General features: G+C 39.3%; 1 protein-coding gene, 1 long non-coding RNA gene and 1 other non-coding gene across 3 annotated transcripts; 2 read left to right on the top strand and 1 right to left on the bottom strand.

Moving 5' to 3' along the window:
- The first annotated feature begins 23,378 nt into the window (after positions 1–23,378).
- On the top strand, positions 23,379–116,885 carry LOC143853371 (protein transport protein SEC31 homolog B-like). The gene is made up of 23 exons (XM_077363120.1): positions 23,379–23,965; positions 33,363–33,417; positions 33,725–33,847; positions 36,072–36,168; positions 36,338–36,374; positions 36,498–36,603; positions 36,705–36,762; positions 37,252–37,349; positions 37,581–37,700; positions 55,847–55,913; positions 59,704–59,819; positions 59,896–60,023; positions 60,458–61,016; positions 61,614–61,706; positions 68,077–68,262; positions 68,432–68,642; positions 96,286–96,401; positions 96,542–96,748; positions 98,114–98,239; positions 98,341–98,638; positions 115,106–115,344; positions 116,473–116,569; positions 116,725–116,885. The coding sequence occupies exons 1-22, from the start codon at positions 23,649–23,651 to the stop codon at positions 116,566–116,568; spliced, it is 3,453 nt and encodes a 1,150-aa protein (XP_077219235.1). The 5' UTR covers positions 23,379–23,648; the 3' UTR covers position 116,569; positions 116,725–116,885.
- Positions 104,780–106,827, top strand: LOC143853471 (uncharacterized). Its single transcript, XR_013237142.1, has 3 exons — positions 104,780–104,927; positions 105,003–106,082; positions 106,325–106,827. It is a non-coding gene; the product is annotated as an uncharacterized LOC143853471 (long non-coding RNA).
- A 12,194-nt stretch (positions 116,886–129,079) lies between the features above and the next one.
- On the bottom strand, positions 129,080–129,186 carry LOC143853562 (small nucleolar RNA R71). Its single transcript, XR_013237179.1, has one exon. It is a non-coding gene; the product is annotated as a small nucleolar RNA R71 (small nucleolar RNA).
- Positions 129,187–144,179: the final 14,993 nt, after the last annotated feature.

Below are 144,179 nucleotides of genomic sequence, written 5' to 3'. Positions count from 1 at the left end.
ACCCTATATAAATGCAATATACTTATATAAACACGGGTACTTCCTAGTTAGGTTTCACTAAGTCATTAAGTATATACATAATATATAAAATAAAGTAGGGCTCCGGACTAAATCTATCAAGCACTATGCTATGATCCATACTTTAGATGTATAACACAAGTACGCCCAATGTTATACATAGTATGCTTCATTGCTCATCGGCTGCTGTAAACACAAGTATACCTAGTGTTTACGGCTGCAGCACCGGCGCATAGCTTGGAAATAAATTCAACAGCGCCATCAGGATAATGACATCCCAGTCGGGCACGCATTGTACTATCCCGTGGAGCCAATAATGAAAAATAACTAAAGAAATAAAAATATGATAATGCATGTTGTGTAGTATGTGAATCCCTCGTTTTAATTACGCACCTATCTGGTGCCCCTGGATTCTAACGACAGAGTTCCCATTTAAAATGATTTTAATCCAAATTTCTCCAAAGTTAATAAAAATGGCATTTTTATAGAGTTAGGCAATCTTTCAAGAACTCCCCAGCAGAGTCGCCAGCCTGTGGACCCCGATCCGAGGATGGTGAGGAAACGGGTCCCTACATCCTCTGGATCATCCACCTATGAAGGAGAGCTCTACCAAGGAACACTCGAAACGGATGCCACCCTCATAGCATAGCACGAGTGGCAATATAAAAAGAAAGAGATACGTCTTGATCCAAGGATAAATCCCCAAACCAAGATGTACCTAAAATAACTCAGAGTCGCCAGCCATGGATAGGCCATGGAACCCCAAAATCAAATCCTCTGTGCAATGAATAACTAGAAATATATATGGGCTCGTGCCTGATTACGAATGGAGAAGGTCCGAAGAGCACCCCCAATTCGTCCGAGTGCAATCACTTGGTCTCTTATGCCTTTTCATTAACTCCAAAGAATTTTGGGCAAAATCATGTGGAATGGGAACAAATATCCCTGAGTGGGCGTCTACCTAATCATGCATGACTCGGGGATGAAATAATAAGCACTCACAAAATAAATAAAAGATGTGTCACCTAAAGCGCAGCTAGGTTATGAGTGACATGCCTAACTGGTGTCTAAGTTCTTGTAGACAAACACATGCATGCTATAGCTAAAGGTATAAGGTATGCGCATGAAAGTAAGAAAACATAGCAAAACACGCAACATAATAAATCCTAAGACTCTAAATGATTGAGCCCGAGTCATTGGATGGTCTGATATTCATCCAAAGAAGCCAACGTATCCCCACCTCCACGAGAATCAGCGCAACGTAGTTCTTCGCGCCTATTCTAAGCTATGATGCCTAAGACACCTAGACCTCTATCCTAGACTCGATCTAAAAGACCGGACTAGTTATTAAAGCTTCTTAAGCGATCATTTAGATTCCAATGAATTGTGAATTTTAGAACACCCTATATGCCCTGACTAAATGCAGGTTAGCCCTAAGCTAATGCAGGTGATTCCTACAACCTATGTGTAACTAGGCTGTATTTTCTAAGGAAAACAAAGGGCGGACTAACGCATCCTATTCTAGTCATCAGTCAACTTACCGGACGGAGGCGATCCTATAACTCTAGGACAAACCCCTAACTCTAAAACAAGCACAAACAAGCACACAACAAATCAAAGACTAAACCCTAACTCTAAAACTCTCTATCTAGGACAAAGTCCAAACTCTAGCGGAAGATTTTTCAAAAACAGGTTTATGAAATATGTTTGAAGAGTTTGAATGATTTATTTACAAAGTTTGGCTGGACTTGGGATACATATCCCAAGCTGCACTACGTACCTCGTGGAAGATGATCAAGCCAACGTTGTTCGAAAACGAACTCTCCTAATACTCCTAAAACTATAACATTTCAAATGAATAAAAGCCTTTGTTCTCTTCAACTGTTTTTGAATTTTAAGATATTTCAAAGTTGTTTTTTTTTTAATGTTTTAACATGTTTTTAGATTTTAAAATTTTGATTTCACCCTTTTGGTCAAAGACCGGAGGGAACACACAAAGCAACACCTAGGCCAAACCCTAGGGCTAATAAGGGAAACCCCTAAACTAGGTAAGCTAGCGCCAAAGACAAGGGAATGATCTAAGATCAGAAATAAGAAAAGCTCTAATGAGACTGTGCTAGTCTCTAACAAAGAAGAACGACGACAACACTAAGGAGAAACTCCTAACTAATAACACTATCAAAAGCGAAAGTAAATGAGTCAAAGACTCTCTAATAATACCAATAAAAGAACAAATGACTCAAAGACTCTCTAATAATACTCTTAAAAGGACAAATGAGTCAAAGACTCTCTAATAATACCACTAAAAAGAATAAATGAGCCAAAGACTCTCTAATAATGCCACCACAAAGATGAACGAGTCAAAGACTCTCTAATAATTCCACTAAAAGACCGAGTTGGTCTCCAACTGGAAGGGGATACAAGTTGGGATACAACTTGGAAAGGGTTCTATAAATGAGGCAATGCACGCCTTCTATGAGCGACTTTCTAGTGAGACAAAGCTTGTCTCTTCAAGGGTACCACTAAACTCTAATGAGACAGTGTATGTCTCCTATGGGTTAATTTTCTACAAAACTAAAAAGGGCTCCCTAAGGGATAGGTTCTAAAAATGACAAAGCATGTCTCCAAAGGAGAACTGCCTTAATGAGACAGAGTGTGTCTCCTAAATGTAACTCACTAAAGAGACTCCCAAATGGTCTCCTAAATGAAGGACTCTAGATGACTTTTTTTATTGCCCTAGCAATGAATGGGGCTACTAATATCAAAAAGGCGTCTAAAAGGCTAAGCAAGTCTACTATACAAAGGAGGGGGACGCTACTTAGACTGAGCAAGTCCCCTAAGGATGGGCTTGGGCTAACGCCTTCATCGCCCTTGTAATGATAAAGAGGAATGAGACAACTAATAGACCAAGTTGGTCTCCAATTATTAGGGGGGGCAACTATGAGAAGATTCTATAAATGAGGCAGAACATGCCTCCTATGGCTGATTCTCTATCATGACTAAGGTGATCTCCTTAAGGGTGCAGGTTTCAATCGACAAGACACGCCTTCAAAGAAGAACCACTTTAATGAGAAAGAGTGTGTCTCTTAGTGGGATAAATACTCTAAATGAGACAAAGCCTGTCTCGCACAGGGGCTTTAGATAATTCTTTCATCGCCCTTTTAGCTCCTTAAATACACTAAAACTAAGATCAAAATCCCAACAAAAACGGACCCAATAAGTCGAACTCCAATTCTACGATGCCGGGACATACGCACCTAAGGTCAAAAACCCACAAAAAACGAGGTAAAAGAACCAAATCAAAATTCCAAATCCTCTAAATGCCCACATTAAGAATCAGGAAATTTGTTTGAAGACTATAGTTAGGGGACAAATCCTAACTCTCGCCACTAACATGTATACATCAAAGATCAAAAGATTATGGGACAAACGAGACCAAGAAGAACCAGGCCCTGAACTTGAATGGTTCGGACACACGCTGAAAGCCCAACAATTATCATGAAACAAACAAAACCCAACTCCTCCTTTTCTTTCATATGCCAACACCACAGGAAAGCTAAACTCTTGAAGAACAAAGCTTTTCTGTCTCCTATCCTAATCGAGGACCAAAAATAATTTGGAGATGAATTTAAGGGAAACAAAACTTACTGTTGCCGCCTTCTTATATTTACACTAGGGAGTCAAAAAGAACTTAAGAAGAACACAATTCTGCTCTATTTCCCCCAAATACACATATTGAGCCTGAGAATGGTTATTGCATATAGCTTCAATACTCATCTGAACCTAAATATAGAGGACCAAAGATTAGAGTGAAATTGTCATTAAAATATAGCCCAATCTTATTCAGGGTGCAAACAACAAGAATTATGAATAAAAGGAAAAGGGAAGTTACAGAACAATTCACATCTACCCTTCTCCTAGATCAATGCTTCAGTAGCCCAAAGAGAAAGAAAAGACAACATTGCAAGAGTAATGCAGGGTAAGTTGCCCTGAGATAATATATGTGAGTTAAATGAAGTAATATTCTAAATGCAAGGTTCATATGTAATTAATTGTCGGTCATTCAACCTAAAGTTTCCAGCCCAAGTGCCAATCCGAAGAAAGTGCCATAATTAATTTAGGCACTGGTGACTTCCAAGAATTATGCAAGAGAAATTAACCTTGATTCATATGCGAAGTTAGGTCCAGACATTTTCACAACTCTTCTGCAAGACTAAACCAAACAAATTGTCCGTCTGCTCTTTTAAGCCTTTATTCAGACACCTAACATATATAAACTTGAGTAAAATTTCATGATGCCAAACGCCCCTTCTTCTTTTTTTTAACCAGTCAAGAAAACATGAGTAGCCATCATTAATTGTAATGGTGGGAAAGACCATGCTTCAAATACACTTGCCTTCAACTATATTAACTGAGTCCTCACCTAACAAATATGTTTAAAACATAGAGGAAACTTCATCAAAATTCAACATGCAGAAACTGCATATCTGCTTGTAAATTTAAACAAGTAGGCAACATGCATTTTGGCTTAATTCATTGGAGGAAATGCATCATGTTGACATATCTACAAGAGAAATTACCAAGCTGAGGTAAAACATAATTCAAGTCATTAAAATTGTCAGATCTGGAGACTTTCTCAAGGGACTCTAAAAAATTTCACTCGATTAGCATAATTCCTTGCAAGATCAGCGTACTTCTCAAGGACTTTTTTGTATATTTGTAGATATAAAAGAAGGCTGTGAAGATTACTTACAGGAAATGGTGAGGATTATGTAATTTCACCAAGACAAATTCACAAATGGAGGTGTGTTCCAGCAATTTGCAATATCTAGGGCAGATTCACCTTTGATCTTCTTCTTGATAATTTCCCGAAGAATTCCACTTGGTCCTTGAGCGAAAATGGCAACTAGAAACCCTCTTTTGCAAGAAAACCCTCTTTTGGATCTTTCTCCGATCTCTCTCGGATCTCGATTTCTTAGATCTCACTCTCTCAGATGGGATGATTAGAGATGCAAGGATGAGGTCTTCAAAAAAAATGGGGAAAACTAGTTAGGGTTCTTGTAATTTCAGATCTTGTAGGCTGGGATTTGACAAGGACTTGATGAGGATAGAGGTCAGTGGAAGTTGGGGTAATGGCGATGGCTTGCGGTGGCTGTAATGTAGGCGAGGAAGTGATAAACTAAGAGGATGGTCGGCCATAGAATGATCGGCTGGAGGTCCGGTGGGGCTGCCAGAGAAACAAAATTGGTTTGGAAGTGTTAGAGATGGGTTTTGGAATTACACAGACAAAAGCTTTCAAAGGAAATGAAAATAAAAAGTCAAGGCAATGAAAAAGAAGGAGATGAGATAGTAGTTGTTGAGAAAGAGGTTGAACGGTCGGATCTCTGAAGAGGATGATCGGAGATCTATTCCTTCACTCACTCTCTCTCTCTCTCTCTCTCTCTCTCTCTCTCTCTCTCTCTCTCTCTCTCTCTCACTCTCTCTCTCTCTGTTGCAAAAATGAGATCTCCTTTTTTTATTTGATCGATTGGCTTTTATAAGCAAATGGTGTGCTAATGTTAGCACACCCCTATCTTGGAATTTGCACACCCCCAGTTAGCTTATTCCCACCTTAGTGACTTGCACAAAGGATTGGTATTGTCACATCATTGGCTCGATGATTCACACCCCCCCCCCCTTCTGCCTTATTTTCAAAATAAACTCATTTAATTAGGCAAACTTCACCGGATTTCAACAAAATTTAAAGGGAACCTAATTGGGATCCTAGAATACCCTGGGGCAAGATTTGGGACTCTAAAACAAAGGTTTGGGGTTCGGTGAAAGTGGGGTGTCTACAGTGATATTTACAGAATTCCTCTTTGTTGTAGAATCTTGGATGAGAGGAATCTAATGGTTTAAGGTAAATAACTAGAAGACTAAAAAAGTCTCTATAAAAGGAAAGAAGAAAGAGAGGCTACTATAGGGACTAAGCAAGTCCCCTAAAGGGAAAAAAGAAAAGAGGGGAATGCTACTAGGACTGAGCGAGTCCCCTAAAAGGATGGGCTTGGGATAACTCCTTCATCTCCCTTGCAATGAGGAAAGGAGGAATCTAATATTTAAAGGTGTCTAAAAGACTAAGAAAGTCTTTATAGAAAGAAGAAAAAGGCGAGGGACGCTACTGAGACTAAATGAGTCCCCCTAAAGAATGGGCTTGGGATGACTCATTCATTGCCCTACTCTTGATGAAAAATTTAAGGATCAATGAAAAGATCAAACACCGATGGCAATATTAAACTCTAATGAAGAATAAGAAACAAAACAATATAAACCTAGTTCTTGCATCAAATAAAATTAATAAGAACATTCTATTAATAAAGCATGCTTCCAGGTTATGACTTGAGTGAAATAAATGATTTGCCTATACAAATATAAGCCAAAGGATCAGCCAATGAACATCTTTAGCAAAAGAACTGATAAAATATAATCCAAAGTCAAATAATATACCTGATTATAAGAAAAATCTCATATGTGAATTACAACTCTACTGTCCTTGAAAAATATGTCTTTAACTATGGATCAGACATGTCGTTACACAATATCCAAATTTGGAATATGCTAGCAACTATAACTATCATATCCATTACAACCCCTTTTATAATAACCTTATCCTTATCTAATATGAATATTGTCCATGTAAAACAACTTATCTCTATTATTTACAAGGTGAAAATAATATCATTACCAAAGTAGAGCTATACAATTTTCTTCATTTATCCTAATCCACATCACCTTATTTAAGCATTAGAAGTAATCTTCTTTATTTTTAACAAGATATATATTGAAGCACTACTACTATACTCTTAAAGAAAATAATTCTCATCAATCAGGTAGAGAGAATAATAACAAGCTTGTAAAATACAATTATATATGCCTGAATGCAGATGCATTGAACCAAACATGGATATCCTGTCATGAAAATTAAACCTCGTTCACCTCATACTTTTAAACAAACAAAACAATCACCAAGGAATTCAAAGATATACAATGACAGCCATAATGTTAATTGCTTGAATCTTACTATCTTTATAAGCATAATCTCAACACAAGCACCATATTCATAATAATAATAATAGTATCCAAAGCAATTACTATCTCAACCTGGGAAGCAACATTTATTCTACACATGTCAGTTGAACTCACAAGCCTATAACTTGAACCTATAAACATATATTGAACTAACATTTGATAAATATGATCACAAGCTTATTATCCCAAAATAACACAAGCCATAGCTTTAATATTCAACAGATTAAGTAGTATGTTCAGAGATACTCCTGGTGCACACAAATATGAAATTAAAAAGGATGTCCTTCTCAGATATAAAAGTATAGAACTGAAAGTAAGTACATCCTTGATTTTTACATCTTAATTCTCTACAACACTTCAATTAAACTAATATGTAAATAATTACAAATGCTAAATAAGACATACACACAACTTCAAGCCCAACCTAATTATCAATATCATGAGAACATTGAATTAAAGGAAATACATTCATGGCTTCAAACCCGCTGAACTCAAACTTTTTGAAAGTTAAAATTTTGAAAAACAAAGCATATAACCACAACACAACTAATCCATTCTCTGAAAATGAGAAGTGTTTTTATGAAAATGAATAAAAGCTATAATTTCAGCATTTTTATTAATCACATAATACTAAAATCCTAAAAAAAATAAAGGTTATACATTCTAACACCTGAGAGAAATAGCTTTACCATCATTCCAAATGTTTTAAGCTCATACATGCCATGAAAGAATACCTTTCAGTCTTATAGGTATTCACAAGTGAGTTAGACTTCAAAGGTACAAAATATACAGCTATCTTATATGCTAAAACTGAGGGTAACTCGACTGTGTATGGAACTAGACTACACAAACCCAAATGAAAACTGAAATACACATGGCCTAGTAATGAGTTGCAAGGATATCCTATAATTTAAAAGGGAACTAATTCCCCTTCTTTGCCCCCCCATGTTTTACTAAAATGGGCAAATAAAATGATAGCATACTTATGAATACAATGACAATCATGCAATCATTTTTCAAAACTCTCACAACTGTAGAAGTGACACTCAGTTATGAGTTAATTATTTTCCTCAAATCCCTATAGGTATAAAGAAATACACCTATAACATATCATTTTAGCTTCCAAAAAGTAAATAGAACAGCTTTAATAAGTTAATAAGATACAAAATTTTCATGACACAATTAGCCACCAATGAAACAAGAGATAATGAAATCACCTTTATCAGTGCAGAAACATAGAACAGTACCATCAATATTACATAATTAAGAGATTATTATCCACCAAAAATAGATTTTTAAGTGAGAAAATCAAGCAAAACAGAAGTTATGAGGTGTAACCTATCAATATAGACCAAATAAAACTCAAGGCTACAGAGTTAAAATTGAAAATCTTGTAAAAAAATCAAACCTTTCAGACACACATAAGGACATGTGAACAAATGTATGAGTATACAAGCTGGAAATAATTACATAAATTAAAAATAAGATCCCACAAGAATATTAGAAGAGCTATGCTTTAAAGGAAATCATACATTACCAAGCATTCGTGTGAGTGTAGCACCCTTACAGGAACATCATAAACAATATTTATTAAAGTCCATAAACTAAAACAGAGCAGTATTTTAAAAAAAAAAAACAAATTGTGAAACATTTAACATCTCCTCGGAAATAAAATCTTTAATAATTCTGATGGTGTAGACACCCTCATTTTGCTACACTTTAACCAACAATAACCTAATATATTGATCCGTGGAATTTCACTGGTAAAATATGCATCCTTAAATTTCCTGAAAATCAAAATAATAAAGAGATGTACATGGTAAGATGATTAGATCCGAAAAATTGAAAAAATGCCCTGATTGGTGACTTTAGAGTATTAAATCCATGTAAGAGTCCCTCTATCATGAATTTATATGTTTTAGGGCATTAATATCTCGATCTGACTTTACGGATCATCAATCGGGACAAAATAAGCTAGGGTCACTTCACAACTCGGACCCTGATTCCATCCTGAGACCCGATTTCCGTAAATTGTCAGATCGAGGGCTGATTTTTGACCTAGGTATCTTTCATTACCAAGAATTTGTGATCATTTATTCAAAATAATATCAATCAAGGTCTATCTCAAATTTGGATTAAACATTGGGCCACTTTAATTAAGCAAAAACCCAGTGAAAAGTTACGGATCAAGGCGGAATAAGCGAGATCCGTCGAAATCGTCCCATTAAATCATCGATATCAAAACTTTCTAATGTCCCAATCATTGTCAATATCATCGTTTAATGGTTTTAACCGTTGACCCAAAGTTGATCGAATCGGTTGGTTCGTTTAGATCGCTGATTTGCTCGATCTTTGGAAAAATGATCTACAGGCGGAGATCGGGAGCCCTCAGTGGTCAAAAATTTTAAAATCAGTATTTCTATGACAATATTGGGCTTAAAAGAAAGAGAAAAAATCAACGATTCCAACGGTGAAAGAATTATCGACATCGGACTCTAAAATATCCTGAAAACCTCATTTTTCGATTTTCACATTCAAAATATATTGAAAATCTTTCACAAAGATTCTAGGAGATTTTGAGGCATCATCTCATCCATTCTTTTGATCCCCTAAGGATTGCAATTTATCTCAACCACCCAATCTTAGTCCATATCTTTGCAAAGATTTCAGGATATTTGGAGACCTCATCTCGCCCATTCTTTCGATCACTTGGAGATTGCAGTTAATCGCAGCCATCCAAATCGTTGCCGTTATCTACAAAGGCAACCAAATTGGACGTTTTCCTTGTCTTGAAATTTGCTTTCAAATCCACAAAGATTCCAAGGACAAGTGGCGTCGTCCTGGACCTTGAATTGATTCTAAATCTTTAGTGCTCAATCCATGCCACACAAATACTTGTTATTTTTAAAAGATCATGTTTAAAAGAGAAGTTGCTATAGAGGAAGAAGAATATTCTGGAATAATGCAATCCTGGCCATCCTTTTGCATTCCTTTTTTCATCACTCAATCTCCACCGTACACCTTTAGGCTCCTAAGAGGCAACCTAGCTCATCCTTCACCTATAAATACCCATGCTCTCTTCTCCTCTGGACATAACTCAATACTCCAAGAGCCCATACAAAAAATCTCAGCTCTCTCTCTCTCTCTCCCTCCAAATTCGTCCCACCCTCTCCCCTCTCTCTCTCTCTCTCTGTCTCTCTCCCCTTTAATAAGAAAAACCTCAATCATCATCTATAACTCTCAGCAAAATTTCATCAAAGGATCAGGCTCCGTTAGATTACATCAAAAGGCGAGGATCGACTTCAAGCATCGTAGCGAGGTAGGCCCACTTTCTTTTAAAATGGAAGTTAAGTTAATTATACAAGTTTTTTTAAAGTTAAAAGCTTTCAAATCTAGAAGGCTATATTTTTAGAAAGCTATTTTCCAACCTCGGAAATCAAGTTTTCTAAAGATATAACTTTAAAATTTGGAAGGTTCTATGCTTAGAAAGTGATTTTTCTCCCTTTGGAAAATAAATTTTCAAAAGAGAAAACTCTCTAGCCTAGGAAATTCTATTTTAAAGAAAGTTTTCCCTTGTGATAATTGGCTAGAAATTTGGATTGTCATTTTGGTATTTCTTTTCTCTTTCCTCTTTTCTTTTATTTTGTACCCAAATCCATGTGATCCATGAGCCCAAGATCAAAACCCAAGTGAACCCAACCATTCAGCCATGTTGCATAACCCATACCCAACCTTAACCAAAATTGCCTATCCAGTGCCTGGAATTACCTATCCAGTGCCCAGAATTGCCTGTCCAGTGCCTCGAATTGCCTATCCAGTGCCCAGAATTGCCTGTCCAGTGCCTGGAATTGCCTGTCCAGTGCCTAAGAGGCCCACCCAGAATTGCATGTCCAGTGCCTAAGACACCCACCCAGAATTGCCCAAGACCCCACCCAGAATTGCATGTCCAGTGCCTAAGACGCCCACCTAGAATTGCCTATCCAGTGCCTGGAATTGCCTGTTTTATGCCTAAGACACCCACCCAGAATTGCCTATCCAGTGCCTGAAAATGCCTATTCAGTGCCTAAAATCGAAACCCAGAGTTGCATGTCCAGTGCCTAAGACGCCCACCCAGAAATTACCTGTCCAGTGCCTAAGGATGCCAACTAAGATTGGAACCCAAAATCTACTCCCAAACAGCCCCTTGAATTGCAAAATCTAGTCCCAAACAGCACCCGAAAACCCATTTCCCGCAACCAAACAGCACCCAAAAACCCATTTCATGCAACCAAACAGCATCAAGAAACCTATTTCCTGCAACCAAACAGCACCCTAAAGCCATTCCTGCAACCAAACAGCACCTAGAAACCCATTTTTTGCAACCAAACAGCCCTCGGAAACCTACTTCCTGCAACCAAACAATGACTATAACCCATATCATGCACCCATCATCTAACTGAGTCCAACCAAGTTGCACCTCCTCTCTTTATCGAGTTGCACCACATGCCTAATCAAGTGCACCCACCCCAGTCAAGTAAGCCCCCCTAGTGGAACCCCAGGATCCTAACCAAGTTGCATCCATATGCCCAAACCCGATTAGCCTAAATCCTTAAAACCCATTCCCAACCCAATTCCGTCACTTATGGAACTACGTGTGGCTTGATCCCCACCACGGGGTACATAGGCAACTTGGCACTCCTAAGTGCAGTCGCACATTTCTCCATCATTCTCATTCCCCTACACCCTTCTTCATCCCATCCATTCCCTTATTCACCCTTTCATTTTCCTTAAGCCTTTTTGCATGTTAGATGTTTCTTTTTGCTTAGTTGCATGATTAGTTGCATGTTTAGTTCTCTTTAATTGTTCTTATCGTATGCTTAGAATCATATGCTAGTTGTTTTGCTTTGCTCTTTGCCTGTTTTGGTACTTTGCATGCTAGTTGCTTTCTTTGCATGATTAGTTGTTGTAGACACCCCATTTTGCTCTGCTGTAATCAACAAAGAAGTTAGTGTTCTTGTTATCAGTCTTTTTCAGTGTTTCTCATTCCCGTGTCCGTCCCTTATGCTTTCTCAATCTTTCCGATCATTTCCGCAATGTTCAGTATTTTTCTTTTCACTAAGTGTTGAGAATGGTTATGCAGAAGAATCCAAGCCAGGGGAGAATTCGAACCCATTCGGTGGGCCCGCATTGAACATTTATTGAAATTTGGACCCGTTTGGTGGGCCCGCATTGAACATTTGTTTAGATTTGGATCAACGGGGGGCCCGCGCATTGTTTTAATGAAAAATGAGTCTTGAGCCTACCTCAATCTGATGCATAAAGATATCTACCAGGGGAGTGGTCAAGAACTCAGAGAGGTCATTTTAATAGCCAATTTTTATTGCGACCATCGAGTCGAGCTATTCAGATAATCTTTGGAAATGATTTTGAGGCAACTTTATAAATTAACGGTTTTGATCATCCAACCGAAATGGGTATGTAAACTGGAATGGGCGTGCGTGGGGAAAAAGCAGACCCACTAATGTTTAAAATCGCAATTTTGGAAGAGAGACATGTTCGACTAACTCTAAGTGGGGCCTATTATTGTTTCATTCAAGATAATGTGGCTTATTAAATGAGCGATCCAGATCATCTTGCACCAATGCGTTTAGGGCGCCATCAATTTGCGCGCAGCCCATCCAATTAAGCGACTGAGGACCATCCAACGGAGAGGATTTAGGGAGACGTGATTAAATTTGGCGGGACCCACGCTTGGGATACATGTATTGATTCGAATACACAGACGTGAGTAAGAATTAGAAAATCTATGGAGACTTAATGAAGTAGGTTATCATTCTTAGAATTCTTCCAATTCTTAAGATTGGTCGCAATCTTGTTTCCCTCTCTAAATATAGCAGACACGTTCTCTTTCTTATTCCGGAGCAGAATTTGCGCAAATCTGATTTCCCGATATATCGCATTTCTAATGTGATATAGGATTTTTCTTAAAATTCTGGCAACTTCTCTTAGATTTGGAAAGAATGATCAATCTTGTATTCTTAGATTTGAAAAGCATCTTTGGAGGGCAACCCATAAAGAAAAAAAGGATCGGCTCTGTAGAGGGGGGTGACTCTCGGTTTTCCAGACCGGGAAGAAATCCCTCTCATCTCCCTTAAGCTCTCATCCCAAACAGCAGCTCACCCTCACCCTCAAGTTCTGTCTTGTTGCTCTCCCTCTCTATCCCTCGGTTTTTCTCGTTCTCACTCCCTCCATCTTTCTGCGATCCCCATCCCTCTGTTTTCTTCTCAATCTCCCCCAATATCCCTCTCCACAGCAGCTTTTTTTTTTTTTTTTTTTTTAAATGTGAAAAAAAATAGAGCATCGCATGCTCTGTTTTTTTCCACGTTCTCTCTCTCTCTCACTCTCTACCTGCAACTCTCTCTCTCACTACATCTCTCTCGAAATCTCTCGCTCACTCTCTCTTGGTCTCACTTTCTCTGCCTATATCTCACACTCTCTTGGCCTCTCTCTCTCGTTCTCTATTACTCTCTTTCAGCCTCTCTCTCAACCTCTGTCTCATTCACTCCCTATCTGTCTCCCCATCTCTCTTTCTCTCCCCATTTACAGTGAAGATAACAAAGGAAAAAATAAAGAAAAAATAAAGCAAAGAAAAAAGAGAAAAAGGAAGAAGAAAGCGGAAGCGGGTCGCACGTAGGCGGGACTTTCAGATTTTTCGGCTCTCGGATTCGGCGGGGATCTCCACCACAGGTAGGTACACTGTTCTCGAATTTTTCCCGAATTATTTGGTATTTTTTTAGATTTTTGCATGATTTTCAAGCATTTAAATGATTTTAATTCAATATTAAATGTGTGTGCTTAAAATCATAATCTGCATGAGTGTTTCAATTCCGTTTCGTTTCGAAATTTAATACAATGATCTATCTAAATAGAGTAAAATAACTATCGGATCGGATCGGACATTGGATCAAAGGTTTTTTAGAAATTGAGTGAAGAGTGGAATTTTATTTAAAATAATGGCCGAGAAATTACGAAATTCGAAAAAATAGCCATCTCAGGATGATCTATTTTTTGGAATTTTAAATTTTTCTTGTGTTCATCACATCAGAACAAGAATAAAGGATGTTTTCTGGAGTCGTAATTTTCTCGAAAATCGTGTTTTAAAAATAGAAAACTCTTCAAAAATATCTTTTTGACGAAGAAAACTAAATTATATATTAAACGGATTCCAAAATTAATGAAATTTCGTGGAAAAATAATATAATACTGATACATTCTGCCATAAATTTTTGATAATTTTTGGTTTTGTTTGGTATATTATTTTATACTTTCTTTGAAACTTATCAGATTTTGGGAGAATTTTTACTGGCATCCGATCACAGATAAAATTCTCAAAATTTTTACAGTAGTCTTATATTCCATATTTCTTGTTTTTGTAAACTTTTCAAATGATTTGGATCTTGTTTCTTATGGGATGTAGTGTTAATTCATAATCTGGTCTGAAAATTGAAAATTTTGAAATTGATAGTAAATAGTTTCTAAAATTCATGAAAATCTCACAACATGCTATTTTTACTTATATCTTACTACTGTAGAAGTTTCAATGAATTTAAATTTCTATTTCTAGTAGTTTCTTCGTTATTTTTACAATATGGTCAATTAATTGTTAAATCAAAATTAAATATGAGCTTAATGTAAAAATCTGTAAAAATCTTCCAGTAAGCTACATCTTATCATATCTTGCTGCTGTTGAAGTTTCAACTCATTTCAGATTCGTTTACAATAATTTCACTTGTAAAATCACTCATATGGTTTAAAATTGATAAAATTCATTGAAAATTCGAAATTAATTAAAAATCATCACAAAAGTTTCTAAAGAACCTTAAAATTCTGTCACATATTAATTCCTTAATCCATTGAAACAGAAATTTTAGGATCTTTAGATTTTCCTAGAAAAATGACTAGTGCATCCATAATCGTATCCCAATTGCACTCGATCTTTGACAATTTGAATATTTAAGCTATAGCATGTTGTTGGCTCCGAGGTTACTGTCCACGGAAATCCTGAGATATGCCAGGCAATAAGGTGTTATAACCTAAGTATTAAATTGCATAAGGAAGCGCACGATTCCCTCTCTTGGATGCCATTCTGGGCCGAAATTGGTGAACCCTAGAACCATTGGTATTCCTTAATTGTCCATAAACTGAAAATCCTTAAAATCTGAAATTCATTAACTTCAAGAACTGAAATCGATTCATCTCGTGTCTCTCGGAACCATTGGATTATGGTTTCCATCGTAAGAACCATTAGAGCCCAATTTAGGAACACTAGTGTCGTGTCGTGTCCTAAGTTTTAGGGAGTCTTAGGTTTTAGGGAGTCCTAGAGTTAGGAGTCCAGCCTCATCACGGACGCTTGCTATGGATAGCAACCGTGCCATAGGTCTAGTTATACTAGTCACTCAATCTTTCCCTAGGACAAGCCTAGTAAACTAGGATGTAGGCTAACCTGCATTAGTCTAAGGAACAACTTGCATTTAGATAAGAACCATATAGCATCTTAGATGAAATCCTAGGATAATAAAATCCTCAACTTGAATTAAATAACTCCTCTTAAAACTGTTGAAACAGTCAAATCAATCTAGATCGGTGTCTTAGTTGAGTTAGGCATAAGTAGCTTAGCTTAGGTGCACCGAACTACGTCGACTCTGATCCCAGTGAGGCTTGGGTACGTAGGCAGGTTGGATGCTTGATGGCATACCAATCACGAGTCGGCTCCACAACAAATTGTGGGGTTTTGTATATTAATTTTCTTGTAAATGCTTAATTAAATCACTTAGGATTTTCCATGAAATTAGAATTTTAGGAGAACTTTCACTTAGATTGAATTCAAACAAATAAAGAAATCAAGATACACACTTAGGATCTACATTGAAATTAGATTTTATGATGCATGTCACTTAGTTCGTACATTAACAGAGAGTTGAATGAGCCATTTAAATAAAAATTTAAAAGAGTTAGCTTTTGGAATCGAAGACCGATTATCGGGCAGGAATGGTGCATGTGGTGGATAACTCTTCATACCTTCCATTCTCATAACCAGGTAGCGAGTCTAGATTTCTGGTTAATTATGGGTCCTAGATCCCACATCTAGGTGGCGACTCTGTCAGTCTCTTTTGTGTGGAATTCGGATTGCCTTAGTGGTCCCAAGTTCACATAAAAGATGAATAAAAATCAATAATAAAAGAGCACACGCCAATCGCGTGGGTACGAGAGACCAAGAGAAGGCGTGGCGGCTCGCGCCCCACCCCTCTCGCGGGCTCGGGTCCCACAGTTGTGTTTGTTAAATTTGGAACTCAAAGGAATTCAAAAATCCTAAAGAATCTAAGAACTCCTAATCATCTAAGTTGGAAAATCTCAATTTCTAAAACATAAAGTTATAGGTTCTAAACTTAGAAATCACACTTTAGGTCCTCAAAATAGAATTCTTAGAATCCAAAGTTCACAAATATAGTAAAAATACAAATTAAGTCAATTGCATTAGATATAGGTTCATATAGCATAGGTCACTTCACTTCAAATTAATCAATCAAATTCAACTTCAACCAAATATCCCCAACTTCATAAAATATAAAAAACACTCACATAGGCACATAGGCATGTAGTTGCATGTAGGATGCACTCCTGGCCCGCATGAGTCTAAACTGTGAAAGGCCAAATCATTAGTAATATTTAGATTTCCCAAATAAAACTCACATTTACCCCATTTAGTTGAAACTTAAACAACTAAAGCATTTAAAAGGTAAAGTCTGACTTTCGTCACGCAAGATCGATGATGTACACTTCCTGCGGTACACCTTCCGATCTCGTAACCAGGTAACTTACCCAGAATTTAAATCGTAGACCAAATATACAGAGTTAATCAGGGGTCCTAGATCCCTAATCTAGGTGGCGACTCTGATCATGACTTCTCTCGTAAATTAGGATTTTTATCCCAAATTTACGAGAAAAGCAACCATATTCAAATCCAATGAACAAAGACGCTATCATCATAAAAACACACACCCTCGTGGGCCACCGGTCTCCTCCGGGACAGGATCCACATATGGTATATAGTATATAAATTGTTATGTAATGATATAAATGAAGTTACTCAATTCCAAAAATTCTACACACAAGATTATCTTACTTCTTTTCTAACACTTGAAGTTAACAGAGAAGAACTTAAACAAGAATAACTGAGAAACAAGAATTAAACAAGAGTAGAAATAACTAAAGCTATTTTAAGGTTAAAAAAAAACTTATGAAGAATTACCTGAGTATATAAGTGATCAAACTCTCCAAAATGGCAATGGAGTGATCGAAACTCTAAAAAATCAAGGATATAATTGCAAAAGGACGTAATCAAATCTTAATGACTCCCATACCTCTTCCTCTTGCAATATTTGATCATCTTAAAGATAGTAATAACCAACAATTCTGTAGTGTATTTTCACGGGACCTTGAAATGTTTAGAATGAAGCTTTTGCTCAAAATTACACTGATTCTTCAGATCAGCTAATATTGAGCTAAAATTTCTAAAACTCTAAAGGAAATATAAAGAACACAACTAGATTTACGATTTAAAACTCAAACGAACAATTTATGGCTAGATGAAACAAAAATAGAGTTGATCTACAATTTAAGAGTCTGCTAGGGTTTTCAAAGTAGGAGAAATAAGATATAAAGTAAAAAAAACAGATCGGATGTCTTTAGGGTTTCGAAATAGAAAATATAAGCCAAGGAATAGCAGATCTACTTGAAAGATAAACACAACCAAAACTTGCTAGAGCCTTGCCGGTGTATGGCCGAAGTATGGCCGGAAATTCACAAGAGACGAAGAAGAAGAAAAGAAAATGTTAGGGTTTGGAGGTTGTGAAAGAAAGAAAAGGAAGGTGACAATGTTGATCGAGGTAGCAAAGATGCCGGAACCGGAGCTCTAATCCGCCAGCAAGAACAAACCGGCCGGAGATTGATCGGAAAAATGGTTGGAGAAGAGGAGACTCAACCGGAGAAGAAGGGTTTGGAGTTAGGGTTTCTCCTGCACTCTCTCTCTTCTCAGATTTTTTTAGGATGAAAATGAGCTCTCCCTTTTACAGCTCTATTCGGTGGTATTTATAGGAAAATAATAAGTTCACACCCTCTTAATTCTAAGGACAACCCCCTGATGTGATACTTACTCTATGTTTTGGTAGATGATGGTGGTCTTAGAAATAATTGGGGCAGCCTTTTGGCTCTTATTGTTGGTGTTACAAATGTGGTTGGTATTGACATACCTCTATTAGATATTTTACTCCCCTATTTCTACACTATACTACACTAGACTACAAACTACACTCGTCTTATTAGGCAAAACTTAACGGATTTTAATAAAGTTTTATAGGGACCTACTTGGGACTCTGAACTACTCTGGGGTAAAGTTTGGGACTCTAGCTCACTAGTTTAAAGAAGATTTATTCAAACCAAGGTTATTTAGGGTTTGGTCAAAATGGGGTGTCTACAACCGTCATCAAAATCAATCAACGTCAGTTTAGTATGCTTTTTGACATTGCCCACAACAACCCGTAACACTACTTTTGGCCTGAGGATGGTATGGATGACATTCAGGATCTTGACAGAGATACGGTTTATAGAAGGATTGTCCAGGGCTATGCTCCAAGCATGAGAGTTGAAGCTGAGCACCTTATTCATGCCGTCAAAATGCTACACAACATCATCTTCAACAACATCACCCCTCGAGGTGGGATGTTTGATGCTTTAAAGCGCTTGGAGGCCTACATCATGTACTGTCTATTCCAGCGTCACCCAATCTGCCTTGCCTACTTGATCTTTCAATTTATGCATGAGGCACCTTGATGATCGCGTTCCTCTATGCCCTATGGCATGCTTCTCACCCGACTCTTTTGCCACTACAGTGACTCTCTGACAGGAGAAGTGACGATCACACCCAAAGGCCCATTCAGTGATCGTTCCTTTAGGATGATGGGACTTGATAGGGAAGAGGAGTCAGATGATGAGGAGTCTGACGCAGAGGGAGATGAGCAGCAGGATGACCAGGCACCAGAGGCTATTGAGACTTCACAGGACCTCACTTAGGCATGTACCCGCCAGGATCTATTGGCCATTTAGGAGGCTCTCGAGCGTTCATGACTTCTTAGTTCGAGCAGCTTTGTACTCACGTTGACACTCAGTTCACCTGTATTGTGAGTAGTTCTCAAGGACTCGAGGGAGTCAGTATACCGGCAATTCTTCTCACCCTCCGCCTCCTCTAGAGCAGTAGATGGATTTTGATTTCCTGATCATAGCTCTAGATTGTGGTCTATCATTTTGGGCATGTTTCTGTTCTTGGTTTGATGTTTGTGATTTATATGGGCTCCATAGGTTGTATTACACTATATTCATAGTTTGTATGTTCTACATGGATAGTAGTAGACTCTGATGTGCTCATCATTATGGATGTTATGTGCTATTTGGTTTCTATGATGTAGATATTTGTTTTGTGAGCCTGTGGCTGATTAGTTGGATGTAGGAGTGTATGGCCAAACCACTTCATTGTATAATGATCTCTTGTATAGCCTTTCTTTATGGAATATATTGTGGTTTGCTTCTGTCCTTGAGATTGTATGACATGGTATTATCTTTCATGGATGGAATATATTGTAATTACATGTCTTTGAGATTGTATGCCTTAGTTCATATCCATCATGTGAACACTCACCTTTTTGTGATGCCAAAAGGGGAGAATATTTGAGCTCCCAAATCATGATTACATGCACAAATTAAGGGGGGGGGGTGCAAAACTTAAATTCTTGTAAAAATCTATCATTGTACTTAATGCTAAAATTGTTAATTAAATCATATTCTTAGGGGGAGCATTATTTATTTTAATCAACCCATAAGGGGGAGCTCCTACCCTAAAGCAAATTGTGTTTGTCATCATAAAAAGCGGGGAGATTGTTAGCCCAAGGGTTCAACAAGTACTACTAGTTATATGTTTTGATGATTAACAAACTCAATTTGTCAAGAAAAGATTATTTGGACTAATGTTCTTTGTTGGTTAAGTGAATGTTAGTCAATCCATGTACTCTCAAGGTTGTACCTCAAAGGATAAATCATTCAAGTTCAAGACAATTCAAAGGCATGAATAAGGCAAGAACTAAGCAAGGGCAAAGCAAGATCAAGGCATAATCAAGAACCTTCAAAGGCAAGAACAAAGCAAGAACTAGCAAGAACTAAGCAAGAGCAAAGCAAGACAAAGGCAAGAGCAAGAACCCTCAAAGGCAAGAACAAAATGCAAGCTCAAAAGAAGGCGATCTCTCCAAAGACCAAATCTATGCACATGCAAATCAAGCGAGATGATTGTAGCTAAGTCAAAAGCCTCATAAAAGTGCCATCAAGTTGAAGAACAAGCTCTGCTTAGATTGTATTTGGTCTATCATGTGTATTTCATTATAAAGGCACAAGAAGAGAGCTAAAATCAACCTAAAATGAACCTAATTGGACAAGTGAATGACCATGGTAGTGTCCTCACATGTTTGGACCCATATGGCATTCCATTCAAGACAATAGAAATGAATTCCGAAGGCCAAAGGAAACTGCAAACAAAACATGTGATTATGCAGTCCAGAAGCCTTCACGGAATTCCGTAGGATTCCACAGAGTTCTGTGCTCGAAATTCCGTGGATCCCCATGGAATTTCGTGATACGTTCTGGTCGAAAAAAATAAATAGTGCAACAGTCACTATGGAATTCCGAGCAATGCTTTCGTAATGACCGTTATAGACTCTATAACGGCCATATTTCACTTTATTCTATAAATATGGGTCTCTAGGCTTTCAAATGACTTCTCCAAGGACTCATACAACATACCTTGAGTACATAAAAAGCTGAGAATCATACTAAGACTCATAATCACATTCTCTTCCTCTCTCTTGTGCCTTTAATCTTGGAATTCTTTTGAGAGACCTTAGGATTTACTTGTTCCTTTCTTTCTAGAGTGAGAGTGAGTGCATCATACAATTTAATCAACCTTACTCAGCATACATTGGCTATTGATATATACACTACCATTCTTCTCTTCATCAATGTATTTGGTGAAAGGGGCGTTGTATTTAAGTCCCTTAGAGCATTTGTGCTCGGATTGTATTTGGCGAAATGGGAGCTGTACTTAAGTCCCTTGGAGCGGTGGTGCTCGTTGTAATCGGCCGGTGTGGCGAATAAGATTACTAGTGGATTCCTCAAGTGATCAACTTGAGAAGAGTGGAGTAGGTCTTGGGTTTAAGACCAAACCACTTAAAAATCTTTTGTCCAGGCTTCCTCTTGTCTCTACTCTTCTTCTCATGTGGTAAGTTCTTAAACTCTCAGCATTAAAAATAATTTATCTTTTAATCAATCTAAAACAAGTAGAAGAAAGTTTTCAAAGTTTCTTAAAATTTTAAAAGACACCCAATTCACCCCTCTCTTGGGTTGCTAAGTGAAATTTCAACGAACTTCAATTTTTGATGTAGAGAGAGCGGGACCACTCTTTCCTGATGGAGCCATGTCTGACCCACTATCACATTGAAAGAAGTCTCGACACCAAGGACTTGAAACTCGATACTGAATACCTCTCCCACAATCTGAACTTCTGAGGCAAAGATCCCGATGACATTTATACGATTGTTATCATAGGCCAGAATCCCCATAAAAGGAGAGAAGTCATCGGGCCCTAGCCCTATCTTGATGGCTGTGACAAGGGGACGTGCATTCAAGGCTGATCCATTGTCAACAAGCATGGCGGGCACATGCATCTTGCGAGTCACAACTGTGATGTGGAGGGGTTTGACGTGTTTATTCCCCTTTGACGGGAGTTCCTTGTCGGTCAATGATATGAAGCGATTGCTCTGAAGGGCCTTGACTAACTCTGCTAGACTGGGACAGGGCCTCAACTGAAATATTAGAATCCAAGAGGGAGCATTCATGGACTGTACAATGTCCCTTCACCCACCAACACACTAGCTGGCCATGCCAAGGGACCTACAATGTCCCTTTGGCCACCAACCCACTCACTAACAATTTCCTGGATCGTACAACGTCCCGTCACACAATAACCTACTAGATTGTCACCCTCAAGTACTGTACAACGTCTCATCGCTAATCATTTCGTGGACCTGCAACTTCAACACCAGTACTGGCACCCACACCGACGAATATGCTGCCGTCCCATCACCTGGCAATGAAACACGGAACCTCCGTCTATAAAAGGAAACCCTCCACTCCAAGCCAAAGGTAACTGACATTTTACTCAGTTTCGCATGACCGACAACATGTTGGACTCCTGAGCACTATTCCTTTGTGTTCAACTCTCATCTGTTGCCTCGTCTGACTTGAGCATCGAAGGGCTTCCTTGGAGTTCCTATGCTAGGCATCCCCGGTGATCATCGGTGTTTGCAGGTCACAGGTTGAGCAGACCACTCCTTTACTGAAGCTAGACTTAGGGCGGGACCCATTTGAGCATGAGGTCCGATTTGAGCCGCAACACTTACTGTGAATACAAAATACACTTAAAAACAGTTTAAGACATCCCCGCAATTTAGGGGTGGCAACGGGGTGGGGTGGGGCCGGATGTTGCATTCCCTGTCCCCCTCCTCGCCTCAAGGAAAATTCCCCATCCCCGCGCCGTCCCTGATTCAGGGATGGTAAGGAATCCCCATCCCCGCCTTGTGGGAAAATCTAATCCCCATCCCATCCCCGCCTCGCCTGCGCACTACGGGGAAACGTGTTTAATTGATTTTTTTTATTGGAAAATTCTACTAAATGAAATCTAATCCCCAAATGTAATTTGGTCAATGGTAAGTGTGGCTGTGCAAATTAAAAGCCGCAGACCCAAATTTAATAGCGGAAAATTCAATTTTGTATAGGGATTACGGTGTGGGGCGGGACCTGCCCTGTCCTCGCTTCAGGGAATTTTTTCAATCCATGTCCCGTCCCTGTCGCCACTTAAATCGGTGAACACCCTCTCTCTGGGGTGAGGCGGGGCGGATCCCCTTTTTCGCGGGTTTAACTGCCAGCCCTACTCAGCATACATTGGCTATTGATATGTACGCTACCATGGTTTGTTGACGGGCTAACTCTCCTTTGTCTTTTACTGTTTTACCAGCTATAAAAGGCTACAACAATTCCTAGAAGTCTCTCGGCAGCCGGTTAAACCACGTAAGACAAATGAGTTCGCCTCGTTATTAAAACTCAAAAGCATGGTCGCCCCAACATCAGTGGCCTACGCTTAGTTTTCAGGAGAAGAGATATGCTACCTACAAAGTTACAAACACGTGAGGCGAGGGAGGGGCATCGGTTTCATTATTTTCATTTCTTCGCAGAGCCTACACATGTTAGGTTCGCTTCTCTTCCCTATCACGTCTCCATCCTTCTTCCTTTTCGAAGGAAAGAAAGATACGATTAAAATATAAAAAACCCTAGATTCAGAACAACAGAAGAAAATAGTGGTGGTGGTTTCCAATTCCATCGCCAGATCTGCACCGAATTAGGGCAAAGAAATTTCTATTTCTTACGCAGCCATGGCCTGCATAAAGGGCGCTTCGCGATCGGCCTCGGTCGCCTTCTCGCCCGATTCGCCTTACCTTGCAGCCGGTACCATGGCAGGAGCAGTGGATCTGTCCTTCAGTTCATCTGCAAATCTTGAGATCTTCAAACTCGATTTCCAATCGGAGGATCGGGAGCTCCCTGTAGTGGGCCAGTGCCCTAGCAGTGAGCGATTCAATCGTCTCTCATGGGTTAAGACAGGATCCGCTACCGAGCAATTCTCGTTGGGCCTTATAGCTGGAGGCCTCGTTGATGGCAGCATCAATATATGGAATCCCCTCAACCTTATACGGTATTTTCCCTACCGTAAGACCCTGTTTGGATTGCTGGAATTTTGTTGAAAAGTTTGGAAAGGAAAACTATTTGTAAAATTGTTTACTTTTTTACCCATGAAAAAAATAACTTGAACCAGCCCTGGGACCTTCAATTTATGATGATATTCCTCCAAATTAACCATAATCATATTATTTCTCCTCTAAATTGTGGGAAGAAAATAAATTTCCAGAGGAAAAATATTCCATCAAGAATGTTTTTCTTGCAATCCAATCAGGGCCTAAATTCTCAGTGTTTGCTCCTTTACTTTCTTGCTACATCATTTGCCTTTTTTTCACTATATATGATGTCACCGTCAAATTGTTAATTTAGAGGATTTGGAGAATTAGCATCTTCTTTATCTCTTCTATTCTATTCCCTTGTTATTTTTTTATGATCCTGACCCCTTTTCTTCCCAACTTCTAGTTAGTATTGTTACTTTTTATAGTTTTATGTTTTTGAGTTACATCCTTCCACAAATTGCAGGTTCATTATGTGTAATTTCATTGACAATGGGCCCAAACATCTGTTTCTTATTGACAATCCTCATTCTACGAGACATTTTTTTTTTACATTTGATTTGATAATTAGCGTGATGCATTTTTAAGTTACCGAGTTTGATTCTTGTATATTAACAAGAGGGTTTATGGGTATGTATTTTTGTGTGTGTGTGTGTGTGGAAAGGATACTGTATTACTAAGGACAGCATGATTGAAGAATTTTTTACACTTGGGGCGTACATTCCCAATTCACAATTGAATTATTATTATCTCCAACATTTGCACTTTTATTCGCCTAGTGATTTGCTTCCTGATGGATATGAGAAGCCTCACTCACGTTGACGAAAGAAAGTAATGAATTCCAAAAATTGCAAAATGCCGAGGGGGTGTGGCATCTACCTTAAACCATCTTATGGCTTTCATAGATTTTAACTGTGGCAAGCAGACCGGAAGCTTAATGCCAGCATTTATATGTGGGACATTTGGCTTCGCTGCCATTGTGCTTCTAGTTGGAAGTATGATTTGCCTTTCTTGCCTCACTAGAACCTGTCGTGTCCTTGGGCTCCATCAAGCTCAGGGAAGGGCTTGCAGCTACCATCTAAATTATGCTTGAACTAGCCCCTTGAGTCTCGAGGGGGCTTCTCACACATTAGAGGCTGAATCTTAGTTATCATGCATGACAAGAATTAGGAGGTAATGCACAAGACAAAATAAACAAGCAAAATTGCAGCCCGACTAGAAGAAATCAATTGAAATCTCTACTAGAACGATTGTAAGCAGCAAATCTTTTGTCTTTTTGTCAAGACACTAACTGATCTTGGATTCAAAAGTTCTCTAAGAAGTTAAGGGGAGTGATTGAAGAAGTCATATATCCATACTGCTTATCTAATAAGACCTTTCCCCCTACCTGTAACTCGTTTTAAAACTATTAGACTCTGTTCCAAGAATCCCATTTAGCAAGACTCTCAAAGGATCATTTCTGAGGGCGAAGCTCCTTATCTTTTTACCACCCCAAATTCTGGCTTTGATTAATCCTCCATTCCACATCAGTTAGTTTTTTTTTTCATCCATAGGGATTTGTCCTGTCCTAAAATGGGGTGGGGATACCCTATGACATAAAAAAAAAAAAGAATCGAGTTTTGCATCAACACTTTAAATTCCTAAAGCTCTCTGTTCTGTTCCGTATTCTGGCACCGTAATTCCCAGATTTTAGCAAGTCTAGAAAAATTAAATAATACTGGATAAAAATAATGGAGTCCAAAAATGATATCCATACCTAAGAAGACCAGTAGATTAATAGAAATACTGCATAAAAATTATGGAGTCCAAAAATGATATCCGTACCTAAGAAGACCAGTAGATTAATATAAATTTATTTAACCTTTCATTCCACATCAAGATTGGTTAGTTTTTTTTTTTCATCCATAGGGATTAGTTCCATCCTAAAATAGGGTGGGGATACCCTATGTCATAAAAAAAAAAGAAAAAGAAAAAAAGAATCGAGTTTTGCATCAACACTTTAAATTCCTAAAGCTCTCTGTTGCGCATTATGGCGCCATAATTCTCAGATTTGAGGAAGTCTAGAAAAAATTATAGGGTCCAAAAATGGTATCATATATTTCTTCCAATAACGATAGAGACATATAATAAATTGCTCCCATTCTCTTTAAGAGAGAGACCTTCACTAAGCTTAGGGGGCATAACCACTTCATTGGCCGAATTTTCGAGATACTGTTAAACTAATCTTGGATTCGAATGTTTTCTAAGAGGTTAAGGGGAGTGAATGCAGAAGTCATATACCCATACTACTTATCTAATCAAGATCTTTTCCCCTACCTGTTACTCGTTTCGAAACTACTAGGCTCTTTGTTCCAAGAATTCCATTTAGCAAGACTCTCAAAGGATCATTTTTTTTTTTTTGAATTTTGGCTTTGGTTAATCCTCCACCATCATTTCACATCAAGAATTGAGTTTTACCTACACTTTAAATCCCTAAAGCTCCTCGAGTTTTTGGCTTATACTCTAGGTTCCGATTCCCTACGTGGACTTCTTCATGGGAGGAACGTCATTCTATAGTATTTCTTTTTGCAATATTTCTATCCATCTCGTGACAGGGACCATCACTTCAAAGTATACAAAAGGAGCATAAAAGGATAAAGTAGTTAGGACCAAGGCATGGCCTGGTAGTACGATTGTGAAGCAGGGCTCACATGGGATCTCTAGTAGGCTAGTGGCCTACATGGCGTCTAAGAGCGTGAAAATATGGGAGAGTGAGGGGGGAGTGGTGGACTACTTGGGCAATCTAGCTTGCCATTTTTCTCTTATTGGATTTCTCCATGTTTGAGCTGGTAGGGATATTTTTGATATTTGGGCGTTACTTTCATTTGGTCATGATCATTTGTCAATTTCATTATTTTTTTCGGTCAGTTTTATATTCTCACTCCATGTCCAAGCATATTGTAGGGTTTTCCAATGTTTTTTTTTTGGTATTGTATTCATATTCTGAGAATTTGAGTTGTTTATGAGTAGTTTTGTGAGAAAAAAACGTGGGAAGGACTACGTGAGTCATTTTAATGCTTCTTTCCAATAAAATTGAAAAATTTAACAGCTGCTCTTGAGATCTCTTTCAAACCAATCAAAGTGTGAAGCGTCCTCATAGGCGTGAAGCTTAGAACCATAGTGACGTGAGAAGCTATTTTCCTCTCTTTATTATTGCTTGTTACTTTTCTGATTTAATATGCACCACTTCACTATCAAATACCTAAACCTTAAACAACCCTTAACCGAACCCTCTTTTCTTCATTTTCTTCCTCTCATCCATCGTTGTTTAGGGAAAAATCTAGTAAAAACCATTTTTTTAAAAAGGCATTCTAGTAAAAACCATAATTTTAAATTTTCACTAAAACTGACATAAACGACTGAAATGTTTCCATTTTTATTTCCACCAAAATGCATGAAATTTCAAGTGTATTAATGGTATATATGTAATATATGTGAAATGTGGTATGTAATAAATTATTAGACATGCCTGACAATGCATGTCACTCGATGTTGTTAAACCAATTTGAGTGATTTTTTACTAGTGTGTTATCAGACATGCCTGACAATGCATGTGTGTGATTTTACAAGATTTCTTTCAAAATTTCCATTCGAAACCCACATGTTTAAATCCGTATGTTTTTGTTGAGGCGTGAAGTCTAGGTGAAAGCACAAACTCTATTAGGGTAGGAGTTCTCCCGGTTGTATTTGCCAGTGAGAGGGGCAATATGCTCGGGCTATTCGGCCCTATGTATTTCAAAATTTTGATATAGCTTGGATTCTTCCTGCACACATTGAAGACCTTTTTGAGAGTTGGTCCTTTGCTGATTGGCCTAAAATGGGTTGTCATATTATGTGAAGCCTAGCCCTACTGGTTGGGCTTTGGAGCGTTTGGAACGAACGGAATAAACGTATTTTGAAAGGTGTCACTAAAGGTATATGGGGTTGTAAGTAGCAGATCTTTTGTCTGAAGGTGCGATGGTGTCTTGTTAGATTTCAGGTGTTTCATAGAAAGTAACATTAAGAAGGACACGGGAAGAGGCGAGGTTAAAAAAATCTCCACTCAGTTGGGTGACTCCCAGGTGGACCCCCCTCCCCGCCGCCGCACACGCGCGCATGTGTGTCCTTCACACATTGAAGACCTTTTTGAGAGTTGGTCCTTTTCTGCTTGGCCTAAAATGGGTTGTCATATTATGTGAAGCCTAGCCCTACTGGTTGGGCTTTGGAGCATTTGGAACGAGCGGAATAAATGTATTTTGAAAGGTGTCACTAAGGGTGCGTTTGGATTGTTGGAATCAGGAAACAGAATCAATATCATATTCCATACCTAATCCAATTCCCATTGTAAACGGAATCTCAATTCCAATTGTAATGTTTGGGAAGCATTGGAGTTTACCAATGGAATCTCCTGTATTTTTACTAAAAAACTTGAATAGATCTCTGCAATTTATAGTTATACCTTGCAAAAAAGAACCCATGTACTGAAAAATGAATTTCTGAATTGAAATGTATTCTTTAATTTCTGCATACAGTGGATATCTGTAATTTTATAACCCATATACAATTTTTTTAAACAAATATCAAAGCCCTAAAGCAAAGCTTGTGTGTGGAAAAGGACTTTACGAAACGGAAGCTGAAAGAATTCGATGACCACCATGTGAGCAAACCCATTTACTGAAAATGGAGATTTGGGTTTGGTTTTATGGATAATGGATGTAATTTAATAAATGAAAGTGATGTGAGAAAAAAACACTAAACCAAACGAATGTTTTTAAAGAAAGGGTATTTCTTTGTTATGGGTTTTTGCTTCTATCATAACTTTTGTCAGTTTTGATTTTTAGGGTTTTTTCTTTTCGGTTTTTGAACAATTTCATTCTTAGAAAGTGGCTGATCGAAATCCAAAATTTGTCCAATGTAGGAGCGATCAGAAACTCGATGATAGTTTTGTAGGTATTGCACACAGAGAGAGAGAGAGAGAGAGAGAGAGAGAGAGAGAGAGAGAGAGAGAGAGAGAGAGAGAGAGAGAGAGAGAGAGAGAGAGAGAGATTTTCTCCCTAAATCATGGTGAGATTTTTTCTCTGCATTGTTTTTGCTAAATTGAGTTTTTTTGAGTGGTGGAATCATAATACCACCTACCTCGGGTGGTAACATAATCCACCCAAGATTCCGCTCGAGATTCCACCCGAGATTCCACTTGGTCATTCCCTTTACAGTAAGTATGATTAGCCAAACAGCGGAATTGCATACATAGAATCAAATGCCGATTCTTTATTTCTGATTCCGGCAATCCAAACGCACCCTAAAGGTATATGGGGTTGTGATGTAGATAATAGGCCAATAAGTGGTATATTTGCTCATTAGGATTTGTTTTCCATGTTATTTAATTTTTAGGCTTTTACTTCCCATGTTATTTTGAATTAGGAAGTTTATTCTTTTAGGAATTCTTATTCTAGAAGGTTTCTTTCTTTTAGGTTGTTTATTTGCCTATATATAGGCCTCTTTGCAGCTTATTTTGTGAACTTTGATGATTAATTGAATGAATTGAGATTCTCTCCTCTAATTTCCTCTCTTCTTCTCTCCCAAGTCGTTTTCTCCTCTATTCTTCTTCTTCTTCTTCTTCTCCTATTCACTTCTATTCTTTTCCTTCTATTCTCTTCTTCCCCGATTCTTCTAATTCTATCCCCTTTCATCTATTTCTCTCCCCTTTCTTCTATTTCTCTTCACAGTGCTGCATCAATTTGGTATCAAAGCTAAAAGATCCGAGTATCCGAAGATTGGCCTCCGAAGATCGAGCCGCGCCCCGAAATTCGGGTTCGTTCATCATCTTTTCACCCACCAGCCCTTTGCATCCAAGAACCCTGCTGTCCTGCACCAAACCCATGTCCTTAAAACCCTTCCGTGCTGCAGACTTTTGTTCTGTAGTTATCCTGTCCAACCCGGCCCTTCACCACCCTTGTCTCGACACAAAACCTGACCTACGCAAGTTGCACCCTTAGAAACCAGTCCCCTATCCCTCTTGTTAAATCACCATTCACCTGTAACTTCAAACCTCACCTGGAACCCTTCTCTAATCAAACCCTTTTAAACCCTGCAGAAATATCACCCTAGCAGCCACTGGCAACCCATATATCATCCAATTCCAGCAGCCCTAATTCCCATTAACACCCAAACACAAAACCAGTTTTAATATCTAAACCCATCTTCAATAACCCAATCTCCTTCAAATCCTAACACACAACCCTAACTAAACCCAAACCTGAAGCATCATACGCTGGTCTCTTTTCGAACCAGCCCAAAGTCCTTGTTCTATGCCTTGCTGCCCTGATTCATGTGACCATATTACAAAGCTCTCCACAATCATTCTCGACTAAAAGATTCTTCAAATCAGCAGCTTGGAAGGACAACCCGCAGTCGGCTCCTTCGATTTCCCGACGGTAGCATCAACATCTTGCCGCTGTTTCCATTTTTATTGTCTAGCGATTTTTCGGAAAGTTCCATATTTCCTTCTGGGAATAAAACTCCTATTTCCTTCTTTTTCACTGATATGGTAAGGAAGATCTACTCTATCTTTTTGAGGGTATATGTGTCATTCAAATAGAGAAGCAAGGCTTTTATTTTCTATGTTATTTTGAATTAGGAAGTTTACTCTTTTAGGAATTCTTATTTTAGAAGGTTTCTATCTTTTAGGTTGTTTATTTGCCTATATATAGGCCTCTTTACAGCTTATTTTGTGAACTTTGATGATTAATTGAATGAATTGAGATTCTCCCCTCTAATTTCCTCTCTTCTTCTCTCCCAAGTCTTCTTCTCCTCTTTCTCCTCTATTCTTCTTCTTCTTCTCCTATTCTCTTCTATTCTTCTCCTTCTATTCTCTTCTTCCCCTATTCTTCTAATTCTATCCCCTTTCGTCTATTTCTCTCCCCTTTCTTCTATATTTCTCTTCACGGTGCTGCATCAGGTTGTAAGTAGCAGATGTCTGCTGGTGCGATGGTGTCCTGTTGGATTTCAGGTGTTTCATAGAAAATACACTAAGAAGGTCATGGGAAGAGGCGAGGTTAAAAAAAGCCCCACTCAGCTGGGTGACTCCCAAGTGGACACCCCCCTCTCTCTCTCTCTCTCACACACACACACACACACACACACGCACACACGCACGCACACATGCGCGTCTCCCCTTCTCGTCTTCCTTCCTTTCCCCTCTTAGTTTCACCATGCTAAATTTTGTTGGCTCCAACTTTGGGAATCCTGCGCTGGGTCTCCTTCGCGAGCATAGTGCAATCATGAGGTGGGCCTATTTGGGCCTTTTGAGACATACAAACATGACCGATGCGTTGTGAAGGCTCTTTTGTCGGGAGTCCACTAGCTGATATAAGCGTCTTAGATCACATCATCATGGAAGGCGACACTTTAAACATGATTAATTGATAACCAATGGAGGAGATTACCGCTGGACATGCACAAATGTGATTGAATAGATCTTAGAGTTTTGAGGGCAATGTGGCCAAATTTTAGCATATGGAGAGCAAACACCTAGGCAGTTCAGCTAGCGCTGTCTATTGTTAACAGGAATGCCTTGGAACTCTTTGACTATCTCTCTCCTTTGTATAGCTCGTCTTCTTTATGTTTAGTTTGTCCTGACCATCTCAGTCCCCGACCTCTGGCTTTTTTCTTTTACTATATTTATCTTTACCATAAAAAACATGTTTCCATGTACGTCATGATCGAAATGGATACCGAAACCAAAACCTGAAACATTTTTAAAACCAGCAACCCTCACCTAATCCTCTTATCGACTCCCACTTAATATCCTTTCCCGTGTCCTACTTATGAAATCCTAACATCCCATCGTCCATTTTAACCCTAATTCATTTAAGCCCATTTCTTTCAAATCCAAGCCCAATCACCTTTATTGTCTTTCCCTTAAGCTCCTACATCACTGAGAGACCGGGATCCTAAGAAAGTAAATAGGGTATTTGCTACTAATTTTTATTTAGAAATTAAAATGTGTATTATCTGGAGTTAAAAAGGTTTCTTGTGACCCGTGTTTAGTTTGAAAGAGATGCTTATTGTATTAGGATTTGTTGATGGGTTTTCAAGAAGTCCCAAATAGGAAACTCGTGTGACCGTTTTAGGTACTAGACTTTCTAATTTGAAATTGGAGCATCAAAGCATTTGTAGCAAATTTATTTTGGGATTGATTTTGATATTGAAAGAGTAGAGAATAGGTGATTGGTTGCGTGGGAGTAGATTGGCAAGCGAGACCACCTATATTGTATTGACTTCTCCCTAATGGGTTTGATAGATCGTATAGGTGTTCTTGGATATGAAATGCCTATTGTCACGAGCAATGCGTTCTCCTTGAGAAAACATGTGTAATGTATTGTTCAATCCTTTTTTTTGGTCCATTCAATCACATGCGGGGATTTCCCGGCTATTTCGTGGGGCTTAGTTGTTTACGCTCAATATTCTTTCCATGTGCTCCATGCTATAAAAATATGCAAAGGCACCTTGTCCTCTTGCGTAAGTTATCCATGTTCCACAAAGTTCATACTCACCTATATCTTGATTTTGACGTTGACAGCTTGTCAAACCTCTATTCATTATGTCATCCAGTTGAACCTAAGAGCACGAGGGAGTGAATGAACTAGATCTTAGACCATGACTGAGAGGAATGCTGGTTATAGATTCTGTATAAAAATACGTTTGCGTAATTCATTGCAATTTTTCCAGTTCCTGCTTGAAGTAGGGTGTTTTAGAACTCTTTATTATTATAGATATTATATTTTCTTTTGCTTCTTTCATTAGAGATCTGTTATTTGACAACCGTAATCTCATTTAATAATTTTAGAGACTTCAAAGTAGCACATTCTAAATTGTTTTTATATATTAGTTATCATTGTTCGTTCTAGTTCATATATCTAGTTTTTGCGTCATTCCCACTCGCATTAGTCTTGTTCTACATTTGAAATTTTGATGAATTAATTTTTATTATTATTATTATTATTATTTTGCATCTTGTTTTCTTTGTAATCCATCCAAAACAGTTAAAGAGGGAGCCTAACCATTTCACCCACTGCAATTTTCTCATGATGCTTTTGCATACACAACCACCATATCATACTTGCCAAACAAGTTGTCTCTTTTTGATGTGGCATGGTGGCTGCGATAAGCAAAAGCAGTCTTGACATTGTAGGGTGTGAAAGTGACTATACTCTCTCAATATTAAATAATATTATTGTTATTTGAAGGTAAAAGGCAATATGAAAAAGCAAACAACATTAGTTTAATATTCACATATAGCAGTACATATTCTTATGTAGAGAGTCATTTTGTTTGTAGTTCTGAGGATATTGATTCTGCTCTTGTTGGACGCCTTCAGAAGCATACAGGCCCTGTAAGTTTTGATAATTGATTTTTTTAGGGAAGTGATATTTACGCCCCTTTTAATCACCAGGGACACCCTGTACGTGGCAATCAAACCCACTGGATTCTTCTAACGTCAAGTACATTAGCCCCCCTTTAGTCGTTGATACACTGGCGTTGGGTGTTCCTAGTAATCAAAAGGGGAATAAATATCACTTCCCTTTTTTTATTTGCATTATGAGGTGCTGTTTCTCTTTATTCTTTTGGTATGTTTGATGGTGATGTTTTTCTTTTATTTTTTAAAATATCTCATCTTTTTGATTTTTTCTTATCTACAGGTTCGTGGATTGGAGTTCAATACCAATACTCCAAATCTGCTTGCTTCTGCGGCGGAGGAAGGAGAACTCTACATTTGGGATCTATCAAACCCAAGTGAACCGACTCACTTCCCATCTCTCAAGGTATGTGGAGGTCGCTCATGTTTCTTGTTTGTTGATGCATATGAAACCTCATTGTTGCTTTTGTTGAATGTTTTACCTATCAGCATTATAGCGTCATGAGTACGCTTTTCCACTTACGAATTGCTTATAACACTAAAATTCAATATGAAGGCCCCTTTCCATTTTATTAAGAAACAACTTCATTATTAAAAATAATGAAAACACTTGCACCAATGGTAAAGCTCGTTCAATACAGAAATTCAATCTAATTGTTTTTTTAGCAAGGCTATCCATTAAATTATTCGCATCACAGATACGTAACTAGAGGACACTTCTTGACTGCTAGCGAATCTAAGATCTCATCAATAACATTTGGCAATATCCACAGTCTAAGGCTTTCTTTTGTTTATTTTGTAATTTTTTAGGGGAAATTTGAAACCATGAATGCAGGAGGGAAAGGGACTCTTTTGAAAGAAAGCCTTGTTTTCTTTTTTACAAAACTTAATTAGGATAAATTACATGAATCGTGCGATTTACAATCGAATCGTACGATTCAATCGAAAATCGCCAGATTCATATGAATAGAGGTTCAATCATGGGATTCAAATAGAAATCGATAAGATTTGATTTGAATCGTTAATCGTATGATTTTCTAAACAATGTCTATGAGCATCAATTAATCAAATCGTTAATAGTACGATTTTCAAAACATGTCTATGAGCGTCAATGGCTCCATGTTGAGAGCAATAGTAGTTTTTCACCCTGAACATTATAATATTTTAGTCTTCAATACCTTGAGAGCTTCTCCTTCTAGAACGTGATTGATCCTATATTCCTTCCATCAAGTTTCGTTGCAGTAATCAGAGTTGGCGATGGCCAATTTCTGGTGGTCCAAGTTTCTTCACCACCCTTTGGCGTGATCCCAATTTTCTTCACCTCTCTTTGGCCTTTTTCTTAAATATGCAATATGTAGGGACTTCGTGTGTCATTTCTCTAGATGGGGCGAAGGCTTTTGCCTATATTAATTTGGCCATCCTTTTGCCTTTCCATTCCCTAACCTTTGATGCTCACTTCATAGATATGAAGGCTAGCAGACGCCTCTAGTGTTGTCAATATCTAGATTCTACAATCTAACCAGAAGTTGGAACTTGTTGTACTCACAGAAATTTACCTCCATTTACCTACCGACTAAGATTGCCATGTCCAAACACACTGATCCATCCTGATCTGACTTGCATACTCTGCTGTTGCTATTTTTTCCTGGTTACCACATGCTATCCCCCCTTCCACTCTACCTTGTAGCAGGGTTTCCCTTGTTAATTGTCAACTGTTTAGTTCCAAATAGCAGTGTAAGACTCTTGGTATAATGATTTGACACCTGTTTATTCTTCAAAATGGAAAAGGACACAAAGGTGTCTCACAAAAGTGAAACACTTGCAAAACTACCACAAGTTGCCAAGTTGTTAGTGACACACCGAAATTTGCTAGGTCTTATATTGGCAGATTTCCATTCTCTGTGGGGTGTTGGAGAACCGTCTTAATGCCAAGGCTGCATGAAGATGTTCAGGTTTTCTGAAAGTGAGACAAGAGATGCCAGAGTTGGGGAGCTGGTTAACCTTAAAAGTCTTCTATCATTAACTTTGAGTGATATATAACCGACACGAGTCTAATGCTGTTTTAAGGGGCCAAGATTGTCCTTTTGATATTATGGGGTTGTCCCACTTTCAGAAAAACTGAACCTCTGCATGGATGCATATTATGGGGTTGTCTCACTGCCCTACTGGATGCATAGTAAGATGCGACAACTCCATCATTCAACCTCCACAACAAGGAGCTCTTTACCACTTCAAAGAGCCTGGAAATTTAGTAAGCTTATCATTTAGCCACATCAACACTTTTATTTGCAATCTGTGATCATAAAAAGCTCCATCTTTGCACATGATTCTGTATTAGTAGTGTTGTCTTCTTGTGCCTATACTCAGTTTCACATCTTTTAGGGCGAAATGGTACATAAAGTTTGCCCTGCGCGGTAAAGATGAATGTGGGGTAGCCAAATCTTGTCAACCATCAGACAGACATTAGATCCTGTTGGGATATTTTATATTTATGCTTAAGAGGTTCATGGAACTTTTCTATAGAGTGATTAGGGCTGCTTCATGTTTTAGCTGTTTGTGCTATTTTAGGTTGTTTCTCCTGCTAGAAGTTATTCTTGGCATGTGACACGGCTTTTCAACATTTCTTATAGGGTGTCGGATCTTTTGCTCAAGGTGAAATTTCTTTCTTATCATGGAATCGTATGGTTCAACATATATTGGCATCTACGTCTTACAATGGAACGACAGGTGAGTAGTGACTGTATACCCCCCTCTCTCTCTTGTTTCTCCAATACTTTAGTTTAGACAAGGATGTATTCCTTTTACTTCTATGTAACTTTGAACCCACTAAGCCCATATGTCCTTTACTGCTATGTAACTTGGAAACTACTAAGCCCCTTTTCCTTACATTTTTCAGTGGTTTGGGATCTAAAGAGGCAGAAACCAGTGATAAGGCAAGTTGATTGCTTATGAATCCGAAGTGTTTTGGGCATGATCTCCATAATGTCATCTTGTGTTGAAGAACTTTTTCTGCGGTAAATATTGATTACCTGACTTGCTGAATATTTTTCCAACAGTTTCACAGATTCAAACAAAAGGCGGTGCTCCGTCTTGCAGTGGAATCCTGATGTTGCCACTCAACTTATTGTTGCATCTGATGATGACAATTCCCCTTCTCTGAGAGTACTGTTCCAGATGATGAGCATTGCAATAATTTCATTCTGATATTAATTTGAAGGCCATGCGTGTTAGGTTGGGTAATTTATATTATTCTTTATACGCAGGTTTGGGATGTGAGGAACACAATTTCACCTCTGAAAGAATTCGTGGGGCATACCAAAGGTCTGGTCAGATGCCTGTCACAATTCCATTTAGTTTTGATTTATTATTGGTCATGATGTGGTTAGCATCTGGATTTGTCATTTTGGATATACCATTTATTATTCTGCATGATGAAGTTATTTACCTTCTTGTCTTGCCTTGGATTTTAGACAAGTGAATTTTTCTATACGTTGTTGCTTTGGAATTTATTTTTCCGATGATTTGATCCCTCGTTTCTTGATTTCTTGCAAAGTTCTACTGGATCCTTTTTATTTTTAAAATATCATGCTCATATTTCTTCCAGTGCTTTTTTGTTCTTTAAAAGTCTTTTGAAGTTGGCCGTGGAGTTCATCTGTTAGGGTGTTATTAACTTCAGTGCTAACTTTCTTTCTTCTTTGTTTAATGTTTCTGGTGTAAATTTTTGTTGGCTCATCCTTTCTATTGCTGGATTAGAGTTGACTTTCATTTTCATCTTTTTCAACTTGTCTTATTTGTATTGTTTTCCACCAGGTGTAATAGCAATGTCTTGGTGCCCTAATGATAGCTCCTTTTTGCTTACTTGTGCCAAAGACAATCGAACTATTTGCTGGGATACTGTTAGTGGGGAGGTAGGAAAGTTTTTATGGAAGTAGCTATTGTTTTGATCTTAAAAATTTTCTATGAAATGAATCCTATAGAAAATCATGAAAATTTTCTAAAGGATTCATTAGCCGACCCCAACTAGTTTGGGACAAAGGATTAGTTGAGTTGAGCTGTTGTTTTTATCTTGAATGTTAATCTTTTTCTAGAAACAATTGCCGTTGGTATAATATTTCTATCTCATACATAATTTTGTGCAGATAGTCTCTGAATTGCCGCCCAGCACTAATTGGAATTTTGATATTCACTGGTACCCTAAGATACCCGGAGTAATATCAGCTTCGTCTTTTGATGGAAAAATTGGCATTTATAATATCGAGGTTAGGCATTATCTACATTGTTTTATTGATGGGCATTTGATTGTTTCTTAAATACTTACTCAAATGGAATTTTTTTACCGTGATTTGATCTGATTTTATTATTAATCTAGTGAAATCCACATTTTTTAAAGCAAAAGAGTACCAAAAGAGTTTCCATAGGAGTAAATGTTGCTGTGGTAAAACACAACCACAAATTATAGATACTGAGTAGGTTTTATCTTAGTAGGTATTATCGGCAATCATTATTATTGTTATGCTCATTGTTTTGAAAATCTTACGATTTACGATTCGATTTTACAATTCAAATGAAAATCATAACGATTCAAATCCCATGATTGAATCTTAATTTGTATGAATCTTACGATTTTTTTATTGAATCTTGCGATTCGATCGCAAATCGTAGGACTCATATGATTTATCCAAATTAAGTTTTGTAAAAAAGAACATAGGACCTTCGTTCGAAAGACCTCATTTCCTTCTCCATTACAAGAAGTCTTCGAAATCCCTCTCATTAGAAGGAAGAAGATATAGGAGGAGGAGTTCGAACGAATCAAACCAGCACATGTATGTGCTTGAGGGCATTACTTACATTGGTGGGAGGCGAATATAATGAGGACAACACCGACGACTCCAGTCTTTTATGATTGATATCTGTCATTTATTGTTTGAGACTCTGAGAATTGATATGATCGTGTGTTCTTTTTTTATTTTTTTTTATTTTTAAGATTATTATCCAATATGCATGGATTTGGATGAGAAATAGATGGTTAGTATGTAGTTCATGTCATACAAGCTTCTAGTTGATAGGATGCAAGCTTGATTTCTACTGGTGGAAGTTTAGATTTGTTGCTTGGGGTCTTGATTTATTCTGATTTTTTTATCCTACACTATGATTAACTTCCCTAGTATTCAAAATTTTGTTTGAAGGAGGAGGGCTTTTCGGTTTTGTAAAATACTGGTCTATGCCAGTTCATATTAAAAGTTCATCACTTTCTCACATCGGCATGAATGACTATCCGAGACGTTTTCAGATGCCGCCGGTCTCCTCCTTCGGCGGGCGTGGTATTTGGGGTTCTGGTGGAACCTTTAACTTGCCCTTGTGGTTTCAACTTGGATCTTACTGTGGTTCATTTCCAAAACTTCCTGGAAGCAGGATACCCTGCTCTGGAAGTTTTTGAATCCTTAGGGATCCTTAATATTTGCTATTGGAGAACTCTTAGCTTGTTCGGGCAACGTGGCGACTTTAATAGATCTCACTGGGTTCCTCCTAGATCTCATCCAGGCTCACTGGGTAGTGTTGAGGATAGGGAGACTCGAAGAAGGCGTCTGGAATTTGGCGCCAGAAGAGTCCCTGGCCGAAGAGCCTCTGAATTTAACCGCCGTTTGCCTTCCAATGGCAGTGACTGGATGTGTCCGAAATGCCAATATAGAAATTTTGGAACGCGTAACGCTGGTAGAAAATGTTTAGATCTTAAATCCAAATTGGCCCTAGCCATGGTTTGGAGACCTAAAGTCGGTCGTCCCTCCCAGGCTGACACTCATGCTGATCCCTCACCCCTGGAGGTCCCAATTACTGTGGTGGAGGAATGAAAGCAGTATTTAAAGAGTTGTCTCATTGGGACTTTGAAAACTGCATCCTGGTTGTTGGAAGACGTTTGGGAGTGGGTTAAAAATTGCTGGGGGGTTTGCTAGAGCTGCAGAAGCCCCTCTCTTCTCTTCAACCTTTGTTCCCGGCTTATAATACGGGAGCTAGTACTGTTAGGATAAGATTCTATGATATCCCTCTTCACGCCTGGTCTTCGTCAATTGTGGAATACCTTGGGCAGCATCTGAGTTAGGTGATCCAAACCCAGCTTTTTGGTAATCACGACCACTGTATGTCTTTTGCATCAGCATTGATATTAACCCCCTTGTGGAAATCTATACCGTCATCCATCAATTTAAAGGTGGAGTCCAACATTTATTCTATTGGAGTTAAGATGATCTCTGAGGATAGCATTAATAGTATGGCGGTATCGGATATGGGGGAATCAAGCAGTAAAGATAATTTGAACGTTTGTGACGGTCTTGAACAGGTTTCCGGTGCCCAGTTACCGGCGATGGTAGACTCACTGGACATGGTGGCGAGCACTAATCCCGATACCTTCGACCTTGACAGGGAGCCGTCGGTGGGACCCGGTTTGAATTTTGAATCTCCCAAACTTACCGCCATTGTCCCATCTGGAATGTCGGAGAGTGGGGCCAAGCTAAAAGTGGTTTGACACGAAAAACATTAAATGCAGGGTCTTGTGGGGAGAAAGGAAAGGCCTCTCGAAAAGATGTTGCTGGTAGCTGTATTCTAACCTCGATAAAGGACAAAAAGGCGCTAAAGATTAAAACTAGATTCTATAAGGACAACAATAAGAATTCTAAGCCCGACTGCCCAATCAAAGGAGAAGACATTCCACTTAAAGCCATTACCAATGAGCTCATGAGCTTAGCTCATCTTGATATGTCCGAGACTCAGTTCCCTCGTCTATAGCTCTATTTTCTATCCCCATATGTATCTCCTTCCTTACTTTTGGCTATTTTTATGTTGGGAGCTTGTTCCCCCCTTATTGGCCTTTGAGCCCCCCCCGCTGTAATCTTCTCTTCTTTTTTAATGAATATGGTAGGGGTCTTGCCTAACCCCAGCTTAACCATATAAAAAAAAAAACTATAAGAATTCTTTAGTAAAGCGCCTGCGCACAGGAAAAGTTAGCGTACACCGGAGAAATACTAACTCGGAAATGCAGGTATTAGCCACTCGAGGGGGCCTTTCAGTTTTTACAAGAAAATTAAAAGGTATTGTTAGGAAAGAAAATCATAGGAGAAGGAGACTAACTGTCGAATCTCAGAAGTTTCTCCAAAACTTCGACGCCATCAGTTCGCCAGCTATGTCAGGAAAATAATCGGTCAAGGATGGAAGCTCTTTGCCCGTTCAGGGCTTCTCGTTTGAGGACGGGGATATTGAATTGCTGAAAGACCTTCGCTACAATGAAAAACTTGCTCAGAAGGAATCTCCGACCCCTTGTGAGATTTCTCCTAGTTCGCTAAAAAAGCATTGGGTTCAGCTAAAGAAAAACTCATCCTCCATCAATAATCTGGATCCTACTTTGGATTCGACTAGTGATAAGGAACTGCATGTACCTCTCCTTGATCTTCCCATATTCAGTAAGGTTCTAGAAAAGGAAAGACGTACTCGGCGGCGTCTTTGAGAGGAGGAAAGAAAAACTGTTATCAGCAATCTGGAACTCAATCGATCTAGTTTGACTCCGGGGGTAGTTGTTGCACTGGGCAACTCCGGGCGGATTGAAGACTTGCGAGTAGGGGAGCCCCAACTCCGCAAGGACTCTAAAGGTAAGGCACAGCAGGTTGATAATAGTTTTGACGATTCTAGGAGTAGGGGATCATTCTCGGAAGAGTTTAATGACCTATTGTTGGTAGGGGATGTTTTTGGGATTACATATGAGGAAGACTTGGGGGCAACCAAAAAAATGTTCCTTACAATGAAGGAAAGAGATAAGGAAGAACAAAAGGCAAGAGCTAAAGAGATTTAGACCAAGCCTGGAGTAGATGATTAAAACAAGCCTGGAATAGATGTTTAAATAACTCAGATTGAGAGTTGGACGTGGGCGTTACCCTTTGTAAAGTGTTTGAGGAGTAAGTGCGGGATTGTGTTAGTTTGGTGACTCTGGTTGAAACTACAGGATCTGGGCTGTAGGATGATAGGGAGTAATCCCGTCAATACCACCCGAGGTTTGTTTTGCTTAAAATTAAGGTGTTTGCTGGTTGTCGTCCAAGATTTTGATCTCTAATAGCCAAAGCTTGAGAGACTCGTTCTTTCGCTAAGGTTTTCCAGTTTGATTGCGCCAAACCAGCTGACTCCCTTGAAACTCTATGATAAATCTTGAGCCATAGAATTTTAGATGGTGCGACTTCTGGTTCAGAATCTTGTAGCACTGGTGGTTTTCATGAACTCCGATTTCATATAATCTTAAGAGGAACTTACTTAGGAAAACTAGAATTTTGTGCAGCCCAAAAAGGTATAGGTGAAAGGGCTGAGGAAAGGAATGAACAACGTATAAAGGAAAGGATTACGTATATAATAGAATCATGTATAGGTACAGGGATACGGGTATTATAATAGAGGAAAGGAATAGTTGAGTTCTGCAATATCTTCTGCTTGCTTTTGAATTGGCTTCGGGTATGCCCGTGCTAATTCACCTTAATATTTTGTAATTGTAGGATGGGACCCTTGGTCCCGATTGCTATTTGAATATTAATGAAACTTGTCATTTTTCAAAAAAAAAGTTGTTAACAAACAATTCTTATTACGCTATTGAATTCCTAATCATGTTAGTTTCTATTTGACTTAATGAATTTGGATGAAAAATGAATAATTGGCTATTTTTTTATTCTTTAATTGAATGAATCTTACGATTTACGATTCGACGCCTATTATGATTTACTATTTGATTCCGAGTTTCAAAACATTGGTTATGCTTATCGACCTTCAATTTAACAATTTTGGATGTGCAAAATGGGATCCAAAGAGAAGATATGTTTAAGATCTATCCCTTGAAAATTTGGAAAGAATCACTTTGTATTTTGGTCGTCGTGGTGGGACGAAAGGGCGTGCGGGAGAGTTCAACTAATGCAATAATTTGGAAAGTATCTCGCTATCCATAATCCTTAGGGTAGACCTTAAGTTTTTGAATCCCATGTGATGATGTGGTGACCTAAACTTGAATAACATTTTGCAAATCTAGTATTGCTGGCAAAAGAGAAAATAATCTTGCCAAAATCATTGGAGAAGGCTCCACAAAGCCTACATGCTTAGATTGCTTGTACTGCCACTCAAGATAGTAAAAAATGCCTAAATAGCCCAGCAAGCAACCCTGTTGGCTGCATAAGAGGTTTCCTAGTTGTAGAAGAGGCACAAAGAAAGCACAAATTACAAAGTGATTAAGTAATTAACTATTAGTTGTAAAAAAAGAATGTTCGTTCCACGCTCACCGCATCCTAAAGTAGTCTTTTGCCATTCAAAAAAAAAAAATTAAGAAAAAAGAATAAAAAAAAAGAAATCATAGATAATAGCGCATAAATGGGACATGATTAAGTAATTAACTATCAGTTGCTACAAATCAGTTAATGCACCGCAAAACAAAAGTGATATTGAATAAGTAAGCATGCAATCTTTTGTGAACAATACAACTCACTTTAATAAAAACATGTAGCCAACCAATCAGAAAACAATTATGTGTAATGCCATCTAAATCCTAAGTTACAGCAACCATCATAAATGCTTTTCATAATCAATATCCTCTGAGGAGACACCTTCTTACCACGTGCTAGATCATTATTGTTGTCCTTGTTCTTGTCGTTGTCGTTGTCGTTGTCATTGTTCTCTTCAAGACACAAACCTTGTTTTCTTTTGTTTCTTCTTACAAAAGATTTGCAAAACCAACGAAATGTCAAATGTCCTTTATAAGACACTAGATTTGACTAATTGTGAGGGTTAGATCATTATCATTGTTGTTCTTGAATGTTTGGGTGGATCCACCCAAACATTCAAAGTCTTAATTGACTTTATCGTTTCTAAGAGGGATCCTCCTGTGTCGATTAAAAAATTTTGACCGGAGCTTCCATCTTTTATCCTTGATTTCAAGCCCAAAAATGGCACATCAGTTCGGAGAGGGTAACCAGGTTGTGGATCACCTTTCTAACTATTCTTAGTAAGTATAAGCATTATAATTCTTTTTGGCAATTGAGGGATCTTCCAACATTAGCTATAGATGCCGTGAGATGTGATTTCTAGAGAATCCCTGGCATTTATTGTAAAGATTTTTTTTTTCTTGAGGTAAGGTGCCCCCCCTCTCTAAAAAAAAAAAACATCTCACTTACTTTTGTGACTTTGTCGGCATTCCCCAGTATTTTTTTTGGGTACTTTTGTGGATCTGGCAGTAAAGTGGTATGTCCCCCTCTTTGTACCCTTTTATCATTGCAATAAAATTTACAGTGCTAGCCCGGGTTTCTAGATAAATTCCTGATTAGAAAAACAAGAATGTTTACCTTTACAAAAGAATTTTAACCTCATAGAGGCCCATGGAAATGGCTTATGGAGTTTTATTTTTTTATTGTTTTGGCCTTCAGAGTTAATAAAAATATTTTTCTTTTAAAGGCCTTTAGAATGGCATAAAAAGTTTTTTTGGTAGTTGGGTGTGCGAATGTCACGCCCTCGACCCTGGGGCATGTGATAGGCGCCGCACGCGTACACAGTGGAGCTGGTAAGCGTGCAATGCTACAGAATGAGTAATCAATCCATCTCCATGTTGTTTGACTCATCCTACTCATTCATTCTGTAGCACCTCACACAGATAGGGTGTTCCTAACAAACCATCTCCATACCATAATCCTAACCATTCGATCTGTAGGAGCCTAATTTCTAGCCATCCATTTTAAACCTGCACAAATCATAACCCTAACCATAACCTATAATCCTAACCATAACCATAACCAAATCCTAACTATAATCAATAGAATGAATGGGTTGGATGACTCAAACAACTATGGGAGATGGTGTATTTAGAGGGCTGCTCAGGATGCGCGATACCTCAGGAACCTTTTACCTTATACACACACACACACACACACACACACACACACACACACACACTAGTAAAAAACCCCGTGCGATGCACGGGCCGACAAAGAATTGTACGGACCACATCATAGGTTGATCGAAACCGTCCATGTGATGGAACACAACATCAATATGTTGTGCCCGTAAAATCATTTCCATAAGCTGATCCTAGCCCTCCAATTTATAGAGGTTTCCATAATTAAAAAAGCATAAAGGAGGGGAGTAGGATTGAAATTATGTGGCTTTAATGGTTCCCTTTGTTAAAAAGCATAAAGGAGGGGGTAGGATTGAAAATATGTGGGTTGAATGGGTGCCTTTGTTAAAAAAAGTAAAAAAGAGTGATGTGAAATTCTCATAGAATTTTTGGAGAAATTCAAATAATTCTTTTCTTTTCTCTTCTGCTATATAGTATATAGATATATATATATAGTAAACAGGTTTTGAAAATCTCGAGCCATCCCAGTTTTCCTCGTCCACCAGTGAAAATCCGGGCAAATTGAGCGGAGGGGTAAGCAGGATAAAAAAAATATGAAGGATAGAGCGGAGGTGTAAGCAGCATGCCAGAAAGCAAGTCAGGGGATTGGCTCTGCTTATTTTGTGCTTACTACAACTTTAAATGGTGGGAGTGCTGTCAAAGGTGTAAGCAGAAGCGGAGAGACCACCTACTTGGAATTACCCCATCTGTAAAGAAGTGGTGGAAAACAAGAAACAAGGGGAAATCACTACGAAGGCCTGGAGATTGGGATTGTTTATCTTGCGACTACCTTAATTTTCGATGGCGGAGTAGATGTCGGAGATGCCATTTGAATAGAAAGAAGGGCATTCCAACCTTTTCCGCAAGCCATGCCATTTCGGAAGCCCCTTTGGCTAGTAAGGATGACGACCGTTGGTCGGACTCTGGGACGATTCTTTCATCGATCGAAGGCGGTTCTCCGCTCTTATCTATATCGGGTAAGGAGGTGGATTCGAGGTTGAATACCCAAAAAGCCTGCTTAATAGGAAGGAGGAAGGTGACTTCTGGATCCCTTAATGACCTTTGGATGTGGGCTAAGGGAGCATGGGGCACCCCATCCCTTCCTTGTCCGTGCATCCTATCATAGGACAACGTTTTATTTATATTCGATTCGGAGGAGGAGGCTGCTGAGGTAAAGGTCTCGAGGTTTGGCGTAGTCAACTGCACTCTTTATCCACTTGGAGTTGTGACTACATTCAAGGCATGGAAGTTCTCTGGGTTAACTTCTATGGTATCCCCCTTCACATCTGGGCTACCTCAACGGTTAAAGCCCTAGGAAACCTTTTTGGCCGTGTTTTGGAGGTAAAAAATGGAAAGGAACCATAACCAATATATGAGTTTTGTGTCCGCCAAAATCCTTTCTCCATGGTGCAAGTTACCCCCTTACCTTATTCCAATCCGGATCTTGGGCCAGTACTTCATAGTCAGAATCGAAATCCAGAAATCACTGCCGGGTTCTGATGCTGCTCCTTCGGAGTCAGACCCTTGTTTGTTTGGAACCTCCACCCTTACTGGAGAAAGATAATCCGATTTTGGATATCCAGCCTTCAGTGATGGTGCTGGGACCTCTTTTGCAACCTTTGGATTTTCAGGGAAGGAGGGCCGTTCCCCTGGGGCCCGCTCCTTTGAATTCAAATTTCAAATTTCACTGCTCAACAACAGTGTCAGACAATATGCAGGAAGACCTTCCCCCCGATTTGATCCCTCCTGTGACTAATGGAGGTACCTCGGGATCTTCAAACTTTCAACCTATACAAGCCAGTCATGTACTCGCTGTTCTGGACTCCAGTGAAGAAGGTTTCAGGTTGAAGGGTCCTTATCAATCATCTAGGCGTGTAAGGAGTGCTAGTTTGTCACGCTTGTTGACCCGGAAGGAGAGTCTTGAGAAATTAAGGAAAGATTTGGGAGGCTCTAAATCTGGATTTCCTGGGCTCTATTCTTCTGGGGTATCTTTTACATCAGTACCCAGACCTCAAAAATGGAAATCCAGCTTTGCATGGAGGCAAAATCTAAGGGGGGTGGGTCCGGCCATCATAAGGGGTATCCTCGAGGAAAATCTTCTATGAAATCCATGGATGACTCATTAAACTTCATTCTGAAGGGCTGAAGATTAAAAGGAAAAATGCTGCTGCGACCCTTGTGAATCCTGGAAGGTTTTCTCAAATCCCAAAGGTAAGTGTTGCGTGCGAATAAAGTCCACTCGGGAACCCCCAAAATATGGATGACAGTGGTTCGATTTGGGAGGGCTTTGGAGAAAGTATATACGCTATTTATTGACCCATTCATTGGCAGTATCGATAAGCTTTTAAGGCAGATTTTACTAAGGAATAATCACCTTTAATTTGAGGAAGCACAGGGATTTCTGTTTTTTGGGAGAAGCATTTAAAGCATTTTAAAACTTTTACTTCAAGTTTTGATCTCTTGAAAGTATCCCTCATCATGGGAAGTCGAACAGGTTTCCTCGAATTGGGACGGACGTCAATGAGTAATATGGCGCCATTAATGTACATTTATGGCAGGAAGAGTTCCTTGTAGGCAAAGAGGAGTACGTGTATGGACACCTGGCCCTTGGTCAGAGGTCCCTTCGTGGCAGTGATCTACATATTAGGGAATTCTCGTCTTTTTGATTCATTGAGAACAAAGGAAAAAGAACTAACTTGAGATAATCAATGGAAAACCTAGAAGAGGAAGCTGTCCATGGAGTTACCGGAGATAGAGGAAACATTAAAAAGGATAAAGGCAATGGTTTACTCTGAAGAGTTGGCCTCTAAAGTAGTGCCAACACCGAGGGAAGTCTTCAGAGACTTCTTGAAAAGGTAGTGGAAGCTTTTCAAAGAGGCCGCTAATAGGAGGCCGGATTTATTCTTTACTGTATCTGGGTCACGTAATGGTAAGGAAACTCACTCTCTGATGCATAAGCATCCCTTCTTCATCAAGGTCTTGGAGGAGGAAAAGACGTTGAGGCAGTCAAGATGGAATGAAGACAATGAATCAGGAATTAAGAAACTGGAGGCCATGATCAAACAGAAAAGAGCACGAGGCAACAGACTTGAATGTCAAGGAAGCACCGTCTACTAATCTTGATGAGGAGGTTTTTACAGCTGAGATAGAAGGACTTTTGTTGGACTTAAAGAACTGCTCATCTTAGGAAGAACATTAAGAAGTTTGGAAATAGGTCCAGGTTTATGAGAAGGAGGGGCTATTTTGTAAATATGAAATGACCCCAATGGTTTTCAAGATCTTTGGTGGAAGATCGCAACGGTTTAAGTAATATTTTTTGAAATTGCTTGGATATGGGAAGTTTTTTTTGGAAGTTAGATGGGTAGTGATGAATTCAGATATATTTTTGGTGGACATGGAAGACGGTTGGGAGGGCCAATCGTTGGTTTTATAATTGTCTTTTTTGGTTTTTTTAGAACTGGACTGATCTAGGTTTTCATACATTGTAATACTTGGGGAACTACTGGTCCCCCATGCATGTATTCTTCGTATGATCTTAATATATTTCTGTCATCTTTAAAAAAAAAAAGAAAAAAAAAGAAATATATATATATATATATATATATATATATATATATATATATATATAGTAAAGTGTTCCTGCACTCTTGTGTAGAAGAAACAGGGTGGGGGCCCACATTTTTTGGGGGATCACAAGCAGTCACTTGGAAGGCCCTTCCATGGATAGGGTGTGTCCCAAAAATCAGCCCCATTGGATCATCCTAACCTTGCCATTTGTGGAGGGACAAAATGGGCAGAAACATGGACACACAGTGTCTATCCATTTTCCCCTCTTCATTAATGGAGAACGGGCTCTTAGTTAAGCAATTATTTATGGGTTATTCTCATTTAAGCCCACCCCCCTGGTTCACTAAAAGTTCCCGTGCGCCCCATATCCATAGCAGTTTTTGTGGCAGGGATTTTGTCATCCAGAAAAGTCCTCCTCCAGATCTACGGGCAGGCCGGCCTTGGCCGTTCACATGAGCATAGGGAATCTATATTCGAGCGTTCGCCTTACTAATAGGGCCGCTGACAGGATAGGTGAGGAATCACTCTTGGTTAGGATGATCCAATGGGGCTGATTTTTGGAACACATCCTATCCATGAAGGGGCCTTCCAAGTGAATGCTTTGGATCCCCCAAAAATGTGGGACCACCCTTTTTCTGCACTCGAGTGTAGATAAGCTTATCTGCACAAGAGTGCAGGAACACTATATATATATATAGGGCGAGGTTTCTGAGCTCTAGCTCAGCCTGAGCTAGAGCTCTATAAATACACTATCTCCATGTTGTTTCAGACTTTCAGTCATCCAACCCATTCATTCTATAGGTCTTAACATAGATAAGGTGTTCCTAACAAACCATCTCTATTCCTTAATCCTTACCACTCAATCTATAGAAGCCCATTTTCTAGCCATCAATTCTAAACCTCCGCAAATAATAACCCTAACCTTAACCTATAATCCTATCCATAACCATAACCCTAATCATAACCTATAAAATGAATGGGTTGGATGAGTCAAACAACTATGGGAGTGGTGGTTTCTGAGCTCGAGCTCAAAAACCTTTTCCTAATATATATATATATATATATGAGAAAACAGTTCCTGCGCTCGAGCGCAGATAAGCTTCTTTGCACTCGAGTGCAAAACACAAGGGTGGGCCCACATTTTTTGGGTGATCCTAAGTGTTCATTTGAAAGGCCTCATCATGGATGGGATGTGTACCAAAAATCAGCTCAATTGGATCATCTTAGGGTGTCCATTTGTGGGGGAGAAAATGGACATATGCTATTTGTCCACAAATCTGCCCATTATTTCACCCCACAAATGGAAGGGTTAGGATGATCCAATTGAGCTGATTTTTGGTCCACACCCCATCCATGATGGAGCCTTTCAAATGAATGCTTAAAGATCACCCAAAAAATGTGGCCACACTATGTTTCCTGCACTCGATCTATATATATATATATATATATATATATATATATATATATATATATATATATATATATATAATGGTTTGTGAGCAACTGCTCAAATAAGCTTATCTGAGCAGAGCTCACAAACATAGGGGGGCCACATTATTTGGATGATCCAAAGCATTCATTTGATAGGCCCTCGGAGCAGAGCTCACAAACATAGGGTGGGCCACATTATTTCGATGATCCAAAGCATTCATTTGATAGGCCCTCATATAGATAGGGTGTGCCCAAAAAATCAGCTCCATGAGATCATCCTAATCCTCGAAACTGTGGAGGCAAAATATGGACAAATTTCTGAAGGTTTTTACCCGTCCATTTTTAACTCCACAAATCGTAAGGTTGGGATGATCCTATAGAGCTGATTTTTTGGGCACACCCTATCTATATGATGGCCTATCAGATGAATGATGTGGATCGTACAAATAATGTGCCCCCTTTGTTTGTGAGCTCTGCTCAGATAAGCTTATTTGAGCAACTGCTCACAAACCATTTCCTCTCTCTCTCTCTCTATATATATATATATATAAATATATATAGACACATGTACAACTGTAACTGTACAACTATCCCAAATCATATACAAATACATCTGACCCATACTCACTTTGTAGTAGGGTCTTGGCTCTAATCCCAAAAATCAGCTCCTCAGGCTGATCAGCTGCTCAATATCTGAAAAGAATGCAACAGACGTACATAAGCCAAAGCTTCTAAGCAATATAGTACACTAACGGTGTATCACTATATGTTACTGGTTTTAATAATATCAGATACTGGGTTATTCATATCATTGCACTTCATATTCCTGTTCATTACCAGGACATTTTTAGAGTACAATCATACCAAGTAGAAATAATACTAAAACACAATCAGAATCATCTCAGACCAAGAGTGTCAGAGGAGTATCTCAACCCAAAACCACTAAAGGGGGAGGAATAGAATATCATTTGTATGCCAGCATATCACTACCCACTGGTGGTTTCCAAGAGGCATGCAATATGCTCATATAAGTATAAATGCTTGGAAACCAAATATCAAATAAAATCATCAAGATATGACAAAGCTACAAAGTGATTATCAGCTAATATTGTAACATTAAGATCTCACAGAGCTGCATAAAGCTATCAACTTGGCACTCATGCCCATATCTATTAGCAATAATTACTGTTCAATATTATGCTCCGAAGGCATTTTACTTTTCATAATTTCATCTCTATACATTTATGTATAGGGAAAAACTGTTTCTGCGATCGAGCGCAGATAGCTTATCTGCGCTCAAGTGCAGAAAACAGAGGTGGGCCCACATTTTTTGGGGGATCCAAAGCCATTCATTTGATGGGCCCTATCATAGTCATAGATAGGGTGTGTACTAAAAAGCAGCTCCATTGGATCATCTTAGGGCACATTTGTATCGCTGGTATGGGAAACAAAGAGTCAGAATCTGATACTTTTTCCCCATTTCATATGTTTGGTTCTAGACTTGCTAACGGAAAGGAGATACCACGCGGAAGAAATCTGGGAATTTTGGGGGTCTTCCGTTACCCACCCAAGTAGGTGGTATTCAGATTCCTTCGGGCATCTCTCTCTCAAAACAACAAAAATAAAAAAGCAAAACAACTCTCTCTCTCTCTCTCTCTCGCTCTCTCTCTCTCCCTCCCTCCCTTCCTGCCTGTGGCTGGAAATATTTCTAATAGTTTGATTAATTTTATTGAGTAATATACCTTAGCAAGCTGTCTACAAGCTTGTTAAGATGAGAGAAAGGAAGAGCAGGGACTTGAATCATATAAAATGCATCAAATATGAGAATCAAAGATTGTTAGTAAAAGAAAAGGAGGTTAAAGAGAGGTGGAGAAGTTACTTCGATAAGTTGTTTAATTGAGAACCTATAGCGAATTTGGGAGACCTTGATAACGCTTTTGATGATACAAACCGGAGGTTTGTTCATAGAATCCGAACATCAGAGATAAGAGTAGCTATGAAAAATATGAAATTAGGTAAGGCTAGGGGGCTTGGCGATATTCCTATTGAGACTTGGAGATGCTTGGGTGATGTGGGTTTGTTTGGTTAACTAGATTATTTAACAATATTGTGAAGACTAAGAAGATGCCTGATGAGTGGAGGAAGAGTACATTAGTACCTATTTATAAGAATAAAGGGGATATTTAGAGTTGCACCAATTACCAGGTAATTAAGCTAATGAGTCATACCATGAAGCTTTGGGAGAGGTAATTGAGCATTGACTAAGAAAAGAGACTAAAGTGTCAGAGAATCAGTTTGGCTTCATGCCCGGACGATCGACTATTGAAGCTATCTTCTTGATTAGGCGGTTAATGGAGAGGTTCAGAGAAAATAAAAAGGACCTTCATATGGTTTTCATTGATTTGGAGACAACGTATCATAGGTTCCCAGGAGTGTTATGTGGTGGGTCCTTGAAAGGAAAAAAATGCCTACTAAATATGTTGATGTGATTAAGGATATGTATGATGGAGCAGTAACTAGTGTCAGAACCACGGATGACACGTCTAGCGAGTTTGCAATTACAATAGGACTGCACCAAAGATCAGCTTTAAGCCCTTATCTTTTTACGCTAGTTATGGATGAGCTTACGGAGGGTATCTAGGATGAGGTGCCGTGGTGTATGTTATTTGCAGATGACATAGTATTAATCGACGAAACCAAAGCAGGAGTAAATGCTAAGTTAGAGTTATGGAGAACTACTTTAGAATCCAAAGGTTTTAGACTGAGTAGGATTAAGATAGAGTATATGGAGTGCAACTTTAGTAATGTAAGGAGTTAGGACGAGATTGTACTGGACAGGAGGTGCCTAAGAGAGATATCTTTCCCCATCTTTGTTCAATTCTACAGAAGGAAGGAGAGATTGAAGAGGATGTTAACCATAGAATAAGAGCAGGTTGGTTGAAGTGGAAGCTTGCCTCAGGAGTTCCGTGCGACCGTAAAATCCCTACCAAGTTGAAGGGAAAGTTTTATAAGACAGTTGTGAGGCCAACCATGCTGTACGGCACAGAATGTTGGGCCACCAAGAAGCAGCATGTGCATAAGAAGAACGTAGCGGAGATGCGAATGCTTAGATGGATGTGCGGCCACACAAGGTTAGATAGAATTAAACATGAAGACATTTGTAAAAAGGTGGAGGTGGCACCAATTGAGGAGAAGATGAGAGTGCACCGCTTAAGATGGTTTGGACATATCCAACGTAGGCCTTTGGATGCTCCGGTGAGAAGAGGCGACTCGTGCCGAATTGATAGAGTAAAAAGAGGTAGGGGCAGACCGAAAACAACTTGGGTAGAAACAGTGAGGAAAGACTTGATAGCTAGGAACATAACAGAGAACATGACCTTGGATAGGATCGAATGGAAGAAAATGATCCACGTAGAATAACCCAACTAGAGCCGGGATTAGAGCCGGGGTAGAGTCCTTTCACTTTCTTCATGAAATTTTTCTATAGGATTCATTTTAGCCGACCCCAACTAGTTTGGGACAAAGGCTTTGTTGAGTTGAGTTGAGAAATATACCTTTTTTTTTTGAAAGATAGTTGAGTAATATACCTTAACAGCATAAATAGACACTAACAGTTGGACGCAAAGCAGTAAATATAAATAGTTGAACACAAAGCACTGAATATATTTGGCTTTGTTTATATTTCTGTTGTTAGTGTTTAATATATTTAGTGCTTTGTTATATTTCTGTTTTTAGTGTTTAATGTAATTGTTAGTGTTTATGTTTCTGCAAATATATTTAGTGCTTTGTTTATATTTCTGCCGTTAGTGTAAACATGTTGCTGTTAGTGTTTTAATATGGGAAATGTTATCAGCACTACTGTATTTTGATGATCTCACTCCTCACTTTATTAAAAGTACGGTATGGCCCGCACCATAGGATGATCCAAACAGTCCATTAGATGGGCCACAGCCTAAATAGGTTGTGCCCCAAAAATCATTTCCATAGGTTGATCCTAACCCTCCGATCTGTAGAGGTACTGAATGTTAGAGGGTTCTATAGACCGGAGTGTTAGGATCAACCTCTGGAAATAATTTTTGGGGCACAACCTATTTAGGCTGTGGCCCATCTAATGGACGGTTTGGATCATCATATGGTGCGGGCCATACCGTACTTTTAATAAAGTGAGGAGTGTGGTCATCAAAATACAGTAGTGCTGATAACATTTCCCTTTTATATTTGTGCACTAAATGCTTTGTTTATACACTAAAAATGTTTGTGTTTATATTTCTGCACTAAATGCTTTGTTTATACACTAACAGTAAACACTAACAGTTGAACACAAAGAGCTACCTATATTTATATACTCTTATTGTTTATATATTTATGCTAAACACTAACAGTTGAACACATAGAGCTACCTATATTTATATACTCTTTAGTGTTTATATATTTATGCTTTTAGTGTATAAACAAGGCATTAGTGTTTACTGTTGGTGTCTATTTCGATGTTGGTGTATATTTCTGTTAATGTCTAGTCTGCAGTAAATATACACTAACAACAAAAACCATGTTCACAGCTAGTGGTATTTTACTTAAATGACTTTGCATGTAAATACCAGCTTCCATGTATTTCTCCTGTTCTTCATCAGAGAACTAATAAGAGGCAAGAGAAAGAGAGGAATGACCACATAAAAACACCGAATATAATTGAATCGTGCGATTCATATAAATCACATGCTTTAAAATCGAATTGTACAATTTGACTTTAAATTGCGCGATTCATACGGATTATGATTCGATCCTGCGATTAGAGTTGTTTTGCATGCGATTCAAATCGAATCGTACGATTTTAATAGCCATGTTTGCGCCATTCCTAGTTAACAGTGGTTACTCACCTTTTGTTGCCATAATCTATTTTTGTTGAATTAATTGATCTGGCGTAGATTTAAGCTATCATAAAACTGCTGCTTTGAAGCAGTAGTACTTTTTGCCTATGCCACTTACATAAATCATTGATAGTTGTATACAGCATTGGAAACCCAAAAATTTTATTTAGTTCATTTTTAAAAGACCTCTTTGGTATGTTTGGGTGATTGTATTGAATTGCATTGATGAAGTGCTTGAAAATGCTAGTCAGATCACATGACTGTTGATCTATAATCAGTGAGAAATAAAAAAAAATCAGTGAGAAATGTTATCTGTGGCCAGGAACTAGTGGCCCCTACTCTTTTTCATTGGCAACACCCAAGTGACATTTTAGGTCTTTATACTTTTCATCTTTTATTTGATATTATGATCTAGTTAAACCTTTGTTGGAAATGGTTTATAATTATTATTTTTGATAGGATAGATTTCCCTGCCTCAATGTTCTATACTCAACTCAACTCAACTAAGCCTTTGTCCCAAACTAGTTAGGGTCGGCTAGTGAATCCTTTAGAAAATTTTCATGAAGAAGGTAAAAGAATCTACCCGGCTCAAACTGACTAAGTCTAATCCTAACACTAGTTGGGTTCGTCTACATGGATCATTTTCTTCCATTCTTTCCTATCCAAGGTCATGTTCTCTGTTATGTTCATAGCCATCAAGTCTTTCGTCACTATTTCTACCAAAGTTGTTTTCGGTCTGTCCCTTCTTTTTTTTACTCCATCAACTTGGCACGAGTCACTTCTTCTCACTGGAGTATCCGAAGGCCTATGTTGGATATGCCAAACCATCTTCAGCGGTGCTCTCTCATCTTCTCCTCAATTGGTGCCACCCCACCTTTTTACGGATGTCTTCATTTTTAATTCTATCTAACCTTGTGTGGCCGCACATCCATCTAAGCACCGTATCTCCGCTACACTCATCTTATGCACATGCTGCTTCTTGGTGGCCCAACATTCTGAGCCGTATAGCATGGGTGGTCTCACAATTGTCTTATAAAACTTTCCCTTCAACTTGGTAGGTATTTTACGGTCGCATAGAACTCCTGAAGCATGCTTCCACTTCAACCAACCTGCTCTTATTCTGTGGTTAACATCCTCTTTAATCTCCCCTTTCTTATGTAGACCTCAATGTTCTATAGATGGAAAAAATATTTTTTTACGTACTCATCTTTTTTGGTTGGAAATCATATTACAGAGAACGTGCTTGCTCAGGTTTTAATATGTTATTCTTCAATATATTACGCATAAGATTTATTATCTTCATTAGTTTTGTCTAATCCTTAGGATCAATACTTATTTGAGTTGTATTGTACAGCACACCTGGTAATAGGTGTCATCCTCACGTTCGATTTGAGGGCATACAAATTGATACTAAAATCTATTCTTTTCATCAAATTTCTTTTTCAATTCCTTGATATTGGAGCTGCATCATGTTTGTCTTTTTCGAACTTGATTTATTTGATATTTATGTGATTATCTTATATTTTTGGGTCTTTTTGATCTTGGAATATTTTTATTCTCTCTTGGTTTGCACTTTGTCTTACAATTGTAGTCAAAGATAAATGTTTCCACGTATCTCCTAAATGCAATGTTGTTAGTGCAGGCTTGCACTAAATGGTCATCTGGGGAGAGAGACTTCAGTGGCAATATGTCAATTGCAGGCCCTTCTGGTACATATATTTCAGCTAAGAAAGATGCTAATTTTCATCATTTCATCATTCTATCATCATTAAACAGCTGGTTACTTACTTTTCATTGTCGCAATTTGCTTTTTTATTGAATTAATTGATTTGGTGTACCTTTTAAACTATCACAAAAACTGGTGCTTGAAAGTAATTTTCTACTTTTTGGCCTCTGCCTCATACATAAATAGTTAATTATTCTGCACAACATCGAAAGCCCTGATTTTTCTTACAAGTACTTGTTTAAAAGTCCCCTTTGTATATCTGGGTGATGGTATTCGATGGCATTGAACTGTAGACAATTGAAGTAGGAATAAAGTAGTAGAAGAAAGAGAGTAATGTAAGAAGAGAAGAGAAAAGAAGATGTGAGCATTCATGGGAATGAGGGTATGCCCATCGTGGGGCATACCCTGTTTTATTAACTGAAAGAGATTTATCACAAAAAGGAAATATTTCTCGGCTTAAGTTATATGATAGAATATGAAAATAAATCCGAAACTTCTCTATCATTCATTGTTGAATAACATGTCTTAGGAGTAGTTTAGTCATTACTTGTTCGATAGATGGCATTGTAGTCATTGTACGTTGTTGCCTTATTTGGGGCCCCTATATATACATCATTTACATGAGGAGCTCGCAAGTGGAGACTCTCCATATCTCCATTTCTCTTCTTCTTCCTCTCTTCTAATCCCAACTCCATTTCTAACATGGTATCAGAGCCAAAGGGCTGATCCTCAAGAAGGAAAGAAGAAGAGTCTATCTTCCATCTATCTCGCTGCCTCTCTCTGTTGCCGTCTCTCTCTCTCTCTCTCTCTCTCTCTCTCTCCTCATGGCGTATTTCTCTCTATTTCCTTCCTCCCCCCCCCCTAAAATCTCTATATTTTCTCCCTGGAATCTCTTTAAATCTCCTCGCCTCCTTTTTTCTCTCTCATAAGATCCCCAAAATCTCTCACTCTCTCTCGGCCTCTCGCACTCTCTCCCTTTTACTCCCCCTATAATCACATCATGTGATTAAACATTCTCCTTTTCCTCCTTTTTTGTCTTGGCATTACCCAAATATGGGTTTCTTCTCTATGTCTCTCTCGGCAACCGCAACCCATCCCCCTTTGCTCTCTCTCTCTCTCTCTCTCTCTCTCTCTCTCTCTCTCTCTCCAGTCAGATATCCCTCACACACCGCCCCCCCCCCTCCCCCTCAAAAAAAAAAAAGAAAAAAGAAAAAAGAAAAATCATGTCTGTGCTACTCGTGTAAACCCATTTTGGCTTCTTCTCCACTCCAAATCTCTCTTTATTTTCTCCTTTCTATAGCTTTTTGGCTTATGGCCTTTGTCTTTCTCATCTCATCTTCAAGGTGCACGCCAAGTGTTTGATGAAATGTCTTGAAGGGGTTTTGTGCCTTAAAAGTCTTCTTTTCGTTTCAAGTTATTTGAGGGGGAGTGTTGTCTTGTATTGTTTTTTGTTGCTCTCTTTCTTTGCCTTGTTATTGACTTATGGTTGTCTTGTAGTCATCTCTTTCTTTTCATTGTTTTCTGTCTTTTATCTTAATGTCAAAGGTTCACACCAAGTGTTTGATTAAATGTCCGAGAGAGGTGTGGTGCCTTGTTTGTATTCATTTATGTTTCTTGTTGCTCTCTTTCTTTGTCTTATTTTTGACTTATGGTTGTCTTGTAGTCATCTCTTTCTTTTCATTGTCTTCTATGTCTTTTATGTTGATGTTAAAGGTGAATACCAAGTGTTTGATGAAATGTCCAAGAGAGGTGTGGTGTCTTGTTTTTCTTCATTTCTTTGTCTACTTCTTCACGGCGCACACCAAGTATTCAATGAAATGTCCGACAGAGGTGTGATGCCTTGTTTGTCTTCGTTTCTTTGTCTACTTCTTCACGGCGGACACCAAGTGTTCGATGAATGTCTGAGAGAGGTGTGCTGGTCTTCGTTTCTTTGCAACTTGAATGTATTCAACCTTCAACTTGAGGGGGAGTGTTATCATATAGCTCTTCTTTTCCCGTCTTTTCTTGAGAGAGAGTGTTAATGTTGTCTTAGTATTGTCTTCGTAAGGAAGTGTTGTCTTGTTTTCATGTCTCTTTGTGTTGTCCGATTTTATGCCTTATCCCTTCATGTTGTCTTGATATTGTCTTCCTTGTCTTGTCATCTCCTTGCTCATGTAGTTTCGCCCGAAGGGGAGTATTGTTGGTGATTTTATTCTTCGTCTCCTTCGTCATGTGTCTTCTCTTTCATGTCTTCTCTTGGCGTAGTTTTACGCATTAGTTTCCGGCTTTATGCCTTACCCTTCTTTTCTAGATGATGGTGTCCCCATCGTTGGTCGGCTCTCTTACAGGTGGCGGCTTCGTTTTCTCATCGACCTTTCTTTTCCGGGTGATGTTGTCCCATCCGTCGTTGGCCGTCTCTATTATAGGCGACGGCTTAGTTTTCCCGTCGTCCTCTCTTTCTGGGAGATTGTTTCCCCATCGTTGATCGGCTCTCTTACAGGCGACAACTTTGTTTTCCTGTCAACCTTCTTTCTGGGAGGTGTTTACCCCATCGTTGGTCGGTTCTGTTCAAGCGACGGTTTCCCGGTTGACCTCTCTTTAGGCGACGATGTTCATGCTGTCGACCTTGTCTCCAGACGATGGTTTCCCCATCGTTGGTTGGTCATCCTCTTTCTCTTCTTCTTATCTTCAGGGGACAGTTTGCCCGTCGACCTTGTCTCCTATGATTTCTCCATCGGTGGTTATATCTTCTATTGGCGTGGTGCTGTTTAGCTGGTGTTTCTGCTCATGGTGCTTCGCCGTTTTTCTTGTACGCGCCCTTGGTGTGCCTATTTTGCTCGTTGGACCGTTGCTAGTTTCTGCCATGGCGCCTCCATTACTCGTTGATATGTAGATCTTTTCGTCGTGCTTTCATTCAGGGGAGGCCCTATTTGATTGCTCTTGCCGTAGTGCTAATTCAGGGGGAGCTACTATTTTTTATGGCCGTCGATCTCGCTGCTGTATTCTGGGCCATTGTTGTCTTTTTGTTATGTTTTCCTTATGCAAGTGTTATACCAAGCTGGATGTGTATGAGGTTATTGTACGTTTTGTTGTATGGTCTTTTTATTGTACTTTTTAGTTGTTGTAGTTCTTTGTAGCAAGTTGGAGCTTCATAGTATATAACAAAAAGTACAATAAGCTTGAGGGGGAGTGTCGAATAATATGTATTGGGGGTAGTTTAGTCATTACTTGTTCGATAGAGGGTATTGTAGTCATTGTACATTGTTGCCCTATTTGGGGCCTATATATACATCATTTACATGAGGAGCTCCTAAGTGGAGACTCTCCTTTCCTCTTCCTCTTCCTCTCTTCTAACCCTAACTCCATTTCTAACAATCATGAATGAGGCGATGCCTGAACAATGCCTATCAGATCACATGATCTTCTGAAAAAAGATCACGACTGTTGAATTCTAGTTAGTGAGAAATGTTATCCATGGGCAGGGACCATTTCATTATCAATACTCCAATGACATGTTAGATCTATATAATTTGCCTTTTTTTTTCTTCTAATTTATATTGTCTGCTGCAAATAAATCTATGCTGGAACTATTTATAATTTTTAAACATTGCTTGGAAAGTGGAATTGTTTCCCTAACCTCAATGTTCTGTACTTGAAACACTTTTATTTAGATACTCATCTCTTTTGTTTGGATCATAATACAAATCTGATAGTGGATTTTCATCTCCACACTATCTTCTTCTACATAATTTTTTTTTTCGTCTAACTGTTTTAATATTATTTTATTTCTCCAGTGCATTTGAGAGCTCCAAAGTGGTTGAAATGCCCAACAGGCGTATCTTTTGGTTTTGGAGGCAGGCTTGTTTCATTTAAGTCTTCGTCTGCTACTGGTCCTCCTGGAAATTCTGAGGTAGGCGTGGTGGTTTTCATGCTGCTTTACCATGCCTCTTTGTAGCTGTTATTCACTTCTTTCTTTCCATTCTCAGGTCTATGTGCACAACTTAGTTACTGAATTAAGTTTGGTGAGCCGCTCTACAGAATTTGAATCCGCAATACAAAATGGGGAGAAAACTTCCTTGAGGATTTTATGTGATAGAAAATCAACAGAAGCGGAGTAGGTCATCTGTTCGATTGATTATAGTTTAAAAGCTGTATTGTTTACCCAAAAAACAATTAGACCAACGCTCGAAATTTCGGTTTTGGCCTCAGCTGAAAACAAAATTTTGGTGGAAATTTTGGTGGCAATTTCAGTTTCGGTAGAAATTTCGGCGAAAATCTTATAATTTCAGTCGAAATTTTTAAATTTCGGTTTCGGTTTTAAATTTTCGTCCTAGCTGAAATCTGAAATTTAGGATTTCGGCCGAAATTTAAAACCATCGATTAAACTACCTTCGTGTATTCACATTTATTGATTCATTTTAATCGAAAGAATCAGAGTAGGCCATCTGTTCAAAGGATTGTAGTTTAAATGCATTATTGTTTAGATCAAATATCAAACTACCTTCATGCATTTGCATTTTTTTGATTCATTTTTTATGTGCTGAACAGATCTGAAGATGACAGGGAAACGTGGGGTTTCTTGAAGGTTATGTTTGAGGATGAGGGGACAGCTAGGACAAAACTACTTTCCCACCTGGGTTTCAGTTCGCCAACTGAAGGAAATGAGAACGTAGTTGATGGACTTGCCCAAGAAATGACCAATGCTCTCAGCCTTGATGAAAGGATCACAAGTAGAATAGGGTTGGTGGAAGGTAGAGAAATCAGTGCATTCCCTACAGATAACGGGGAAGAGTTCTTTGACAATCTTCAAAGCCCTAAAGCAGATGTACTCCATTCACCCTCTAGGGAGGGTTTTGCTGGTGAAGGTGGTACCAATGGGGAACATGTACAACCAGAATTGGGAGAACCAGGAGAGAGCTCTGACTCTTCATTTGAAGAATCTATTCAGCATGCTTTAGTTGTCGGTGATTATAAGGGGGCAGTTGCACATTGCATATCTGCAAATAGAATGGCTGATGCTTTGGTAATTGCTCATGTGGGAGGTTCTTCCCTGTGGGAAAGCACTCGTGATCAGTACCTGAAAAGTAGTCATTCATCTTACTTAAAGGTTGGTGCCTCTCCCTTATCAATTTCCCTTTACATTTAGTAGCACAACATGGCGTTAAATTTCGGCCAAATACTGAAATTTCGGCTGAAATTTTGGATTTCGGTTGTCACTGAAACCGAAATCACCAAAATCTGAAATTTCGGTCAGTCCCAAATTTTGGCCGAAATTAAATTTCGGTAATTTCAGCCAAAATTTCAGGAAAATGTGATTTTTAAAGTTTTTTTTTTTTTTTTTTTCAGAATTTTGGCCGAAATTTCAGTACATTAATGAATTCTTCTGTCCTTTCGGCCAAAATTTTGGTTTCGGACAGGCTATGTCCAAAACCGAATCCGAAACCGAAATTTAAATCCTTGTAGCACAGCAAGTTTGATGCTTATAGAAAGCTTAGATTTTTCATGTCCGAAACCGAATCCGAAACCGAAATTTAAATCCTTGTAGCACAGCAAGCTTGATGCTTATAGAAAGCTTAGATTTTTGTAGTTTCATCTCTGTAGCTGGAGAATATAGCATTGTAACATAGTACTTCATAGATGCCATTAAAGAAAAGCACAATACTTCATAGATTCTCTCATGATGTAAGTTCTGTTCATGTTACAGGTTGTCTCTGCAATGGTGAACAATGATCTCATGAGCCTTGTAAACACTAGACCCCTGAATTCCTGGAAAGAAACACTCGCTCTTCTATGCACGGTAAGTTGTTCAATTCCATAAAAAATGAAAAATATGACAAGGTTGTAGTGTTGTGTAAGTGGCATATACATGGTAAGTTGTTCAAATCCATAAAAAATGAAAAATATGACAAGGTTGAAGTATTGTATAGTGTATGTAATATCTTCAAATTTGTGGGGAACTTCACTACAGAATGTTACTTTGTTTCCTCGTAGACTGCTATCAGAAGTTTGGAGCTTTCTTTACTTCCTATTCATTTCGAAACTGATTTCTTTTGTTTTATTTTTTCATCATGGTTTGTGACATCTGTCTGGTTGAGTGACTGAATATAACAATATAAGTTATCCAGACTCTATCTTGGAACTTGGCCGTATTGATAAGTTTGTTGAATAAGGCCTGTGCGGCAAGTATTGACTGGTACTAAGCTTTTTTCCGTTTGATTTTCTGTTCATTTTAGAAAGAAATATTCGATTTGCCCTTTCAAAAAAAAAAAGAAAAAGAAAGAAAGAAATATTCCATGCTTTTTCCCCATGAAATTGTCCTTAAATTTATTAATTTTATGGATCAGGAATTGGACGTTATTTTTTATGTTTTTCTGCAATTTTACTAGTACATTCTTTGATTCTGGGTTGTTTTTCATAATTTTTATCTTTATTTTCACTCATCTTCCTTAATCACTTGAAAAACACCTTAAAAGCACTTCCACTTGCCAATTTTACATTTTTATATTTTTCTCTATTGGTTTCACTTTGTGCCCTGGGCTGCCCTTTTTCTCTATTAGTTTCACTTCTGCATTGTTCTCTCACAGTTCCTGTCAACTCAACCGAGTTCTGTTTTGCTCTGCTTGATTAAACTTGAAAATTCGATTTCTCATTCTTTATATTTAAACATTGCATATGGGTTACATAGTTTGTTCTCACTTGGAAGCTGTCATTGTAAAAAAAAAATGTCTGTATCTACCAAAAAGCTTGGAAGATATAACCGTATGTTATGTGACCATAACATGTTTTAACGTTGTTCTAGTAGATCATTTGTTGCTATTATGGTTAAGTCTTGTGCTAGCTGATACATGTTTTGTTTGTTTTTGGCTGTGTGCCTGGGCATATCTGGTTTTAGTTTCCCTAGCTGGCTGTGGAGAATTAACTTTTATAAAGTGATTGGCCCATTTGTTCTTCCAATCCCTTGCCCATAATTTTGAATCGGTCCACACATTTTTTATGAAGTGGGCTCTTAAAGAATTCTCTGATAGATTTTTTTATCAGGGGACTTAAAATTATTTTCCCGGTCTTGAGTGCATAACTCGGCACTTGAGTATCCATGATTTCAAAGAGCTTTTCATGATCTACAATATCTAGTTCTACAACATTGATCAAAATTTCCCCCGACCCCAAAAGTCGACCTAAAGTTTCACGGCTTAAATTGCCCCTAAATTGTCTCAAAATCTTTACAAAATAAGATGGGGTTTGATCTCCTTCTTTTTCCTTTTCCGTATCCGCCTCTCTCTCTCTCTCTCTCTCTCTCTCTCTCTCAATCACATCCTTTCCTAACCTATGGTAAGGGAGTGATGTGATTTGTAGCCCACATTGAAGTTGTTGTACAACTACATAATTGGAGGGGCATGGTTAATTTTAATCCTACTCGAAGAGTCTTTCCTAAAATGATTGTTTCTTAAGATTGCGTGCATACCAATTAATGATGGAATAATTTGTGGCTGATTTGTGAACAAACTTGAAGACTCACTTTCCAAATTAAATATGATTATTATATGACTATATTGGCTGATTTCTAGCCCTAAATGTTGACTTTTGCTTGCGGGTGATTTTTAGCTGATGTGAGTACTCTTGGCCCAAACCTTTTCGCCAGGGCCGTTAACCCAATTTGCTACAGTGGCAAGCTACTTGAATAGAGATGGAACTACCTCTCCCTTCCCATATCCTTAGACGAGTAGTTCCTTGATATGAAGATTTTTTTTTGTCAGTTTTACCTTCCAAGCCAAAAGTTGCTTGATGTGCTTGTCTGGCATCACAATTGGTCCACTATGGAGTCTTGGATTGTCTTTATTAATGCCACAAGATCTATTATCTATCAATGCCAACATCTTATCTAGTAAGGTCAACATAATTAGGTTTTTTTTGTTCAAATGTGCATTAGTTGTGGATTATGTTACCTTCACTAGATGAGATATTCTCAAACTAAGTCAAATTTTGTCTTGTGTACTTAGAACCTCTAGGCACATTTGAGGTGGATTGACCTCTTGCCTGATGCACAAGTTACACGCTTAGAACTCGCATGTGCAGTTTTCATTTTTTATTTTAAATGTTATAATCGTTTATTTGTTTTATGTGTCTATTACCAAATACTGTTTGCTGTAAAGCTCATATGAACCCTGTACAACTCAACTCAACTCAACTAAGCCTTTGTCTCAACTAGTTGGGGTCGGCTGATGAATCCTTTTGAAAATTTTCATGAAAAAGGTGAAAGGATCTACCCAGCTCAAATTGACTAAGTCGAATCCTGACACTAGTTGGGTTCGTCTACATGGATCATTTTCTTCCATTCTCTCCTATCCAAGGTCATGTTATCTGTTATGTTCCTAGCCCTCATATGAACTCTATGAAATAGATTAAATGGGATTCAATTTGTTGCATGTGGGCATTATATCTTGGTGAACTCTGGTTCTTCCATTTAAAGATTCTTTTTTTTTTAATGTATGGAAATAAATTTTTTTAAATAAAACTACAGGATATAATGATAATAAAATGCTTGTAATACTTATGTGTGAAGCTAATTATGTACTTGATCTCATTTAGGCTACCAATAGAGGCTCATATATGTCTATAGCCTCGGGTCTATATTTCTTACAACTTTTGTCGAGTAAAATATAACATTAGAACATTTGTCTATAGCCTCGGATGAGTGTTTAAAAATGAGGGTGTGGTTCAAAACACGTCCAAGAAAAATCCTTGTTGACTTAGCACGGACACGGCCAAGAACGCGGTTGGCGTGTCAGGTACTCGGTTGATGCTGTCATAATTCGGGAGAGTCAAAGGAGTTTTATTGAGTCTGTAGGGCAAACCACGGAACTTTGCTGTACAGTTCAAAGATGTTGCCTACCAAATATAATTCTCTACATTAATGAAATGCAAATCATAACATCTGTCCATTTTTTTATCGTTCTAATCATTTCGGTAGAATTTCAGGAATTTCGGGTCGGTATAAATTCAGAAAATAATGATGTGGAAGGAAATCATTGAGATTTCGTTTCGGTGGGGATGGAAACGGAAACATTTCGATTGTTTCGGAGAAATTTAAAGCCATAGTTATTAGTCATGTGATTAGATTTTTAAATCGATGATTGTCTAGATCTGTTCCAGTAGTCATTTTCAATTCATTTTAGCATGCAAAAACTTTCAGGGCATTGCATCAGTTGGTATTAGAGCCTTGGTTAGGCTGAGATTTTGTTAGAATTAATCACATATGGTTATAAGGAGGGAGGTCTCTGGGTAGATTGGGTTGTCAAAGCCCTCTCATGGAAGTGAGAGAATGCAAGAGGGGGACACACCACCTAACCTCCGAAACCCAGTAGAGAAACTACCCTTTTTTCTGATGGATAATTGGAATACCCAAAGTATCACATATTATCACACACCTCACCTTACTAGGCATCTCATTCTATTGCCAAAAAGCTTTATTACATTTCTTATCACAAGCAAAATTAGCCAAACCATCAACTATTTATTTACTTCTCTTTTAGTATGGGACAATCGAAGCTTCAACTTCATGATTAGAGATTTCAATACCTGCCAATATAATCTGACGGACCCAGGTGATTCTTTACTATCTCTGAGTAAGTCAATCAAGACTTTGCTGTCATATTCAATGAAAACATTGGCTACAAAGAGCTTTACAATATCTAAGCTCATCCATCATGCTCCTAGTTTCTACCTCCATATTAGTACCAGTATTTTAAAAAATGAGAATAGGAAAAGATAAACTTACCATTGTAATTTCTGAAAATTCCCCCACATCCTAATGTGTTGGGTTGCCTTTCGCAGCTCCATTCGAGTTTTTGCTTAACCTCATTAGACCTTGGTTTTTCCTCGCGCACTTGAAAAAACATTGGAAGGGTCCTCGGTTTCGGTAAAATCCTAGATTTGCCTAATTCATTGAAGAGGCCGGGAAATTTCAATGTGAAGGTTGATATCATTTTTTTTAAGAGTAGACATCAACTCAAGGATTTTATTGATTGCTTGAACATGGAATGAGCTTTCTATTACAAGGATGTGCATACCATGAAACAGTGTAGTGTCGCCATCAAATTGAGAAAAAAGCAGTCGGTACGCTGGGAGCAACTCACGACAAGGGGATTGAATTGTGGATGGTTGCACAAAAGAGTTTCACCTTATAATAGCAAGTGCCGTGACAATGGAACAAAAGGCTGCAGAACATTACATGGCCGGCTGCATTTTCAGTTATAGTTCGTAGTTACTCTCTGTTAAAGTATAAAGGATAAATAACGCCTTTCTCCAACAGCTCAAGCTTCTAGAGAAGTTGGTAAGCTAACATGGTGGTATTAGAGCCAAAGGTCTCGAGTTCAAACCTCCACGATAGCAACATGCGATGGTTGGCCCAAAGTGGGACCCCATGTGCCACGTGTTTGACAAGTGGGTCACACGTGCGGCGGAGTGTTAAAGTATAAAAGATAAATAACGCCTTTCTCCAACAGCTTAAGCTTCTGAAGAAGTTGGTAAGTTAACACTCTCCAACCATATTTTTGTTTGAATGGTACTCTCCAACCATATTGGTCGTTTTATGATTTATATAATCTATCAATCAAGGTAAAAGTGCAAAAAAGAGAGGCCACCATCACATATAAAATGACCAACATGGAAGAAATTCTAATTAGTGGCAGCAAGTTTACCAAGCGGGTGGCAATAGGGGCAAGGATGTGTGAACAGCCTATTTCGAATATTTGAAAGGCACACTTGAGCAGCTAGAGGTGTGCAAATAGTGGATTTTGGTCTATTCAACTTCCAGCTGTTTTTTCTTATATTTTTTCACAGATTTTCATATTTTCCTCTTTCATAATATATATATTTTTTCTAGTTTTCTCTATTTCTAATTATGCTGGAATAATTTAAACAAAACCTTATGATTCGTGATCTGATCCTACGATTCAATTCGATCCGATCCATCTCTCCGATGCTCAAGTCAGACTACGGCTCAATAGTGAAAATACGAGCAACAAAGGAGTAGAGTCGGAGTCGTCCTTTTATAGACTATGGCTCAACAGTAGAGTAACAGCGTAATTCTGAGAGCCTATATCCTTACCTCGAGTGTGGGGGTCCTTTTATAGAGTCGGAGTCCTAGGCAACTTAGGAAGCTTGCCTTTTTTGGGCAGTTTCTGATTGGCCAACTTCCCCAAGGAGTTGGTTTCTAGGTTTGTCCGAACAATTTGTAGAGTTGCCGTGTGGGGCTTGGTTTCCCCCTTAGTCGCTAACATAGTTTCCCATTTGGATGGGGTTTCCACACTACCATTGCTCGAGGGAGAGGTGTAGAACGACCTTCTTGCCTTCAGCTTTTATTTGGAGAAATTAGGTATCCCGGGTGAGGCCGTTGCCATGTGTTGTGCACCTATTAGTGGGTGGATTTTACCCCTAACACCATAACTTTACTTGTCTATCTCAATTAACAACATCAATAATAGAATTAGTAGTGGCACTGATAGCAATACCAATTGTAGCAGTAACTTTCCAAACAGTGAGAATAGCAGTAACTTTCCAAACACCATAACTTTAGTTTGGTTGCAGTTTATTTGAAGTGGTACTACTTGCTGCAAGATCTTATTTCATTTTTAAACATTTTTCAGAGGATAGATGTACGCGCATGCCCAGGTATCTCATGAAGAAGTGTATGAAAAGTATAACTGTTTTGTTGGGTCTGGAAATGCATACATGGATGGATTTCATCTTGCAGTTATTCATCTTCATGAACCACTCTTAAATTTTATTTTTAATTTTTTTGCAATCGTAGTGGTAGGAGTAATAGTTGTACTAATTGTGAAACAACCAATTACTCCAAAAGCTTAAGCTGTTGGAGAAGGCGTTATTTAATCTTTTATACTTTAACACTCCCCCTCACGTGTGGCCCCTCTTTTTAGGGTGGCCCCTCTTTTGGGTTGACCATTGCATGCGGATTTTTAATATCAAGGAGGTTTGAACTCATGACCTTTGCTCTGATACCATGTTAAACAACCAATTACTCAAAAAACTTCAGCTGTTGGAGAAGGTATTATTTAATCTTTTATACTTTAACACTAATAAACAGGTAAATTCCAAATTAACTTGATCTTATACCACTTGCTGCAGAATCTTACTTCTTGTTATAACAGTTTGCACAGGGGGAAGAATGGACTGTCTTGTGTGATACTCTTGCTTCGAGACTAATGGTTGTGGGGAACACACTGGCTGCAACACTCTGTTTTATATGTGCTGGAAATATTGACAAAACAGTAGAAATTTGGTCACATAGTCTGAAGTGTGAGCATGAAGGGAGAACATATGTTGACCTTCTCCAGGTGATGTTTCATGATGAAAGCCGATAAAAAAATAATTAATTAATCATTTCGGAAATTTTGGCCGAAATTTGGGAAATCCAAAATTTAAGTTTCGGTCGCAACCGTAATCAGAAATTTAAAACTATGCTTGATCCCCCTAGAAGTTGACAATATTTATTTGTTTGTGTAGGATTTAATGGAAAAGACTATTGTCCTTGCTTTGGCAGTTGGACAGAAGCGATTTAGTGCATCTTTGTCTAAGCTTGTTGAGAATTATGCTGAACTGCTTGCTAGCCAAGGCCTTCTAACCACTGCAATGGAGTATCTAAAACTTTTGGGGTCGGAAGACTCTTCTCATGAGCTTGCTATCTTACGGGACCGCATAGCATTTTCCGCACAAGGTAGTAGCTTCTTTGGATATCATCTTTTATGCTTTAATATCTATAGCAATAATTCTACCCATGTGTTGGCTATTGGAAAGTGTCAATTAATTAAGTAGCTTGTGCAGCAACAAAAGGGTGGCTGAGTGTTTTTTTCCGGTTCTTTCTGAAAACTAGATTACTGCATGGCAGCTTATAATATATGATACTCCTGGTTTTGTATTCTTTATCTTCCTAGAGCTTCTATGTTTTACGACAATTATTTTCTTCATGTATAAGAAATTTTGAATCTTATGGAGGAAAAGATGCCCTAAGTTCATTTACATTTTTTCATGACAATCTTAGGTTCCTCTTACATATATGGATAGAGAACCGATTTTTTTTTTTTTTTTTGGCATTTGCGTTTTACCAATTAGCTCTTGGAGATCTTTGCAACAATTTGTTTGCAATTTTTTTTATTGATATATATCTTGCTAAGATAATCCAATTATTTCTTCTTATATTATTTCATATAATATGTGCGATTTCTTATAATCCATGCACATTTGTAAACCTAATTTGCCCAGCTGCTTGAAAAAGAAAATTTAAACCTTTCATTTGGTATTTAAATTTAGCTTGGCATTGGCCTAAGCCGCAGGTTAACCTACATCAACCTCATGCAAGTGTTTTTAGTTTTTCCCTTGAACAGTGGTAACCCTAGGAAAGTTACATGAAACCACTATGCTTTTATTTAGTTATTGTTGCCATCTCTGTATGAGCCACTCATGGTTTTAAATTTCCACTGAAACCAGCATGAAATGACTGAAATGTTTCTGTTTCCATCCCCATAGGATCATCCCAACCCTACGATTTGTGGTGGTTAAAATGGACTGCTATAAACCTACACAAATCTGTCCATTTTTTAGCTCCACAAATCGAAGGGTTGGGATTATCCTATGGAGCTGATTTTTTGGGCACACCCTATCTACGTCAGGGCCTATCAAATGAATGATTTGGATCATCCAAACAACGTCGGCCAACTGTGTTTCTAGCCGGCGGACTAGAGAAGGTTCTCTAGTCGGCCGACTAGAGACACTTTCCTCCTTATATTGTACATAATATTCAACTAGACAATACGTGGGAGTTCAGCTTGTTTTTGTTACCACACATGTTGAATTGTTTATTGACTAGTGGTGATTGTTAGAATGAAGTAATCATGATTGTGACATTATGTGGAAGTTGGTCTTAGCGAAAGCCCGTGGCATGGTATAAATTTTTTTATTTTTCAACCTTGTAGGAAATGGTTTTGGGACCGAATGGCTAGGAGGTGCTTGTTTATTTTGATATATTATAACCGCTCCTTTTAGATTAGGTGAACTATCTATTATATCATTAAGATGCTACGTGGGTTCTATTACTTAGTACATGCTGGTTACTTTTAAGCTTTATTCCTGAAATTTGGGAGTGGGATGAAATACTCGAGCTATAGTTAGTTTCAGCTTTTGTAACTTCTAGCTGCTTATTATGCTGACGTGCTGATGCGGTCCCCTGAGCATATTGGCATATTTTAAGCCAAATCATATAACTCACTGGTCGAGATATTTCCTTCTAGTCCACATTTCTTAATACATGGCAGCCCGTAGCTTTCCCTAGGACCATTCCCTTTAGATAGTGATGTGATCCGGCCTTGAGGAGCACCTGCTATTTTAGGATACTTTCTATTCTAGGCTAGTTTCTATTTTGAGCATGCTTTCTATTTTGGTCACATTCCTTTTTTCATAACCATTCTATTTTTTGAGAATAGTATTTTGGCAGCCTAGATTGTGGCACTTGTTCACATTAACTAAGGGCCCACACCATCTCTTCACTTATCTCACACCTTGGCCCCACATTTAAGTCACTAACTTAGATCCCTTAAGTTAAATGACTTCATTCTAATCCCATTGGTAGCCAAATGGGAACCCACTCGATTCTCTCTCAAATAATTACCTCTCTCAAATAATTATACATAGGTGGATGGCCCTAAGAGGAGGGAGCTTTGGAATTTTCTCCACCACTCCTCTTGGGCCTCCTATGTTGCTCCATAAGGTGATATATTACCTAATTCGGTTTCTTGCCCAGACCTGGTTTCGTTACTGACACCTCTTGGCCAGCAACCTTTGTACCTGACTTTATTCTTCAGATTGCTTCTCATAGACAGGTGGTTATTTTAGGCCCCAGTGTTTTCATTCTCTTTATTTTCAGACTCTAGCCAGACCTCATATAATTTGCTGTTCATACTTCTATATTTGTTATCTTTTTTTTTGATCGGTTATATTTGTTATCTTTGATTGCAAGTTATGTTTAAGAAGAATTATGCTATGGTGAATTCTCTTAAAACCTAACTTATAACTGGAAACCCTAACACAATTTGATTGATTTTTTGAATGCTTAATCTGATTTTTTGATTGGTAGTGCTGCTTTACTTGAAAGCTTGACCTATCAAGCTCCGAAAAGTTTATCGAAAAACCCTGCAAATCCATATGTTTGAACCAATTAAGGATCAGAGCCCCGTGCTCTGATTCCTAGTCGTCTCCAGAACCATATGCTACCTAGGCATTCGATAGCTTCCCGTTTAGGGCTTAGCTTGCCAGTCCCCGTTGTTAGTGTGCTTTAGGTAGGAGTTGAGTTTCCGTTAGTGGTTCTAGGCATTTGGATCTGTCTAGGTCAGTGAGGTGCCATTTTTGTTGTCTAGGGTGTCTTACTTAGGATCAATTGAGTTGTTTGCTTTATCGTGCACTTACAATCCGTTTGTTTGGCCATGTCTAATTGGGCCAATAAACCACATTGGGGCTCAAGTCGTCCTCATCCCAGAGGGCTTGGTAACAGAACATTCATGCCACGTTGGATCAGCACTCGAACATGTTGGCTGAGATTAGCATCGTTCTGCTGTTTGGGGATAGGGTCATTAGGGCTTTAGAGCATTCACACGACTTTGGTATTAGGGTTGATATCGAGGATTTTAAGTGTCACCTCGACCCTGATGAATTTCTTGAGTCACTCGATAGCATTGACCACTTCTTTGAATGGGACCACACCCTATGGGCAAGAAGGTTAAGTTTGTAACCATAAAATTGAAGAGTTTGCCCTTGTTTGGAGGAAGCAAACTCAGTCCAGGCGTATTCAAATTGGCAAGACCCAGACCGATAGCTGGACCAAAATGAAGGGTAAAATGAAAAGTAAATACCTTTCAACTAACTTCAAGGTCAATCTATACCATGGAAGCAGGATTCTCCGTGGGAGTAGGGAACCTCGATTCCCAGGTTCTCGAATCCGAAATAGGAATCTTCTCGAATCCCCAAAAACAGGGAATCCCGGTTCAGATTCGCCGGAGACCCGATTCCCACTTTTGGGAATCGCGGTTTATGATTCCCTGGAAACCCCGATTCCTACTTTTGGGAACCGCGGTTTAATGTTATGTGAAACGCGATTTCCCGGAGATTCCCTGGCGATGCCCAACTCCCCAGCGATTCCCCGACAATTCCCCGGCGACTCTCCGGTGACTCTCGGGCAACTTCACGATTCCCGCTTCCGACCATCCCGGGAGCCTTTGATTCCCGCTTTCGATTCCCGCTCTGGCAACCTTGATCTATACTAGAGATTATTGGGCCTTCTAACAGGTACAAAATTCCTGAGTGAATACATGGAAGAATTCCACCTCCTAACAGCCCGTAATGGCATTATTGAAGAAGACGAACAAGCTACTACTCGATACTTCTCTGGGCTTCGGTATCAGATTCAAGATCCAGTCTCCTTTCACACATTGCTCACGGTGGACAATGCAACTGGCAATGAAAGCGGACAAGTTGTCCCAACAAACTCAAATACGGGAGTACAACTACTAGTCCATCTATTGTCGAATCGAGTGAAGGCTGTGGACTTTTAGGACCCAAAACACATGCTACTACATCCAAATGGTTCAAGTGTGGTGAGCCAGTTCACAAGTCATCTGACAAATGATGAGAATCACCCTAAAAAAGAAGCGCCCCCCCCTCCCCCCCACAAAAAAGAAAAGAAAAAAAAGACGTAGTTCTAGATGATCCGCCTTTTGCAGGCTAGCCTGATGAAGCTATTCTTGACGGAGATCATGATCGAGTCTTGTTATTCATAGGGTCATGGTGTCTCCCAAAGTGCCAGAGTCTGAGCGAGAGTTGAGAAGCAACATCTTCCACACCACCTGTACATCTGGAGGAAAGATTTGCACCATCATCTTAGATAGTGGAAGGAAAATTTGGTCTCCTAACTAATGATTGATCGACTAAAGTTGAAAATTGAAAATCTCAATCGACCATACAACATTACATTGTTTAAGGGAGGAGCTTAAGTGTTACATCACGATGTATTGTGAACTTTTCCATTGGAAACATATACAAAGATACAGTTTGGTGCGATGTGACTCCTTTAAAGGTGTGTCCTATTTTGCTGGGCTGCCCCTGGCAATATGATCTAAAGACCAGCCATGACGGAGAGAAAAAACGCATACTCTTTTGTAAAGGACGGCATACGCATAAAGCTAAATCCATGAAAGGATACCTCAAGGCCATCTAGAGGGATGTGCCAACACCCTGGGTTCCTGTGAAAGAGGATGCTACACCCAACTGTCCAAAAGAAAACAGTTGCCATCATTCCTTAGTAGTGTCCTTTTTAGTCATTTTACGTAGTAGTTAAGTTGGGTTGATTTAGTTTGTGAGGGCTGTCTTTATAAAGCCCATCCCAACTCATTTTCATTTCAGCTTGAGATTTTGAGATTTGAGTTTGGAGATTTGTTTGGTGGGAGAGAGACCTCGTGGATTCTTCTCCTTTGTTATGTCCTTCATTTTGGGAGAAATGGAATGTTAGGCAGATGTTTGTCTTTTACCAGATCTATATACTATGATATCTTGCTGAATACAAAGATCTAGGACTGATCCAGATCAGTTCTGCTACATCGCATTGATTTCTGTTCGAGAATTCTTGCGTCCCCTCGCTCGAATTCAAGCGCAGATTTATCATAATTCTCTTTGTTTTGGGAGGAAATTTTAAGGTGTGCTGTAAATCAAGATTTCTCTAGGGGAAACTCCCTACAACTGATCACCTAGGGAGTTTCGATATAGATCTCCTTAGTTCATTAATTTTTTCATCATTTTCTTCTCAACATCTTCTATTCAAAGAACAGAACAACATCGTTGTTTTGGAACTGTTTTTGTTGGAAACTTTCAAGAGGACTACTGTAATTCAAAATGAGTGCAGGTCAGCTATAGATCTAATTCAAAATGAGGCGGATCTATGACATCTTCTCATTGCGATAGAGATCTCAATAATCTGCAGACGAATATGAGTTTAATCTTCTTGTTAGTGAACTGTTTCTTCTCCACAACAGTCATGGTCGTAGCTAATTCTGGAAACAGGTCCATGAGCTCTCCATTTGAAGCTCAATATTTCTAGTTCTTATTCTGTTTCAGTAGATAGGATTCATTTCATAGAAAAGTGGCAAAGTTTATGGCCGGCTGCCAACATGACGCCAACCCTCGTTTATCCTGGCTTGGGACAGGATTAGATTTGGTCAATTTGAGCCGGGTAGATCCTTTCACCTTCTTCATGAGAATTTTCTGAAGGATTCATTAGCTGACCCGGTGATGCCAAAATCTGGTTCTAGGATCAATGATTGGTAGAACTCCGATCTGTGATCAACCTGCGCTCACAGAGAAGGAGTTAGGGCCCCCAGAGTTGTGGTTCCGGGGGACCACTCCGACGCTCAAGTTAGAAATCGGCACAACAGGAGAAAAAAGCGAAAGGTTGAAGACGAGTTATTACTCTTACTAGAAATTAGAGAATGTGTACCTTTGAGTGTGGGGGTCTTATTTATAGAGGAGGACTCCACAACTGTTTAGGAAACCTGCCTCAATAGGAATCTTTCCTTATTGGGCGATTTCCTAGGGAGATAAATACTAAGTTTCCTTACTGGAGCTGGTTTCTATCTTGGGCGAGCGACACTATTGGAGAGTTTCCGTCCTTGCGTAGGACTTTCCATCGGCGGAGCTTTCCTTAATGGAGACGTTGCTATTTCCTAGAGATAGGGAATCTTCGTGGGATTCCACTTTTAAAAGGAGGAGTCAATTTCTAATCTTGTGATGAGACCACGTGTTGATCATTGAGGGAGGTACCGATTTTACCCCCAACATATTCCCCCCACTCATCCGAATTGACATGAGTCGGATGAGTTATCCGTAGTTATCATCAATCACTCGGTATCGAGCGAAAAGGTGGACTTACTTGGTGATCTCTGGTGGAGACGAAGCATCACAGTGCGGGAAGTTGGGCATTTTGAATGGTGAGAAGTTAGAACGTCGCGTCGTCTTGGGAATGTGAAACGACGGTTTCCGGTAATGATGGTGGTGATGGGAAAAGATGCCCTCATTATGAGGCGTTATTCTCGCGGCATCATATTATTGCGATACGTGTCCGAGAGGCGGCATATTTCAATCATTGCAATTATCCCGCCTTCTCCCTTGCCTATTTAAAGGGGTTTTGGGGTTCATTTTCTCCCTCATCATCTACCTCTTTCTTCTTCTCCTTTCAAGCCTCTGTTTTCTTTCATCTTGTCACAAGAAACCAGTCCCTTTGATCAAATGACGACAATTATTACAGTGGTGGAAATTAACTCTCCGTCGGAAGGAGACGATGGCCATTATGAGCACGCTGGAGAAACAGTAGCCAAATGAACGAGAGGATGAAGGAAAGGAAAAGAAGTGCTCCGGGAAGGGATTATTTCTCTCGTTCCTGCGTCTCCGGTGGTCGGAAGTGAGACGATGAAGCCAGAGTTGGGGGATAAAAGAGGGAAAATTCCGGGATTCAGCAAGCGTCCGGAACCTAGCCAACAATCACCGGAATCCGCCGGCGTCCTCTCCCTGCCAAGATTCAAGGTTACAACGGGAACTATCGCCGTTCCCTGAAACACCCCAAGGAGCAGGGTTACGAGGTTGCCGAGCAATTCTTCCAAGTGGGGAAAGGAGCTTGCCGTCTTCAGTAGAGGGTCGGAGAGCCGGAGAAAGAGAATGAGGCCCTGAAGACCCGGCTCCGAGAGTTGTCCGAGGCCCAGGGCTTCCAGGAATGCGTGAACCAAGTCCTAGACAACAAACCGTCTTTCGTGATGGTGTCTTTGAAGTTTCCGGGAGCACCTGAAGGAGGTCAACATGGCAGAGACGGGGAATGGTTGATGGAAGAAGATCCTTCCGAAGAGGACCCCCTCGAGGATGATCTTGCCGAGTGACTCTTGTCACCCCTCCGAGTCCAAGGATCTGAAGAGAGTGAATTGGACTTCGGATGAGAGGACTACGTTCGAGAGTGAGGAAAAATGGTGATGCTACATTCTAAACCTTAATGATGCATCACACTTGTCTTTTTCTTTTTGGCTTCTTTTTGTCCATGTAAATAGCCTTGGAGCCCCCCCTACTGTAGAAACTTTAAACTTCCTGATGAAAAGTTCTTTCTTCGTTCATATCCACTGCGTGTGACATATTCTTCTTTTGAACTTTTTTCCTCACTTACTATTACAAAATTCTATCCTAGGGTATCTCTCATGAAGGATGCATCATGGTCGGGTCCGACTGTATTTGGAACTTCTCGGGGAGCAAAGGATTTTCTCTGTGCTTTTCTCCTTGGCTACTCTTCGTTCAGCAATTGTCTTTCAAAATCTCTGGCGAGAATTCTTCATTTCTGGTGATTGAGCCATCCTTTTTTCGATTTTCATTCACTGGTTTTCTCCAGCATGTCGGAGGCAAGTGATTCTCAAAATCCGGCAGGGAGCGATGTTTGTATTCTAGAGACGGATTCCTCTCCCGAAATTGGGATGGAGGAGGAAGTAGAGAAGGGGGTAGATGAGATGGGTGAGAGTGAGCCCATAGTTAAAATGAAGAGGATGAAGAAGAGGGCGTCCAAGAAGAGGACATCAGAGGACTCTGAGGCTATTGAGAGCGTGACTTCCATTAGGGATTCACCGACCTACGATATGGTCGGTGATGAGTTGGAGAGACTTAGTGCCTGGAGCAAACTCTGTCTACGGAGACGGCCTAGTTATTTGAATCGCTTATGGGAGTCGGTGAGCCTTCTCGACTGACCGATGGCAGATCATCGGTAAGTACCCTGACGCTGGGTGTCCTTGCCGGAATCCGCAGTAGGTATAGGATTCCTTCGGAGTACGGACTCCGTCTTCCGATGCCAAGCGAGCGAGCGAGCCTTTGAGAATTCGGTGGAGGGCTTCTCTTCCTCCTGCTCCTTTCTGCTGCCTTGGAGTTCTATGGGGTTGCTTCGACTCAACTGTTTCCTAACAGTTGGGGAAATCTTTTGGCCTATATTGCCAAATGTAAGCTTAAAAAGGCCTCGGTATCGGTCGCCATCCTTTGCCGATACTTCACCTTAAACCAGGACGGATGCTAGTTGAACTTGACCCATCGTAGGGGAGTTCGGATAGGAGACAAGACTTCTTCCTTCATTAAGAAGTGGAAGAACGAATTTTTCTTTATTAAAACCCCGGAATCTGCGGGGTGTAGGGGTGGGTATTCGGTTAAAACCGAACCGAAAAATCGAAAATATCAAACCGAAATTATTTCGGTTTTCCAAAACTGGAACCGAAACCGAAACCGAATTTAGTTAGAACCGAACCGAACCGAAACCGAAAAATGAAATCGATTTTTCGGTTTTAACCAAAAAAACCAGATTCACGGTTTTTTTTCCTACAAAAGCTTTGGCACTCTCAATCGGTGGTCAAAATCATGAGTTAGAAGTGAAAATTAGGGTAAAATGTAAACATAAAAAGGGAAAAAAGATCTGGAAGGGAAGCGAAAGTAAAATAAAAATCTAAAATTCCAAAAATAGTGAAAGGCTGAGGAAGAAAGGCAAAAGGAAAAAGAATAAAAAGGGAAGGAGAAAAGAGAGAAGAAAAACTCATGTAAGAAGAAGGTGCAGAGCTCTACTCTGAAGAGAATAGTGAAAAGCTGAGGAAGAAAGAAATGCAAAAGGAAAAAGAATAAGAGAAGATGAAGAACCTTGACGGAAGTTTCAATGTTCGACCCTACAAATGGAAAGAGAAAAATGAGATGAAAGGGGAAGAAAAGGGGAAATGAGATTTGGGACAAAATACAAAAAAAGAAAAAGAAAAAAAACCTACCTGCGAGTCGGAGATGGGGTCGGAGATGGGGTCGGAGATGGCGGGTGGTCAGAGATGGGGTCGGCACTCGCCGGAGTTACAGTGCGATGGGTAGAGAATAGAAAAAAAAAAAAAAACCTAGCTTTGCCTTTTGCTGTCTTTCACTCTTTTGCAAATGAAAAAAAAAACGAAAGTTAAGACTTAAAAGGGGAAGGGGGGGGGGGGGGTGGATATATCAACTTACTAGACTTACTACCTTATTTTTGGTTTGTAAAACCAAAACCAAACCCAAAAAACGTAAATCGATATTTTAACACAAATTCAGTTAATTCGGTGCAACCGAATATTTTTCTTTGGCAACCGAAACCGAACCCGATCAACCAAAATTGTAGCTATTGTAAACCGAAACCGAACCGATCCACCCCGGAACCGAACTGAATTGACCGACCGAATTCGGTTCGGTCTGTTAATTCGGTTTTAACCGATTAATGCTCACCCCTAGCGGGGTGGAGGTTTCCCTTTGATTGGAGAAAGACTTCTGGGGACAAGCTGAAGATAATTCCCACTCTAGGTTCGTTTGGAGACGCCATCTTCAAGGACGTCTTTGAGGGAGAAAAGATAGATTGCCGAACCTTCAGATTCGAGCGGAAATTAGTAGAGTATGGATTGAGCAACGCAGTGCTGAGCTCGGGTGACGAGGTCGAAGAAGTCGGCGAAAACCAAAGTGGTAGTTCTTCGTCAATCTCTATTTTATAGGCTGCTTCTCGTATTCTTTTTTTCATGTCACTGATTCTGCCTTTGTGTTTTATATAGGCATGGCATCGAAGCAGATAGGTGTTGGGGTTGTCTTGACTAACTAAGCTCTGGATAAGGCCAGGGCTTTCCGAGCAGGATACGCAGCAACGGCTGCCAAGAACAAAGAGATTCATACTGGTAAAAGGCCAGCTGGAAAATTGGTGGGAGAATCCGCCTCGAGTAAAAAACAGAAGGAGACCGAGCCAGTGACCAAGATGGTTCCCGAGCCTTCGACCGAACCGAGCCTGCCAGTTTCTTTGGTCAGGGCTGAAGGTTGTAGGAGGACCTAATAACTCTTCCAAGAGATGCCGAAGAAGGAAGCTCTTATGCATGGCCCCCCTTTCGACCTGATTGGAAGGTCGGAACAGAAGACTTGAGTTTTCACAACTCGAGGGTGGCAACAGAGATGGCTTTAATGGGCGTGCTCCCAAAGGATAAGCTGAACTCAATCGGATGGGGGCCAATGCGCTGGCCCTAACTCTTCTTTGTGACGCACAGAAGGTAAACATCCGTTGTTTCTATGTACTTACAATTTCCTCTCCAGATGTCTGTATAATCTCAGTTTGATTTTTCCCTTACTGTAGCTGACCGATACTAGCGCTGCTGTCTCGACCCTATTCTTACACCTCCGTACTGATAATACCGGTCTTAGAGAGAAGATGAGTGTGCTCGAGGAAAAGTATAAGGCTTTGTTCGAGAAGAACAAAGTCTCTGAAGACCTGATCACCGCTCTCAAAGGCGAATTTGAAAAGGCCCCAGCAAGTCAATCAGAAGTTGAGAAGAACCTGGAGAGCTCTTTACAAAGCTCGGGAATTGGTAGCGAATGAGGGTGTGGAGAAATTCAAGAAGTCTAAGGACTTTGCTTTCGCCGTTGCTTACCATTCATTGGAGTTCGAGGCTCAGGGCTTCTCAGAGTGCCGCTGGCAGGTGATGGAGATCGATCTAAAGTTCCAAGTGGATCGATTGGTCTTTCCCAAAGGTGCCGAGGTGATTGAAGAGCTCCTCGACGGAGCGATTGATGATTAGGGGTGTTCTCTTTTTTGGTACCCCCTTTTGTCTTTGCTTTTTCTTGTATTTGCAAAGTCTCATTTACACTCGAATCGAGCAGATGTAATCCATTATTTATAAATACAAGAACCTTTATTGGTACTACTTCTGCTTACGGTGTAAAATCATCCTTTTAACTGTTGAACTGGTGATCCATTTTTAGAGGTTGGGGCCGACTTTAATTCCTAGCTGTCATTGGCGAGGCTCTCTTGGTTTACCTAAGAGTTGAACCAGTGGAGTTTATATGGAGAGTCCGGAGATGAGGCGAAGTTCTTCTACTCCTGACCTTCGGTCGGATCCAAGCTTCCTCACTTGGTGCTTTATGGAGAGAGAACACGCACTGCCGTGCCTTTCCAAAGGTCACAGTTTCCGGGTGTTCCTTTTGTGCTCCCGCACTCGGTCATCGTCCTCTTGATTGATCGGCTTGGAGTTGACTGACTCGCCTGCGCTGAAGAGGATCAGGACTTGCTATCCAAAGATGTCTAGTGGTGGTATCCAAGAGATCAAGCTCGGTCGCACTCACTTATCATCTGGGTGATCCGAAGATCGAGACATCCAGTCCGCCTTACTTAAATGAGACGAACAGGTGCCTCACCCTACTCGCTCGGCTTAAAGGATCATCCGGTGGGCGTTAACCTTTTAAGAGGTTAACTAATGGTCGGTGACCTTGTGGTTGGACCGTAAGTGGATATTGGAGTTGACAATAATCGTAGAAAATAAATTTTATTCATTTTAATGGAGAATTTCATTACATTGAGATATGACCTATTCCTGCATAAGAAAAAAAAAAAAAAAAACGAATGGGCAAACTAATATGACTAAACAAAATTTGAATAAACTTACCAGTAAAACTTTCTCAAATTCTGCATGTGCCAAGTTCGGGGAACTGGTGTTTCGTCTAAATTTTCTAGTTGATAGGCGCTTGGTTGAAGGACTCGGATGATTTTGTAGGGTCCTTCCCATGAAGGGGCGAGTTTTCCGGTGTTCCTTGGATCAGAGACTTCTGACCGGCGGAGAACAAGGTCATCTACTCTTATGGCCCTCTCTTTCATTCTGGAGTAATAATATCGGGCGACCCTCTGTTGGTAAGCGGCGACTCAGACCCGGGCCTTTTCTCTTGTTTCCTCTACAAGATCAAGGCTGTTCCTCATTAGGTTAGGGTTTATTCGTTCATCGTAGCCTTCTATTCTCGAGAAAGGGATTCCGATTTCCACTGGGATTACAGCTTCCACTCCAAAAGCTAGGTTGAAGGGCGATTCTCCCGTGGCGGTTCGGGGAGTAGTGCGATAGGCCCACAACACGTTGGGAAGTTCTTCCGCCCATGATCCTTTGGCTTCTTCACATGTTTCTTGAAGCTTTGTAGGAGGATCTGGTTGGTGACTTCGACTTGGCCATTGGCTTGCGGGTGACCTACCGACGTGAACCTTTGCTCGATGCCGAGTCTATCGCAGAAGTCTCTGAACTGCTTACTGGCGAATTGGGTCCCATTGTCGGTGACTAACATCAGTGATATTCCGTATCAGCACACGATGTCATGGTAGAAGAAAGTCTCCGTAGTCTTTGAAGTGGCCCTTTTTACCGCCTTGGCTTCTACCCATTTGGTGAAATAGTCGTTCGCAACGTACAACATCGTGCGTCTCTTGGTTGAAGCTGGGAAGGGTCCTCATAGATCCATTCCTCACATGGCAAAGGGGACGGGGCTGGCGATTGGCGTATACTGTGTGGCGGGCTGGCGAGGTACCGCGGCGAATTTCTGACACGTTTTTGCACTTTTGATGGAATTCTGATCCTCTTCGAGTATCGTTGGCCAAAAGTAGCCTTTGCGAAGGATTTTTTTTGGGCCACTACCTTGCCCCCCGAATGATCTCCGTAGATCCCCTCGTGTACTTCTCTCATGGCGAGGTCGGTGTCCGAGGGTCAGAGGCATTTCAAAATATGGCCAGAAAAACGATCATTTGTATAGAATTTCTCCGTTCAAGCTGTACTAGGCCGCCTTAGCGATCAGCTTCCGAGCTTCCTTCCAATCCTGGGGGAGTTCTCCATTTTTCAAGTAATGGAGGATCGTATCCATCCAACTGGGCGTGTCTTCGACCTGCTTAACCTCCTCTTTTTCAATGCTAGGCCGTGAAAGAACTTCGGTATAAACATTGCCTAGGGTGGTGGTTTCAGAAGAGGCCATCCTTGATAGTGCGTTGGCTCTGGCATTGAGGGACCTTGGTATCTGTATGATTTCAAACTTCTGAAAACTAGAAATATTTTCCCTCACCTTCTCTAAGTACTTGATCATTCTTGGTTCTTTAGCCTCGTAAAGACTGTTGATTTGACAGACGATAAGCTAAGAGTCGCTATGGGCTTTTAGTTGGTCGGTGTTCAATTGAGAGGCGAGGGCAAGACTTGCGAAGAGCGCCTCGTATTCTGATTCGTTATTGGAGGCTTTGAAGTTGATCCTCAAGGACATAAAACTGTCGGACCGACCAAGACTAGACCGACGCAACTTCCTCCTTCGTTTGCCGATCCGTCCACATATAACATCTAGGGGTATCGTTTAACTTGTTCCTCGATTACCGACTCGTGCCCCTCGTAGTCTTCGGTCGGTACCGTGCAGTCGACAACAAAGTCTGCCAAGACTTGTGACTTAATCGCTAGCCTTTGCTTGATCTGAATGTCGAATTCTCGCAATTCAACTGCCCAGTTGATTAGTCGACCAGAGGTATCCAACTTTTGGAGTACCTTAGGAAGAGGTTGGTCGGTGAAGACGACTATCGTGTGAGCCTTGAAATATGGTCGGAGCTTTCTGGCGGCAACTCCTACTGCGAAGGCAAATTTCTCAATCTTTTCATATCTAGTTTCGGCGTCATAGAGGACTCGGCTGACACAGTAGATGGGCTGTTCGAGTTTGTGCTCTTGTTTGACGAGCACCGCGCTAATCGCCACCGGGCTTATGAGGAGGTAAATGTATAATTCTTCGCCCGATATTGGTTCGTGAGCAACGGTGGAGATTGGAGATAAGGAGGTGCTCGAAGGCCATCTGACATTCTTTTGGTCCACTGGAAGCTTTTCATATTCCTCAGTATCTTGAAGAATGGCAGGCATTTTTCGGCAGATTTTGACGTGAACCTGCTTAATGCGGCGATTCAAGCAGCGAGTTTTTGAACCTCGGTGATCTTTTTAGAGGGGTCATGTTGAGTATCGCTTTGATTTTTTCCGGATTAGCCTCGATACCTCGTTGACTGACCATAAAACCGAGGAACGTTCTCAAAGTGACTCCGAAGGCACACTTGGAGGGGTTAAGTTTCATCTGATATCGGCGAAGTAGGGAAAATGCTTCTTCAAGGTCGGTAATGTGTTGTGTGGCTTTTAAGCTTTTCACCAACATATCGTCGACTTAGACTTCCATATTCTGACCTATTTGCTTTGCGAAAATTTTGTTGATCAGCCGCTGGTAGGTGGCGCCCACATTCTTTAGGCCAAAGGGCATCACCTTGTAACAGAAGAGCCCTTGGTCGGTGACGAAAGAGGTTTTTGGAATATGGGGGCCGTACATCTGTATCTGGTTATATCCGGAGAACGCGTCCATGAAGCTCAGCATCTCATGGCCTAGGTTTTAAATTTCGGTTTCGGTGTCCGTTTCGGCCACCACCGAAACCGAAATGTTTTTGTTTTTGGCCGAAATTTCGGCCGAAATCATGTAAAAATATGATTATGATTTCGTTTATTTTTTTAATTTCGATCGAAATGTCTAGAATTTAGGTGTAAATTTCGACGATTTCGGTTGAAATTTCTGCTATTTCAGTGAAAATTTCATAAATTTCAGTGGAAATTATAACATTTCGGTGTACATTTTTAAAATTTCGGTGGAAATTTTGTTAAAAAGTGAAAAATGAAATTTCAACTGAAATTTTGGCCAAATTTCGGAATTTCGGTGAAATTTTGGCGAAATCTTGTAAAGAAACGACTTCATTTGAATTTCGTTTCGGTTTGTGTTGAAACCGAAATATTTTCGCCAAAATGTTGTTTCGGTTGAAATTTAAAAGCATGCTGGCCCGATGTGGCGTTTATCAAAATATCGATGCGGGGGAGGGATAATCTTTCGGACATACTCGATTCAGATCCGTAAAATCAATACATATCTGCCGCTTACCGTTTGCTTTTTTGACCTTCATCACGTTGGCGAGCCATTCAGGATAACGTATTTCTTTGATGAACTTTGCGTCGAGAAGCTTGTCAACCTCTTTTATGAATTTTTGTTTCTCAGGGGAGAAGTTTCTCTTTTTCTGCTTCACTGGTTTAATGGTTGGGTCGACGCTGAGTTTGTGAATCGCAACTTCCGGGGAGATTCCTGGCATATCTGAAGTTAACCAGGCAAAGATACCTGCGTTAGCTTTTAAGAAATTGATAAGATCAGTTTGATATTTACCTGATAGTAGGGAGCCAATCTGAACTGTACGATCGTTGATCCCTTCGAAAAGCGGTACTTTGGCGAATTCTTCGACGGGTTCTCCTTGAGTGATTTCGGCTTCCAGACGTGGGTTGGTACCATCTATGGAAAGGGATTCTTTGAGTTTATTAGTTCCTTTGAGAGTGGCGAGGTAGCAGTTGCAAGCTTTTTCTTGGTTGCCCCGAACTTCTCCCACCCCCTAATTGGTTTGGAATTTCATCTTGAGATGGGGCGTAGAAACAACAGCCTCAAGCTCGTTCGGGTCTGCCAATAATGGCGTTATATGCCGAAGGAACCCATAGCATGAGGAACCTGTAGATGGACCATTCACCCGGCATTAGCCTGTCCTTTCCCAAGTGCATTTTTTTCAAAGGCATCACTATGGAGGATGTTCACTGAGCTGCTGGTATCGACCAAATTTTTTTTTAAAGTAACAAGTTTATTGAAAAGGAAGAAATCCTACAACGAGGGGACAAGAGGTCCCCCAAAATATAAAAACAAGAACAAAAGATAATTGGTTACATCCCTTCCGGACATTAGAACCCATGGAGATGAGGGTAGATGGAATGTTAACCCCCCCATTCACCAGCTCATTTGCCCTTGTGTTTGCCGATCTTCTCTGATGATGAATTTGAGGATGGAGCACTCGAACCAAATCCTGAATTGCATCAAGAGTTGAATGGATTCGCCAAGGTCCGCTAAATCGGCTTAAGGCCCAAGCAATAGTGTTTGCCGAATCACCTTCAACAATTAACGAGCCAAGGTTGTTCTTCTCATACCACCGCAAGCCAAATAATAACGCCTTAGCCTCGGCCTCATTTGCATCGCAGATTCCCAATGGGTCCGAGAAGGTCATTATAGTACGACCCTCAGAATCCCTAAAAATTCCACCAATACCTACCCTACCTGGATTACCGATTGAACTACGGTCAAAGTTGAATTTGAACCATCCCTCTAGTGGAGGGTCCCACATTTTTGGTGAAATGGTTTGGATATTCCGTCTTTTGCGAACGACGATATGCTAATGTCTTAATATAGATCCCATAGAATAATGAATTCCCCCTTTTCTTCTGGCCCACAAGATAATACTAATTTTGATGTCCAATAAGATATGCTGCCATGACCTGGATTTGTTTTGGAATATTCTACTGTTGCGTTCCGTCTACACATGCCATATTATAACATATGGAATCGCCATACACATTGTGTCGACCAAAATTTTGCTGACGTTGAAGTTGGCTATTATCAGGTGGACAACCACAACATCGTCGTGGGGGGTGAGGATGCCCTTATATTTGTGATCCGAAAAGGATATGACTTGCTCTTCCTTTGGAGTATTCGAATGATGCTTTTTCGATGGCGCTTCTACCGAATGTATTTGTCCGGCATAAGCTTTGCGTCCGGTCGTCGTCGAGCCTCCTGCTGCTAACCCTCCGAAAATTACATCAATGTCACCTGCAATGTTGGGCCGTCTTTCGATCCTGGAATCTACGGAGGGTTGGTCACGACCTTCACTTAGTCGGTCTAGAGAGCGGCGACGATTCGCCGAATGCCATACATCAATGTCGCCTGCAATGTTGGGCTGTCTTGGGCCGTCTTTCGATCCTGGAATCTACGGAGGGTTGGTCACGACCTTCACTTAGTCGGTCTAGAGAGCGGCGACGATTCGCCGAACGCTGTCTTTCTGGGCATCGAAGAACCTCGGACCTCAGAGGTGGTCGGTGATTCCTCGTCGAGTTTTGGAGGTATCTATTCAGATGTCCCTGTTCAACCAACCTCTCTATCTCCTTCTTGAGGTGATAGAAATTGTCAGTCGTGTGGCCATGATCTTGGTGGAAGTGGCAGTACTTGCCTGTGTTCCGCCTCCGACTGTTACTGCGCATCTTCTTGGACCATTGTACAATCTCTTTGTCCCTGATTTCATAAAGGATGTTAGCAACAATAATGTTTGACAGGGTGTAATTATACCTTTCAAACTGTTGGGCCGGAGGAGAACTGCAAACTCCCCGGCGGACACCTTGGCAAAAGAGGGCGTGAATTTACTGTCAACTACTATAATCTTCTCTGATGCTTCGACCCCTTTGCAGGCATAACTTTGATGTATAACTTTTCCCTCACTTGTATCCGGGACATCTTGTCCCTTCCTTATCAATAAATTTTTTGTTAGCTTTCAAAAAAAAAAAAAACTGTTGGGCCTGAGAGCGATTAGGAGGTCGGTTTTCCTGTAGGGGCTGGTTTAATTTGCCAGTTATTGGTTTTTGACTCCTCTTTCATCTTTTCGCCGACCCTGGCGAGTTCCATCTCTCTTTCCATGGCAAAGGATTCCTCGGAGTTAACATACGTATCCGCCCTTGTCATGAGTTCCAAGAGATCTCTTGGGGATCGGCGTTGAGTGAGAGCTTTAAATCTCTGTCTTGTACTGCCGTTTTAAGAGCCACTCGCACCATGCTGTAGTTAGGCTCTTTAATTTGCGACAGTTCGATGTTGAACCGGCCGATAAAGGATCTCAGGGTTTCGTCCCTTGCCTGAGTGCTAATAGGGCGTCCGTAGGTTTTCGGTGAGGTTGATAATTAGATTCTTTGAGGAGAAGGCCTTACACATGAATCCGTCGGTGGCTCCTATGAATACCATAGCTCGATGAAACAACTGGAGGTATTTAAGTGGGTTGGTAGTACCGTCGTCTAAGAAGCACACATACTCTCTTCTTGGTTATTCTTTGGGTGCGCGCACTCGATTCGAATTAAATCCAAAATTACAGATTTACAATAGAGGGGCTGTCCCAATTAGCAAAAGGGGGGTGATATTTCAAAACATCTATAATATATATATATATATATATATATATATATATATATATATATATATATGTTTTCTGTAATTAAAAACCTAACAACTTAGAAGTAATATTAGATATTGGTGATGTTATTGTTATTTGATTATTTGATTGTTCTCTAATTAAATTGTTTGAATTCTTTAACAAAATATTTAATGTTTTAATTTTTATAAATATATAATAAAATATAAAAATATATTGTATTCAGCGTACCCCAACAAACCCATATCCTATTTTTTTTTAAAAAAATAATCATGTATTCGCCTACCAGTATCATGTCGTATCCGCACCTCGTACTCGTATCCGTGCTTCATTGACCGTCGTAGAAGTCCAGATGAGGCATGTCGAAGTTTGGGATGGTGGAGAATTAGCTATTTCGGCGGTGAATGGCGAAACCCCCTCTTTTTCTCATTCGGCGAGAAGTTCTGTATCATATGGTGCCTTCATCTGTTGTTGGACCTCCCGTAATTGTCGTTGGAGGTTGGCCACAACGGCAGGATTCACAGCGTTCGTATCCGTGATGTTCGGCGTCCAACGTCTTGATTCGGAGGGATGGGGTTGAGGAGCGTTGGATTAGCGAACGTAGGTTCTGCCGTACCTCGGTTTGGGATTTCATTGTTGGCCCTTATGTTAGGCCTCGGTTCGGGGCTTGTTTCGGGGATTCCTTCCCTCCGCGGTAGGGTTGTCTCCGGTTTTGGGGATTCCTTCCCTCAGGAGATTCCTCCTCCTCAATGATCGGAGGAGTTTGGATGTTGGGGACTTGGGGGGAGGTGTCCACGATCGGAACCACTGGTTGGGGAGGTATTCTTCGGAGAACATCTTGGAGCACGGAGGTGAAATCCCCGAACTGCCGTGATAGCTCGTTGAACATACCCATTGTTAGCGGAGTTTCGTCGGCCGTCTGGGGTGAATTTTCCCTCATCCGGCTGTGGATTAGCAGCGTTGGTTTGACTTCTCGTCGCCATCTTTTCGCCTTGGGGGGATTCATTGTGCCCTTTGATGCGTTGGATTTTGAAGTCTGCATGTTCCCACGGATGGCGCCAATCTATGATTCCAAAATCTGGTTCTAAGATCAGTGGTTGGTAGAGCTCCGATATGTGATCAGCCTGCACTCACATAGAAAGCGTTAGGGGCCCTGGAGTTGTGGTTCCGGGGGACCACTCTGACATTCAAGTCAGAAATCGGCAAAATAGGAGAATAAAACGAAAGGTTGAAGACAAGTTATTACTCTTACTAGAAATTGTAGAATGTGTACCTTTGAGCGTGGGGGTCTTATTTATGGAGGAGGAGTACACAACTGCTTAGGGAACCTGCCTCAATAGGAATATTTCCTTATTGGGCGATTACCTAGGGAGATAATTACTAAGTTTCCTTACTGGAGTCGATTTCTATCTTGGGGGAGCGACGCTATTGGAGAGTTTTCGTCCTTCGGTAGGACTTTTCATTGGCGGCGCTTTCCTTAATGGAGGGTAGGACTTTTCATTGGCTGCACTTTCCTTAATGGAGACGTTGCTATCTCCAAGAGAGTGATTCTTTGTGGGATTCCACTTTTGAAAGGACTCAATTTCTAATCTTGTGATGAGACCATGTATCGATCATCGAGGGAGGCACCGATTTTACCCCCAACACGACCCTCACTAGTTTGGGACAAAGGCTTAGTTGAGTTGAGTTGAGTTGTATTCTGTTTCAGTAGATATTCATGATCCATGAATTCAGTTCTAAGCTACCCTTAGTTCAGATGTAATAAAGTCCAACCGTGATCCGAGACCAGTCCATCCAGTTAGTTTTTTGGATTCCAGAACCAAGTTGATTCTTGTCACAATTGCTCATGCTGCTGCCGAAAAATTCCTCCAGACCTGTAATGTTTTACAAACCATGGATTGCAGTTGGAATGTCAGATATGAAAAGCAGCAGATCCAACTGTAGAACAGTTCTTAAGTACTGGTTTCAGAAGAGAATTGGATTCCCATTCAGTGGATTTTCTACTTCACACCAATTCAGAGATTCTAAAATCCTTAAGTTGAAAGTGCTTCCGCTACTCTGCCCCTGCACATAGTTTCTACTTTGGGCATCTAGGCTAGTTTCTATTTTCTAGCATACTTGCTATTTTGGTCAGACTTCTTTTTTGTAACCTCTTTCTATTTTGAGACCATTATTTTGCAAGCCTAGATGTGGGGGTTGTGCACATCCATGGTTTTAAATTTCGGCCGAAATACCGAAATTTCGGATTTTAGCCGATACCGAAATTTCGGATTTTAGCAAAGATTTAAAATGGAAACCGAAATTTAAAAATTTCGGCCGAAATTATAAGATTTTCACTGAAATTTCATTTTTGGCTAGGGCTGAAACCAAAACTGAAATTTCAATCCTTGTCCACATCTACTTGGCCCCACACAATCTCTTCACTTATCTCACACCTTGGCCCCACAGTTAAGTCACTTAACTTAGATCCTTTAAGTTAAATGATTTAAGTTACACTCCTTAATCCCATTGGTAGCCAGATGGGGCCCACTCTAACCTCACACAAATTATTATAAATGGGTGGATGGACCCCCCCCCCCCCCCCCCAATGGTCACATACGTGGTCATGGATTCAATCCTTGGTTTCTCTTAATGAAAATGATGCTTTTCTTAAAAAGTTGTTTCCATGGGAGGCTATGATTTGGCCGACACTTCGAATTTATTGCCGACACATTCTACACGACACCGCTTTCCACACGTGTCAACACTCCTTTAGACACTTTTAGATGTACTGCTAGAAGTGTAGCAACTTTATATGTGTTTGAGTGTGACACTATTTGTAGTTTTTTTAGGGGTTTCCATGTCAGATACCTCGTATCCGTGTCGAAACTTAGTTGAAACTCGGCACACGAATCCATGTCCACAAATCATGAGTATATGCACTTTCTATTTTAGCCGTGTCCCAGTTTCTAAATTTTGGGAGTTTGCCGTGTCCGACACCCCTTGTCCGTGTCGAGATGCAACACTCGTGTCCGTGTCCACAAATCATAGATGGGAGGTATCCTATCATATGGTATTGTTGTGAGTGCTCTCGTACATGTATACTAGAATGGGCTGTATATGATTGTGCACAACGATGGTAGTTGAGTAGCTGTTGTAACATTTTGTAATCATATGTAGTTCAATCGGTTGAAGGAATAATACATAATGATTATTTCAAATTCTGTTTTCTTTATTTCATAGTTTAAAATGACATCAAAGATCCGATTTGTATCCTTAATCTTTTTCTTCTACAGTTGCATACTTCATCAGTGATCAGAGATCAGGTTTTGGATTCAAGGCGGGAATATCATCTTAGTATTTTTTTTTTGAAAATGATTCATCTTAGTCTTAATTACAATAAACTTGCTGACATGCTGTTCAGTTTTAGGTGTATGTCTGGATTGCATATATAATTTCAGCATCTTTATATGACAAATAGACCAGAAGGGTGTGAGTTTTCTGAGACTTTTTATGGATTTAATTCTCTTTACAAGGCCACCTCCATTCAATTTAAGGTTTGTCACGGAAGAAAAATGTGACATTTTAGTTTTGTATCTTCTCAATTTGCACGACTAGTTCAGGTTTTTCAGGAGCGTAGAAGTTTGAAACATATCCTCCCCCCCCCCCCCGCGCGCGCGTTTCTACATATTCAATTTCCCTGTCTTCCTCACTTATTTAAATGGTTAGCATGGTTTACATGGATCGTAGCTTTTCCATATCTCTTTGATCATTTGTTAGGGGCTCTGAATTCCCATTAAAGGCTATTTCATCAAAAAAACAAAAAAAAGGGGCTGCCAGATTGAGAGGTTCCTATGATTAGTGTAATGGATTTGTTGATGTTGCTGATGTTGAACCATATTCATTGATTGCTGTTAGGTTGTTTATATTATGATGATTTCATTCTTACAATTATCCGAGTGCAAGACCTTGTGTTCTTGGGTGTTCATTGATGGATCCGATCTAAAGCCCATTCTGGTTTAATGTGACGAGGGCTTGGAATCTGTGAAATTCCTAGTGGCATACTTAAACATTACATGGATTCTAGATTCTGTGGTGGTTTTAATTGTAACTAAGCAAATGCAATTTGCGTATCTGAAAAGGCATGTAAGGCTTTTTGCAATGACTGTATCATCAGTCCAATCAATTACAAATGAATCGATTGGAACAGGAATTCGTGGGAATGACCCAAGGGGTCTGCGCAGCTGTTTTACTATTTTATCTCTTATTTGTAATGAAATAACTTTGTTGACCCTAATCTTTCCTTTTTTCAATGGATATATAATCAGCCTGATCGATTACAAATGAATTGATTGGAACAGGAACTCATGGGAATGACCTGAGGGATCTGCCCAGGTGTTTTACTCTTTTATCTAATATTTGGGATGAACTAACTATTGTGAGCCTAATCTTTACACCCTATCATGAGTGTGAAAATCATTAGAGTGATGCCTCGTCATTACATCTGTTAAAGCATTGAGGGAATCATCTTCACTACATATTTTGAAGCTACTTAGAGAAGATGACGATTTAGCAGAACTCTTCGTTAAAGAAAATATACTCCAGATTCTTACTTTTAAGGGACGAGCACACATGAATTTGTTATATTTGGACGATAGTTGCAAATTTCTCTGTATAATTGAAAAACTCTTGAAAAGATCCCAAAATTTTATCCCCCATTTTAAACATTAAAAAATCCCAAATAGTTGGAAAGCAGAAGCATGGTGATTTATTCGTCAATTTCTCATACATTGCATGTAAATCGCGCAAAATATACTCCAGATTCTTACTTTTAAGGGACGATCACACATGAATTTTTTTTATTTGGACGATAGTTGCAAATTTCTCCGTATAATTGAAAAACTCTTGAAAAGATCCCAAAATTTTATCCCCCATTTTAAACATTAAAAAATCCCAAATAGTTGGAAAGCAGAAGCATGGTGATTTATTTGTCAATTTCTCATACATTGCATGTAAATCGCGCAAGAAATTCAAGCCAAGTGTTGAATTCACATCCAAATCTAGCAAACATGTGCTCTTAACCATCATTTGGTACCTTTTTCTGGGTATTGTATAGGAAGAGAGTACATGTAGTAGATATATGCATGATAAATAAATAACATGTGTGTTTATTTTTCTTTAATATTTTCCAATTTCTTCCCAAATATTTCCCCATTTTCCCAAATTGTTGTCTCGTTGATTTATTTCCAAATCAGAACTTTGTAAATACGGCTTGGGCTAATACTATAGTGGAAAGCCATGTTACTTGATGGGGATATTGCAAGACTGTCGCCAAATGGTGGTGTCGATATTTTATTGAAACATTTAAAAATGGACTTTCTTTGACTTTGTCCGTGTTTACTATTCAGATCCCAAAATGGTTATACAATCATTCCAGTAATTGTTTCGTATCTTGATCCAAGTCCATGCGTAATTTTCTATAGCAGTGGGTGACAGATTGGGATGCATCAGATCGAATTGTAATATGAGGTCCTTTGCTGATTTCATTGCTAAGTTTGAGCTGGTAGACCTTCCTCTTTCGGGGGCTTCCTTCACATGGTGTCGTGGTCAGAGTAGAAGTCGTATTGATTGCTTCCTTATTTGCCATTGATGGCTTGATTTAACTCCTGACGTTCTTCAGATAGCCTTGCCCCACTCTGTCTCTGATCATAGCCCTCTTATCCTTGATCCTAGATTGGAGTCGTGGGGGCCTCCTCCTTCCAAATTTGAATTATCGTGGCTTTGCATTCCTAATATGGTGGAAAAAATGGGAGATTGGCGGTTGTCTGCTTCTGCAGAAGGTCCAGCTGATGTTTTGATTGGCCTAAAATTGAGGTATGTGAAGAAAAAGTTGAAAGAGTGGGTTGGGGAGCGGAAGCGGAAGCGACAATATGGTGGAAGGAAACGTTGGATTGAGAATCGCATGGTGGAGCTAACTGCCTTAGAGGAAAGTGGCCTTGGTGACGAAGTGGAGTGGGAAGAATTGGGAAGGTTAAAAGAAGAGCATAAAAGTGTGCTTCTTCAAGAGGAGATTTCTTGGCGTCAAAATCTAGAGTGAAGTGGCTCTCGGAAGGGGGCAAAAATACGGCATATTTTCACGCTATGGCTAGTGCTAGGAGGAAAAATAGAATAGAGTCGCTTAATGTGAATGGAAATGTGGTGAATAGTAAAGAGGAGATTTCTAAAGCTATCTTAGATTTCTATTCTTCTCTATACTCATCAGAGAACATGGTTCGACCCATTCCTGAGGGAGCTGAGTTTTCTAACCGTTCCCCTATCCAGAGACAATCCATCATAGAATTCATTAGAGAACTGAAAAATGTCAGGCTTCACATATGACCAACACGATTGGAAGAACGCTAAACAAAAGCCATCTGGCCCAGGAGCCTTATCCTTACCCATAGAAAATAATCCTCTTTCTATCTCTTCCTCCCCAAAAGGTTTTCCAAGCTCGAATGGGTGGAGGGGGCCTCAAAAGTCTCGGAATACCGTCCCATTAGCTTGGTGGGATGTTTGTATAAATTGTTGGCAAAAGTTTTGGCAGATAGACTGAAAAACGTGCTTCCAGTAGTCATCTCGGATAGTCAAAGCGCTTTCGTTAGCAAGAGGCAAATATTGGACTGTTCTCTCATTGCGAATGAAGCAATTAACTCCTATAAAAAATATGGAAAAGGTGGTGTCTTATGTTAACTGGATATGGAGAAAGCTTATGATAGAGTTGAGTGGAACTGTTTGGATTACCTCTTTGGGAGGATGGGTTTTGGTAGCCGGTGGCGAGGATGGATCAGAGAGTGTTTCCTCTACTTGGTTCTTCATTTTGATTAATGGATCCCCTAGAGGTTTAAGGCAGGGGAATCCCCTTTCTCCCTTTCTATTTGTTATAATTGTCGAGACTCTGCGCAGGTTAATAAAAAAGGGTAATAATTTGGGACTCTTTGAAGGTTTCAAGATCGGCCGTGACTCTGTGGAAGTGTCATTACTCAAATTTGCAGTTGATACCCTTCTCCTTTGTGCTCCTATGGAATATCAAATTTTGAACTTAAAAGCCACTCTCAGATGCTATGAAATGATTTCAGGTCAGAGAACCAACTTCCAGAAATCTAGGTTGTATGCTTTGAACTCTTCACAGGATGATCTTTGTGGTTTTGCCCAAATCATGGGTTGTAAGGTGGAGGCCCTTCTATCTTCTTATCTTGGTCTTCCCCTAGGAGTTGGGAGACCCAATAAAGTATTATGGGAGCCTATTGTTGAAAGAATCGAGAGAAGATTAGAAACTTGGAAAAGGAATTTAGTATCTAAAGGAGGTCGGCTAACACTTGTTAAAGCTGTGTTAGGAATCATCCGTATTTACTTTCTATCTCTTTTCAAGTGCCCCGTGAGTGTAGTGTTGAGGATTGAGCAAATTCAGAGAAGATTTCTATTGGGGGGAGGGAGAGGTCAAAGGATAAGAAAGGAATTCCATTGGTTAAATGGGAATCTGTTTGCGTTCCATTTGATAGGGGGGGTGGGGGGGGGGGGGGGGGGGCTGGGAATTAGAAGAGTTAGAGACTTCAATCATGCTCTTTTGCGAAAATGGTTATGGAGGTTTGGGGTAGAGGAATCTTCATTATGGGTGAAAGTGATAGGGACTAAATATGGTTTCTCGGCTGGTAAATGGGGTTCGGTGGACTTATATAAAAAAAGGTCGTTAACGTTGTGGCGGGACATTCATAAGTTGAGTTACCTTTTTGATGGTGGCATTCGATATAAAGTCTATTCCGGGGACCGTATTAGATTTTGGGTTGATGCGTGGTGCTCGAGTGAACCTCTTATGGCCTTGTTCCCTGACTTATATGCGGTCGCCTCAGAAGGAGGCATTAGTTGGTGAATGCTTTGAGCGGGAGGGAAGCAATGTGAATTGGGTGCCGAGGTTTAGAAGGAAATTTTTCGATAGGGAGTTGGATTCAGTTTCCAGCTTCTAAAGTTGATTGGGGGATGTTACATCAAAAGATCTGGTTGTGATAAGAGAGTATGGATTTGGAATTCATCCGGCATCTTTTCTGTTAAGTCCTTCTATCATCATCTTGTGCCCGACGGTGTACCCTCTATCTCAGCCAAGGTATGGAAATTCCACTGTCATCCTAGAGTTAGTTTCTTTGGGTGGGCGGTGGTTCATGGTCGGATCCAAACGATTGACTTTCTTTGGAAACGGGGCATGTCTCTCGTGGACCATTGCCCCTTATGTTTAGAAGATGGTGAATCTATTAACCATATATTTATCCACTGTAAGGTGGCTAGAGAGGTGTGGAGCCGCATTCTTGTGCGGTTTGAATATATTGGTTTTTTCCTCTGTCTATCCCTGATTTAATGACTTACTGGGACACTATCCCTTGGAAGAAAAAGGGGAAGGTGTTATGGAATATTTTTCTTCTTGCCACATGGTGGGTTATTTGGAATGAGAGAAACTCAAGAGTCTTTAATGGGGTGGCCAAATCTCCATATTGGCTCTATATCAAAGTAATTGCTCTTTCTATTGCTTGGGCGAAAAGCCTTTCATTGTTTCAATTTGTCTCGGCCTTTGATTTATGGGAGGGATGGCAAATAGTGTGCAATGAAAGTGAAGCTAGATCTCGAATCATTGAACATTGGGTGCCTCCTTCGGTGGATCGTCTCAAGTTCAATTTTGAAGTGTCCAGTTTGGGCAATCCGGGGCCGGCGGGCATTGGAGGTCTATGTAGAGACTCTTTTGGGTCAGTTTTATGGTCCTTCTCTGGCCCTATTGGAGTTGGTGATGCAACTGAGGCGGAGGTTAAAGCGGTGTACCAAGGAATTATAAAAATTGACAAGGCTCTTTATAGTAAGACAATGGTAGAGGGCGATTCTAAAAATGTGGTGCAGTGGCTTTCGGGTTCGACGGTTCCCCCTTGGAGATTTTCTTCTTTTTTTGAGGAAATTGAGGATTTAACTCAAGGATCCTCTATTGTATTTAATCATGTAAGGAGATCTACTAATTCTGAAGCAGACTCTCTAGCTAGGGATGGTGTGGTTAGGTGGAGGTTGGAATGGTTTGATTTCCTCCCCCCCTGATTTCTTGGTTTATTTTGTACCTTTTCTATCCTGTTTGTTCCTTTGAGGACCTTCTCGGTTCTCTTTATTAATTCATTCTTTTACCATTTAAAAATAAAAATAAAAATTTCTGTAGTGTACAGATTTTTTCACACGACCTGATATTTAAATGCTAACTTGTCAATATTCTGAATGTCTGTAGAAGGGAACAGGGGGATGTATTTTTTGTCATTTATTTTCTTCTGAATATTTTGTTATTTTACAAAGCTTGACCAGGTACATTTTTTTAGATATTTTAGTCATGCAAATTTCTTTCGACAGTTTGGATGTGTCCATTGACATAATGATCTTTGGGCTTTTGCAGACAGTGAAACGCTCAAAGCATTGCCCTTTGATAACACCGAGCCACAAGCAGAACCCGTGTATGCTTCCGATCCATCTGGCGTTAGTGCAGTTGATACCTCTCAACATTATTATCAGGTACTTCTCTTTCAAAACTAGTTCTAAATTTGATATGTTCATAATGTTTTTCTTTTATGTTTTATTCAAACATCTGGTTTTCTGTGACTGTCATGTTTATAAACATTCATGTTGGCACTTTTTTGTTTCTTCTTTCGTAGGAAAAACCAGTGTCACTGCAGCATCAGAGTATACCCACCAGTCCTTATGCCGAAGGTTACCAACAGCCCTTCAGTGCTTCATATGGGGGAGGATACCAACCCATTCAACAGAGGCAACCATTTCAAGAATACATCGCTCCTGGACCTTTCCAGCCTTCTACTTCCCCTCAGATGTTTCTCCCATCACAGGCACCTCAGGTTCCACAGGTGATTCTCATAGCAAGTTTTGAATTTTCGGTTTCGGTTTCGGTTTCGTCCTCGGCCTCAGCCGAAATTAAAAATTTTGGTGGAAATTTCGGTAATTTTGGTGTAAATCTTAAAATTTCGGTATAAATTTCTGTTTCTGTCCCGGCTGAAATCTGAAATTTCGATGGAAATTTCAGTATTTTGGCCGAAATTTAAAACCATGTCTCATAGTTGGGCTAAGCCTTTAGAAAGTAAAGGAACCCTTCCTGATTTTCAAAAACTAACAAAGTACTAACCACTGCTTTTGGAATGACTGCTACTCCATTCACAAATTGCTGTATCATTGGACTCTGTGAAGCACGGATAAGAGTACGGGGTGTGGGTACGACACGATACGGGTACATGGATACGTGATTTAAAAAAAAAGGATACAGGTATGTTGGGGGGTACGCTGAATATAATATATTTTTACATTTTATTATATATTTATAAAAATTAAAAAAATAAATATTTTGTTAAAGAATTCAAATAATTTAGTTGGAGAACAATCAAATAACAATAACATTACCAATACGGGTGCGTGAGCCTCCGGAGAGTACCCGGTTTGCACCCAACACAGATGATGAGGGCCTCCGAAGAGTGCGGGTGTGCCCAGGTACGCCCTCATCCTCCCAATGATGTTTGGGTGCGTACCCGCACCCAGAGCGTACCCGGGCGCACCTGCACCCGCACCCGATACGGGTGCATGGGCCTCCGAAGACTACCCGTGCTTCATAGATTGGACTGCTACCATGATGTTTCCAACTTTCTTGGCTCCTAATAAAGTTTGTACATCTAAAATAAAAGTTTTTCTTAACTATGTTTTATCCTAGAGGATGCACTAGTTTTATACTTTGGATTTGTCTAACTGGAATGTGTTAGATGCACAGGGTTTGTGAAATATTAGGGCGGTTTTAGGCTTGTAGTCATTTTGACCTCTTTAAAGGAACTTTACTACATTTATTTGCCAAAGTTTCATGTGACAGATATTTGATGGTGTTTGGTCATAATTTAAGAATTAATGGCACTGCCACACCAGAAATCACAGGTTTCAGGTGACTGAGATATTTAATGGTGTTTGGTCATAATTTAAGAATTAATGGCACTGCCGCTCACAGAAATCACAGGTGACCCTCCCTAAGGGAACTGTTTACGATATCTATTCAAAGAAATCTCAGGCGACTGAGATACCAAATGGTGGTTGGTTAAAATGTAAAAATTAGCGGCACTGTTATTTTGGGAAGTCAGAATTTCTTCTATGTATGATGAAATGTGGGTGTAGCATTCTTTTCTAGAAGTGAGACATTACTTTTTTTAGCCAATAATAACTTTCAGTTCTTCATTTAGGCAAATTTCGCTTCACCTCCTATCACTACACAGCCCACTGTGAGGCCCTTCATTCCTGCAACACCACCTGTGCTGAAAAATGTCGAGCAATATCAACAACCTACTTTGGGCTCTCAGCTGTACCCTGTGTGTAATTCCATCTTTATTGTTGAACACTCAAGTCATTTCTTATTTTGTCTTGTAGCTGTACGCACTTACTAAACATTTACCTTTTATTTGTGGCGCAGGGAGTTCCTACTCCTGCATATCAACCTGGACTGTCGGGATCTACTTCGCTTGGCAGTGCCCCATCTCAAGTGGGTCCAATTCCTGGTCCAATTCCTGGGCATAAGTTGCCTCAAATTGTGGCACCCACCCCCACTCCCAGGGGTTTTATGCCGGTGACTAATCCAGGTTTTGTTCAAAGACCTACCATGGGCCCCATGCATCCACAAAGTCCCACTCAGCCAGCACAGATACCATCAGTCACCACACCTCCAGCTCCACCACCCACAGTGCAGACGGTTGATACTTCCAATGTGCCTGGTAATTTGCATTCCCTTTGAAGTCCGATGTTATACACCAGACTTATTGATATTTTTTATTTTTTATTTTTTGAATGGTACCAGACTTGCTAAATTTTCGTGTTTGAAAATAGTCCTTGACATGCGTTTAATGTCTCCAAGCCTGTTAGGGGCGGAATATTGTTCTGCTCTTTCACAATTACAATCTCTTTTGCCTTTATTTAGGGATGTGATGTGAGGGAAGAATTAGTTTTGCAAAACTATTTAGAACATAGTACCGTAAACACAAGTTAAAGTAATGAATGAAGAAATTGATCAGTATATTGGTGAACAAAATGAAGGTTTTTTTTTCTAAAATATTTGGAAAAAAAGTATACAGTAGGATGTGGATAACTTCCATAGGAAGAATAATATGAGCAGTACTGTTAACTAACCAACTTCTCCAAAAGCTTAAGCTGTTGGAGAAAGGCGTTATTTATCTTTTATACTTTAACACTCCCCCCACGTGTGGCCCACTCGCCAAACACGTCGCACATGTGGTCCTACTTTGGACCGACCAACACATGTGGATTTTTGCTATCTGGGATGTTTGAATTCGAGACCTTTGGCTCTGATACCATGTTAAATTCTAGAGATTTTACTGAACTTGGATATCTTGGATTAAATTACAAAGACAATTGATGGTGCTTATAAAGAGCACTTACATGATAAACATAGAAATAAATCAAGACAACTATGAAAAGAGATAAATATAAAATTCCTGCCTACTAAGATTGGCCTAATTGCTAATTTAATTAAGCTACCTAATCCAGCTAGCTTTCCTTTTCACCCCACTTGCCTAATCTACACCAAGATAATCCAACGGTCTGATCTGACAAATCTTAACACGCCCCTTCAAACGTATATTGATTGAAAATCAATAAACATTTGCTTACAATAAAATTTTCCAAATTGATTACAATAAAATGTCCCCAACACACTTAGCGGTGCAATGCACACCAAGCTGATGAAGAAGGTCTTGATTGATGCTTCTTGTCAAATGTACGCAAAAGCCGGTTGCCGAAAGGAAGCCACAATGGACTAGATGAGACTCAAGGCCCCTATGGACGAGTCTACATGAAATGGGTCACTATGGACCGTACCAATGCCAAAATTGGCGAAATTCCTCTATGGGCAAGAAACCCTCTCAGGCACGCACTCCAAGGGTCCGAGAATACATCTCAATGGACTAAAGCACCTCAACTGAGTAGAGTAGCTACTATTTCAGGCACGTACCCCAAAGGTCAGAGGCATATACCTCAATGGACTGAAGAACCTCAACTGAAATAGTTTGGAAAAAGAAAGATTTGAAAGAAAAATAAGATGGAGACAAACGACAACTAACGGCTCAAGGACGACAATTATTGGCAAACATAAAAGGTCATGCAAAACCTTTCATTAGAAATTGAGCAATGTGTATCCAAAGAGGGCTGCAAATATCAATAATCGGTAACGATATTTCTCTAAAGAAAGGTAAGAGGGTGTTCTTCTCAATTTTGGGGTTAAGATATTTGGGTAAAACCGTAAAAGCAAAGGAGTTTAATTAGTAATTTGGAGGTAATTGGGTAGGTAAAGAAGAAAAGGGTTTCTAGAGTAAAACGAGGAGTCTTAAATATGATATAAGTAGAAATTTGGGAATAAATGGGAAGGAAGGGTGTGCTTACCAAATCTGGGGTTGAGTATATTGCAAAAGACAAAGGAAAGGATGTAGCCATTAAAATGAAGCATAGTAATTGCCCCAGCTCTTCTCACTTCCCCGGAAGAGGCATTTCGCTATATGCCACATACCCCACATGTCTCAATAATACCTTTTCAAACCCCATGTGCATGGCCTTGAATTACGTAATTGCTCCTTTACAGGGCATGATGCAAAAAATAGTGTTGTTAGCTACTGTAAAAAGAAAGGGCTGCACATAACCTTTGAAATAGCAGAGTTTTGCTGAAAGGGCTGCACATAACCTTTGAAATAGCTTTGATACCATGTTAACTAACCAACTTCTCCAAAAGCTTAAGCTGTTGGAGAAAGGCGTTATTTATCTTTTATAACTACCAATAGAGGAGTTTGATAAAGATTCCCATTATGAAGAAAAAAAGAAGAATATTGGAAGTATCTTTGTAGGGAACCGAATACAAAGAAGTACTCCATCATCGAATAACGAATATGTGATTGGTGGCTAGTGTTAACTACATTTTTTTTGAGTAATGATCAATCCATAGCAAACCTCGAAGGCACAAAATGAGACCGAGGTCTCCAAATACAACCAGAGAGGACCAGAAGCAAAGAACAACCCAAAAGAAAAATAAACAAAACGAACACTTCAACAGAACAGACGGAGGAAATCAAAGAAGTAATATGATCTCTACCTAAACTTTTCCCTAGTCAACTGATCCTCTTCACTATTTTCGAATCTCCAGACATGTCCACTCCTGGGCAAATAAAAAATCTCCTCCAAATAATCGATGGATCTCTGAGGAAAGCTTTGGTTATACTTAAGCCACCTACTGACGTTGAGGGAGTCACCCTCAACAATGACATGATCAAGCTGCTCTTGATGAATACGGCGAGAAACATAGAGAAGCGTAAGAACCTTCGCTTTATTAGAGTCCCTTACATCAAATCGGACTCGAAGACGCCCAAAGAGTCAAACTCTCCTCGGAACTAAGGAGAGCACCAATCCTTGACCGGCCAGATTGTTGATACTTGACCCATCAAAACTAAGCTTCAAAGGATCTCAGCGAGGCAAAGGCCTCTTTAAAAAGTTATGTTTCACCTCTCAATATTTCTAAAGGAAAAAAGCCGGATAACTTTTGAACGAAGGGAGGAAAGATTTCTAATGAACCACACCCACAAAGGTTTGTCTTTGAATGAAGAAGACCTTCTTAAAGCACCCTTTAAATACTCCATTATTTCTTTCTTTCCAGTTTTTCCAAATAGCTGTTGCGAAGAAAAGATTTGACAAGATCCCACCCCTAGAACCCCATGGAGCTTTTTGGGAAAGTTGCCTTGTTTTTCTCCACCCGGGTTCCCTATTTTGATTAGGATTGTGGTAGTGATGGGAAGGCAAAACGACAAAACGAGAAAGAATTTTTTAGGTTTTGGAAAAACCTATAATATAAAAAGGCAAGAGAGAAGCACTTTCTCTTAGCAGGAGGCTCTTTGTGTGGTGGCTGCAAAGAGGAGGTGAGAGAGAAGGAAAGGGAAAGAGAGAAGGGAAAGAAAAAAGAGAGAAAGGCAGAGAGAAGAGGGCTTCTTCTCGGGTTATTTTTCTCTGGTTTCTCTTGGGTTACTCTCAGGTACGATCTTGGTTGAGAAGAAAGGGTAAGGGTTGTGGTTTGTGGGTTTGGGCTATATTCCATTGTAATCCTTGTGTATTTTTCTTTCTCATAGCAGATCGTGTTCTCACCCGTGGACGTAGGCATCTTGGCTGAACCACGTAAAATCTTGGTGTTCATCTTTTCCTTGTGTTTTTCTTTTTACTTTTCCGTGTATTTGTGCGTGAAAGGATTGGATTTTTCCCATGGATTTTCTCAACAAATGGTATTAGAGCCGTGGTTGGAGCGATCATTGAGGCCTGGGTGGAGAGATCGTGGGTTTTGTGATTGGATCGAAGTTATAGTGATAGTCGAAGGATAGAAAGATTATCCAAGGGATTCTCGTTCGAGGTGGAGCCCTACAGGCTACAATAGGAAGTGTGAAGTGTCTGAAAGGATAGTAAAATCGAGTCCTACCTACTTCAGCATGAATAGGTTCGACGGAAAGGGCAGTTTCACCCTATGGCAAACAGGGGTGAAGGACATCATCGTTCAATATGGGGCTTCGGTAAGGCGTTGAAAGGATGGGAAGCAGGAGATAATGATGGGTGCTGAGTAGGAAGACATTGAGTTGAAAGCGGTCAGCACAATTCGTCTATGTCTAGCTTATAACGTCATGTTTAATGTTATGGAGAAGAAACACCTAAATGATGGAAGAAGTTGGAAAAGCTTTACATGTCAAAAAGCTTGGCAGCCAATTGTAGTTGTACGAGCTGAAGATGCAACAATCTTCTTGAACCCATTGCAGTGTTCATCGAGCTTGTGGATCAGCTCCAGAAGGTTGATTAAAAGTTTAAGGAAGAAGACTAGGCTCTTTTGCTTCTTACTTTGCGTCCTGATTCGCATGACAACCCGGTGACGAATTTATTGGAAGGAAAGAATATGGTGAAGTTAGACTGTTAGACAAACCACTTAAAGGGGTATTATTGTCAATATGCATACACAATATAAATATATATATATATATTTTTTTTTTGTGGTGTGTGTGAGAAATATCTCACGCCATTCTCTTCCACTCACGCTTCTCTGTCTCTCTCTTTATTTCTCTCTCATTAACACTCTCTCTCTCTCTCTCTCTCTTTGCACCATGTAGTTATCTAACATGGTATTAGAGCTTCAAGGTTGAAGATTGGACCACCCATCCTTGAAGAAACCCAAAACCTAGAAGTTCTAAAACCCTAACCCTGAAGACGCGATGAGACGAACACAATCCCTTCTCTTTCAACTCTAACGTAAACACAACCCTAAAACCTATTCCTAACCCACTTGCACCCCTATTCACACCCAAAACCTAACCCTAATCCACTCACGTCCCCTTCTCTCCACCCTAAACTCTAACTCTACCTTGTTTCTCCCCTTCACATCATTCAAACCTAACCCTATCTTTTCAAATCAGTCCCTAACTCTTCGTTTCTTCTCAAATCAGTCCATACATCCTACTCTCTTCATGGTTTAAACTTGTTTTTTTTCCATATTTTATTCTCTTGTTGGTTCCGGGAAGTTTGTTGGTGATTCTACTCTCTTTCTTCTATGTGTTGGGGTATTTTTTTTTTTGGGTCTCTTTATTTGTCCCGGAACATTGTCTTTGTGCCTGCGACTGTGATTTGTTAACAGATTTAGTTGTCTGTTGGTGCTGGTGTTGGTGATTGTGGTGTTGGTTGTGGATGTTTACTGTTGGCGACTTTATTGGTGATTCCCTGTGGTAGATTTATTGGTGCTTGTTGGTTGTTGGTTAGAGGTGATTATAATTGTTGATTGCTCTTCGTGGTGGATTTATTGGGTATAAGCTATGATGTGGACATGGACACGAGTATCGCATGTCGACACGGACATGGAGTGTCGGACACGGCAAATCCACAAAATTTAGAAACGGGGACACAGCTAAAATACAAAGTATATATAATCATGATTTGTAGATACGGATTCGTGTGTTGAGTTTTGACACACATACATGTTGTCTGACATGGCAACATCTAAAAATTTAGAAATTGTGACACGTACATACATATAACATTACTGATTACTATCCTAATTTGTAACAATATAAATATTATATCCATTTAACAAACTAATAAATCGTAGAATTAGAACTATAATCTAAAACAAATACAAGATAATCAAATAATAACGCATTCATTAATTTAAAATAGTTCTATTATGTCCCAATATACAACGAGAAAGGGGGACCGATATGATACAATAAATATAGTATTGGTATAAGAGTTTGTTTAGGGTTTTAGGTTTGTAGGAGGGGATATAGCCGCAAACATTAGTTAAAGAAAAGAGGTAAACACAATGTTCAATAATAAAACTGAATGTCACACTTGACACGGTACGAAAACGTGTTCACATGCTCTCATGAAGTCTCATCACCTATAGAAATACCTTTAGAAGTGTCCAAAGGAGTGTCGACACGCGTGTCCAAGTGTCGCGTGTCGGACACTGCAGGACACGCGTGTCAGCAATAAATTTAAAGTGTCGGCTTAGTCATAGGATATAAGTGCATACCAACTGTTTGATTAAATGCCTGAGAGAATATTTTTGTTGGATTTGGTAGTGATCGGTTGTGCCTCGTCACTTGGTTGTTAGTGATGCTCGGTGGTTGTTGTTGGTGGTGGATTGGTTGATGATTGTTGATAGTGGTTCCTTGTGAATGTTGGGTGGTTATGATTATTGTTTGTGATTGTTGATGATTGTGGATTTATTGTTGATTTTTGGTGGTGTTGGTTGGTTGTTGGCTGCTGAGTGTGGATGATTATTGGTGTTTGTTGGATTATTGACTCTTGTTGGTTGATGGTTAGTGTTCCTATTATTGTTGATTGTGCTTGGTGGTGGCGCTGTTGTTATCTGTGGACGAATTGTTGGTGGTGGTTTACTTGGTCCTTGTTAATTATTGGTTATTTGGATTGTCGTAATTGGTGCTTATTATGGCTTCGGGCGATTCCTCACCGCAACCTAAGGTTGTTGAAGCCACTCTTCCCTCTTCATCCCATTCATCTACTGCTCATTATACTTATGTGGAACCTCCTCTTCAGATGAACTCAATACGGCTTGATGGGAAGAATTACCCTCCTTGGAAGAGGGCGGTGCGTACTTATCTTCTTGGTCGGGGCAAAGTTCGCTTTCTAGAGCGTTCACCCCAATCACCATGGATGCTTCCTATGAGCGATGGGAACATGAGCATGCTGTTATTAGATCCTTTTTATGGAGTTGCATGGAACCACAAGTGGCTGCAAATATGATGTATCTTGATTCGTCTAAGGAGGTTTGGGACTATGCTTCAACTCTGTATTCTGGAGCTGATAATGTCACATGAATGTGTGATCTCTTCTCTGAATGATTGGGTTTTCAGCGTGAAGACATGTCCATTTCTGATCATTACAGTTCTTATATTGCCATATGCTTGACCTACTTATGCCCTTCACATTGGATCCTGCTGATCTTGCTAAGCGTCAGGAAGACTTACGTGTTGTTCGTTATCTGGATTCCTTGGTTCCCGACTCCCGATTATCTCCAGCTTCATCAGCAGATATTTGGCTCTGGCACCCTTCCATCTCTTGCAGATACGTTTTCTAGGGTACAACGTATGCGGGCTGTTCCACCTAGTGATCAACGTGCCGATGGGTCTGCACTTGTTACTTTTCCTGGTGGAGATCGGGGCTGTGCTTTTGGTCGATTTGGCCGTGGCCGTGATAGTGGTGGTCGTGGTGGTGGTCGTGGCCGTGGCCGTGATGGTGGTGTTGGATGTGGCCGTGGTCGTGATTTAGGGGGAGGTCGTGGGTCTCGGCATTGCACCCACTGTCGTATGGATGGCCACAGGGTTGACTACTGTTATGATCTACATCCGGAGCTTCGCCCCCGCTAGTCTACTTCTGCTTCTGTAGCTGCATATGATGATGCCCACCCTCCACACCCTCCTCCGACTCCTGCTGCCTTGACATCCAGTGACTCCATGGTTGTTAGTCGTGCAGATTATGAAGAACTTATGCGCATTCGTGATAAACACAAGCAGTCTATGACCACCTTCGCTCAACCAGGTAGCTCGTACTGTTTTCTTTCTGGCTCTAACTCTGAATCATGGCTCATTGATTCAGGAGCCTCTCATCACATGACTGGTAACTCTCATATTCTTTCATCTTTCCAGTCAGATGTATCTAGCCTTCCTTTTACTGTTATATTAGCAGATGGAACTAAATCCCCCGTCTCTGGGGTGGGTATGGTGTCCATCTCTAATGCTATTCATTTGTCTTCAGTCTTACATGTCCCTTCATTCCCTGTCAATTTGTTATCTGTACGCCAATTAACCAAGTCTCTGAATTGTTCTGTTTCCTTCTTTCCATCTTATTGTGTATTTCAGGATCTGAAGAATGGGACGAGGATTGGCTTGGGCTGTGAGGTTGGTGGCTTGTATTACCTTGATTCGAACCAGGCTGGTGTAGCACTTCGCACGTCTACTGATGCCTATCAGTGGTACTGTCGGTTGGGTCACCCTCCAACAGAGAAGCATTGTAAATCTCCTTTTCGTAGTAGTTCTGTTGAGTCATTGTCGTGGAGTCCTGTGAGTTGGGAAAACACCATCGTGTGTCTCTCCTTTCGCGTGGTAGTCGTAGATCGCCGCGCACATTTGAGCTTGTTCATTCAGATGTGTGGGGACCTGCTCGCACCATACTTTATATCGATTTCGATACTTTGTTATCTTCGTTGATGATTTTTCTCTTACTACGTGGTTATCTTTATTGAAGGATAGATCTGACTACGAAATTGAAAATTAGTTTAAAGTGTTCTATTTCTTGTTTACGTACTTATAATGCGAAAGAGTATTTTTCTACTGGTAATGGTTTTAGTGACTTTCTTTCTTCACGAGGCATTCTACATCAATCATCTTGTGCATACACTTCGCAACAGAATGGTGTTGCTGAGAGGTTAAGGTACTTGTTAGATATGATTCGTACGCTCATGTTTTAGATGCGAGTGCCTAAAAGTTATTGGGGAGATGCTGCTCTTACAGCTTGCTTTCTCGCGAATCGTCTTCCTTCATCTGTCTTGTCTAGTCGTTCCCCATTCTCTGTCTTGTATCCTTCAGGTGATCCCTTTACTTTGCTTCCTCGTGTCTTTGGGTGTACCTGTTTTGTCTACAATCTCGGTCCTGGTCGTGACAAACTGGACCCTCGGGCGGAAAAATGTGTCTTTTTGGGCTACTTTCGTACTAAAAAAGGATACAAGTGTTATAGTCCTTGCTTGGGAAAAACATTCATATCTGCTGATGTGATATTCTTTGAGGATACTTCTTATTTTCCTGTTCTATCTTCGAGTAGTACCGTTGAGGCACCCACTTTGGCCTTTCCACTGCCGTCAAGCCATCGAGCCACCTATGGTGACGCCTTTAGTGATAGATGATATACAGACTACAGAGGAAGTTCCAAAACCTACACCTGAAGTGTACACTCGAAGACCACACCTGGCTGCTCCTTCTACAGAAAAGCCATCATCTCAATCCACCGATCCTCGTCCTCAGTCGGATGCATCTACATTAGGTAATCCTCCTCATAATCCTGATTCGCCTATTGCTTCTTGCACTCGATCTCGCACTACTGCACATCCAATTTCTAATTTTGTTTCTTATGAGCATCTCTTGCCTTCATTCCGTTCATTTGTTTCAAGTGTTTCTTCTATTTCTTTGCCTAAGACAGTTTCCGATGCTCTTGCTCATCCTGGTTGGCGGGCTGCAATGGATGCCGAGATGGCTACTCTCAATTCAAATAGCACTTGGCAACTTGTTCCTCTACCTGCTGAAGCACAGCCTGTTGGATGTCGATGGGTTTTTACTATTAAATACCTCCCAGATAGGGACCATTGAGTGCCTCAAAGCTCGTCTCGTGGCCAAAGGATATACTCAGACGTTTGGAGTTGATTATTAGGAAACAATTTCTCCCTTGGCCAAGATACCTGAAAATAGACTAGGCAACGTAAGAGGGGGGGGGGGGGATTATGTTTATAAAAACTTACTTATTTTGAAACCCTTGTTTTAAAGAACTTTTCTAGATGATTTAAAAGCTATCTAATGAGTCTTTGTAAAATATGAAACTTGAGATATTCTCAATAGAGTTGCAAAGAGATAGTGAGTGAATGAGTAGAAATCACACCACCAGAACACCGAGATTTGTAGTGGTTCGGTCTATTCAAAAGACCTACTCCACTCTTCTTGAGGTCGCACTCAAGGGTATCCACTATCCGAAGACCACAAAACGTCGGGCTTCGAGGCTCCTTACAAGTATCGAGTCTTTAAACTCACTGAGTCTTTAACTCACGAGTCTTTAAACTCATCGAGTCTTTAAACTCAACAAGGGTCACTACCCTTCTCTTACAATGGAAGAAAGAAAGTAAATGCTCTTTAAGCCTCTTCAATAGACAAGTACAAATGTAATGGTACAACAATAACTCTTGCATTTAATGGAAGATGAAATATAAACCCTAAAGATTCTCTCTTGGAAGATGAAATGTAATGGCACTAGAGAATATTAAATGAAGGCAAATCTCACATTTAATGGAAAAATAAGGTTGGTGAGAGTTGAAAACCTTGAAGGAAGGTAGCTAGGGTTTTTAGAGTTGCAAGAGATGTGTTTTAGGGTTTTTCAAATAGTGATTTTATACCAAGAAACACAAAACCCTAATTTTTTGCATTCAAACGCGTCACGGACGAAGTGCCGGACGTCCGCCAATTATAGCTGTTTTAAATTCCAGACGTGCGCCAAAGTCCGTCTATGGACGTCCGCCATATCCTGGACGACCGCGATTCTCTTAGTTATTTTTAATAAAAAAACCTTATGTTCAGACGGACGTCCGCTAGTTTTCACGACGACCGCAATTTTCTCGGTTATTTCACTTGAGATTCAAAAGTTCAGATGGATGTTTGCCAATATCCCGGACGTCCGTATTTTCCTTGGTTATTTCATTTAAAAACTCAAGGTTCAGACGGACATCCGCAATAATCCAGGACGTCTGTAAATCCCTCAGTTATCCAGATTTGAGTCTGCAATGTTCAGACGGACGTCCCCCATATCCCCGGTCGTCTGTAATTCCTCTGGATGCTTAACAATATATTTCTAGAGGAAATTTACTACGGACTTGGAGTCTATCATTGGGAGTGTGATTCCTAAAGATGTCTAAGTTTGTTTTAATGCTCCCTAGGTGCCAAATACACTCAAACAACCAAGAGAGACACACAAAACTAAGCACCATGAGATCAACTTCTCTTCTGGGCTTCTTTAGTCTTCAATCTTCTTGTTGGCTTCAATCAACCTTCCATGGATCTTCAACTTGTGTATGATGTAGTTCCATAGGGCACTTGTAATGTCCACGATATCTTGCTTGCTTTCTGTGAATCAAACCTGTTCATCTTATATACAAGCAACTTGATATATTCAATCAATATGGGTTTGGTTGCAATCAAAACATTGTTGATCGATAGCCTTTCGGCTTACACATCTCGATTGTTGTTAATCGTGATTGGCCATTATATCAGTTAGATGTGAAGAATGCTTTCCTTCCCTGCGATCTGGTTGAGGAGGTATATATGGAGCAACCTCCTGGATTTATTGCTCAGGGGGAGATGGGTTCCTCTATTTGTCGCCTTCGGAAAGCAATTTATGGGTTGAAACAATCTCCGAGGGCATGGTTTGGGAGGTTCAGTAATGCAGTCCTGCGATTTGGCATGAAACAGTATGCGGTGGATCACTCGGTTTTCAGCTACCAGTCCACTGCCAGGTATATCTTCCTGATAGTGTACGTGGATGACATTGTCATAATAGGAAATGACCAAGTTGGTATAAGGAGATTAAAAACTTTCCAAGCAGAGTTTTCCACCAAAGATTTGGGATCACTCGGTTTTTAGCTATCAGTCCACTGCCGGGTATATCTTCCTGATAGTGTACGTGGATGACATTGTCATAATAGGAAATGACCAAGTTGGTATAAGGAGATTAAAAACTTTCCTCCAAGCAGAGTTTTCCACTAAAGATTTGGGATTGCACAGATATTTTCTTGGCATCGAGGTAGCGCGTTCTTGACTTCTTGTTATGGGAGGAGACAGGGTCTATTGGGGTAAAACCTGCATCCACACCTATGGATCCTAATGTCGAACTCCTTCCTGATCAGGGAGATTTGATGGATGATCCAGGACGATACCAGAGACTTGTTGGGAAGCTAATTTATTTGACAGTTACTCGTCCTGATATCTCGTATGCTGTGGAAGTTAGTCGATTTATGAATTCCCCTCGCACATCTCACTGGGCTGCAGTCATTCAGATCATCATATAGTTGAAGAGTAGCCCAGGGAAAGGACTGTTTCAAGAAAAATGGTCACGAGAGAATAGAAGGGTTTACTGATGCTGATTGGGCAGGATCTCTAGTAGACAGGAGATCTACAACTGGCTACTACACCTTTGTTGGAGGTAATATGGTATCTTGGAGAAGCAAGAAGCAAGATACTGTGTCCAAATCTAGTGCAGAAGCAGAATGCAGGGCTATGTCATATACTAGTGGAGAACTGATTTGGTTACGCTCTTTTCTATCTGAGATTGGCCTTTCATCTTCCATTCCAGCACTATTATACTGTGATAACAAGTCTGCAACTTATATTGCCACTAACTCAGTCTTTCATGAGAGAACCAAATACATTGAGGTAGACTGCCACTTCATATGTCAGAGAATTCAAAGACACGAGATATGTACTATGTTTACTCGATTAGGAGATCAGCTGGCTGATGTATTTACTAAGCCATTGGGGCCAGCTATGTTAAAGAATGCTTGTAACAAGCTTGGAATGTATGATATATACATTCCAGCTTGAAGGGGAGTGTTAGACAAACCACTTAAGGGGTATTATTGTCAATATGCATACACTATATATATATATATATTTTTTATTTTTTTTATTTTTTTTGTGGTGTGAGAAATATCTCACGCCATTCTCTTCCTCTCACGCCTCTCTGTCTTTCTCTTTATCTCGTTCTCATTAACTCTCTCTCTCTCTCTCTCTCTCTCGCTCTCTCTCTCTCTCTGCACCATGTAGTTATCTAACACAGACTAAGTTACGGCATCGCTCTTATTGAATGAGATGTGGAAGAATCTTGTTTTTGATAGGAGTCAAGAACATGGGATGGTTGTTCATGGTAGGAATCAAAGAGGAAGGTCGTCTGACAGGGGATCAAGAAAAGGCAGATCAAGATTCGGGATCAAGAAAAGGCAGATCAAGATCCGGGATCAGCGGAAAGGTTGTGTAATGCTATCGTTGCAAGGAATACGACCTCATTAAGCGGGATTGTCTAAAGCGAGCTGACACATTAGACAATGGTGCTACGAATATGGTGGTGGCCGTAACGGATGAGCAGAGCAAAACGGTTGGAGACATTCTCATAGTCTCCACAGGTAATCACGCTTTTCCTCATGAGGAGTAAACTTTCGATTTAGGATGCTTTGTTCATGTAAGCTCCAGAAGAGAATATTTTGATATGTTCCACGAGATAAGGGCAGGTGTAGTGTTCTTGGGTGACAGGTTTACTTGTGACATAACAGGAAATGGGATGATGAAGTTCAAAATGTTCGACAGAGTGGTTCGTACTTTGGGTGGTATGGCTTATGTCCCAAAGATGATAATGAACCTAGTATCACTTGGCCGGTTGGATTCTAGGGGTTGCAAATATTTAGCTGCAGTGGAGCCATGAAAATCACATGTGGTTGTATGGTTCTGATGAAAGGAGAGAAATGTGACACATTATATTGTCTGGTCGGCGACACAGTGACGAGTGTTCCTAAGATCTCAAAGGCTAGTTGGAAACAAAGTGGTAGCGAGTGCACTCGTATGGTCTCTTTTTAGTTGGTACAGAGATGGGTTTCCAGATTGCAGATGATGGTAAGAAAGCGACAATACTTGCATTGGGGATAATGGATCAAGATCCTTGGACGGGTTGGCAGCTACACATGGGCATTGGCCGTGTTGATTGAATCAAGAGTCAGAACCAGGTTGATTCAATGCTGTGTAGTTGGTACTTCGAAGGCGAATTGTGGTTTGCGGTGACCAGGAACTGATGGTGACATCAACGAAAAATGCGTGAGGGTTGTTTGTGGATTTTGGCCATAATCCATTGTAATCCTTTTGTATTTTTCTTTCTCGTAGTGAAGATTGTGTTCTCACACGTGGACTTAAGCATCTTGGTTCACATAAAATCTCAGTGTTCATCTTGTACTTGTGTTTCTTTTTTTTACTTTTTTGTTTATTTGTGCACAATCAGATTGGATTTGCCCGATGGGTTTTCTCAACAGAGGGAACTCCCTAGCCTCTATGAGCTCAGATAAATTCCTTGGAAGAACTCAGCTATCCCTGAAAAGACTGAAAATGTAATCCCAAATCGATCTACAAAACTTGAAGTAATTAAGCAGATTGTCCACCCTTGGTTTTAAATTTCCCCGAAAATTCCCAGAAATGACTGAAATGTTTCCATTTCCATCCCCACTGAAATGAAATTTACATGATTCCCCTTTACTTGATTTTTTTTAATGGTAAAATATCATTAATAAAAGGAAGGGATTGTACAAACCTGACTGACGGTCAGGGAAAAGAGATGGAACCTTTTACGTCATCATTTCCCCGAAATTCTCAAATTTTGACCGAAATTGTCAAAATTCGATTGAAATTGTCGGAACGCCAAAAAAATGGAAAGATGTTATTATTCGAATTTCATTTGATTTCATTAATGTAGTGAATGATATTTGGTAGGTGATGCAGTGCCAACATGGCAGCCACGTCATGCTTAGGTGGCTTTGGTGGAGTTCCAAGGTGCATTCCCGCATTAAAGCTTATAACCGATTTTCAACCAAGTTTTTGGGCTATTAAATGGCAGAATCATGGAAAATGGTAAACTACAAAGTTGTAGGTCTCTTTGAGATCTTTCCAACAAATATTTGTGCTCGAAAATTGGCCCACTGTTTAGAAACTTATGGCAGTTTTAGTGGACTGTATGGGTTCCCAAAACAGTCAGTTAGTGAGTTCCAATGCAATTAATGTTATGTAAGTCCCTAAGTTAGCTAGTGGAAAAGGTTGAACGAATTTTCTTTGGTTTTCTTTTATTTAAAGGGTTAGAATCCATCTTTGGAGGGGGATTTTGGATGTTGATAAACTTATGTAATTGATGGAATATCAATTGGGTTGAACATTGCTCCCATTTTGGTTCTTCTCTTGTTGTGTTCTTGAGTTCTAATTTTCTTCTTTTTCCTTCTTAAGCACCCGCATCAGTAGGCAACATCTTCGAACTCCACAGCAAAGTAAACCATATCTTATGCATGGGATGTCAGATTGACATGGGATCAATAATACCTCGTAACTCTGTGGCATTGACAAAGAGTTGGGGTCTTCAAAGGGGAGACCGGTCATTGTAGTTTCTTATACTTCTGTATTGGCTTTACTGTTCTGGACATGCGCGACAACGCATGTCACTAGGTGTTCGATGTGAATAAGCCATTGCGGGTGGTTTAGTTGCTTATGTGATGGTTTATAACTATGTATTTGTGCTTATTCTAGCATTTCCCAAATTTCCATCTTAAAATTTCATCATTTTGCACATTTTTTTAAAGATTAAAAACTTTCATCATTTGCATATGCTTCTTTGAGTTTCCTTGATTTCACAAGATTTCTACCAAAATTTCCACCGAAACCGAAATGTTTCCATTTCCGTGACGACCATATGAGCTCTTATATGAGCTAGAACTCACAAACATAGGGGGCCCACATTGTTTGGATGATCCAAAGCATTCATTTGATAGGCCCTCACACAGATAGGGTGTGCCAAAAAAATCAGCTTCATAGGATCATCCTAACCATGGTTTAAAATTTTGGTTTCGGTACTCGGAATTTCCGAAATTTCAACCGAAATTTGGTAATAAATTAAAAAGTGTATTTAATAAATTTCAAATTTTCGGATTGAAATTCCGAAAATTTTTAACACTTTTTAAATTATTATTATTATTTTTTTACATTTTCTCGACATTTCGGTAAAGGCCCAAATTTCGGCCTCAGTCGGATTTCGGTCGAAATTTAAAACCATGATCCTAACCCTTCCATTTTAACCTCCACAAATGGAAGGGTTAGGATGGTCCTATGAAGCTGATTTTTTGGGCACACCCTATCTATATGAGGGCCTATCAAATGAATGCTTTGGATCCTCCAAACAATGTGGGCCCCCTATATTTGTGAGCTCTAGCTCATATAAGCTTTATATGAGCTCTAGCTCACAAACACTTTTCAATGCCATTCTATCCACATCCCAATAGAACAAATTTCTTCTGAATGTCACATTACAAATCAACACTAGCACAAGCACAAGCACAAGCACAAGCACATACCCACATATAAGTTCTTCGATGTATGAGTGAACATGACTGATCTGATCGGATATAATTGTACATTTAGAAATAGAGATGCATTTATGTGAACAAGCATGCATTCATAGGCTAACGTCCCCTTGCATTTACAGTGACCAAAGAAATCTCCGTTGAGTGTTTTTCTGTTGTCGCTTGTTTCAGATCAAAATAAACTATAATGTATTCTACGATCAGCAAAGTTTGTATCATTTGGCAGCATGAATTTTACTTATTGTTCCTACTCAATATATCGATACAAGTCATTAGATTTGTACTCTCTTTGTGATATATTGCCTATTTATCCCCATTTTCTGGTCTAAACGGCACCGCTAGGTCATTAGCCATGGGGAGAATGCATATGCATGTACCAACATGATTGACAGAGTCCATGGGACCCAACATTCATGCCAGGCGTGTCCCAGTGCCTCTAATGTGTTGTGCCCAAGGTTTGAAATTTCGGTTTCAGTAATTTCGGCTGAAATTCGGTATAAATTTCAGTTTCGGTCCCGGGTGAAATCTGAAATTTCGGCAGGAAATTTTGGGTTTTGGCCGAAATTTAAAACCATGGTTGTGCCACTTGGTGCTAGTGTTTTGCCTATATAGACATCAAATGGAAATGATGAGTTAACATCAATTTCATGCATGGAAACCATTCTTGAAAGCATCTTGTAGAAGCACAAATTTCTACTAGTGATCATTGCTTGTTTCTTTTGTACAACTACAGCGGAGCTGAGACCTGTCATCACAACGCTGACAAGACTCTTCAACGAGACATCAGAAGCGCTTGGAGGCTCGCGCGCAAATCCAGCTAAGAAGCGTGAGATAGAGGACAATTCGAGGAAAATTGGCGCTTTATTTGCAAAACTTAACAGCGGGGACATATCTTCCAATGCTGCCTCTAAGCTTGGTCAGCTCTCCCAGGCTGTGGACTCTGGGGATTTTGGTGCTGCCTTACATATCCAGGTATATGGCTCAAGCATTGCCTCTAATATATACCATATAATGGGAAAACATTTGTTACCATCCTCACAACCTATGTTTTAAAACCTTATAAATGCAAATATCCCTATAACTGGCTTGTATAGCAAATAGTTACAAAAAATATTTAACTATCGTTGAGTCTACACTTCATGGCTTTTGGCTGTGCAAAAAGTGACGTATGTCCTCATCCTTATCTAATTGAATTCTTTGAATAATCGTGATTGAATGGTACTAGACAAACTTTAAGGACCTGCCATGAGAGCCTAATGCATTTATTTTTGTTGGCATTTATCTTGAAAATGGGATGTCTATGTGGCACAGAACCAGGACCTTATAGGGCGCCTCAATGGAGATCCCTCAAGATCAATGTTCTTGATCATACAAATGTGGTATGTGAGACAAATGTGGTCTTGATCATATCTCAACAATGATCCTTTCAGCAGTTAAAAAAATTAAGCTCTATTCTTAGCTGATAAATGTTTGAGTCACAAATGCTTATATTTTTGCATGGATCATGTTTTTGCATTGTGTCCATTCTATTTTTCTTGTGAGAATAATAGGGAAAAGCATAAAATAGAAAAACGATATGCTTCCACAATGACTCTTTGATTCTCAATGTCATTATCTACATAATACATGATAGGAAAACACTATGAAGGCAGGATCCCACTTTGGAGAAAAGATGAAAGTGAAAATGACGGAAAAACCCTTTATCCAAGGGTCAAAATTTCACACAAAATGCCCTATATACCAATGCAATTACCGGCTTTCGGTGCGACAAATGCTTGCACGGATCTCTTTGCCCAGTCAATACAGCTTGCAGGAGTCTGGCCCGAGAAATATGGTCTGCTGGCTGCCAAAAACCCTATCTAAGTAGATTTTACATTTGTATCCCAATGTCTGGAAGACCAACATTCTCTGGCCGGGGTCGTCTCCAACTGTCAGCTGGGTGAGGAGCTTCCAGATGTCATTTGTCACTCAGAACCCAGAGACGTGGACCTATCATATGCTCCCATTTTTTTAAAGCAAAATGGATTCCCATTTTGCTAGCAGTTCTCTAAATGATATATGGCTCTTGTTGACAAGTTATTTCTTGTTCCCTGCAAACAGGTACTTCTTACGACAAGTGATTGGGATGAGTGCAACTTCTGGCTTGCCGCCCTCAAACGAATGATTAAGACGAGGCAGAGTGTGAGACTAAATTAAGGTACACATTTTTTTTTCCCTTATGAGCAGATAGATTTGCATTCTATCTTATGCAGGAGTGACATCTTTTGGCACCAAACTTCTCTATGTTTTCATGTGTGCAAAGCAATTCCAGGGATTTTCATATTTCCTCTCCTTTCTTATATTTATCTGTAGGACCCTCAATAAAACCTTCAGTCTTAAACATCCAAGAAGACAATTTAGTTCCTTGTAAACATGGGAATGAAGCTTGAGGAAGCCTTGCCAGCTGATTGATTTTGACTAATCTTTGTAGTGCAAGAGAGAAAATAGAGTTCAAAGTTTCTGCTTGGTGGCTTCATGTTTTGTTTGTAATTTCAATTATATATTGAACATTGACCTTTGAGCTGTAAATCCTCTGCCTCACGGCGCAAGATTGTAAGAATTTGCAAAGTTTAATAAGAAAATTAGACCTCTTCAGATAGCACAAAAAATGGCTTCTTATTTACAAATGAGACTATCTTAAGTTAATTTTATTTGCAAATGGGACTTTAAGGTGACGGTGGCATAGGGATGCAACTTGGGTTGGGTTGGTTCGGGTTGAGGCCAACCAGAACCCAACCCGAGGAACACCCGAACCAACCCGAGTTCCAACCCGACCCGACCCGAGGAACCCCCTTTTCCAACCTGAACCCGAGTTCAACCCGACCTTTTAAGCTTACTAAAATAAAAAATGACAAATTGTTGGGTTTCACTCGGGTTGGGTTGCCCAAGCCCTCAACCTGAACCCGACCTGAACTCAACCCGGGTTGGGAAACTCGAACCCCACTTTTTTCGGGTTGAGTCTGAGGAGCCCGACCCGAGTTGCAAGCCATTAACCACCCTCCTTTTCTTTTTGTCTAAAGCACAGCATCCACACCCTTACAATTTCTTAGTTTTTAATTATATTTTTTTGAGAAAAATAAAAATGCTTAATGGATAATATCCATAACCCCGATCTCCACGCCCCTACATTGCCCTTCAATGAACCTCCTTCGTCCTCTTTTTTGCTTCTATTGTAAGTAACAACAGCTCCATTTCTCTTCTTGTGCTTCTGAAACCTTGTCCAGCAAATCAAGCCATATGTTTTCCTGTTCCTAGAATTGAAAATGTAGAAGAAAAACCAACATGGGTAAGGTAAACATTCTAATAAAGCCTTATCAAATCTGGCGAATCAGCGAGCAACTCTGCTTCTAAAATACAGGTGTGACAACCCAAGAGGGGGGTGAATTGGCTAATTAAAATTTCTTGGCTCAATTAGGTGGATTATTAAAGTTACATTACCAACTAAGCACTGATTAATATTCTAACTCAGGTTCAATTAAATATGATAATGAAAGCTAGGGTTTAGATATTACTTTATCATATATTCATTAACCCTTGTTCAATTAAAAACATGAATACAAGATACGGTTAGAGATTACCAATTACCACAAGTGCAAGAGAAGAAGAAGAGGAAACACGTCACAAGGAAGACACTAAGATTTATAGTGGTTCAGTCTATCAACAAGATCTACTCCACTCTTCCAAGTTTGGCTCATTGGGTACTCCACTATGTAATCCTCCTTTTTTATCGGGCCGGATCAAGCAACCCTCTTACAATGTCGAGCTTCTCCTTTCTTATCGGGCCGAAGCGTAAAACCCTCTTACAATGACAAGCGTTTCCTTTCTTACCGGGCAAAAGTGTAAGACCCTCTTGCAACACTCAAGCTTCTCCTTTCTAATGGGCCGAAGCGTTGAACCCCTCACAATCTTGATTTGTCTTTCTTAACGAGCCGAATCGAAGACCCTCTCAGACACAAATGAAAAGCAAAATAGAAAAACTCTCAAAGCCTCTTAATAGGCGGATTACAAATATAATAGCTCACATAAACTCTCCAAAAGATAGCAAAGATAAAGCCTATGGAGATCCTCTTGATAAATGTAAATGTACAAATCAAAGCATAGAAGAGGAAAACTAAGGAACCCTAGATTTTCACGTTTAGGCTCAAATGATTTGAAAATGAAATGCCAAAAGGTTGCTTAGTTGGTCTAGGATATGGTTTAAATAGCCTATGAAGAAATATGACCGTTTGGGGGCAAAACTGTAAAAATGGAGTTGAAAAAGTCAAACTGCGTAAGCCCCAACGACTACATTTCGATATCGGCGCGGTCGACCAAGGTGTCGCGGTCGCCCGCCCTAACGGGCACTATCTTTTTTATTTTCAAATTTCAAACCGGCGCAGTTGACCGAGTCATGGCGGTCGCCCGACGAGAGCTACCTAGACTTTTATATTTTTGTCCAATTCCCTATCCGCGGTCGCCCGGTCCGACCAAGATGGAGTGTTTCTGGATTTCCAGAAACACCTCCGCGGTCGCCCGGGTAGCCCCAGTCAACCGGCCTGCTATGTTTTGACAAGTGCTGGATTTCCAGTCACCTTGCTGCGGTCGCCCGGGGAACCTCGGTCGACCGGCCCTGTTTGAAAATCCTTTTTAACTTATAAAAATCCAGGGTCTTGGGCCATGGTCTTTGGGCTTTTGTCCAAGGTTTTTAAAGATGTTTTGGGGAGTATGAATGGTTTTCACTGATGTTAAAATTAATTATGAAAACCATTTTGAAAACCTTTTCGAAAGTGCAAATACAAATAACTAGAGGACTCCAAATACAATCTAAAAATGTATACCCTTGAGTCTTCTTGGATTGCTTGGCCCCTTCGCGCTTTCTTGGACATCTTCGACTTGCGAGTGAACACTTCGACTTTCTTCGGGACAAGTGACTTCCTCCATTCTTTGAATCACTTCAATGGTTCACGAGGTGCCACCAATGCTGGTTCATCTCCAAGCTTCTACTGGCACTTGCTAGGCAAATTGTGGGATCTTTGACTTGAGCTCTTGACTTGAACATCTTCCTAGGATGATGTCTCTAATGTAGGTGCAAGCTCTTTGGTTCCTTTGCATCTTGATTCGCAAGCCAAGTGTTGAGTTGAGTTGTGTAATGGCGATATGACATGTCAAGTTCCTGTCTAAGACACGACACTCAAAGACAACACATTAGTCCATAAAGGCTAATCAATTTAGTTTGCTAGCATCAAAACAAGAAGGTCAAGTGAATGATTGAACCCATGGGACCCCTTAGACTTACATTCTCTCCCTTTTTTATGATGGCAAATAAATTGATTAGGGAGGAAGGAGATACCAAAATTAAAGATATTTGAAAATCAATTGATATACAATAGAGCATTTGCTCCTCCTCACAATACGCATAAGTATAATATAACAATATAAAGATAATATGCATATAGCCTATGGACTGCCTATTCAATTCCCAAAATTCTCCCTCTTTTGGCTGCAGCAAAAAGGAAGGGTTTTATCAGTGAAAGTTCAAAAGCATAGTGCCATTACTCCCCTGATCTACTTCATGGATATGATATGATAAAAGTGAAAACATACATGGTAAGAATACTTAAACATAGAGATATTATGTGACAGTATGAAATATTCCTATGTTTAGCATGTGAATGGAGCCCATGAATCTAATAATGATATGACATTTTAGCTCATATAAAGCTTATCAATGAGATTTAAGAAGAAAAATTAAGCATAGTGCTTGATAACCAGTTTTTTTTTTTTTTTTAATAAAAAAGATTTACATGTTAAGCACAATAAGTGGGGCAATGGACATTGTGCGCACATCACTATGGTCCATATAAACATGAGAATAAAATAATTAAGCTCTCCCCCTAAGTATTTGTCATTGGCCTTAGATGAAACCTATAAGGCAAGGCACGACAATACAAAATGGCTACAGGTATGAGTTTAAGTGCATAGCCAATGGATCTTGTCATAGTAAGTGAGTCCAAATGACTTATAAAGCACATGATAAGAGAGTGAATTCATTGGCAATGTGATTAACAACTCAAGCACAATCCTATGAATGGGAGTTCTAGAGAGTTTTCAAACTTGAACTCTAGAACTAGATACTTATCATTGGAAATGATGAAACTATATAAGTTCAGCCAAGATAAGTCTAAAGCCTAAGATGATATGACACTGAAGCTCGGGCTAACGGTACTTGTTAAAAATTAGAATCGATCTCAAAGTGAAAGCATGTGACAAGTCCTAACTATGACACATATGGAGCAATGAAGATCCAAATGACTACAATTATCATATGTAATGTAATATCTATATTAAATAACATACGATAAGATAGAAGGACAAATATTTACATGTAGGGCTTCCCCTTTATTAGAGACTCATACATAGTATGAATCCAAAGGACTGTCCAACACAGAGTCACCAAGGGTTTAAGAGATGAATAATTGAAAAATAACCCTTGGGCTACAACTACATGATTGCTAAGGATAGTCAATTGATATCAAATGAGATGATGAGGTATCCTCGCAACACATGCTCCTCCTAACTATGTGCATATATGGTATATGTATATATAAATATCATTTCAAGGCACATATAGCTAATACTATACAAGGGGTGATACTAAGTGCATAAATATGTTTTAAGTGAGGTAACAAAACAGTTAGACCATACTACATGATCATACCAAAAAAAGAGTGTAATTTATTGTACGCAATAACATGAGCTTTTAGATATCAATATAATATATCATGTTATCAATGGTATGAGCACTTATATATAGACACGTATAGATCAAGCAAGATTAGCATGTGTGTATCTATAGGATATTTTCAAATAGATGTGATATTTTAAGCACAACCCCTAAATCTACTAAGCATATAAAATGCCTCAAGTAGGGGGGTTTGGAACCCAAACCATCTTGGGCCCAACTAAGTTTGTGTGATGTAATGAGTCTTTTGTAACCCACACAAACTTAGAACTATTTACAAATCTAAATTTGCATTTAAATTTGTAATGTCCAATCCTACCACAATAATTACAAAATATAGAAGAGCATGTAGATGGACAAGGTGAGCATACAGATGAACTACAAGAACATTTGTAAATATGTTTGTCCTTTTCTTCTTGTAGTTTCTTGTAATCCAAAATAAGTTTTTCATTTTCTAGTTTCGTCTTACTAACTTCATCTTTTAAGTGATCTATTTGATGAGATGAGCCAGATCTTAATTGTTCTTCTTTTTCATACACAAATTTATATTTCTTAATTAACTCTATATTTGTGTTTTCAAAAATTTTGTTTTCTTTTCCAAGGGTATTGCATTTTTGAATTAAGTCATAATTTTTTTTTATTAAAACTTTGTAAGTTAATTTAATTTTTCATTTCTACTCAAGCTTTCATCAAATTCCAATTTCAAATTTTCAATTTGATTTTTCAAATCAAAAATTTGATGACTGACTCCATCTCCATTTGCAAAAGATTTTTGAGAAATCTCATTTTGTCCAAAGATATCATTTTTATCAATTGGTGTAAAGAGACAAAGTTTTTCTCATAGATATTTTCAAGAGTAGTCCAAATATCTTTTGCATTTATACATGAAGAAACTTTTTCAAAAGCATTTGAGAATAATCCACAACATAATACAATCATAGCTTTTGAGTTCAAGGAAAATAATTTATTGTTAAGTTTACTATATTTTCTTGGTGGAGTATAGCCTTTTTTAATGACATTTAAAATGTCATAATCTATGGATTTGAGATAGACTAACATTTGAATTTTTCAAGCTCTATAATTCGCTCCATCAAAAGATGGAGGAATAAGAGCGGATCGGCCACACTCAATATCCATTTGGGTTGCCATGGATCTTTTCTCTTGTAGATTTTTTAAATTAAAAATCTCTTTAAGAGCCTAAGCTCTAATACCATATGAAATATAGGTGTGACAACCCAAGGGGGGTGAATTGGCTAATTAAAAATTCATGGCTTAATTAGGTGGATTATTAAAGTTACGTTACAAATTAAGCACTAATTAATATTCTAACCCTTGTTCAATTAAATATGATAATGAAAGCTAGGGTTTAGATATTACTTTATCATACATTCGCTAAACCTTGTTCAATTAAAAACATGAATACAAGATAGGGTTAGAGATTACCAATCACCACAAGTGCACGAGAAGGAGAAGAGGAAACACATCACAAGGAAGACACCAAGATTTATAGTGGTTCGGTCTATCAACAAGACCTACTCCACTCTTCCAAGTTTGGCTCCTTGGGTACTCCACTATATGATCCTCCTTTCTTATCGGGCCGGATCAAGCAACCCTCTTACAATGTCAAGCTTCTCCTTTCTTATCGGGCCGAAGCGTAAGATCCCCTTACAATGACGAGCTTTTCCTTTCTTACCGGGCCAAAGCGTAAGACCCTCTTGCAACACTCAAGCTTCTCCTTTCTAATGGGCCGAAGCGTAGAACCCCTCACAATCTTGATTCGCCTTTCTTAACGGGTCGAATCGAAGACCCTCTCAAACACAAATGAAGAAAAATAGAAAAACTCTCAAAGCCTCTTAATAAGCAGATTGCAAATATAATAGCTCACATAAACTCTCCAAAAGATAGCAAAGATAATGCCTATGGAGATCCTCTTGATAAATGTAAATGTACAAATCAAAGCATAGAAGAGAAAAACTAAGGAACCTTAGATTTTAAAGTTTAGGCTCAAAAGATTTGAAAATGAAGTGCCAAAAGGTTGCCTAGTTAGTCTAGGATAGGGTTTAAATAGCCCATGAAGAAATATGACCGTTTAGGGGCAAAACCGTAAAAAACAGAGTTGAAAAAGTCAAATTGCATAAGCCCCAACCGCTACATTTTGATACCGGCGCGGTCAACCGAGGTGTTGCGGTTGCCCGCCCTATCGGGCGCTCTCTTTTTTATTTTAAAATTTCAAACAGGAGTGGTCGACCGAGTCATGGCGGTCGCCCGACGAGAGCTACCTGAACTTTTATATTTTTGTCGAGATCCCTATTCGTAGTCGCCCGGCCCTAAGGCGGTCGACCCGCCCGACCATGATGGAATGTTTCTGGATTTCCAGAAACACCTCCGCGGTAGCCCGGGAAGCCCCTGTCGACCGGCCCGCTATGTTTCGACAAGTGCAAGATTTTCAGCCACCTTGCCGCGGTCGAGGGGGAACCCCTGTCGATCGGCCCTATTTGAAAATCCTTTTTAACTTATAAAAATCTAGGGTCTTGAGCCATGGTCTTTGGGCTTTTGTCCAAGATTTTCAAACATGTTTTGAGGAGTGTGAATGGTTTTCAAAGATGTTAAAATTAATTATGAAAACCATTTTGAATTGAAAGTACAAATACAAATAACAAGAGGACTCCAAATAGAACCTAAAAATATATACTCTTGAGTCTTTTTTGATTGCTTGGCTCCTCCGCACTTTCTTGGACATCTTCGACTTGCGAGTGAACACTTCGACTTTCTTTGGGACAAGTGACTTCCTCCATTCTTTGAATCACTTCAATGGTTCACGAGGTGCCACCAATGCTGGTTCATCTCCAAGCTTCTACTGGCACTTGCTAGGCAAATTGTGGGATCTTTGACTTGAGCTCTTGACTTGAACATCTTCCAAGGATGATGTCTTCAATGTAGGTGCAAGCTCTTTGGTTCCTTTGCATCTTGATCCGCAAGCCATGTGTTGAGTTGAGTTGTGTAATGGCGATATGACATGTCAAGTTACTGTCTAAGACACAACACTCAAAGATAACACATTAGTCCATAAAGACTAATCAATTTGGTTTGTTAGCATCAAAACAAGAAGGTAAAGTAAATGATTGAACCCATGGGAACCCTTGTGCTTACATTCTCTCCATTTTTTATGATGGCAAACAAATTGATTAGGGAGGAAGGAGATACTAAAATTATAGATATTTAAAAATTAATTGATATACGATAGAGCATTTGCTCCCCCTAACTATTTGCACAAGAAAAATTAATTCATATAAAGCTTATCAATGAGATTTAGCAAGAAAAATTAAGCATAATGCATGGTAAGCAGTTTTTTTTTTTAATAAAAAAGATTTACATGTTAAGCACAATAAGTGGGGCAATGGACATTGTGAGCACATCACTATGGTCCATATAAATATGTGAATAAAATAATTAAGTTCTCCCCCTAAGTATTTGTCATTGGCCTTAGATGAAACTTATAAGGCAAGGTACGACAATACAAAATGGCTATAGGTATGACTTTAAGTACATAGCCAATGGATCTTGTCATGGTGAGTACAAATGACTTATAAAGCACATAATATGAGAGTGAATTGATAGGCAATGGGATTAGCAACTCAAGCACAATCCTATGAATGAGAGTTCTAGAGAGTTTTCAAATTTGAACTCTAGAACTAGATACTTATCATTGGAAATGATGAAACCATATAAGTTCATCCAAGATAAGTCTAAAGCCTAAGATGATATGACACTGAGGCTGAGGCTAAGGGTACTTGTCATAAATGAGAATCGATCTCAAAGTGAAAGCATGAGACAAGTCCTAACTACAACACATATGGAGCAATGAAGCTCCAAATGAGTGCACTTATCATATATAATGTAATATCTATATTAAATAACATACGATAAGATAGAACGACAGATATTTACATATAGTGCTCCCCCTTCATACATAGTATGAATCCAAAGGGCTGTCCAACACAGAGTCACCAAGGGTTTGAGAGGTGAATAATTGAAAAACAACCCTTGGGCTACAACTACAGGATTGCTAAGGATACTCAATTGATATCAAATGAAATGACGAGGTATCATTGCAACACATGCTCCCCCTAGTATATGTATATATAAATATCATTTCAAGGCACATATAGCTAATACTATACAAGGGGTGGTACTAAGTGCATAAATATGTTTCAAGTGAGGTAACAAAACACTTAGACCATACTACATGATCATACAAAAAAAAAGAGTGTAATTTATTGTGCGCAATAACATGAGCTTTTAGATATCAATATAACATATCATGTTATCAATGGTATGAGCACTTATATATAGATAGATATAGATCAAGCAAGATTAGCATGTGTGTATCTATAGAATATTTTCAAAATGATGTGATCTTTTAAGCACAACCCCTAAATCTACTAAGCATATAAAATGCCTCAAGTAAGGAGTTTTGGAACCCAAACCATCTTGGGCCCAACTAAGTTTGTGTGATGTAATGAGTCTTGTCTAACCCACACAAACTTAGAACTATTTACAAATCTAAATTTGCATTTAGATTTGTAATGTCCAATCCTACCATAATAATTACAAAATATAGAAGAGCATGTAAATGGACAAGGTGAGCGTACAGATGAACTACAAGAGCATTTGCAAATATGTTTGTCCTTTTCTTCTTGTAGTTTCTTGTAATCCAAAATGAGTTTTTCATTTTCTAGTTTCATCTTACTAACTTCATGTTTTAAGTGATCTATTTGATGAGATGAGCTCGATCTTAATTGTTCTTCTTTTTCATACACAAATTTATATTTTTCAATTAACTCTATATTTGTGTTTTCTAAAATTTTATTTTCTTTTCCATGGGTATTGCATTTTTGAATTAGGTCATCATTTTTGTTTATCAAAAGTTTGCTAAGTTGACTTAATTTTTCATTTCTACTCAAGCTTTCATCAAATTCCAATTTTAAATTTTCAATTTGATTTTTAAAATAAAAAATTTGATGATTGACTCCATCTCCATTTGCAAAAGATTTTTGAGAAATCTCATTTTGTCCAAAGATATCATTTTTATCAATTGGTGTAAAAAGAAAAAGATTTTTCTCAAAGATATTTTCAAGAGTAGTCTAAATATCTTTTGCAATTATACATGAGAAATTTTTTTCAAAAGCATTTGAGAATAATCCACAACATAATACAATCATAGCTTTTGAGTTCAAGCAAAATAATTTATTGTCAAGTTTAGTACATTTCCTTGGTGGAGTATAGCCTTTTTCAATGACATCTAAAATGTCATAATCTATGGAATTGAGATAGGCTAACATTTGGATTTTTCAAGCTTTACAATTCGCTCCATTAAAATATGGAGGAATAAGAGCGGATCGGCCTAAATCAAATCCATTTGGGTTGCCATGGATCTTTGATGAACACATTTATGTGTGAATGGTAGATGTAGGATGCATGCATATTTTATGTTTTAAGCGGTGCTACTAAGGTATTTTTGTTATTTTTGTTGTTTCAGGGTTTTTAATGGAATTACGAAGGAAATGGAGCTAAACATATGAAAATAGTGAAGAAATGACCAATTGCCATGAGAATCCAAAGTTCCACGATGCCTTAGTTGGCCAAATTGGCATGATGCTTTAGTAGGATCAAATTGATAATGCCACACCCCCTTACTTTGCTTTGAAAGATGAAATTTCAAGGATAGATGATGAAAAACAAGAGAAGAGAAAGGATCTTAATTCCAATGGTTGAGATTGAAATGATCAAGAGAGGAGAAGGGAATTATAAGTTGTTTATGTGCATTACAAAGGAAGGGTAGATTTGCCATTTGCGAAAGTATATGGCATGGTTGCAATTCATTCGAAAGATAGGCACAATTTGGTCCTTTCATGCACATATTCCTCAACTTGGAAACTTTCCATTATTTTTCTACCATTTAGAAAGTTGCTTGACAAAATAACTAGAAGGTTTTAGACAAACCTTTGGAAAGAAAAAAAATAGGAAAGTAACCCATGTGTTTTTTAGAACAGATATAGAAAGCCCATTCAAGCCTTAATCTTGTCATTTTATTTGCTTCCTAAGATTAGCTTTTTAATTTCCACCTTACATCTTTTTCAATCCCTTAATTTAGCAACCCTTCTCACCCAAAATCTATATATCAATCTCTCTTGAACTCTCTCCCATCCTCTTGAATTTTTAGTCTCGTCTCGTCTCGTCGAGTCTTTAGCAGTTATTTTATTTTATTTTTCTAAAACTTCAACGGACCATAACTTCTTCATTTTAGTTCCGATTCGCGCGTGGTCGGATCCGTTGGACTCTTATCGACGAGAGGAATCCGATCAACGCTTGAAGGAGGACAATGATTCAACCATTGAAGGAGAAAAAGAATAAGTTTTTCTTATTTTGCTCTTTATTTTAAATTACAATTTGATGTAATTTTGTTTCAATTCAAGTTATTGAGGAAGTAATTTGCTTTTATTTAATTTCCTTTCAAATTCTATATGGCAGTTCTTCTCCCATCTATCTTTTTTATTTTTATTTTTCTTCACTTCTTTATGAATAACTAAATCCTAATTATTTAGGGTTTAGTTGAAGCCATGGGGAAGGAGAAATATTTATAATTAAATCAATCTACTCAGTTGAAAAATTGTGTAGGATTTTGTGTTTGGAAAATTCCAATCATTCATGCCATCGGCTTTCCCCTTTCGTATGAATAATTGTTGATTAACAAATATAAAGTTCTATATAATCAATGTAAATTGGGGAGTGGATTTGATTAATTACTTATAAGGAATGACATCCCTTTGATCTTATTCCTTATTTACTAGTTAATCGAATTTTCAACCCAATTCAAGAGTTGTTTTAATTAATCAATTTAATCCAAACCCATGGTGGATTCTAACCCTAATTAATCTTTTATATTGAATTAAGGTTTTTACATTATTCCAAATTACTTTTGCAATTTTTCAATTAACTTAGGCCCTTAGAATTTTGGTTTTCTAATTAAATTAGATAAGTAGTTAAAAGAGATCATTAGAACCTTGGTACACTTTGCCTAAATTAGGATTTTAAATAAAAAAGATCTTAGTTAAATTGGATTCTTAAATTGATTAGAATATACGCTTATATATAGTGTTGGCTCCGAGGTCAAGTCCACGGAAATCCTGAGTCCATTCCAGGCAACATTATATCATAGCTAGTATTCTAATCGGTACAAGAATAGGATTGACAACTAGATTTCTCTTCCCTGAGTTCGACCCGTATTTGCTCGATCCGTGCACTTGCGGTTATTTAATAAATCTAACAAGTTTTTGGCGCCGTTGCCGGGGAAGAGAGTTGCATTAGAATCTTAATTATTCGAAGTGTTAGATTAATAGTTATTTTTAGTTTACTTATATTTTTAGTTTATTGCCTATCCATTTCTCTTACTTGGTTTTCTTGTGTTTATGACTGTAGGTTGGGTGTGGAACTCGGCCAATTGACTAGAAAGAGCAAACCGGTTAGAGACGGCGGAAGAATCGAACTAAATCCAAATCAAGTAGTCATGGCGGAAGAACAAGAGCCACCCAAGAGTTTGCGCGATCGCTTCTATCCGGCTCGAACCGCACAACCTTCTTGTAATAGATTGCCGGTTGCGCAGGGCAGTAATTTTGAGCTAAAATCGCAATTTATCTCTTTGCTTCCTCATTTTCATGGCCTCCCTTCGGAGGATGTTATTTATTTTTGCATGAGTTTGAAGATGTATGTGCTTTGATTAAGTTGCAACAACTTACTGATGACGTGGTAAAGTTGCGGTTTATTACGTTTTTACTCAAAGATGGAGCCAAAAAGTGGCTCTATGGCTTACCAACGAACTCCATCACCACTTGGGAGGAGTTCGCCGTCGCTTTCCTAAAATGGTTTTTTCCATTACATAAAACTAATAAGCTTAGGAACGATATTTTACAATTCAAACAAAAGTCATTAGAGTCATTTTCTAAGTTTATGGAGAGGTTCAAAGACCTACTCCAAGAGTGTCCTCACCATGGAATTGATTTGTGGCATTTATGCCAAATTGTTTATGAGGGCATAGATTACCAAACAATGCAACTTCTTGAGTCCATGTGTCCTAATTGTTTTACATCTTTCACGGATGAGGCCGCGCCATGGAACTTCTTACTTGATTTGGCAGAAAAATAAGAGAGTGGGAATCCACTCAAGACGGTGAGAGAACCACTTCAAGCAAGGGATTTCTAATAGAGGGTGCCGTGGCAAAAGAGGCCCATCTTAATAGCCCAATCAAAAGGCTAGAAGCAATAGTTGTCAAAGGACCTTCAAAAGTCAAGCAAATTGCACATTATGTTCCCATGTGTAATTGGTGTCAAGCCACGAACCATGTCATGGAAGAGTATCCAACTCTTGCTAAATTTGGTAATTCTACTGAGAATGTGAGTGCTCTTTATTATAATAATCCTTATTCCAGCACTTATAATCCGGGATGGAGAAATCATCCCAACTTTTCATGGAGTCAAGGTGGGCCATCCAATTTCCAAGGCCAAGGCCAATTCAGCCAACCTAAGCCCACCTTCTTTCCCACTTTTGTTCAACCATCGCCTTCCCCTCCTACTTTTCAAAACCCCATGATTAATAATGTTTCAAATCAGCCCCCTCTGGGTTTTCAGAAGCAAGGGGAGTCGGCACGAATTGCATCTTTAGAGAAGAACATGGAGCTTCTCATGAGTACCTTCATGACGGGCCAACACAATTTAGAAAAGCAAATTTCTCAACTTGCTACGGCCCTAAGTGAAAGGAAAAAAGGAAAGATGCCAAGTCAACCCATTCCTAATCCAAGGAATGTGGCCATGAATCGGAATCAACACCACAGGTGAATCGGTTGAATGCCATGCAATCTAGTTTGTCGCAACAAGAGCCCTCCAACCAATGCAATGCCGTATATGCTTTAAGGAGTGGACGAGATTACCACAAGGAGGAGATCAGATCCCAACCCTCTAAAGATCATCAAGAGAGAGCCAAAGAGGTAAGTAAAGACTCCCCTTTGACAAGTTCAACTGCGGTACTCGAACAGGTAAGTGAAGAGCAGGTAGTTTCTCCACCTGAAAAGGAGTATGTGTCTAAAGCTCCTTTTCCAAGGAGACTTGCTAATAATAAGAAGGTGGATTCCATTGATAAAATTTTAAATGTGTTTACACAAGTGCAAATTAATATTCCTTTATTAGATGCGATTTCTCAGGTTCCTATTTATGCCAAAGTGTTGAAAGATTTGTGCACACAAAAGTGCACAACTAATGTGCCCAAGAAGACTTTCTTGGCCGCAAACATAAGTTCCATCTTGTCTCAATAAATGGTGGCTAAGTATAAAGACCCGGGAAGTGCGCTCTTTTGGCAACACGTCTGTAGATTTTAATATATTTAGGCTAGGTAAGCAACCGAAATTACATGAAGAAATTAATATGTTGCATTTATTTCCTGAAGATATTGAAACTAATTTTGAAATCGATTTTGATGCAGGTTTTCAAGAATGCTCGGAAGAATTGGGAGATGTAGGAGGGGGAGACTTCTTTTCTGATGCTCTTAGCATCCATCAAATAGAGCCAACATGACCCATATTTACATCCCTTCCCAAGCCATTCATTGAAGAGGCCACACAGTTAGATTTGAAGCCTTTGCCTTCAAATCCAAAATATGGGGTTATATGTGAAATTCAAACTTTTCCTGAATTAATTGCGGATCTAACCTCAAGTGAAGAGGAAGAGTTATTTAACTTGTTAAAAGCTAATAGAGAAGCCATTGATTGGATAATGGCCGACATCAAATGAATGAGTCCTTCTATTGAGAAAACCCCACATAGAATTCATTGAGGGTTCCAAACCTTCAAGGGAACCCCAAAGAAAGGCTAATCCTGTGATGAAGGAAGTCATCCAAAAGTTGCCCTTCGTAGATCAAAAGCCTACATTGAAATACAATATGAGAATTTGGAAGAGGTTATGGGTCTCCATGAGCCTCTTTATTTCATGTTTTCTTGATCATATTAGGTGCGCCTCTTTCTTCATTGTTCTATTTTTGCATGCATTGAGGACACTGCAAGATTTAAGTATGGGGGGTAGTCTTTGGGAAACTTTTTTTTTGTGAGTCTTTTATATAGTTTAAAGTATGATATTTCTCTTTTCTTTGTTTATGGTATTTTCTTAAGATAGAAATAACTAGCTATTTTTGGAAAGAAATTTATTTTCTTGTTTTAAAAAAGGAAATTAGTCTATATTTTAATTTTGGAATTTGAGAAACTAAAAAGAACGCTTTTTACTTATAGGTTTGATTTCTTTTGTAATCTTGTTTATAAAAGGTTTGATTAGGAGACAAGAATAGAATGTTGGCACTTATATGGTAAAGTGAAAAAAGGAAAGAAAGGTGGAAAAGGAAAAAAAGAAAAAAAGAGAAAGTATTTTTTGATCTAGTCTTGACTTGTAGCCTTTTTGAATTGAGCAAGTAAGTCCGAGGGGTGTTCTACACCTACTTCCTTAAAGCCGACTGGCTTGAGAGCAATTGAGTGAAAACTCATTTCATAGGTCAATTAGAAAGCTTAATAAGTCAAAGCATTGCACATGATAAAAAATAAGATTGAACTCATATGCATCAATATCTTTGATATATGCAAAATTCGAAAGATTAGTCTGACACTGCTTAGTAACCTGGGTGTCTGGTGCATGCCCTGCATGTCATTCACGCCAAAGGCAGTAGAGGATTAAAATTGAGTTTCAATATTTAGTAAGTATTGGGAAAAGTGGAAAGAATGGTAGAACCATATAAGTGTCTACTTTTCTATCAAGTTTCCAATTCAAGTTCTTTTATGGCATAGATGACATTAGAATCTTATCTATGAGGACAAAGTGTGATAAATATAAATGAAGATTCCTTAATTACGATATATGTCGAATTTCACAACTTAGGATGAGATGACAAAATTCAAGTATGAGGGTATCTTAGTTATTCTATTTTGAGTAAAATATTAAAGCAAAGGGAAGAGTTATATTTGGCTTTATTCTATATTTTGAATTTGTAAAAGAAAGTATTATTTTTAGAAAGTTAAATTTTTTGAATTTTGTGTGTATATTCACTGCAAACACTCACGCGACACAACTCGTCCACTAGAGTAACCTAGGGGTTTAAAGGCTTGTTGCCCATGCTAAGTACAATCATGATTCCTACGAAAATGAGTGTGGACCCCAATCCGAGAGAGAGGTGAGGGACGAGCCCCCAGCGGTCTCTAGGATCTCCACATGAAAGATAGCTCTGCCAAGGAACTCTCGAAACGGTGCCACCCTCATAGCATATCACGAGTGGTGATACAAACTAGAAACCTCTTGATCCAAGGATAAATCCCCAAAGCATGACGTACTTAAAAAAACTCAGAGTTGCCATCCATGGATAGGCCATGAAACCCCAAAATCAAATCCTCCGTGCAATGGATAACCAAAAATATAAATGGGCTCATGCCTGATTACGAATGGAGAAGGTCCGAAGAGCACCCCCAATTCGTCCGAGTGCAAGCACTTGGTCTCTTATGCCATTTTCATTAACTCCAAAGAAGTTTGGGTAAAAATCATGTGAAATGAGAACAAATATCCTCGAGTGAACGTCTACCTAATCATGCACGACTCAGGGATGAAATAATAAGCACACATAAACTAAGATAAAAGATGTGTCACCTAATGACAACTAGGTTGTGAGTGACATGCCTAACTGGTGTCTAAGTTCTAGTGGACATACACATGCAAGCTACAGCTAAAGGTATAGGATCAGTACAAGAAAGTAAGAAAACACATCAAAACATACAATAACAACACAACAAATCCTAAGACTCTAAACGATTTAACCCGAGTCTTCGGATGGTCTGATGTTCATCCAAAGAAGCCTACGTATCCCCGCCTCGACAAGAATCAGAGTCACGTAGTTCTTCGCGCCTATTCTAAGCTATGATGCCTAAAACACCTAGACCTCTATCCTAGACTTGATCTAAAAGACTGGACTAGTTATTAAAACTTCTTGAGCGATTATTTAGATTCCAGTGAATTGTAGATTTTAGGACACCCTATATGCCCTAACTAAATGCAGATTAGCCCTAAGCTAATGCAGGTGGTTCCTACAACCTATGTGAAACTAAGCTGTGTTTCCTAAGGAAAACAAAGGGTGGACTAACGTATCCTACTCTAGTCATCACTCGGCGATGTGGATCGCCGACTGATCGGACGGAAGCGTTCCTATAACTCTAGGACAGACCCCTAACTCTAAAACAAGCACACAATAAACAAACAATTAAACACCCTATAAAAAAGAAACTACTAACTCTAAAACTCTCTATCTAGGAGAAACTCTTAACTCTAGAGGAAGATCTTTTGAAAACAAGGTTTTAAAGGTTTTTGAAGAAGGTTTAAAATATTATTTACAAAAAGTTTGGCTGGACTTGGAATATGGATCCCAAGCTGCACTACGTACCTCGTGGAAGAGGATCAAGCTAACGTAGTTGGAAACAAACTCTCTTAATTACTATTTCTAAAACACTCAACACTTTAGATTTTTTTAAGGTTTTGAAATGTTTTTTATGTTTTAAATTTCTAATGTTTTTGAGTTTTAAATGTATTCAATGTTTTTGAGTTTTAAATGTATTCAATGTTTTTGGGTTTTAAAGCTTTTCAAATGTTTTTGGATTTTGAATTTCTGATGTTTTTAGATTTTTAATTTCCGATTTCACCCTTTTGGTCAAAGACCTGAGGGAAAATGCAAAGCAACACCCTAAGGTCAAACCCTAGGGCTAACAGGGGAAACTCCTAAACCAAATAAGCTAGCGCCAAAGACGAGGGAATGATTTAAGATCACAAAAAAAAAAACAAAGTTCTAATAAGACTGTGCTAGTCTTGAAAGAAAAGAAGCGACAATAACAATAAGGAGAAACTCCTAACTAAAAATACCAAAGAAAAGGAGGGAAATGAGTCGAAGACTCTCAAACAACTCTATCAAAAGAATGAGGAATGAGTGAAAGACTTCCTAATAATATCCTTAAAAGGACAAACGAGTCAAAGACTCTCTAATAAAACTACCTAAAGGACGAATGAGTCAAAGACTAATAAAACCACTAAAAAGACAAATGAGCCAAAGGCTCTCTAATACTACAACTTAAAGGAGGAATGAGCCAAAGACTCTCTAATAATACCAACTAAGAGACTAGTGAGTCAAAGACTCTCTAATAAAATCACCTGAAAGGAGAGTGCTAACGAGACTAAGTAAGTCTCCTAAGAAAGGCTCCCAGTACTTCCATCATCGTCCTCGCAGTGATTAAAGACAAAGGCAACTAACAGACCAAGTTGGTCTCCAACTAGCAAGGGGTGCAAGTTGGGATACAACTTAGAGAGGGACTCTCTAAATGAGGCAATGCATGCCTCCTATGGGTACACTATCTATTAAGATCAAATTGACCTTGCTGAGGGTAGGCTCTAAATGAGGCTCGTCTCCAAAGCAGCATGGCCTAATGAGACATAGGATGCCTCCTAGTAGGGGTCTAATTTCTACCGGTGTGTAAAAGACTCAACGCGGATTGAGCAAGTCTCCAAAGGATGGGCTTGGGCTAACGCCTTCATCGCCTTGAAATGAATTAGGGATCTAAGGATCAAAATTTGATTTCCTAACATCCGAAAATTTAACACAGAAGAGAAAATGCGATGTGAGGGATCCAACATATAATTAACAATGATTACCAAAGACAATCTATAATGATCAATACCACCAGTAATTCAAAGGTGCTCCAAGACAATACACAATGATTAATGCCAGCAACAGTTTAAGGTATTAACTATCAATGATAATCTCCCAGTGTTAATATCAACTTTTCTTCCGAAATGAACAATGAACATCAAAGGAGTAACTGCTTAAACTGATTCAACAAATGATCTATAGAATAAAAGAATATAACCAGCAGACCATAAACTGATGGGATCATTTAATTCCAACTCCAAACTTGGTTGGAGCATTCCATTACAAATATGACAGCCAAGCTACAAAATTGATAAGATTTCTCAATTCCAATTGTAAACTTAAAAGAGTAATGCAACTATCAATTTGGACAATGATGAGTTTCTCAGTTTCAGTAAAAAACTTGATGTAAATAAACCATGTAATATGAATGCATTTTCGAATCTCAAAGCTGGTAAAATTATATTAAATGCCCATGTCATTTATCTAAAAGAAAAATAAACGACAGATGGAACAACAGTTATGCATTATAAGACAGCAGTCAGGTGCTTTTTAACTCATCCAAAACTACAATTATGAAGCATAGAACCATAGGACAGCAGCTATGCAACCATGGGCAGCAGGTATGTGCCTTTTTAACTCATCCAAAATTACAATTATGAAGCATAGAACCATAGGACAGCAGCTATGCTACAATGGGAGCAGGTATGTGCTTTTTAACTCATCCAAAATTACAATTTTGAAGCATAGAACCATAGGACAGCAGCTATGCTACAATGGGCAGCAGGTACGTGCTTTTTAACTCATCCAGAATTACAATTTTGAAGCATAGAACCATAGGACAACAGCTATGGTACAATGGGCAGCAGGTACGTACTTTTTAACTCATCCAGAATTACAATTATAAAGCATATAGACTATAGGGCAGCAGCTATGCAAAGATGGATAGTAGGTACATGCTCTTTAGCTCAATAAAAATCACAATTATAAAGCATATAGACTATAGGGCAGTAGCTATGCAAAGATGGGCAGCATATATGCATTTTTAAATTCAACCAAAATCACACCTACAAAGCCATAACTTGCAAGACAACAATTATGCAATGATGAACAACAATTATGTTATAACTGTGAAGTGGATGAACATATAGAATAGTAGCTCTGTGCTCTTGACCAAACTAAAATAACAACTGTCAAATGTACAAACTTATAGTACAGTAGCAAACTTGGTGACATTGATTTCAAATAGAATTGGGAATTGTAAACAAGCCCAAGAACATGTGGTGAGATAATGAAAATCGGTTGGGCTTATATATCTACCAAACACAGTTGTATTGAAATTATTCTCAAGAGAATTAACAAAGAATGAATATCCTCAACAACAAATAAAAGGAATTGATAACTATAGACAATTCATTTCCTTTTTATCCTCTATAAAAACATTGTAAGCCAATATGATGACACAAAATCTTAAGAGAAACTAATCAAAGCTCACAAGGTAAGCGACTAAGAGTACTCTTTTAACTGGAATCAGTGGCGACCCCTATCAATCATGCTTGATCTATCCTTAACTCATGTCAATTCATTTCCTTAAGACAAAGTGGTAAGAGGGCTGCTAGTAAAAAAAATGTGAAGGGCTGCTAAGATCATAATGATGGTGCAGCTGCCATTATCAAAGGTGCATGGGCTTTCCAAATCAAAGGGCATGCGGGTTGCAAACATCAATTTTCAAAGGGATTCAAGAATGAAATTCCAGTTTATGTGTTTTAATTCATTACAATAGTATAAGAGTGATCCGTGCTCTTATATTACTAGAGTGAAATGGAAGCAATACAATTGCTACTCTAAGACTATAGCCACTACTACTATACACTTGCGCATACACATCCACATACAATCACACAGTGAGCTGTTCTAAGCTAATTCAAGCTCATTTATCAGACTTGAGATAAGCCATTCTATGAAATGATCAACACAAATGAAAATATAAGCTTATCTCATAAATTTCCATCTAAGGTCCTGATTCAATTAATCCGTTGAAACAGCCACCCGACACAGCCAAAACAGTGAAAGGTCCAAAACAGGGACAGATTCATGGGTGACATATGCTACACATTTACACGTGCACACACATATGAATATACACATGCTCTCGTACACACACACATACATATATATTTATATATATATATATATACATATATATATATATATATATATACATATATATATATATATATATATATATATGTGCTCACACAAACCCACACCCACAAATCTATGATCATTTCAACTCACACACACACACACACACACACACAAATCTGTGCTCATTTCAGCTCACACCCACACATTTGTGATCATTTCAGCTCACACACACACACACAAATCTGTGCTCGTTTCAGCTCACACCCACACACGCAAATTTGTGCTCATTCCAGCTCACACATACACACACAAATTTGCTCATAAGTAAACTTGTTCACATATAAACCTGTAGAGGAATACACACATAAAATTGTTCCCATATAACCCTGTACATAGTCTTAGAGACACTCATCTATACACCTTAAAAAAAATATGAAAAATAATCATAACAGGTTGACTTTGTTAAAGTGAAAAGGCAAAGGCCATAGCCCTCATTTTACTTAAATCCTATAGAAATGCCACCAAAAAATAGTCATTAGCATGGCAAAGAATTTATTTGTAAAGTTTACACAAATTACACTGTCATAGGATAATTATCCTAATCACAAAAACCAGATCTACAATAATACAAGCAAAATTACCAGATATAATGAAGATCCAAACCAAAAGAACACAATTCCTCCACCAATCTCTTTGTAAAAAGAAACGAAACACATCAAAACGCATAATCTAGACATCAACACATATCAGATTATGAATAATATCTTATTGGAAAACCTCTTTCTCTAATTTCTCAAGGAATAAACCAATTTTAGAGCAAGAAATCAGATCTCTGGGATTTTAAACACGATGATCAATCAGTTCCAAATAACCTTCAACAGAAAGCACTATTCATGCAGAGATTAAACATAATTAAGGAAGATTCAACCAATTTCACACATTTCTAACCCTATTATTATTAAAATCAAAGAGGGATAAAGTAATACTTGTATAAAACGAAATTATCACCACCAAATTCTCGTCAAAGCCTCAGTGGTGGCAGAAATGACAAGAGCCACTTTGAACTCCGAAAGAAACACCCAAAACTAGCATATATGGGTAGATCTATGGTTTTAAACACGAAAAGGGTATAGATCTGAGATTTGACAAATATGGATCTAGGATTTTCAGCAAAAGAGATGACAGATCTAGCCAGAGAAGATAAGGATCGATGAGATCTAGGGTTTTTAACAATTTTTTTTTAGAAAAATCAGATCTGATGATGATTCAAAGAGATAAATGTTAATACTACAAAGAGAAGAAGAAATTAGGTAAAATGATGGCCGGCCGAAGCTTGCCGGAGCTCTACTGGAGCTTGATCGGAGAAGACATGGTTAGGATTTAAAAAAAAAATACGGTTTAAAGATGAAAGAAAACTAAAACTATACGGATCTAATGGGGATAAGAAAACACAGTAGCTCAAAGATGAATAGCAGCCGGAATCCGGCATAATCCGATGAAGAAGATGATCGGATAAGAGAGGAGAAACCCTAACTTGGCCTTGCTTCTCTCTCTCTCTCTCTCTCTCTCTCTCTGTTTCAACGGGAAATGAGCAACCCTCCTCTTTTTTTTTATAAGTTTTTATATTAAAACTGGCTATCAATATTGGCACCACCCAAATGATGGGCGCATCAAAATTGATGGGCGCACCAAAATTGATGGGCGCACAAATATGTTGCGGTAAAAACGGGCTGATTCACCCCCCTTTTTGTAAGAAATGATATAATTGCACCCCCTTTTCCCATGGACAGCCCCTACCTTGATTAATTCAACCCCCCTATACACTTATACTACGATGCTCTCGAGGCTCGTCCTATTTGCCATCTCTCGACAGATTTTGCCGAAACCTTACGGGGGCCCTGGTGGGACCTTAAGCTACTTCAGGGTTCAATTTGGGACCCTAACTCACTGATTTGACGAGATTTTGCACAAGTAATGCGAACTTGGGTCCGGTCAAAATGGGGTGTCTACAGATGCCCCTCTTTGGCAGAGCGTGTGTGACGCGCAAATGCCAAAGCTAAACCGACAACACATTTTGATTGACCCGAAAACAAATCGAAGCAAATTTTTGGATTTTTAGTTCTAAGAACGGTACTCACAAGGGTAAGACTCTACCAACAATAGGGAGATAGCCTCTCACCGACTCTTAACTTAGCAACTGAGACATCTCAAAGAGATAGCCTCTCCCTAACGTTCACGACTCAACTATTTAAACTAGTTAGCAAAAATGAACGATCAGTAATAAAACACAAAAACACTTTTATTTTTTATTTTTTATCAGGCTAGATCAAACTAAACACAACAATTGCTCAAAGAGCACAAACCAAACAAACAAACCAATCACTTCAATTACTCAAAGAGTTTTCATTTTTTTAATTTTTTAGAAACCTGCAAAATAGGCCAAAGACCAATGTATTGAAACTCGTCCAAAACAAGTTCAAAACCACATACTCAAAAAGCCCTTTTTTTTTAACGTGTCGATCAGTCTAAAACTTACTCGACCACTTATTAGGGTACTCGAATATTTGAGCTAAACTCAAACATCTAATAACGAGGCGAAACTAAGTCTCAAACCAGGCAATAGATATACAGATCATTGTTGAAAATACATCTGTTTAACTATCTGAGTAACTCTGACTCCTCTCTTTCAAGGTAGCGAATCACTCCGGATTACGCAGTTCTGTTAAACAGTTCCACATAAACCCAAATTCGTATGTCTTGCTAAACAGTCCCATACAAACCTCTTCGCAGATACACATGACTCCTAACATGTTAGGAAGCTGCACATTGCAGAACGATGATTAGGCAAGTCACTACTTGACATTGCACTACTAATCATCAGGGTACTAAATACCCGGGCGGAGGAAGAAAAGACTAATCCGTGTAACACAGGATCAGAAATATTGTCCTTATTCCAACCCTCAAAATGATCGAAGAAAATTCCAAACCGTGTAACACAGGTTTGATGATTTTTCCCCTTTTAAAACGAACAAAGAAAAGACCAAACCGTGTAACACAGGTTCAGTGAGTTCCTCCATTAAAAATCTTTCAAAAAGACCAAACCGTGTAACACAGGTTCAGTGAGTTCCTCCATTAAAAATCTTTCAAAAAGACCAAACCGTGTAACACAAGTTCGGTAATTTCTATCTCTATTAAAATCTTTCGAAAATACTAAACCGTGTAACACAGGTTTGATAATTTTCATCTCTGTTGAAAATCTTTCAAAAAGACCAAACCGTGTAACACAGGTTTGATAATTTTCATTTCTGTTAAAAATCTTTCAAAAAAGACCAAACCGTGTAACACAGGTTCGGTAATTTCCATTTCTATTAAAAATCTTTCAAAAAAGATCAAACCGTGTAACACAGGTTTGATGAATTCCCTTTATTAAAAACTCTTTCAAAACGAAGATTGAAAAAACAACCAGATAGTGCAACACTAAATCCGGCAATTTCTTACTCTATTAAAAATCTCCTTTTCAAAACAAACGAGGGACTGAGCCGTGTAACACGAAGCCTAGTAATTCCTTACCTTATTAAAATCTTTAAAACGGCGAAAGAAAATGACCAGTCATCTTTTCGCAAAGAGAAATTGAAATGCATGGTTTTGGTCAAAGACCGGACTCAAGTATCTTGAAAGAATTTTAGAGTGTCAACCCCTTTTAAAAAGATGCAAAGCATTCAACTGAAGTTTAAAAAAAAATCGATGGAGTAAATTCTAGACTCCACTGGGATAAAATAAAATTTTCAAAGAAACTCAGCTCCAAAGGAGAACCTTTTTTATTAAGAAGCTTAATACAAAGAGTGTTTGAACTTCTCTAGTTTCTATTTGAGGAGAATATCAATTTCAAGTACCAATTATTACCTGACATCTTTTATGACATAAGTCATAAAAGATGCCCCTAGTATAATTACTTCCATGGCAAAATTCATTGGAGAGCAACACAAAAGGAATGGGCCAAAGGCTTTCATTAATGAACATTTGGGTTTACAAAGTTTTCACAGGTACAAGAAACTTTTTCTGCTCAAAATCTTCTTTCATCTCTGCCATTTGCTGATACCGGAACTGAGCTAAAAGCTTGTCGACATCTGAACACTGCTCTGCTTTATATTATCCACAGGAACCACAAATTCTCTGCTTCTCTGAGTCTCTGAGTTTTTATCACCCCGGCTTTGGGAGGAATACTGACTAAGTAGGACTTTAAAAATTGACTCTGACTCGACAACAGACTGACTTTGATAGACAATGACCAAAGACTTTGGCGAGTTCTAAACAAGACTCCAAAAGAGACTGAATCTGCTTCTTAAACTGATAAACATTTTAAAATTGTTAGAGGTCCACCACTCTTAGAGTCTTTTAAATAACATGTTTAGAGATGTTTCAACCTCTTTTCAAGATCTCTGTCATGGTTATTATCCCTTAGATTGCTTAGTTTCAATCTCCCTAACTCAGAGTAACAAAAGAAGCTTTGTTGGCGCTTACTCAGACATTAAAGAATAACCAAAAAGGAAAATGAAAGTTCAACTGGCTTTGAGAAAGCTCTGTCCTTCATGAAGTCCTTGCCATGACCAAATCGCCCTTTTGGGTTTTCGATTTAGCGGACCGCACGCCTTAATTTTTGCCTAGACTGTCTGCCCTTGCAGATTTTCTATCCAGCAGGCTCAACACCCTAATTTTTGCCTAAGTCGCCCTTTCGGGTTTTCAACTTAGCGGGCGAAATGACCCTAACTTTTGCCTAGACCGCCCTTGCGGGTTTTTAGTCTAGCGGGTCTAAGACTCCATCATTTTTTCTTTATTTTTCTGTTTCTCTACAAACCTAGGCCTAAATACACCAGAAGGACTTTCAGGTAGGCTTAGGTTCGAAAAAGGCTAAACCCTAATGTGTTTGAATGTAATTGGACCGAATCTGGACCCTCTAGACTACCTAAGTATCCCTGAAGAAAATGGGAATTAGGTTTGCGTAGTTCACCCCATTTGGACTTGCAAAAGACGTGACCGAACCCGAATTGATCAGGCTACCTACGTACCCTTAAAAGGGATCAGGTCATAACATAGTTCAGACTCCCTTTTTTTTATATATATAAAAAAAATGCCCCTACTTTGGGTTTATCAAAGAAAACAAGTTGTTTTATAGGCCCAAAGGGTTTGCAAAACGGTTTAAAACATTTAGGTTGTTGGCTCAAAGCTCAGGTCGATTAAAGACGGCCTCCTGGTATACTTAAGCATAATACTTTTTTAATTGATCAAGGTTTGTAGGTTCATTTAATTTTTCTCCATTTTCATTGAGCGTCTTACGGCTTTTCCAGGCAGGACTTCATTGACGATGTAAGGACCAGACCAGTTGGGCCTGAATTTACCTCTCGGATCAAATACCGGTGCCCTATAGGACTTCAGAACTAGATCTCCGGGCTTCAAATCACGGACACAGACTTTCTTGTTGAAAGCTCTCTCGATTCGCCTCTGATATCCCTGAATATGGTAAAAGGCTCTCAACCTCTTCTCATCTATCATCTGCAGCTCATCATACCTGGCTCTAGCACAATCAGACTCTGGTAGGCCAGCTTCCATCATCACTCTCGAAGAGGCAATTCTTAGCTCAACAGGGAGGACTGCCTCCATTCCGTACACCAAAGAATACGGAGTTACACCTGTTGAAGATCTGATCGATGTCCGATAAGCCCATTAGGCATATGGAAGCTTATTCGACCAATCCTTATAAGTCTCAGTCATCTTACTGATAATGACTTTGATATTCTTGTTCGCAGCCTCTACAGCCCCGTTTGTTTGCGGTCTTGTAAGGAGATGACTTGTGATGTCTTATCTTGAACTCTTCACACAGGTGTAACACCTCTTTCTTGAAATGCGATCCATTATCTGAAATCAGCTCCTGAGGTACTCCGTATCTGCAAATAATGTTGGCACGAATGAACTTCGCAACTGTGTTCGAAGTGATGGAAGCATATGAAGCGGCTTCAATCCATTTCGTAAAATAATCAGTAGCGACCAGAATGTACTCATGCCCGCTCGAGGACCTCGGATAAACTTTTCCAATTATATCAATCCCCCATACTGAAAACGGCCATGGAGAGGTCAAAGAATGCAACTCCGAAGGAGGAACATGGATAAGATTTGCATAGACTTGACACTTATGGCATTTCTTCACAAATGCGAAGCAGTCTGCTTCCATTGTGGGCCAATAGAATCCAAGTCTCAAAATCTTTCTTGATAATATTTTTCCATTCATATGAGGTCCACAAACTCCCTCATGATTCTGCTCTATAAGCTCTGCAGCTTTATCTTCATCAACACAAAGGAGTTGTATGCCATCAAATGACCTTCTGTACAGCTCTTCACAACAAATAACAAAGTTGGCAGCCAACTTCTGAAGCGTCTTTCTTTCTTTACTCGAAGCTTCTAGAGGATGCCCTTCGCCTGAAATAAGGTTCTTGATATTCGTATACCAAGGCTTCCCATCCGAACATCTGGCTAAAATCTCTATTGCATTCACATGCGAAGGAGCCCACTGAAGTCTGATAACTAGTGGCTGAACCTCCATTGATATAGAAATGTCTAACATCGAGGCCAAAGTAGCCAAAGCGTCAGCAAAATAATTTTTGGTCCTTGACAAGTGAGTGAATGTAATGTTCTTGAACTTTTTGACCAAAGATTCCAAATAAGTGTTATAAGGGATCAATTTATCTTCTCGAGCTTTCCGTTGCCCATTAATATGGCAAATGATCAAGATAGAATCCCCAAACACATTAATGTCTTGAATCCGCAAAGCCAAGGCTGCCTCCAGTCCGGCAATACAAGCTTCATACTCTGCCATGTTATTCGTGCATTCAAATTGCAGCTTGATAGAAACAGGAATATACTCCTTCCGAGGGGATATAAGCACAGCTCCTACTCCCTGTCCTCGATTGTTGACAGCTCCATCAAAGTACATAAGCCACTTAGTACTCGAAGTCTCTTCTTCAACATCCATTATCTCTTCATCTGGAAAATCTGTCTTCAAGAAAGCACTTTCTTCAGCAGGTGCATCAGCCAAATGCTCAGCAACGATACGCCCCTTAACAGATTTTTGAGTGACATAGGT

This window comes from Tasmannia lanceolata, unplaced genomic scaffold (assembly GCF_043159265.1).
Source record: "Tasmannia lanceolata isolate RefF3 unplaced genomic scaffold, GAP_Taslan_0.1 ptg000019l, whole genome shotgun sequence".
NCBI classification, from domain to species: Eukaryota; Viridiplantae; Streptophyta; class Magnoliopsida; order Canellales; family Winteraceae; genus Tasmannia; species Tasmannia lanceolata.
This window is presented reverse-complemented; position numbering and strand designations above follow the sequence as displayed.

Coding starts and splice junctions, on each gene's coding strand:
- LOC143853371 (XM_077363120.1), top strand. CDS start 23,649: ATGGCCTGCATAAAGGGCGCTTCGCGATCGGCCTCGGTCGCCTTCTCG. Junction 37,350..37,580: donor GGGATACTGTTAGTGGGGAG/GTAGGAAAGTTT, acceptor AATTTTGTGCAG/ATAGTCTCTGAATTGCCGCC. Junction 98,639..115,105: donor TGATACTTCCAATGTGCCTG/GTAATTTGCATT, acceptor GTACAACTACAG/CGGAGCTGAGACCTGTCATC.